The sequence below is a fragment of the Ambystoma mexicanum genome, chromosome 13, assembly GCF_040938575.1.
Source record: "Ambystoma mexicanum isolate Mex_15411 chromosome 13, UKY_AmexF1_1, whole genome shotgun sequence".
NCBI lineage: Eukaryota > Metazoa > Chordata > Amphibia > Caudata > Ambystomatidae > Ambystoma > Ambystoma mexicanum.
The window spans coordinates 845086462-845230640 of record NC_090938.1 but is presented as its reverse complement, the minus strand read 5'-3'; positions in this window follow the sequence as shown (position 1 = coordinate 845230640).

Sequence of the window (144179 nt, the reverse complement as noted above, 5' to 3'; positions counted from 1 at the left end):
AGAAGTGAGGGGAAGGATTCAGTGGCAAAGGAGTGATTGCAGAAATCATCCAAGGCTGCAGCAACGGAGACAACGTTGTCCTTGAATATTCTAGAGGAGCAGATGAGCACCTGTTTGGATGAGACTTGTCTAGAGACCTCATCAGGCGATATGGGAGAAAAAGAGGAGAGGAGGGAAAGGGAGAGGTGGAACAATGGAGGCCTAAGAGCAGATGAGGGAGAAGGGAGTGATGCAGCAGAGAGTGAGGCTAGGATGTCCTGATTTTTAGTAATGAAGTGAGAGGACAGTGCACTGCATGGCGCTACACCTGTACAGGAGAGGGATGCGCTATGGTGCTACACCTGTACAGGAGAGGGATGTGCTATGGCGCTACACCTGCACAGGAGTGGGGTGTGCTATGGCGCTACACCTGTACAGGAGTGGGGTGTGCTATGGCGCTACAACTCTACAGGAGAGGGGTGTGCCATGGCACTACACCTGTGCAGGAGAGGGGTGTGCTATGGCGCTACACCTGTACAGGAGAGGGATCTGCTCTGGTGCTACAACTGTACAGGAGAGGGATACGCCATGGCGCTACACCTGCACAGGAGTGGGGTGTGCTATGGCGCTACACCTGTACAGGAGTGGGGTGTGCTATGGCGCTACAACTCTACAGGAGAGGGGTGTGCCATGGCACTACACCTGTGCAGGAGAGGGGTGTGCTATGGCGCTACACCTGTACAGGAGAGGGATGTGCTATGGCGCTACACCTGTACAGGAGAGGGATGTTCTCTGGCTCTACACCTGTACAGGAGAGGGATGTGCTCTGGCGCTGCACCTGTACAGGAGAGGGATGTGCTCTGGCGCTGCACCTGTACAGGAGAGGGATGGGCTCTGGCGCTACACCTGTACAGGAGAGGGATGGGCTCTGGTTCTACACCTGTACAGGAGAGGGATGGGCTCTGGCTCTACACCTGTACAGGAGAGGGATGGGCTCTGGCTCTACACCTGCACAGGAGAGGGATGTTATATGGCGCTACACCTGTACAGGAGAGGGATGTGCCATGGCGCTACACCTGTACAGGAGAGGGATGTGCTCTGATGCTACACCTGTACAGGAGAGGTATGTGCTCTGGTGCTACACCTGTACAGGAGAGGGATGTGCTATGGCTCTACACCTGTACAGGAGAGGGATGTACTATGGCGCTGCACCTGTTCAGGAGAGGGATGTGCTATGGTGCTACACCTGTACAGGAGAGGAATGTGCCATGGTGTCACACCTGTACAGGAGAGGGATGTGCTATGGTGCTACACCTGTACAGGAGAGGGATGTGCTATGGCACTACACCTGTACAGGAGAGGGATGCGCTATGGCACTACACCTGTACAGGAGAGGGATGCGCTATGGTGCTACACCTGTACAAAAGAGGGATGTGCTATGGTGCTACACCTGTACAGGAGAGGGATGTGCTCTGGTGCTACACCTGTACAGGATAGGGATGTGCTCTGGTGCTGCACCTGTACAGGAGAGGTATGTGCTATAGTGCTAAACCTGTACAGGAGAGGGATGTGCTCTGGCGCTACACCTGTACAGGAGAGGGATGTGCTATGGCGCTACACCTGTACAGGAGAGTGATGTGCTCTGACGCTACACCTGTACAGGAGAGGGATGTGCTCTGACGCTACACCTGTACAGGAGAGTGATGTGCTCTGATGCTACACCTGTACAGGAGAGGGATGTGCTCTGGTACTACATCTGTACAGGAAAGGAATGTGCCATGGTTCTACACCTGTACAGGAGAGGGATGTGCTCTGGTGCCACACCTGTACAGGAGAGGGATGTGTTCTGGTGCTTCACCTGTACAGGAGAGGGATGTGCTATGGCGCTACACCTGTGCATGAGAGGAATGTGCCACGGTGCTACACCTGTACAGGAGAGGGATGTGCCCTGGTGCTACACCTGTACAGGATAGGGATGTGCTCTGGCGCTGCACCTGTACAGGAGAGGGATGTTCTATAGTTCTACACCTGTACAGGAGAGGGATGTGCTCTGGCGCTACACCTGTACAGGAGAGTGATGTGCTCTGACGCTACACCTGTACAGGAGAGTGATGTGCTCTGACGCTAAACCTGTACAGGAGAGTGATGTGCTCTGACGCTACACCTGTACAGGAAAGTGATGTGCTCTGGTACTACATCTGTACAGGAAAGGAATGTGCCATGGCGCTACACCTGTACAGGCGAGGGATGTGCTCTCGCGCTACACCTGTACAGGAGAGGGATGTTATATGGCGCTACACCTGTACAGGAGAGGGATGTGCTATGGCGCTACACCTGTACAGGAGAGGGATGTGCCATGGCGCTACACCTGTACAGGAGAGGGATGTGCTATGGCGCTGCACCTGTACAGGAGAGGGATGTGCTATGGCTCTACACCTGTACAGGAGAGGGATGTGCTCTGGCGCTGCACCTGTACAAGAGAGGGATGTGCTCTGGCGCTGCACCTGTACAGGAGAGGGAAGGGCTCTGGCACTACACCTGTACTGGGGAGGGATGGGCTCTGGCTCTACACCTGTAGAGGAGAGGGATGTGCCATGGCGCTACACCTGTACAGGAGAGGGATGTGCTCTGATGCTACACCTGTACAGGAGAGGGATGTGCTCTGGTACTACATCTGTACAGGAAAGGAATGTGCCATGCTGCTACACCTGTACAGGAGAGGGATGTGCTCTGGTGCTACACCTGAACAGGAGAGGGATGTGCTCTGGTGCTACACCTGTACAGGAGAGGGATGTGCTCTGGTGCTACACATGTACAGGAGAGGGATGTGCTCTGGTGCTACACCTGTACAGGATAGGGATGTGCTCTGGCGCTGCACCTGTACAGGAGAGGGATGTGCTATAGTGCTACACCTGTACTGGAGAGGAATGTGCCATGGTGTCACACCTGTACAGGAGAGGGATGTGCTATGGTGCTACACCTGTACAGGAGAGGGATGTGCTATGGCACTACACCTGTACAGGAGAGGGATGCGCTATGGCACTACACCTGTACAGGAGAGGGATGCGCTATGGTGCTACACCTGTACAAAAGAGGGATGTGCTATGGTGCTACACCTGTACAGGAGAGGGATGTGCTCTGGTGCTACACCTGTACAGGATAGGGATGTGCTCTGGTGCTGCACCTGTACAGGAGAGGTATGTGCTATAGTGCTACACCTGTACAGGAGAGGGATGTGCTCTGGCGCTACACCTGTACAGGAGAGGGATGTGCTATGGCGCTACACCTGTACAGGAGAGTGATGTGCTCTGACGCTACACCTGTACAGGAGAGGGATGTGCTCTGACGCTACACCTGTACAGGAGAGTGATGTGCTCTGATGCTACACCTGTACAGGAGAGGGATGTGCTCTGGTACTACATCTGTACAGGAAAGGAATGTGCCATGGTTCTACACCTGTACAGGAGAGGGATGTGCTCTGGTGCCACACCTGTACAGGAGAGGGATGTGTTCTGGTGCTTCACCTGTACAGGAGAGGGATGTGCTATGGCGCTACACCTGTGCATGAGAGGAATGTGCCACGGTGCTACACCTGTACAGGAGAGGGATGTGCCCTGGTGCTACACCTGTACAGGATAGGGATGTGCTCTGGCGCTGCACCTGTACAGGAGAGGGATGTTCTATAGTTCTACACCTGTACAGGAGAGGGATGTGCTCTGGCGCTACACCTGTACAGGAGAGTGATGTGCTCTGACGCTACACCTGTACAGGAGAGTGATGTGCTCTGACGCTAAACCTGTACAGGAGAGTGATGTGCTCTGACGCTACACCTGTACAGGAGAGTGATGTGCTCTGGTACTACATCTGTACAGGAAAGGAATGTGCCATGGCGCTACACCTGTACAGGCGAGGGATGTGCTCTCGCGCTACACCTGTACAGGAGAGGGATGTTATATGGCGCTACACCTGTACAGGAGAGGGATGTGCTATGGCGCTACACCTGTACAGGAGAGGGATGTGCCATGGCGCTACACCTGTACAGGAGAGGGATGTGCTATGGCGCTGCACCTGTACAGGAGAGGGATGTGCTATGGCTCTACACCTGTACAGGAGAGGGATGTGCTCTGGCGCTGCACCTGTACAAGAGAGGGATGTGCTCTGGCGCTGCACCTGTACAGGAGAGGGAAGGGCTCTGGCACTACACCTGTACTGGGGAGGGATGGGCTCTGGCTCTACACCTGTAGAGGAGAGGGATGTGCCATGGCGCTACACCTGTACAGGAGAGGGATGTGCTCTGATGCTACACCTGTACAGGAGAGGGATGTGCTCTGGTACTACATCTGTACAGGAAAGGAATGTGCCATGCTGCTACACCTGTACAGGAGAGGGATGTCCTCTGGTGCTACACCTGAACAGGAGAGGGATGTGCTCTGGTGCTACACCTGTACAGGAGAGGGATGTGCTCTGGTGCTACACATGTACAGGAGAGGGATGTGCTCTGGTGCTACACCTGTACAGGATAGGGATGTGCTCTGGCGCTGCACCTGTACAGGAGAGGGATGTGCTATAGTGCTACACCTGTACTGGAGAGGGATGTGCTCTAGTGCTACACCTGTACAGGAGAGGGATGTGCTATGGCGCTACACCTGTACAGGAGAGGGATGTGCTCTGATGCTACACCTGTACAGGAGAGGGATGTGCTCTGGTACTACATCTGTACAGCAAAGAAATGTGCCATGGCGCTACACCTGTACAGGCGAGGGATGTGCTCTTGCGCTACACCTGTACAGGCGAGTGATGTGCTCAGATGCTACACCTGTACAAGAGAGGGATGTGCTATGGCGCTACACCTGTACAGGACAGGGATGTGCCATGGTGCTACACCTGTACAGGAGAGGGATGTGCTATGGCTCTACACCTCTACAAGAGAGGGATGTGCTATGGCGCTACACCTGTACAGGAGAGGGATGTGCTATGGCGCTACACCTGTACAGGAGAGGGATGTGCTCTCGTGCTACACCTGTACAGGAGAGGGATGTGCCCTCAAGGAAAGGGATGTGCTAACTCACCACACCTGTACAGGAGAGGGATGTGCTCTCGCGCCACACCTGTACAGGAGAGGGATGTGCCCTCAAGGAGAGGGATGTGCTCTCGCGCCACACCTGTACAGGAGAGGGATGTGCTCTCGCGCCACACCTGTACAGGAGAGGGATGTGCTCTCGCACCACACCTGTACAGGAGAGGGATGTGCCCTCAAGGAGAGGGATGTGCTCTCGCGCCACACCTGTACAGGAGAGGGATGTGCCCTCAAGGAGAGGGATGTGCTCTGGCTCTACACCTGTACAGGAGAGGGATGTGCTCTCGAGGAGAGGGATGTGCTCTCGTGCCAAACCTGTACAGGAGAGGGATGTGCTCTCGCGCCACACCTGTACAGGAGAGGGATGTGCTCTCGCACCACACCTGTACAGGAGAGGGATGTGCCCTCAAGGAGAGGGATGTGCTCTCGCGCCACACCTGTACAGGAGAGGGATGTGCCCTCAAGGAGAGGGATGTGCTCTGGCTCTACTCCTGTACAGGAGAGGGATGTGCCCTCAAGGAGAGGGATGTGCTCTCGCGCCACACCTGTACAGGAGAGGGATGTGCCCTCAAGGAGAGGGATGTGCTCTGGCTCTACACCTATACAGGAGAGGGATGTGCTCTCGAGGAGAGGGCTGTGCTCTGGCTCTACACCTATACAGGAGAGGGATGTGCTCTGGCGCTAACATACTTCACAACCTGAGTTTCAATGTATGTGGTTATTGTCTGCACTTGTGATCCCAAGCATTACTGTTTGTGAATACAAGTCCATTTGATGTCAGTGAGGCGTGCCATTTGTTGGTTCATTATGGAAAAGGAGGAGTGTGGTGTGCCACCCATTTTAGTAATGTGGGTCCCTCCCAGGGCTCGTGCTCTGGGCCGATATATTTTAACAAGGTCACTTTGGAAGAAGAAGTCACAGTTTTGTGATAATGCCCCAGCCCCTGCCAAGGATTAGTGAGGGCCTGAGAGGCCTGGTAATTCCCAATTCCCTATTTTTTAGATCACTAAACCACATTTACCACTTTTTTGTATTGCAAACACCACATTCTGAAAAGGGCTGGATGTTTTGCGTTGCATAAGAGTTTTACTAAGGTCACTGCAGGGAAGCCAGCACCTGGAACCAAATCATGGGGCTTTATTTTTTTCAACCTGTGATTCAAAATCATTTATAATGTTTGAACATGGGATACCTGTGTGCACATCCGCACTGTAGGTTATTTGGGACATCACAGTTATGCACAGAGTTATGCACAGCGCAGCCATCATGCTGTAAGGGGCTTGGTGTCTTCGTCTGGTGCGTCCGATTAGCGGCCAATGGCTGTGCTTGGAGTGCTGCCACCAGGAAGCAGCAGCCAATCGTAGCAGGGTAGCAACAGCCAACCGTGGCAGGATAGCAGCAGCCCACCGTGGCAGGATTGCAGCAGCAGCCAACAGTGGCAATAGCAGCAGCAGCCAGCAGTGGCAGGATAGCAGCAGCAGCCAACAGTAGCAGGATAGCAGCAGCCAACTGTGGCAGGATAGCAGCAGCCAACAGTGGCAGGATAGCAGCAGCAGCCAACAGTGGCAATAGCAGCAGCAGCCAACCGTGGCAGGATAGCAGCAGCAGCCAGCAGTGGCAGGATAGCAGCAGCAGCCAACAGTGGCAGGATAGCAGCAGCAGCCAACAGTGGCAGGATAGCAGCAGCAGCCAACAGTGGCAGGATAGCAGCAGCAGCCAACCGTGGCAGGATAGCAGCAGCCAACCGTGGCAGGATAGCAGCAGCCAACAGTGGCAATAGCAGCATCAGCCAACAGTGGCAGGATAGCAGCAGCAGCCAACAGTGGCAGGATAACAGCAGCAGCCAACAGTGGCAGGATAGCAGCAGCACAGCCAGGCTCTATGCAGCACAGGTCACCAATGGAGGCAGTGCAAATCTGCAGAAAAAAAAGAAGACCCACAAATGTGTTTTTTAAATGTCGGTGGGGAAAACATTATGCATAGAAAAACTGAGAATCTACTGAAACAACGAAAGGGCACATAATAATTACTACATTTAATGCAACAAATTGAATCAAAGCTGCAACGCCACTAGTAGACGTACATTTCTTTTATAAATAGTTTACTTTTATTGCTAATTAAATATGAGCACTTGTCATTGATGGGGGGGGGGGGGGAATGTTTTTCATCACAGTTTCCAAAGGCAAATAGAACGGGGAAACTCTGCACAGAAATAAACATGCAGCACACATGCAGCACGCATGCAGAGAAACAAAGATGCCCGGCTCTTAGTATGAATGTTTTGTAGATATGTAGTACACACAGAACAAAATAATGCCAGCACTGCCACTGTAATAAAACGCTTAGGATAGCTTTGCCCAAAAATTACCTATAAGACACCCCAACATACCAGCATTCGCCCATGCACGAAAATGCAATGAATTACGCGGAATATAGACATAGTAGAAAGACTTTGGTTCACCTCCGTGAACTAAAGTCTTTTTCAGAAGTCTATGTTTAATGTCAGTGTGCAAATCCTACCTTGCACATGGGTTTCAGCATTCAAAAGGGTATTTCTTATGTAGTTTACAGCCTTAATGTAAGTACAAATCACAGTGCCTTATGAGAAGGTGATAACAGAGTACTTAGAAATGTTGAATTGTTAGGAGGGATTTTCGAGAACCAGCCATGTGGGAGGGTTCTAAGAGGCAAGCCTAAGTCATGAGCAAGAGCTTTACACACTTGGTCTCAACTCTCCCGAGGTAGCGCAGGCTGAGCAGTAAGGCAGACCTAGGAGATCGGGATGGAATCCAAGTACAGTTAACACTTGGAGACGCCAAGAAATAGAATTCAACACAGAAGCATAACAATATACTATTTATTAGACCAGAAGCATAAAAATATACTATTTATTAGACCAGAAGCATAAACATATGTTATTTATTAGGCCGTACCATGCATGATTTATGGAGACACATGGGATGCGCGGAGAGCACCAATCTATAATATTTAGGAATAAGGATAGCCAGGGAACTGGACACGTTGTACCTTTGAACGATGGAGCTGAGCAAACCTTACATTGTCACGGCGTGGGTTGATGACCGCAGTGACGGCAGGGACGATGACCAAGACCCCTCTTTCTTTCTATGCGGCCCCCAAACCATAGGGCCAGAGAACTTTTATTAAAGTGAACAATCCTGAGATATGAAAATTGCTTTGGTGGGGGTGAGGGGCAGGGGGCAAGGGTCGGGAGGAAAGTGTTCTGGATACCCTTTTTTTGTATTTTAAGCTTGCCCTGTTACAGGTTTTCTTGGAACATATTGAGGGATGACTTTAGGGTGCATCAGCCATGTCTGGAAGATTGCACAACACACTGAGAAAAGTGGGAGTACTCCTTTGGTCCCCGAGTAGGTATGTACCCCAAAGAATGAGGGGTAATGTGGAAGTTATGGGATGATAATTATAATGAATAACTTTCCACGTGGCCCTCCTCTGGGAGTTAAGTATGGGGCCATCCTTTGGTTGGGGAAATGGGGTGCTGTAATGACCCGGAGTGGGTCTGATGCAGGTCTTGAAAAGTTGGGGTTTGGCGGGGGGGGGGGCAACTCTTGTCAGGACAAGGTTTCAAATTGTATGAAGAGAAGTGAAGGAAATATTGGGGGTAGCAGCAGTTGGGGGTTTTCAATACCCTAGTCTTAAAGAAACAATAGTGAGAGCTTGTGCCAATGGAGACGGGGGTGTATAATTCTGACCGGAGCATAAAGGTTCCGACACCCAAGCTACATGAGGCAACCTCGATTAGTGGATTGGAGGACAAAGCCAAATGTATGGCTTTCTGGGAAAGGGCCTTGATAAGGGGACTTCCAAAGGAAGTATGGGATAGAATTTGTAGGTTAATTTGCGTGATCTCTTGGCGCTCCGGCGATTCGGAAAGAGGGCTGCAGGGAGGCTTGTTAATGGGATATAGAGGGAAAAGGGCACGAGCTTTGATGTGCTGTTAGTAGCTTCAGTTCAGAGAAACCGGCCACTGTGTGCGGGTTTGTGGTCTTTGGATGGTAGTTATCTAGTGGTCGGTGTGGGCGTGTGTGTAGTTTGTGTCTTAGTTTTTGTTAAGTGATGTTTGTAGTTTGTGATTTAGATAGCGCCATTTCCCTATTTGTATGGCCTCAACGTGCTTTCTGGTTGGAACCCCCTCGGTGACCGAAGTCCAGGTATGGGAACATTCTAAGAGTTTGCTATAAGATGCATGTGTGCATTCTACCAGGATTAGGATTTAAGAGGGCTGGCTAGGCTTCAGTAAGCAACCCAGAGGTCGGGCACGTGGGTGGGTGTTGTCGGTGGTTAAGAGAGAGTGCAAGAGCAGGAGACTATGTGTACCCAGCTAGACTGAATTTGTCATAGGTTGTTACTCTATACTAGTGGCAGAGGTGTTGAGGCACGTCAGGGGTTTCAGTATGGACGGCTATGCGTGCAGCTAGACCGAATTGGACATATCCGTAGCTGCATTCTAGAGTGCATGGATGGGAAGCCGTGCCTGCGGCATGTGTCCACAGACGTGGTGCGATTTATACTGATCTTAAACTGGGATGGAGTTTATCTTCGATATCGCTTTCCTAGATCTCCCAAAGCGATAGGTTGGTCGTTTGAGTGCATCTTGTGGTGGGGTTAGCATACTACCATTGGGAAGGACCTGTCTGGTGGCATTCTTGGAGTGCAATGGGCAAATAATAATGTATATATTATACACCACCAGGGGGCGCAGAAGCTCGGGAGCCTGACCTGTCGTCTCCCCTCATCCGTGTCAATTGCAGTGTTTACTCCAATTTCTCCACCAAACCTCTACGTTTCTCAGTCTTAATGCTGGGGGCACCAACGGACAAAATGTCCTTAACAATCGGACCCTCCATCCACCTCATCTCTCTGATGCGGCCTCCTCCTGAGTGAGCCTTCCCGCGCTCCCCTACGCTGCCGCAGTCACCAAAGACTGTCCCACCCCGCCTCCACCGCCGCCGGATCGAGGCGGCCTCACACACCCGTGACTGGCAGTCCTGTCTGCTGCTTCCTGAGGACTCATCCCGACGACCCCTCCTCCAACCGCCCCCATGCAGCCAGTCGCACCTGGTGCTGCACTACGGGCTGAGGCAGCTGGTAGCTCTCGGTCCGCGGAGCCGTGCTGAAGTCAGAGAGGCCTCCTCGCACCGCCACCTTCTGGCACAGCACGCACAGTGCAGCCCTGCAGGCTGAGGCAGCAGTGTGCATCACCGCCTCGGCTGCACCCGCTGGACCGGCACCCAAGCTACGGGCCACCTCTGACTGTCCCTACTCAGCCTGCTGTACCCCCCTCACCTGTAGCCGTACTGCCCTCATACCCCTCTGACTACATCTGCTCCACCAGCGCTTCACCCCACCTCCTCACTAGGACCGCCTACACTGTCGCAAACCATCTAGCGACCCAACCTACCTGCTCTACTGGTTACGAGTGACGGTACCCTGCCACGCTCCCCACCCTCTCTACTGCCTCATCCTCCCCGCCCTCTCACCCACCCCTTACCTACCTGCTCCCTACACTTCCTCCAATCGTCGCTAATCTACCGAGTGACCACCAGCTATCACCCTCATCCTACTCTTGTCATGCACACTTTCTGCCCTTCCCTTCATCGACCACCCTCCCTCACCCTCTCCCTCTTCCTCTCCCTCCTCCCCCTCCTTTTCCTCCCACCCATCTTAATGCCCCCCCTCTTACCTCCCTACATGCCCACCTCTCCCCCCTCACCCCATCCCATCTCGCTCCAACCTCGTCCCTCTCCCCACTGTCCATCCCTCCAGCATCATGAACATTGCCCTATGGAATGCCCGTTCCATCTGCAATAAAGCCACCGCGGCTCTTGACCTTTTCTTCCGACTCAACCTCCACTTCCTCTGTATCACTGAGACCTGGATCCCCCCCTTCAACTCCACTGTTCCTGCATCTCTCTCCACCCCTTCTTCCTTCTTCTCTCACATCCCTCACCCCTCCGGTCACGGAGGCGGTGTCAGCCTCCTCTTTCACCCTAAATGCCTCTCCTCATCTCCCACCATTCCTCTTCCCACCTTCTCCTCCTTCGAATTTCTCTATAAATCCTTTACTCACCCCCACGCTATCTCCTTCTTAATCATCTACAGACTCCCTGGCCCCCTCTCTTCCTTCTATGATGACCTTGACCATCTTCTCTCCCTCATTTCTCCCTCCCCTACTCCTCTCTCTATCCTTGGCGACTTCAACCTCCCTCTCTCTACCTCATCTCATCCCTCCCCTCTCCTCTCCTTACTCGACTCCTACCTCCTCTCTCCACTTCCAACCCCTCCCACTCACTCCTCTGGCTCCACTCTCAATCTCATCTTCCTCTCATCTCACTCTTCCTCCCCTGCTTCGTCCCTCCCCAACTACCTCTCTGATCACGCCCTTCTCTCCTTCTCCCTTACCCCTCCTTCCTCCTCTCTGTCCTCACCCACTACCTCATCTCCCTCCTTCTCACGTCGCGATCTTCGCAATTTCAACCCTTCTCTCTTCCTCGACTCCTGCACCTCCTCTCTTCCCCCACTCCCTCTCTTCTCTTCCCTCTCAGCCGACGACACCCTTTCCTCCCTGTCCTCCTCTATATCCTCCAGTCTTGACCAACTCTATCCTCTCACTTCCTTCTCACCCTCTCGCAAACCTTCCCAACCCTGGCTCTCCTCTCACCTTCAGTCAATGCATCGCCTCCTCCGTCACCTTGAAATACGCTGGCTCAAATCTCCGTCTCTGGCTAATCAATCCTCATACTTCTCTTATCACTCTCTCTACAACTCCTGCCTTACATCCGCCAAGCGCTCCTTCTACTCTAACCTCCTCCACTCACAAGCTTCTCACCCCTGCCGTATCTCCCAGACCCTCTCTCGTCTTCTCTCCCCTCCTACTTCTGACCCTTCAACGAACTCCCCCCTCTCTCCCTCTGACTTTGCCAACTTCTTCTCTTCCAAAATTCTCTCTCTTCGCCAGACCATCCTCACCGCTCATTCATTTCCCCCTCCCCTCGTCCCCTCCCTTCCCACCTCTGCTATTATGTCCACTTTCTATCACCCCAGCCTGTGTCTCCCATCTCCTGTCCAAAACTCACCCCACTGCTGCCCCCTCTGATCCTATCCCCACCTCCCTCATCCCCAAAGTCTACCCCCTCCTTATCCCCTACCTAACCGCCTCCTTTAACATGTGTCTCTCCTCTGCATCCTTTCCTTCAGCTTTCAAACACGCCACCATCATCCCTATCCTGAAAAAGCCCTCTGCTAACCCTCTTCTCATCTCCCTTCTCCCCTTCATCTCTAAGCTCCTCGAGCGCTTAGCATACTCTCAACTCTCATCTTTCGCCTCCTCCCACTCCCTCCTCCCCCCCTCTCAGTCTGGATTCCACCCTGAACACTCCACTGAGACTGCCCTCACTCACGTACTTAATTCCCTCCTCTCTGCTCGCTATGCAAAACAATCCTCACTTCTAATCCTCCTTGACCTCTCTGCTGCTTTCAACACTGTCGACCACCCCTTACTTCTCAGCACTCTGTCCTCCTTTGGCTTCAAAGGCACTGTCCTCTCCTGGCTCTCCTCTTACCTCTCCAACCGATCTTTCACGGTCTCCTGGGGTGGCCGTACCTCAGACAGCCTCCCCCTGAGCTACAGAGTCCCTCAGGGTTCCGTACTTGGACCCTTTCTCTTCTCTCTCTATACCTCCCTTCTCGCCCCTGTCATCTCTTCCTTCGGCATCTCTCACCACTTCTACGCCAATGACACCCAACTCTTCCTCTCCTGTTCTTCCTTCACTGCTGACCTCCACCACACTCTTTCTTCCTGCCGCACGGCCATAAAAAACTGGATGTCTTCCCACTTTCTTTCCCTCAACACTGACAAGACAGAAGTACTTTTCTTCCCTCCTAACACTACCTCCCCATCCCCCCCTTTCATCTACTTTACCCCTTCCGATCTCTCCATCTCGTCCCACGCCCGCAATCTTGGCCTCCACCTGGACTCCTCTCTTTCCTTTTCTAACCATATCTCCCCAACCTCTCGCGCCTGTCGGCACCACCTGTTCAACATCCGCAAGATCCGCTCTTCCCTCACCTTCCACGCTTCTAAACTCCTAATTTCCTCCCGTATTTTCTCCCGCCTCTTTTAGTGCTCCTCTCTTCTTTTTGGTCTCCCCGCCTCTCACCTGACTCCCCTAAAATCCATCTACCACTCCTCCATCCGTACTCTATGTCTTCTCGGTCCTCGTGACTCTATCCCTGCCTCTCTCTCTCAACTCGGCTGGCTTCCCTTCCTCTCACAACTGAAATTTCAATTCCTCTGTCTGGTCTACAAATCTCTCCATGACCTCGCCCCCCCCTATCTCTCTTCCCTCCTCTCATTTTACCATCCCTCCCGTTCTCTCCGGTCCGCTGATCTCTACGTTCTCACAGTACCCCCTGCCCCTTGCGCCGCCTCGCGCTTCCGCTCCTTCCAACTCCTGGCCCCCCTCCACTGGAATTCTCTACCTCTCTCCATCCGCTCCTCCTCCACCTACTCATCCTTGCGCTCCTCCCTGAAATCCCTTCTTCTCCACTCCCCTCCCTGACCCTCTCCTTACCCCCCTCTCCCCTCCCCAAACCGCTACCCCCCCTCCACTCACCTCCCCCTCCTCCCACTGACCTCACTGGACACTGCCACCTAGAAGGCAAGAGGCCACCTGGGACTCTCCCCCCCTGCTCCCACCAGTCTCCCACCCTGCTAGCATCGATCCTGATTCTCACACCCTCTACCTTCCCCCTCCCCCCCTCTCCCTCCTCCTCCCCTCCCCTTGAGTACATTGTTCCATATACTGTACTTCTGGTTTGTTTCACGTTTGTAATAAGCTTCTCAAAATGTTGTATCTTGTTGTTAATCTGTAAAGCGCTATATAAATTCACTAAACATAATTAAATTAGACATTGCCACCTATGGCCTAAGACCAATGGTATTGTTTCCCATTCCCAAAGAAAGAGCCGTCTAAGTGCGCCATGTTTGCTTTTGCCCCCTGGGGTGTCTTAGTGCATCGCCATTCCTACCCCCAAAAGCCATTTAAGTGCATACCGTGTCCTATAGCCCAAGTTGAACTGGCACATTTCCTCTCTACCTCCAGTGAAACCTATTAGTTGAGCGTTCCGAGTGCTTGGGTAAGCCCCTTGATAATTAGGTAGGGTGGTCCAACTGAGTGCGTGACATGGCCTGTCCCTAATTCAAGGTGAGAGCGCTACAGTTGCTACCAATAGTGGTCTGTCTAATCGAGCGTTTTGTCCAGACACTTAGCAACGATTAAGGTACAATCAGATTTTCAGGTGTTTTTTGGCAACCAGTCTGCACCAGTTATAGAGTTTGTTGTCCAGGCAGGGGAGGGGTTGGGGGGGAATGATGTATGATCGTCTGTGGGGGTGGAAGGGGCCAGTTTGTCATTGTGTGCTGCTGCGAACGCAGCCGGCATCCGCGTAGTTTGAAAGTGGACGCGTTTTGTTGGGTCTGGGCGGTATGCAGTAATAAGATCGCAGCAAAAAAGTCGTCTGCACAAAAAATCGTGGAAAAAATGCCATGATTTGACCGGGTAAAGGTGTACCCCATTATACCATTTAAAGGGAGCAGGGGTTGCGGGGGTGTCCCCTGCTCCCCTTAAATGGTATAATGGGTCCGGGAGTTGCAGGGTTGTCCCCCACATCCATTACATGGATTGCACAAAACCACTGCCTTTTTGCCACGATTTTTTGTGTAAACAGCAATTTTTGCCGTGATTTTAACACATGGAACCGTATGGCCCAGTACTTGTGTGCGAGGAGCAACCAAAGCATAGTGTGGAAGAGGGATTCAAGAAGAGGAAGGGAAAGGCCAGGTTTTGAGCGCCTTTCTGAATGCAAGGTTGATTGTCAATGCGGTGGATGTGCCATCTAGTGGAACGTTACCATACAGGGCAAATTATCAAGCTGTGATTACGGGAAGGACTCCCCTGATCTGACAGCCTGAGCTGCTTCTCAGGGACCTCTCAGGGATGTGCCCTGATTACGGGAGGGAGGGGGGGGGTTTCTTCAGATTTGATGGCCTGACCTGCATCTCAGGGGTCTGCCAGAGAGGTGCCTTAGTTATGGGAGGGGGCGGGGGGGGGTGTAAGGAAAGATTTCTCTTTACTGCACCTTTCCTTCCATCTTTATGGAACCCCCAAACTTTCTGCTTTTATTTTTGAATCTGACCTGTACTTTTTGCAGTGCAGTGAAGCCTTAGGCTTCACTGCACTGGCCTTTGCTCATATGTTACGGGGAAACTGATATATCCTTCAGGCTGTCAGTACTGGGAAACATTGTTTCCCCTAGTCGTGTTACTATGTTGCTACTTTTGTATCACTTGTGATAACTTTTTATCATTGTGCACAGCAGCTTACACTGCAGTACAATGGGGTGCGTTTTTGTTTTGTCCTCGACCAACACTCAGAGGATTTTTGGTTATTTTTTTTTTTAACTTTATTTTGTTTTAGTTGGTTACTCTAGGTGTGCTAAAAGGATAAGCTGGGGGCAGCAGTGACTTTTCCCCACTTTTTGGGGATTTTCATTTTAGCTTTACCGAATTCATCGCATTTGGCTACAAACTGTGGCTACTGGTCAAACATGGCTGTGCCACGAGATTTTCGCCTGTTCTTTTGCCATCTTGTTCTTTAGGCTTCTTCCTGGCCAGAGAGGCCAGGACAATCCTTATAAGGACTTCCAGTGCCCGGGATAGCAGGAGCTGTTGGCGGGCTACTGGAGGGCTGTGTGTGTTTGCAGGCAGGATGTGGACTGGGTCTGTCTGACCCCAATCCACAAACTGGTTTCAGTGTGTCTGAGTAGAATGCATGAATGTTCCCGCCAGTCCTGATTGGACCACTGCAGGGGTGTGTCTGTGGGCTAGTCCTGCTATTGGCTAGTGAGGGCTGAAGCTCTTACCTGGCTTTTATGATAAGAAGAGGACCCCTGCACCCATTCTTCAGAGATCCTGGAGAAACCTGAAGGAGCCAAGTATCCTGTCCAGCTGTGAGACCCGCAAAGAAACCTGAGACCTGACTGAAGGAGGCCTGGAAAACAACTTCTAATGTTGTCCCAGAGGAGTCCTGTCTTGCTTGTGATCTTTAGTAGTCCTGCAGAGGTGCTACGACCCTTGATGTAGAGGGACCATCCATTCCCAAAATCTGCTCGGTGCCCTGCCAAAGAGAGCCTTCGGAAGTGCCCGGGAAGCGCCCTGTGGCTGACCAGCTTCGTTTTTGGGCTACGGTGCTGCCAAGGTCACCGTACCGAGTTTTGGCCTGAAACTTGGGGGATCCTCAGCTGCCCCTAAGACTACCTCCTGCGAAATGTCTGCGTCCTAGCATCGAGGGGACCCGAGAGAAGAGGGGAAAGTCCAAACGCGGCTGCTGAGTCCTTTTGCGTCGGCCTGCTGAGGTGACCACCGTACGAAATAGATTACCTGACCCGAGTCCAGTCCTGAGAAGGGTCCTGCATCGAGTTTTGCTGCATTCTTCGAACGAGAGTCCTTGCAATGTTAAAAGACACCAACCGGAAATCAGCTCGAACCCGCAATTCCTGTGAATCGAGGACTGCAACTTTCAGCGGGAAAAGCAACCTCAGACACTCTTCCTTTGTTCTGCCAAGTCTGGGGAAGAATCAGAGTATGGGGGGGTGGGTAAGTTACAGAGTTTCTAACCTACCCCTATACTCCAATTATAAGTCAATGGGCTTAAAATATTGCTTTTTTCTAACACTTTTGGCTTTGCCATGGATTGTTTGCGCAAGACTTCTGGCTGTTGGGGCTACTTTTGGGCATTAGTCTAACTTGAACCCTAACACGAAGAACCCTTCACTGGACCCCAGAGACCCTACCTGAAGTTTCTCGTGCCTCCTAACTTCTGTGGAACTGTAACCTCTTAGGGCTGAACAATTTCAGTTAGGGATCATCTCTGTGGACCATAAGTGCATAATACTGGTCTAACCTTTCCTTTGCAGGAGTTTCGGATGTGTATTATGCCCTATAACAAAGTGAATGTATATATGTATTTAGTTTGATAGTGTTGTGTGAAAAGTCTACCTGCTAGTAGTCATTTTTTCTAAAGTGTGTTTTGGCCATAAATAAATAACTGTGTTTTTATACATCCTGTCTAAGTGTAATCTGTGATTGCTATTGTGTGACCTCATTGTGGACCTCTTATAAGCTAACACCTCTGAAGATCTTAGCCTAGACCGCCTGTCACTGCTACCTAAACTGGTTTGGCTACAGCTTCCCAGAGTTGGTCCTGTCACAATATAGTTTGGCCTTCTATACATCTGTCCCCCAGGCCAGAGTATAGAAAATCAGCCCTAACAGGAGGGTGGGGGGTCTCACCTGATCTGATGGCCTGTGCTGCTTCTCAGGGACCTGCCGGGGATGTGCCCCGATTACTGGAGGGAGGGAGGGGGGGGGTCTCCCCATAGCTGATGACCTGAGCTGCTTCTCAGGGACCTGCCGGGGATGTGCCCGGATTACTGGAGGGAGGGAGGGGGGGTCTCCCCATATCTGATGACCTGAGCTGCTTCTCAGGGACCTGCCAGAGACGTGCCTTTGTTATGGGAGGGGGGGTTCCCCTGATCTCTTGGCCTGAGCTGCCTCTCAGGGACCTGACGGTTGCGTGCCATGATTATGGGAGGGGGGTCTCCCCTGATCTCTTGGCTGAGCTGCTTCTCAGGGACCTGCTGGGGGCGTGCCCCGATTACGGGAGGGAGGGGGGGGTCTCCCCTGATCTGACAGCCTGAGCTGCTTCTCAGGGACCTGAAGAGGGAAAATCTGAGTGTCCCTTCCCTCCTGATGGGGCTCCCAACTGGAAGAAGCACCCCCGACTGAACAACTATCGCCTATCAGAGGTTGCACCCAGTCCCACCACTCCCAACTCATCACGACAGACCTCCAGCCATTCACCCAATCAACCCCACAATGGCAAGAGCCCTAGCCAACACAGCCAACGGGAACCAAGACCGAGCTGGAGATGACTATATGGACCAACTCGATTGATGTCCCCGCAAACCATGTTGCAGGTCGTTCGAGTCTTCACGACGACATAGCCGCACTAGACAGGAAGCACACGTGCAATCGGCGCGATCGGGACATTCACTCACCAACCTACATGAAGAACATCTGCGTACAGTTCTATGAGCTAGAGGACAGTGACACACCTTCTGTCTGCATGTTTATTATTTCTCACATAGGCCGCTATTGCACCGCAGTAACGCAAGATGCCAGAAGAGCTTGTGTATATGCTTGCAGATGCTACTCGCTATTTACTCTATGGATGGACAGGAGCACTCGAGGGACCTGATCACACATTGCATACGCTTAACCCTTGAATAATCATATTGGAAGAATAACCAGAATTTAGGTAGGCCTCCGATCAATCCAGCACACTATACTCCTTTTGCAGGGATCTCGACGCTGCAAGCTGCTGAGCGAACAGAATCGCCCTGGCAAGGACTGCTGCCACCAATGCCATAATGTAGCAAGTGACATTCCTCACCCACAGTGCCACGACAAGCCCAGCTACAGGACAGGACACCTCAAGCTAAAATACAAATCAAAGTAATTTGACTTCCCTAGCGGTCTCCTCACACGTGATTCGGCCGACCTGACATGATGCCAAGACCTGGGAGCAGAGAAGCTGCAGCCATCCCACGTCTGAGACTGAACCTTGCCACATAATTGCAACAATCCACCTACAATATGCGATGGGACTGGACTGCTCTCATGGCATTAGTAAAGACTTCATTGTTACACACTGTCACATAGTTATATCTTGTTGATACATAGTGTACAAGAGCAGGTGTCTTGCGGGATGGGAACAACGTTAGTCCCAGGCTTGGGGGCCTGCGGCCTGACCAATCAGCACACCGGGGGATGGAAGCTGGCGGCTGGAATCTCCAGCCAATCATCAGGGGTTCTAATGTAACAATTGTCAGGTAGCAATTTTTAGGGATGACCCAAGTGTACCACCTGACAGCGCGCCCACCAATAACACGGCAACGCATTTGTATCTATACTGGACCTTCCACTCTGGGAGACAACCCAGGGTGACGTTAGGTTCGGGGAAGGATTTTGGTAAGTGACGACAATTGTGACGTCACAAGTGTACAAAAAGGCCTGCAAACCTGAAATTAGCGAGACATGCTCGGATGAAACTTGATGCCTGTATGTTGTCCCTGCTCGTTTGATATAATAAAACGGCAGTTAACCTTTGCTCCTTGTGTGGACCTCAACTTCTTTGGGACATTGGAGGGAGTTAGGGCCCTCCGTGAGCGGGAGGTCCACGGTCCCTAGGTACGGCTCTGCCGGCGCCAGAATCTCCCCTAATAGACCTGCTGGGGGCGTGCCCTGATTACAGGAGGGAGGGGGGGTGGTCTCCCCTTATCTCACAACCTGAGCTGCTCCTCACGGTCCTGCCGGAGGCAAGCTGTGATTACGGGGGGGGGGTCTCCCCTGATCTGACGGCCTGAGCTACTTCTCTGGGACCTCCTGGGGGTGAGCCATGATTATGGGGGGTCTGCCCCAATTGCCAGAGCTGCTTCTTAGGGACGTGCCGGGGCATGGCTTGATTATGGGAGGGCGGGAGGGGCAGAGGGAGAGGGGGGTCTCCCCTGATCGCATGGCTTGAGCTGCTTCTCAGGGACCTGCCGGGGGCGAGCCGTGATTACGGGAGGGAGGAGGGGGGCTCTCCCCTGATCTGATGGCCTGAGCTGCTTCTCAGGGACCTGCCAGTGGTGTGCCATGATTACGGGAGGAAGGGGGGGGGGGTCTAACGAATGAGCATCATTATATGCATTACCTGGAGGAACACAGACCAAGATCATTATCGCAGTTATCGAAGTCAATATTCTCCAATGGTTCCGTTCATCAGACACTGGATCTGTTATTATAGCATGTGATCTAAACGCAAGAAATCTACACGGCTCCTCCTCTTGTAATTTGAATGGTTCGAACGATTGGCTTACTTTTGTGGCTCGTTAGGACCTGAGTTTCTTGCTTATTCCTAATACTACCGATACTGGGAGGACCTATACATGGTCGTACAGCAACTTTAAGACGCATATTGATTACATCATTGCTGATCCAGTGTCCAAAGCTAGGTTTAGCGCAGTTAGGACTGTATTCAACAACCCGAGTGATCATGCTGCACTCAAATGGCACTGTCGCATACCTCTTACTGACGCACAAAATTATACGGCAGTTAGTGTCGGTTGAATACAAGGGGCAACATATAAGTTGGACAGCACAAAGAATTAAGGTCTTCAATGAGGCTTTCTTACAAATAGGAATTGGCACAAACATTATTCGAATTGGCTTTTGTTGTTCAGTGGTTGAAGTTGCACGATAGCAAAAATTCTGAGCCCACTTTAATGATCATAAGAAGGGTATTGGTTCATGTGAACTTAAGCGTGTCTCTGAAAAAATATGGGCAGTATATATTGCTAGCCTGTACTTCGATTCTGAAACAGTGCTAGATCTAAACAAAATGCAGGTGACTACTCACAGTATCGCCAACTTCGTCATCGACGAGCAGCTATTATGTACCATGATTAAAAGTCTAAACGGTTCCTGTGCTCGGGGACTAATAGTATACCTAATGTCGTACTTTATTTTTAAAACAATTTTTTTTAAAAAAATTTTTAACAACACACCAAACTTAACCATCACATCAGACATTTCCGTTTGCTAGCTTCTTAGCTTACATTTACATGTTACAGATTACAGTCCTCCCCCCTCCCTCCCCATTAACTCGAGCTCCTACTTCGATGCCTCGGATTTTATTTCTCTTGGGTGAATCCTCTTCACTGTTCTCAGACGTATCATATTCACTGGGTTCGACATGGGAGAGTCCCGACATCGTAGCCACCATTTGTCTCCATGCTATCAGGGGTCCCGCTTTATCCTCCCCTACTAACTGCTTTGTACCGTCTCCGCCTCTGCCCATTTCAGGAGATCATTCCACCACACCTCTATTCTAGGTCTTTGGGCTGCTTTCCAGCTCATGGCAATTCTCCGTTAGGCCAGGATGTGGGCCAGATCGTTCAGTTTACTGATATGCTTTAGGTTACGTGGTCTGGTAAATCCCCCCAACATGCATGCCCATACTGATTCCACCTCTAGCTTAATCCCCTTTTGGGACAGACGTTGTTTAACTTCCACCCAGAATCTTCCCACCTCCGGGCACGCCCAGAACATGTGAATCATCCCGGCGCCAACCTCCCCGCACTTGGGGCATTTCTGTACTGCTGTGCTTCCGAACCTGGCGATTTTACTGGGGGTCATGTATGCCCTGTGGGTGACATATAAGTGAATTTGCTGCAGCCTCGCATTCCTGGACACCTTCTTATGATATCTCTGGGCTCTTTCCCATTGCCCATCCTGCATAGGTTCTCCTGCTTCCTCCTCCCAATCCCGCCTCCGTTGGAGCAACTCCTTACCCACTCTAGACATCAATAGTTCATAAATTCGGGATATTTCGTGCCCACCCTCCGAGATATCATACATCGTTTCAATGACAGTATCGGGTTGTTCTGCTAGTACTGCCTCGGGCCACTTTTCTCCCACTCGTTTAATGATTCTAGTATACGTAATGAATTGTCCCTTGTGTACTCCGGTTTCTTCCATTATCTTTTGGAAGTCTAGTGCCTCCCCCTCTTGCCATATATCTCCTAGGGTCGCGAGGCCCACCGGTTCCCAGAATTTAAGGATACCTTTCATCAATTGCTCATCCTCTCCGCATAGCGCCACGAGTGGCGCCTGCGGGGAGCATGGGGTCGGGTTTCCCACTACTTGGCACGCTTTGCGCCATGTTTTCCAGCCTAGTTCCAGCAATCTCGCCCCCCCTTGCAGCTCTAGTTTAGGTAGCCATATCAGTTCTTTTAAGAAGAATGGGTCACAGTCCCTCCTGAGCAATCTAGCTTCTGCTGTCTCGTCTTCGGACAAGACAGGAGAAGCTAGATCTGGCCACGTACTGTAGCTGCCCCGCCAGGTGGTATATCTCAAAATTCGGCAGGTTTATGCAACCCTCTATCATACGTGTTCTGCAATTTCCATAGAGCCACCCTGTTTCTAGTGTTATGCCATATAAAGCCCCTGCATAAGCTCTGGAGTTTCGTGAAGAAGCGTTTGGGGAGCATATATGGGATATTCGTGAAGACGTGTAGTAGCCTAGGCAGGACCACCATCTTGAGCAAGGCCGCCCGTCCCACCATGGACAGGGGGAGTTTCGCTCAGAACCCCATGCTGTTCTTGATGCCTTCCACTGCTCTTTCCGTGTTGTATTTATATTCGTCTACAATCGTGTGGTATATATTGATCCCCAAGTATCTGAATGTTCTGGTCTGCCAGGGTATCTGCAGGATAGGTAGGTTCCCCTGTGGGACTCCCCTATATCTCCCCAGGGGGAACATGCATGACTTCTTAGGGTTTACTGCTATGCCCGAAAGGGTCGCATAGTGCTCCATCACTTCCAGGACATACTGCAAGTTTTCCTCTGGGAAGCGCAGGTATAGCAGCATATCATCTGCGTATAATGATATCAAGTGCGGTCCCCCCTTCGTATGGACCCCTATATCTCCGTACTGCTGTCTGAGACATATCGATAGTGGTTCTAATGCAAGGATATACAGCATGGGGGACCAGGGGCAGCTCTGTCTCGTGCCCCTGCTAAGTTGCCATTTATCTGAAATTATCGTTGGAGAGCTCTACACCATCTTCACCCACCTCAGGTACCCTGGTCCTATCCCGTATTCTTTCAAGGCCGCCATCATCCAAGGCCACCTCACAGAGTCAAAGGCTTTTACTGCATCCAGCGAGACTATTGCCATTTCGCTAGGGTCGACCTGTGTCTATTCTATGATATGGTGGAGTCTCCTGTGGTTATCGGATATATTCCTGCCTGGGACATAACCCGTTTGATCGGGGTGTATGAGTTTGTTTATTACCCTTTTGAGTCGGTTCGCCAACACGGCCATGAGAATTTTGCTGTCCTGGTTTAACATGGATAGGGGTCTGTACGACCCGCATTCCGTGCTCGGCTTATCAGGTTTGAGAAGCGGAATAATTACTGCCTCCCTCAGGGATTCCGGCAATCTTCCCCTCTCGAACGCCTCATTTAGCATAGCCAGCAGCGGGGGGAGCACTTCTTGTCTATATGGTTTATAAAATTCACTGGGGAGCCCATCTGTCCCTGGGGCTTTGCTCGTGGGTAGGTGCAATACCACTGTCTCTAATTCCTCTATTGTAATTGGGGCCTCCAGGTTCTCCTTTTCTTCCTCGTTTAATTTAGGTAATCCTGTGTCTTCCAGTGTGTTCTGAGTCTTCCGTTCTGCGAACTCCCCTGTGTCTTCATAGAGACGTTTGTAGAATCTGAGGAACCCCTCGTTCACCCTCTCCTGGGTGTTCCAGATCTGGCCTTCTTGTCCCGTCATCTGCCTGATTACTGGTCTTGGTGTCTCGTTTCTATATAGCCATGCTAGCAGCCTCCCCGGTTTATCCCCCCCTGCATGTTGCCTTTCAATGTATTTTTTATAGTTCAGATTATAGCCCCCGCTAACTTGTTGTAGTTGGCTCACTTGTTCAGCGTCCTCCTGTGAGGTACCTCCCCTTTTCATTATTTCTTCTAGTTTCTGCTCTGTCTCTTGTAGCTCACGCTCTATGCCCCCTTGGAGCCCTCTGGATTTAGATATGGCCGCTCCCCTCACCACCACCTTAAACGCCTCCCATAGGGTTCCCTCTGACTATACGCTCCCTGTGTTAGTATCGAAGTACCCAATGATCTCCTCCCTTAGGTCCTCTCGAAATACCAAATCCTGCAGGGCCTCGGCTCTAAGCCGCCATGTCGGAATTCTTGCTCTCGGGGGCTGATGTCTCCACTCTAGGACCAGAGGGGAGTGGTCCGATAATATTCTTGCCTTATAATCTGAGCCCATCATTTCCCCTACAAGTTCTGAGGTGACAAACATATAATCCAGTCTCGTATACTGGTTGTGCGGGGCGGCGTAGTGTGAGTAATGCCTATCATTCGAGTGCTGATATCCTCTAGCCCGAAGTCTCTCAGCAGGGCCTGTAGTGCCTTCGCGGCGGGGGTGGGTTTATCTAGTTTCGTGTCTGACCTGTCCATTTTAGGGTATAGCGTGCAGTTAAAGTCCCCTCCCCATATGATCGCGCCTCCCATATGGGGGCTGATTTTGCTGTATAGTGTCCTGAAGTAGGCCGCCGTATCTTGGTTGGGGGCGTACGTATTTATGATACTCAGTTCTCTATTCTCCAGCAGCCCCTGCATCACTATCATCCTCCCATCCGGCACCGCCGTGGCCTGAAGCATCTGGAATGGCACATGAGGTGCCACCCAGGTTACCACCCCCCTGGCGTAAGCGGAGTACGTTGCTCCCATGGTGGTCCCTCTCCACTTTTTCTTGACCACCTCTAGTTTCTCTTTGGTAAGGTGGGTTTCTTGCAGTAATGCTATGTCCACTTTTTGCCTTCTCAAATACATCATTACTTTGTTCCTCTTCAGGTAACTGTTGAGGCCTCTCACATTCCAAGTTACTATTCTAAGACCTCCCATTGTCATCCATATTTTATCCCTTCTCCCTCCCTCCTCGTTCTTCTCTCCGATTTTGCATGGCATGAATGTGGGCTCGTTCCCAGTCCCTTTTCAACATTAACTCCCCAACTAACCCCCCACACCCCATATTCTCCAACTAGGTTCACTACCCTCCCCCCCTCCCTGCCCGTCCCCAACAAATGCCCAGCTCCCTCCCTGGATCTCAGGCTCCCCTGCATTAGGTCCGATCTCGGTGTGCCAAAATCAGGAACCTAGCAGGGTGTTACCGATAGTGGGGTAACCTAACTAATCTATTCTTGGGGGTATGAGAGCGAGTCCGTTGAGGCTCTTGCAAATTTACACTATATCGCCGTACTTGAGCATTCGTATTTATGCAGCCCATGTTGCATCTATCCCAACTGGCTTCGCCCTGTCTTATATTCTAGTCCCAGTGTCTGATTCTGCAGCACCGTAGGCTCTATTTTACTTATCTGCACCGTCTTCTTTCTGGTTGTCAGTTTCCGATGGGCAGTTCTGTGTGTCCAGCCACTCTGACGCACCCTCTGGGGTGTCGAAGAACAGTGCTCTATTTTTGTGGTACACCTTCAGTTTGGCCGGGTACAATAACATATTTGTAGCCTGCTTCCTGCAATCTTCTCTTCACTGACCCATAGTTCATGCAGTGTCTTTGCGCCAACAGTGTGTAGTCTGGGTATACCGTGATATTCGCTGACGCCCTTTGTATCGTGCCTCCCTTCCGGAAGTGTTCTAGGATTTTTTCCCTGTCTCGATAGTTCAGGATTTTGGCGATTATTGGTCTCGGGTGGGGGGCTGGAGGGGGCACCTGGCAGTGGCCTCCTTGTCAGGGCCATGTGTGCTCGTTCCACCGTAAATCCTTGGGTGAGCACCCTTCCTCCTATTTCTTGCAGCAGCATTGTCTCAACGTAGTCCATTGGGTTTGATCCCTCTGCACCTTCCAGTACTCCCACGATGCGCATGTTGTTTCTCCAGGCGCGTCCCTCCGCTTCTTCTGCCCTATTTTCCAAATTGCTCACGCGTTATTCCAGGATGTGAATTTCTGATGTGTGAGATGCAAATGCAGCTGTATTCGGGGTCACTTCCTTTTCGAGTTCGCCTGTGCGATCTGCTAGTGCTCTAACATCTTGTCTGAGGATATTCACCTCTTCCTGTACTGCGCCAACTTTAAGTTCCAGTGCCGCCTTCAATTCGACCATGGCCGATTCCAGTTTAGTTTCACACGCTAGTTTCAGATCCGCGATTGTTTACAGGATCTGCTGGTCTTTGCTCGCCGTGGCGGTGTCCGTGGCAGCGTTCTTCTCCTTGCTCCTAGCCCCTTCTGCCGACTGCAGTGTTCTTGCATATTATTCCAACGTGGGTTGTTTGCCCTTTGCCTTGGTCTGTTTGTTTGGCATGTCGGTGTTGTCATATGCCTCAATTTAGGCTCTTGGATGTGTGGTCTCCGGCACTTCGGGGCTAGTCTATAACCAACTATGATGCCTGAGGGAGGCTGTGGTAGAAGTCCTCGTATTCTGTAGGTGTGTTTCACGAGTGGGTTGTGTACCGTGTGGCGTCTCTAGACGGTCCGTTGCCTGGCCCTTTCCCGTGTCGTGTTACTCCAATGCTCCCTTGGCAGCGCTGTTACACTGGGGTCTGGACGCCTTACTAAAGCCACTGCTCCCCTTTTCAGTCGATTGCCCCACTCCAGTGGGAGACAAGCCTCTCCTGCAGCGGGGCTCCTTTTGTTATTATGTCCTTATCAATCCACAATCTTCCTATGACTGCGGCTCGCGCTTCATTTGAGGGCCAGCTATGGTCCCCCTTCCAGGATTCCCTCTGTGGGCTTGTGATATTTCACTTGTCTGCCGCTGCTATCTATTCGCTCCTCTTTTAGTCCCTGTGCCCTTCGCTCACCATTGGTCCTGGCAGGGTCTTGCTGCCTTTTCCAGCAGCACACATCTAGTCTGCCATCACCCAGGTGCAGCTGGCGTCTGGACTCAGCGATATTTAGGAATGCTGGGTGGCAGGGGTGCCCTGGGTCTATGCCGCCTTATTATCCAGTCCTGCGTGGCCTCCCCATTCACTCTGGTTTCCTCTCGTCCCCCACCGTCTGTGTCTTTAGTGCTACGCCTGGTCTCAGCTGGGGGAAATGATTGGGCGCTTCCGCTGCTTCTTCTACGATGAGCCTGCTCCCCCCTCGATCACCGGCGCCAGCTCATTTATGGTCTTTGTGCACGCCAGAAGCCACCTGCTTTCCACTCTCCGCTCGGGCGCTCTGCTTTCCTCCAGCAGCACCTCCGCAGGCCCACCAGTGTCACCAGCAGGGGAGTTGCTCACTGCCTCCGGCCATCCTTTGTTACATGCACAGCACTGTATTACGCGCCTCAGCCTGCCAGCACACACCGCTGCACTCGGATTAATGGCAAATGTCTCCTGCTACACCCAGTCCAGGGATGCAGGGCTGTCCATTCAGCCGATCAACCGTCTGTCAGAGGCTCCACTGAGCGGGCACAGCTCCCGTCTTCATCTCACTTGTCTCTGCACACTTTGGAATCCGGCCGCCATTTTCTTCCTTGTCTATGCAAACACCGGCGCAGTTTGGCAGCCATACGGAATGCACTCTCAGCAGTGTTCCATGATGCTCAAGCATTTCTGTCAATTTTGGGCTAAATTACAGTGTTCCGCCATCTAATTCCAAGCCTTTAACATCCTGTGCGAGCGCTTTCCACATTGTTCACTACTTCTGTGATGAAGCGCCTCTGGTCTGTGCCTCGTATCACTGGTGGCGTAAGGTCTGCCACTCTCTGCTGCCTGCCGGGTCCCACCCTCCACTGTCCCAGCTCTCCTCGGTCCGTGTTGTCCTCGATACTTTGTATCCCCTCTGCTTTCTCAGCTCTGCCCGCTCCGCGGGGTCTGGAGCGTTGCTGTTCAGTCCGCTCACACCAATCCAATGATACAGTTGCTGTATACACCTTCACGGGCCCGGCTTCGCCTCTGCGCAGTTGTGCCTCTCAGTCGGACCCCCTCCTGAACCCAGCCGATGGGCGTTCCACAGGACTTGCAAGCGATCTCTTGCGGTCAGCTGTCTTGTTCCCTGCACTGGGTACTCGCCTTGGATTTCTTCCCTTCGTCCTCCAGGACGTTATTCTATTGTGTCACTGCCATGGTTCGCATCAAGGGTGCCGCCGTTGCAGTGTGCGCTGCGACCTTTGTGTTGATGGACACGCGATCCTCCGGAGTCTGATTCAGCCGTTGCTGATTTGATCCGTTTGTTCTTAGGCAGCCGCCATCTTTAGATGGCCGCACTCTATCTTCCCCGGACTTCTTTAGTTCTATTCTTCTGCGCCGCACTATCTGCCGGGTGCATTAATGTATCCACTTACACCCTAGAGCTTCACACACTCTTTTCTTCAGCAATAATGGCTCTAGAGTCTGGTTTCATGTGGGTTTTTTCTCGGATGTAGTCAGGATCAGCAGGAGCCTCAGCTAGAACACGTCCTGTTACATGGCTCTCTAGCCACGGCCCCTCCCTAATGTTGTACTTAAGGCCCATCCTACTCTGTGGGCACATATACTGGTCTGTTTGTATAAGCATATTGAAAAAACTGGAATCATTCCACATAGTTGGCAAAAATCCATCTTGGTTCCAATTTTTAAGAAGGACGATAGACTTAACCCCCATAATTATAGATTACTCGCCATGATGGATAAGAGTCAAAAGATATTTGCTACTATTCTCTTGCGCAAACTTACCAGATGGGCCTACGATAATACTTAGTCCTTTTCAAACAGGATTCAGAAGAAATTATAATACCATCACAAATATAAGTGTCTTGCAATACCTATCAGGGGAAACAAAACAAAAAACGAGCAGACTGTATCTTTATTGTTGCTGTGTCGATTTCAGCAAGGCCTTTGACCTCGTCCCACAAGCTTTATTCTGGGATAAACTAGCCTGGGGTATAGATGGAGATTTGCTGTATTATGCACAGCAATTGTATACCAATACCTCAATCACAGCTCGCTTGCATTTGGTGGAACTCTGCACTAAATATATGCAAACTAATAGCGGCCTTAAACAAGGCTGTGTGCTGAGACCGATTTGCTATAATCTTTTCACTGCGGACCTGAGTACTGTTTTCTCATCTATAAATAACTTTCCTCTGAGCATAAACAGTACAAAGATACCGTGGCTATCATATGCCGACGATATCGTTATGCTCGACCTCACCCCAGTCGGCCTACAGCGCTCCATAAACGCCTTGGCCGACTATGCTAAAAAGAACGCCATGTTATCCATATACCTGAATCCAAAATATTGTGCATAAGTAAAAAAGGAACTGACAAGGGTAAATATGCTTGGGATATAGATGAGACTCGCCTAGATAGAGTGCTCAAATATAATTATGTGGCTTTCTCGATCAGCTCAAAACCTGGTGTTACCTACTATCAAGAAAAAAGAAAAAAAAAAACACCCCAAAAGAGTGGAGAAAAGGGTCAGCCCTCAAATACTTTATCATGCACCGTGGTGAGTATAACATTGAGGGACTTTTGGAAGTTTATTGTACCAGTATGTTACCTACTATACTATACGGCACGGTTGTTCTGAACAACAAACAGATCACTTGATTGGAACAATTGGTGGGTAAAATACTCAGATCGATTATAAATGTCCCAAAATGTGTACCTGTAGAGGCGTTGCGACTCGAGTTCGGGGGTCACCTCACTGAAAACATCTTGGGATGTACAAAGAACCCTTTTATATTGGACGTTCTTGGGCAACAAACAGGTCTCAAATGACCTTTTTTTGCATATGGGTAAAGAGAGGGATCAGGTTGTTGAAAATAGTTCTCTCGCGGAATCTGCGAATACTGCAATGACATTTATTTCTGAACTAAGTTTAACTGCTGACGTGCTGACTTCTGACCCCAATTACGTAGGAAAAAAAAAACAGGAAAAGCTAGATATTGGGATACAGCAAATAATGTTAATAAACTTTATGGCAAAAAGTAGATCATGATTTTTTAGGACTACGTTTCCACAGACACTCACCGTCTACTCATCTGTTAAAGTTCTGCTCTATCTAACGCAAACGTTTTATTTTGTATCTACGACTCAATCTGCGCCCCACTATGAATATACTTGGAACCTGGCAAAAAATTCCCTTCGAAGACCGCCTTTGTCAATTATGTTACACAGAAATAGAGACAGGACGCCATGTATTGCCGAATTATAAATCACTGTACATTCTCTATTCTCGTGGTTACAAATGACTTTTGAACTAATATCAACAATTGCTCTGGTGACCAATGTTGGTCTCCCATACTGGACGCATCATCAATCGTAATCACCTCTGCAGCTTTTAATATATGGAAAGAATTTTTGAGGAAATGTACAAATTGACATATTTGTGCTGTAATTTTAACACATATAAACTTGTTGTATCAACTTAATTTGGGATGAAATTAAATGTAGAGATGTTGTTTAAATGTGTATTTCATGTAGCCCTAATTCTACTGTACAGTACTATAATTTAAGATTATGATCTGTTTTTTTGTGTGTCTAAAGTTTGTAATAAACTAAATGGACAATAAAAAAGTATTTTCTTTTTAAATCTTGGCATTCTATATCCTTAATACCTTAATATGTGCATTAACTGCGTCTGAATGTTCTGTAGTCAATTCCGAAGTAAGAGTAACTGGTTCTTTGGAGTCCCGACCCTCCTCTGAGGCCAGGACCACAGTCGCCATAGTTATATCGGAGACTTCGGAGAAGTCAATTAATAAATCATGTTTGGTTTCTGCCCGCCGTTGAACTACCACAGCTGCTTTAGGCTGCCTTTGATTCGAACGACGGCTTGGAGTACCCTCCGATATCCACTGTACATGATTTACTACTCTTGCGATCTCTCACCTGAATGCGATCGACTATTGCAGGTTGCATTTTTTTTGGGGTAGTTACGTTAGAAATTATTGCCTGCTGCTGCAAGTCAGTGTTATAAGGCATTGCTGACTTTAGCGTGACATTAATAAAAAGCGAGTGGCAGACACTGAAAATAAATGACTTTGGGAGCACAAAACGCGGCCAACTTTTTTACCCAAGGCACGGTGCAGAAATGCAATGACTGTTCAAGCAGTAAACCAGTTTCAATGGGTTGACAAGCAAATTATAACTAGCAATTACAGGCTAGCCACAGCCCACCTACCAAACTACCTAACTGCACTCTCCAAAGCACTCGTCCCAAATGCGCGCACGCAAATGCGCGTCGCCTTGTGCTTATGTAGGCAGTAGGAAGTGGAGGCGAGTGTCCAAAGGTTAGTTTTCCCAAAAAACGTTGTTTGAAGTATGTTTTATAATCAATAATGTTCGCACAACATCAGCAGTATAAGTGCAGCAAGTGGTATGAGTCGTCCCTGCACTTAACTGCACTCTCCAAAGCACTCGTCCCAAATGTTTTTTTTATTATTAAAAGTGTTTTACAGTTTACAAGAAACTTTTACACTCAACTAAAACAGGAGGATAATACAAAGAAATAATCAGAAGTACTAAAATACGGCAGCAAAAATGAGCAAAAACCATCAGTACAACAACTTTTCTCACAATGTAAATCAAAAATCCACAGAGTGAGTTGACTTCACCAAATACTAAGCCCATAGTTCTGTCCATGCTGCTTCGCCCTCAGCCATTCTGTTCTTCAAGCCCAAGAGAACTTCCTCTTGCAAAGATGTCAGAGCAATTATTACAGTTTACATGGTTAGGTCGAGCACACTTCGCAGAGGTTGAATAACTATATAGTAGGGCACTACTTACTGAATACTCCCACGTGAACTGCTCTACCGCGACGCTGCCAATCATGGGACTGGTCGCCAGATTGAGTTTTTAATAAGAATGCATTTCTCATTGTAGTTTTAGGGTTAGCTTACCCCTTCCTATCCTGTTAGATATGCGGCACCCCATCGCCATCTAGGGGGAGAACACCACGGAGGGACAGGGTGTTCTTCTAGCTAGGGTGAAGCTCAGGGTACACAATAATAGACTTTGAAAAATAGCTTCGCGACTTAATGACCATGTACCTGTCCTTGTTTTGTGTGAAACGGTGATGCTAGATGTAACAGGAAGGTCTGTACCCCCATACGAGGTGCATCGAATATAAAAAATAGTAATGTTTCTCCCTGAGTGGTTTGTACTCTTAAATCACCCCATTTTGGCACAAGCCCTACCCCACCCCATCATGAGAGAGACTCCATCCACAGATCTGCCAGGAAGAGATTAAAGAGATGGGCCCAAGAATACAACCCTGGCGAACCCCTCTTATAACTGTGCTAGGGCTTGATAAATCTCCATGGGTATTTCATCTGACACTTACAGTATTGTTACTGTCAGGAGGCCTCGACAAATACCCCACCTCTTCAACTTCTCCCAAAGTAAAGTTAGGTCAATATTGTCAAAGGCTGCCGTTTGATCTAAAACTGCTACATATAGCGTTTTGCCAAATGCTCCTCCTCTATCTGAGATGCAAGTGGATAGAGCCAGGGCACTAATCAAGGCCCACAGCCCTTTCCTGAGCCTTCCACCTCTATCTGAGGTGCAAGTGGATAGAGCCAGGGCACTAATCAAGGCCCCCATCCCTTTCCTGAGCCCTCCACCTCTATCTGAGGTGCAAGTGGATAGAGCCAGGGCACTAATCAACGCCCCCAGCCCTTTCCTGAACCCTCCACCTCTATCTGAGATGCAAGTGGATAGAGCCAGGGCACTAATCAACACCCCCAGCCCTTTCATGAGCCCTCACCTCTATCTGAGGTGCAAGTGGATAGAGCCAGGGCACTAATCAAGGCCCCCACCCCTTTCCTGAGCCCTCCACCTCTATCTGGGGTGCAAGTGGATAGAGCCAGGGCACTAATCAAGGCCCCCACCCCTTTCCTGAACCCTCCACCTCTATCTGAGGTGCAAGTGGATAGAGCCAGGGCACTAATCAAGGTCCCCACCCCTTTCCTGAGCCCTCCACCTCTATCTGAGGTGCAAGTGGATAGAGCCAGGGCACTAATCAAGGGCCCCACCCCTTTCCTGAACCCTCCGCTTCTATCTGAGGTGCAAGTGGATAGAGCCAGGGCACTAATCAAGGGCCTCACCACTTTCCTGAACCTTCCACCTCTACCTGAGGTGCAAGTGGATAGAGCCAGGGCACTAATCAAGGCCCCCACCCCTTTCCTGAGCCCTCCACCTCTACCTGAGATGCAAGTGGATAGAGCCAGGGCACTAATCAAGGTCCCCACCCCTTTCCTGAGCCCTCCGCCTCTATCTGAGATGCAAGTGGATAGAGCCAGGGCACTAATCAACGCCCCCAGCCCTTTCCTGAGCCCTCCGCCTCTATCTGAGGTGCAAGTGGATAGAGCCAGGGCACTAATCAAGGTCCCCGCCCCTTTCCTGAACCCTCCGCTTCTATCTGAGGTGCAAGTGGATAGAGCCAGGGCACTAATCAAGGTCCCCGCCCCTTTCCTGAGCCCTCCGCCTCTATCTGAGATGCAAGTGGATAGAGCCAGGGCACTAATCAAGGGCCCCACCCCTTTCCTGAACCCTCCGCTTCTATCTGAGGTGCAAGTGGATAGAGCCAGGGCACTAATCAAGGTCCCCGCCCCTTTCCTGAGCCCTCCACCTCTATCTGAGATGCAAGTGGATAGAGCCAGGGCACTAATCAAGGGCCCCACCCCTTTCCTGAGCCTTCCACCTCTATCTGAGATGCAAGTGGATAGAGCCAGGGCACTAATCAAGGTCCCCACCCCTTTCCTGAGCCTTCCACCTCTATCTGAGATGCAAGTGGATAGAGCCAGGGCACTAATCAAGGGCCCCACCCCTTTCCCAACCCCCCCCCACCTCTATCTGAGATGCAAGTGGATAGAGCCAGTGCACTAATCAAGGGCCCCACCCCTTTCCTGAGCCCTCCACCTCTATCTGAGATGCAAGTGGATAGAGCCAAGGCACTAATCAAGGGCCCCACCCCTTTCCCAACCCCCCCACCTCTATCTGAGATGCAAGTGGATAGAGCCAGTGCACTAATCAAGGTCCCCACCCCTTTCCTGAGCCCTCCGCCTCTATCTGAGATGCAAGTGGATAGAGCCAGGGCACTAATCAAGGCCCCCGCCCCTTTCCTGAGCCCTCCACCTCTATCTGAGATGCAAGTGGATAGAGCCAGGGCACTAATCAAGGTCCCCACCCCTTTCCTGAGCCTTCCACCTCTATCTGAGATGCAAGTGGATAGAGCCAGGGCACTAATCAACGCCCCCAGCCCTTTCCTGAGCCCCACCTCTATCTGAGATGCAAGTGGATAGAGCCAGGGCACTAATCAAGGGCCCCACCCCTTTCCTGAGCCCTCCACCTCTATCTGAGGTGCAAGTGGATAGAGCCAGGGCACTAATCAAGGTCCCCACCCCTTTCCTGAGCCCTCCACCTCTATCTGAGATGCAAGTGGATAGAGCCAGGGCGCTAATCAAGGTCCCCGCCCCTTTCCTGAACCCTCCACCTCTATCTGAGGTGCAAGTGGATAGAGCCAGGGCGCTAATCAAGGTCCCCGCCCCTTTCCTGAACCCTCCACCTCTATCTGAGGTGCAGGTGGATAGAGCCAGGGCACTAATCAAGGTCCCCGCCCCTTTCCTGAGCCCTCCACCTCTATCTGAGATGCAAGTGGATAGAGCCAGGGCACTAATCAAGGGCCACCCCTTTCCTGAACCCTCCGCCTCTATCTGAGATGCAAGTGGATAGAGCCAGGGCACTAATCAAGGGCCACCACTTTCCTGAACCCTCCGCTTCTATCTGAGGTGCAAGTGGATAGAGCCAGGGCACTAATCAAGGGCCTCACCACTTTCCTGAACCTTCCACCTCTACCTGAGGTGCAAGTGGATAGAGGCAGGGCACTAATCAAGGGCCCCACCCCTTTCCTGAACCCTCCGCTTCTATCTGAGGTGCAAGTGGATAGAGCCAGGGCACTAATTAAGGGCCTCACCATTTTCCTGAACCTTCCACCTCTACCTGAGGTGCAAGTGGATAGAGCCAGGGCACTAATCAAGGTCCTCACCACTTTCCTGAACCTTCCACCTCTACCTGAGGTGCAAGTGGATAGAAGCAGGGCACTATTCAAGGTCCCCACCCCTTTCCTGAGCCCTCCGCCTCTACCTGAGGTGCAAGTGGATAGAGCAAGGGCACTAATCAAGGGCCTCACCACTTTCCTGAACCTTCCACCTCTATCTGAGGTGCAAGTGGATAGAGCCAGGGCACTAATCAAGGTCCCCACCCCTTTCCTGAGCCCTCCGCTTCTGAGGTGCAAGTGGATAGAGCCAGGTCACTAATCAAGGGCCTCACCACTTTCCTGAACCTTCCACCTCTACCTGAGGTGCAAGTGGATAGAGGCAGGGCACTTATCAAGGGCCTCACCACTTTCCTGAACCTTCCACCTCTACCTGAGGTGCAAGTGGATAGAGCCAGGGCACTAATCAAGGGCCTCACCACTTTCCTGAACCTTCCACCTCTACCTGAGGTGCAAGTGGATAGAGCCAGGGCACTAATCAAGTGCCTCACCACTTTCCTGAACCTTCCACCTCTACCTGAGGTGCAAGTGGATAGAGCCAGGGCACTAATCAAGGCCCCCACCCCTTTCCTGAGCCCTCCACCTCTATCTGAGATGCAAGTGGATAGAGCCAGGGCACTAATCAACGCCCCCAGCCCTTTCCTGAGCCCCACCTCTATCTGAGATGCAAGTGGATAGAGCCAGGGCACTAATCAAGGGCCCCACCCCTTTCCTGAGCCCTCCGCCTCTATCTGAGATGCAAGTGGATAGAGGCAGGGTACCAATCAAGGTCCCCACCCCTTTCCCAAATCCCCCACCTCTATATGAGGTGCAAGTGGATAGAGCCAGGGCACTAATCAAAGGCCTCACCACTTTCCTGAACCTTTCACCTCTACCTGAGGTGCAAGTGGATAGAGCCAGGGCACTAATCAAAGGCCTCACCACTTTCCTGAACCTTCCACCTCTATCTGAGGTGCAAGTGGATAGAGGCAGGGCACTAATCATGGGACCCACCCCTTTCCCAAATTGCCCACCTCTATCTGAGGTGCAAGTGGATAGAGCCAGGGCACTAATGAAGGCCCCCACCCCTTTCCCAAATCCCCCACCTCTATCTGAGGTGCAAGTGGATAGAGCCAGGGCACTAATCAAGGTCCCCACCCCTTTCCTGAACCCTCCACCTCTGAGATGCAAGTGGATAGAGGCAGGGCACTAATCAAAGGCCCCACCCCTTTCCTGAGCCCTCCGCCTCTATCTGAGATGCAAGTGGATAGAGGCAGGGTACCAATCAAGGTCCCCACCCCTTTCCCAAATCCCCCACCGCTATATGAGGTGCAAGTGGATAGAGCCAGGGCACTAATCAAAGGCCTCACCACTTTCCTGAACCTTCCACCTCTACCTGAGGTGCAAGTGGATAGAGCCAGGGCACTAATCAAAGGCCTCACCACTTTCCTGAACCTTCCACCTCTATCTGAGGTGCAAGTGGATAGAGCCAGGGCACTAATCAAGGTCCCCACCCATTTCCTGAACCCTCCACCTCTATCTGAGGTGCAAGTGGATAGAGCCAGGGCACTAATCAAGGTCCCCACCCATTTCCTGAACCCTCCACCTCTATCTGAGGTGCAAGTGGATAGAGCCAGGGCACTAATCAAGGGCCTCACCACTTTCCTGAACCTTCCACCTCTATCTGAGGTGCAAGTGGATAGAGCCAGGGCACTAATCAAGGTCCCCACCCCTTTCCTGAGCCCTCCACTTCTGTCTGAGGTGCAAGTGGATAGAGCCAGGTCACTAATCAAGGGCCTCACCACTTTCCTGAACCTTCCACCTCTACCTGAGGTGCAAGTGGATAGAGGCAGGGCACTAATCAAGGGCCCCACCCCTTTCCTGAACCCTCCACTTCTATCTGAGGTGCAAGTGGATAGAGCCAGGGCACTAATCAAGGGCCTCACCACTTTCCTGAACCTTCCACCTCTACCTGAGGTGCAAGTGGATAGAGCCAGGGCACTAATCAAGTGCCTCACCACTTTCCTGAACCTTCCACCTCTACCTGAGGTGCAAGTGGATAGAGCCAGGGCACAAATCAAGGCCCCCACCCCTTTCCTGAGCCCTCCACCTCTATCTGAGATGCAAGTGGATAGAGCCAGGGCACTAATCAACGCCCCCAGCCCTTTCCTGAGCCCCACCTCTATCTGAGATGCAAGTGGATAGAGCCAGGGCACTAATCAACGGCCCCACCCCTTTCATGAGCCCTCCGCCTCTATCTGAGATGCAAGTGGATAGAGGCAGGGTACCAATCAAGGTCCCCACCCCTTTCCCAAATCCCCCACCTCTATATGAGGTGCAAGTGGATAGAGCCAGGGCACTAATCAAAGGCCTCACCACTTTCCTGAACCTTCCACCTCTACCTGAGGTGCAAGTGGATAGAGCCAGGGCACTAATCAAAGGCCTCATCACTTTCCTGAACCTTCCACCTCTATCTGAGGTGCAAGTGGATAGAGGCAGGGCACTAATCATGGGACCCACCCATTTCCCAAATTGCCCACCTCTATCTGAGGTGCAAGTGGATAGAGCCAGGGCACTAATGAAGGTCCCCACCCCTTTCCCAAATCCCCCACCTCTATCTGAGGTGCAAGTGGATAGAGCCAGGGCACTAATCAAGGTCCCCACCCCTTTCCTGAACCCTCCACCTCTGAGATGCAAGTGGATAGAGGTAGGGCACTAATCAAAGGCCCCACCCTTTTCCTGAGCCCTCCGCCTCTATCTGAGATGCAAGTGGATAGAGTCAGGGCACTAATCAAGGTCCCCGCCCCTTTCCCAAATCCCCCACCTCTATATGAGATGCAAGTGGATAGATGCAGAGGACTTTTTTTTTTTTAAACTTTCTTTATTGATTTTCCATGACAATTAAATACAAGGGCCATGCACCGGCAATCACAAGTGTAACAAACCCCTCATCTCTCCCCCCTCCCCCTTTCTTTTTTACATCCTTTTCAACCCTTCAGATCTGGTGTGCGTTGGAGCCAGTAATAACGGGTTACATTACATGAGCTCGAGAAGTCAGGTTGTGTTTTGGATTGGTTGTTGTTGGCTATGATCTGGAGACGAGGCTTGTGAGTCCCAGTTAGATGACAGCAAATAGTCTATGTATGGGCCCCATATATCTGACGGACGTGCATGTAATGGCAACGTTTTAACAAAGGTGGTTTCCACGTCTTGACAGTACGTGATGTCTTGTAGCCAGCGTTGCCAGCTTGGAGGCCGGGCCTTTCACAATTACATGCACTTCTTCTGCGGCGGGCCAGGACGAGCAGTAGATTTATCAGGCGGCGGACTGTGTCTGGTTGGTGAGCCCTAGCAGTGTCATTAGTGGGTCCGCCTCTAGTTGTGTTCCGATAATTGCTGACGTTTTCTCTAGGACTGCATTCCAGAATTTGGCAATTGTGGGGCATAACCACGCCAGATGCACAAAGTCTGCTTCTGGTTCGCCGCACCGGTTGCATGCGGCTGATTCAGATGGTTTCTGTGCATGAAGCTTTGCCGGTGTGTGGTACACCTGGTGGAGGAAATTGAAATGGATCTGCCTGTATCTGGTGTTAATTGCCACTTTTTTTGAGAGACAGAATATAATTCCAGTCTTTATCCGTTATCGTGCTATTCAGAGCTCTTTCCCATTTTCTCCTAGGTCCTGAGTTTGGTGGAGTCTCTGATCGAGAGGGACTTGTAAATGTTTGCGACCAGGCACCCTTCTCCTTGAGCTTGTATTGTTGCGTGTAGTAGTGGCCAGGTAGCGGGCTGGTCTGGGAACGTGGGGGATTTTAGCTCAGAGGGTATGTCGTAGTCTGAAATAGATTAATGTGTCTAGTGCATTGTTGCTTCCCCTTTCCCGAGCTTGTTGGGGTGACAAAAATGTGCCGTTTGGGAACAGATCTCCAAGGGATTTTATTTGTAGTTTTTCTGTCCATTGGAGGAAAATCTTTTCTGTGGTGAGCAGTAGTCCCGGAATAAATTTCGCCGGAAGGAGGGGGGGAATATCTGTTTTGGATTCCGCTCTTTGCCATCTATTTCCAGATTGAATACATTGTGTGAACGATATTCATCTGTGTTCTGGGTGGTGTTTCGCCAAAGATCACGGCTCAGAGCAGATGAGGTGTTGCCAGGGCTCTCTCTATCTGGACATGAGTTCTAATACAATGACTAGCATACCAATGGCTGAGGAATTGGGCTTGGGCAGCCCAGTAGTAGTGCTCTATATCTGGGAGAGCTAGTCCTCCTTGTGCCACTGAGAGTGTCAGCTTAGTGTATGCCACTCTTGCAATTTTGCCTGCCCACACCAGGTCATGGATCACGCTTCTGATACGTTGTATGAACTTCTGTGTTAGGATTAGTGGGATGTCTGAGAAGAGATAGAGTAGTTTTGGAAGGAAGGATGACCATTTTAACCAGGGCTACTCTGCCCCAAAGTGTGAGTGGGAGTGTTTTCCATCTGTTGACTTTGTTTTGAATGGTCACTAATGCAGATTCATAATGATCTTGCATAATATCACGGCAGGATCTGGACATAAAGATCCCCAAGTATCTCACTTTTGAGTGCTGCCATTTGAAGCCATAGTCATTAGTGAATTCCTTGGTGGTTGCCGTCAGTGGGAATATTATCGATTTTGAGTTATTCATTTTTAGTCCTGAGAAATTGCCGAATTTCAGTATTGTGTGTATCGCTGGGTTTAGGTTTTCAGCGGGATCTTGCAAAAATAGTGCAATATCATCTGCGTAAAGGGAAACTATCATCCTGTGCGTACCTAGGGAGAGTCCGCGATGTAGGTGGCAGAGTCTTAGATCAGAGGCCAGGGGTTCCATAACCAAGGCAAATAGTAATGCTGACAGGGGGCAGCCTTGTCTCGTTCCTCGTCGTAAATTTATTTCGGTTGAGCATCTGTTGCCTATTGTTATGTAAGAAGTGGGTTTTTTGTACAGTCGAGCAATCAAGTGTATAAAGCGTTTGCCGAGGCCCATACGTTTTAAGACTGAATAGATGAAGGGCCGTTCAACTGAGTCGAATGCCTTTTCTGCATCTAATAGTACTACTACTGCCTGGTTTTCTGGGTCAAGAGCTTCCATCAAGCCAAACATTCTTTTGATGCCAAACGAGATATTCCTGCCTGACACGAAACCTGCTTGATCAGCCAGCACTAGAGCTGGCATTAGGGGGAATAGTCTCTTGGTAAGAATTTTAGCAAACATTTTGTTGTCTAGATTTATTAATGATATGGGTCTATAGGACGCACAGTCTTCTTTGGGTTTGCCGGGTTTAAGAAGGAGGATAATATTGGCCATGTAGAGTGTTGGCGGTAGTTGTCCATTAATCAGGGCCTCTTCGTAGACTTGAAGCAGTAGTGGTGCCAGGAGGTCTGCATAGGCTTTATAGAATTCACCCGTTAGCCCGTCTGGGCCGGGTGCTTTTGTGTTTGGTAGCTCCTTAATCACTTCAGAAATGTCTTCATTATTGATGAGCTGGTTAAGAGATTCTCGAAGTTCAGCATTCATCCAGTACAGCTCTATCGCGTCCAGGAATTGTGCTAGTTCTATGGGGTCGGCAGTATAATGCGACTCAAAGATCTTGGTAGAACTTGCGAAAGGTCTCCAATATTTCTTCTTCGGTGTAGACGGGGTTTCCTGTATGGTTGAGGACTGATTCTATCGTCGTGGGTTTCCTCTCCATCGCTATAAGTCTTGCTAGGAGTGCCCCAGGTTTTTGTCCCTCAACGTATTGTCGGACCTTATGATGTCTTGTAAGACATTTTATTTCCCTTTCTGCCGTGGTTTGAAAGGTCCCTAGTTCTTGTTTAAGCATTGCTAGAGTTCGAAGATCATTAGCGGAAGAAAGCGTGTGTTCCAAATCTTTTAGCCTGGTCTCGCTCGTAATCAGTTCCCTTCTTACCAGTTTGAGTATCCCATTTTCTTTTGCTAGGCAGACTTCTCTGACTTAGCATCTAAACGTTTTCGATAGCGTGCCTGCTGAGGCCACGGAGCCCTGGTTAATTTCTATGAAGGATGTGATTTCGACTCGTAGTGCCTCAGCGGACACTTGGTCCCGGAGGGCTCCGGGTTTAAATCTCCAGTGCGGTCTTTTGGGATCTTCTTGAGACGTGATACACTCAAGGGTAACTGCTGAATGGTCTGATAGCGACCTGGGAAGGATGTGGCATTCGCCCCATTGATATTGGCTGTCGGAGGACACGAGAAGGTAGTCTAGTCTCAAGCTGGTTTTATGGACCCAGGAGTAGTAGGTATATTCTTGGGATTCCCTGTGTTTGCTTCTCCAGATGTCTTTGAGGTCGTATGCCTAACATATCTCGGTGATTTGCAGACTTGCTTTTGAGGGGGGAGTTGTTGTGTTGTGGGATTTATCCTTGCACAGATCTAGCGGTGTGTTGAGGTCTCCTCCCCAAATGATTTTGACTTTCTTGTTTGATTCTAAATGGGACATTATCCAGTTGAAATTATTGGGTCCGTCCGTGTTTCTGCCATAGGAGTTTATGAATATAATCTCTTCTCCGTCGAGTTTTTATTAATTTGAAGTTGGTCGTTTTGTTTATTAGGATGGCGACTCCTCTTGGGTATGAGGAGAAGGATGCAAAGTACCTGTGGCAGCCCCATTCCTTAGCCCACATGTTTTCGGAGGAAGGGTGTAAATGTGTTTCTTGGATAAGGGCTATATCAGTTTTGTGTCGGCGGAGGTACTGTGTTATCTTCCTGGTCTTGGTGGACTGGTTGCCGCCTTTAATATTCCATGTTGTTAAGTTGAACAGGTATGTTTTTTTCTCAGTGTTTCAGCTGGGTATTTGAGTGCTACTGTGCCTTCGGGTGAGCTGTTTTCAAGGCTCCATATTTGTTGGCTTGTGGTTGATTGTTGGATATCCGGGTCTTGGCTTGGTGCGTTCCAGCGCGGGGGGTCGGGGGGGGTCGGGCTCAAGATGTCTTGTTTTGGTTCGTTGCATGTGTTACCTTCTGTAAATTCTTAAACTTGGCGTCCCCCAACTTGCCTGTTCTCCCCCCTCCCTTTCTCGCGCGCAACCCCCAAATTGCTTGTCTCCTGTGCCCTCCCCTTTAGCTCCCACCCTGTGAACTGTAACTGTGCCGTGCAAGGGGCATTGGGAGCTTCCCAAGTCCTGTGGCTCTCTTCTCTTTTTTGTGTTGATTCCGATGGGTCTGTTGCGATATTCGTCATCTTGGTTGGATTCGGGTGCCATGTTACGGCGGGTTTCTCCGTGCTCTATCCCTCTGTGGTAGACGTGGGTTATTGTTGGGAGGCCCACATCCAGCTCGGTCCAGATATGAATTGGTTTCTTCGGGCAACTGAAAGAATTTAATTTTCCCTTCGTGTTGTATTCGAAGTCTAGCAGAAAAGAGCATTGAGTAGGGTATCTGATTACCGCGTAGTCTTTGTTTTACACTCATAAAGGATCTTCTTTGTGCTTGGACAGTTGGGGAGAAGTCTGGGTAGAAGTGGATTGAATCACCGTCGTAGTGCAGGTCGCCTTTCTCTCTTGCAAGTCTCAGAATCGCGTCGCGATCTTTATAGTTAAGTAGTTTTGCGATGATTGGGCGGGGTGGGGCTCCTGGGATCGGTCTCGTGGATGGGATCCTGTGTGCCCTTTCAATGACGAACAGTCTTCTGAACCCAAAGAGTTCTGTACACATTGTTTTGATATAGTCTTCCATTTTTGTTTGTTGCTGTTGTTCCCTGACCCCTACATTTCTCACGTTGTTTCTCCTAGAGCGCCCTTCGAGGTCTTTGTTCTTTGCGTGTACTGCTTTCATTTGTGTTTCCAAGGTTGTTACTCTTGTTGCCCGGGACGTTGTGTTGTCGTCCAAGTCAGATACTCGTTCTACATTGTCTAGACGGTCAGCATGCTTGTCCAGCCGATGTAGTTGATCCACCTTGGAGGAGAGGCCATCAATTTCGCTGTCAAGGCCTCCAATCCCTGCTTTTAGTTCAAGGAGAATTTCTCTGATGTCTAGGGACTTGGGGGTCGGGGGGGTCATCTTCGTGGGGTGTCTCTTGTGATGGAGACCCCGGCCTGCTTTGGATGTAGTACCAGCTTCAAAGTTCAGCTTGCGTTGTAGTTTATCTGTTTTTCCCATATTGTGGTCGGGCAAATTAGGGGGGAATCGGAAGATGTTGGCTGTAGAGGCTGAGCTGCTGACGCAAGGCAATGTTGATCCGTTGTGTTCGCTTTGTCTCCTTATGTGTGTGGTGGTGAGAGGCCAGTGGGGCGCGCCTGTTCTGCACTGGTCCTGGGATTGTGATTCTGCCTCTCGCACTGATGGGATATGCTTAGGAGTATTAGGCCGTTGTCCACTGAGCTCGAGTTCGTGTGGCCGGGGGGTGGGGGGTCTTATGATCGCTGGGTCTTTGATGGATTGAACTGCCTTATGCACAACCCCAGGGGTGTTTGCTTTATGCAACGTGTTGGTCTTGCTGATATAGCGCTTGGTGTCGGGCGTTGACGGGGCTTGCTATTGGCAATTATGGGCTCACTCCCTGTGCTCCCGCTGAGAAGTATCAGTGTATTTATTACCGGGGTGTGGCTGAGTGTCAGGACCAGGATTCGCTCTCTGGGTGTCGCTGGGGTTCTCAGCACAGTCTAGTCCCAGCTTGATATGTCACAGCAATGGGTATGCACCCCCCGGGCCTCCGTACCTTAGGTCTGTGATGGTCCTTTTCGGTGCCTCACCGTTGGGACCAGCTCTCAGTCTGCTATGGATGTCGGGGAAGATGTTCCAGCCTCTGGTAGTAGCTGTCGGCGAGGAGGGCCGTGGCCCGCAGCAGGTGTCTCCCGTCATCGCCGATATATACTGTTGGGTGGAGAGTTCTCGTTGTCACGTTTTGTCCGCTGTTGGCCTGGTCTCCGGAGCGCTGGTGGAGCGCCTCTTCAGCCCTCTCCCCCAACGGGCTGTGTTTTGGGTTATGTCGGGTGAGATGCTGCTCATCTCTGCCCCAGTGAGCAGCTTACCCTTGTGCCCGCTCACTGGCCGAGTGCTTGCCGGGGCCCCTCCGCAGACGTCTACGGCTTTGCTAGCAGCCCAGGTGGGTGTCTTTCGGCAGCTGTGGTTCCGATGTCCCACCGGAGCCCCCCCGCTTGTTTTCCTTTATCAGGATTTTTCACACTGGGTGCCTCAGAACCTGGTCTGGCGTGCCGGCTGGCATCCCTGTTGTGCGTGCTATGGCGGCGGGGCTGGGACTCGTTCTTGCGCCCTCCCAGCACTGACGTGTAGTTGGAGGACTTCTTGTGGGGGGCTGGTGTTATGCGTCTTGACTGGTTTCTCTGAATAGTCCTCTGTACGTGTCTCCAGTTCTTTGCTCGATCCCTGGGCTTGTTTTCACTGAGAGGTATTGGGCGGCGGTGGAGTGTTTGCAGGCCAGTGCGTCCTTTTCGTTTCTGGTCTGGCTGCCCAATGGGCCGTTTCTCTGCTCCTGGTTCTCCAAACTTTGTGATTTTGGGGTGAACGGTCTTATGCTTCTCTTGTCAGATTTCATGCAAGTTTTTGGGTCTAATACCCACCGGATCAGTCTCGATTAGCCAGGATTTATCAAGAGCCACACGGGAGCTCAGATGAGTGGCCATTTTGGTCAGCTCTCTAGCATCCTCTCCGAGAGCCAGAGGACTAATCAAGGGCCCCACCCCTTTCCTGAACCCTCCACCTCTATCTGAGGTGCAAGTGGATAAAGCCAGGGCACTAATCAAAGACCCCACCCCTTTCCCAAACCCTCCACCTCTATCTGAGGTGCACGTGGAAAGAGCCGGAGGACTAATCAAGGTTCCCATCCCTTTCCTGAACCCTCCGCCTCTATCTGAAAGGTGCAAGTGGATAGAGCCAGGGCAACCAGAGAGGATATACTTATTTCTCACACGTACACAACACGGGCTCAAGAATAGATGATCTTTGGGCCACGGTGGGGCTCCTAGGGAAAATACAGCAGGCTGAGATGGGCACAACAACTCTCTCTGATCACGCCCCAGTCTGGACCTCCCTCCATTGGTCAAAAACACGCAAGGCACCTTCCAGAAGACATCGTCAAGAGATCCGGTCATGGGACAGACTCTCAGAGAGCACATTACAGACTACATAGACACCAGGAACTCTCTGGGAGGCCCTGAAGGCGGTCACAAGGGGACACCTCATAGCTCATAAATCACAGAGGGAGAAACAGATCCGTCAATGGGAAGCAGAATTGGAGGCAAACATTAGGGCGATCCAAGCCAAGGTCATACAAACACCAACTAGGAAACTCCAAAAAACCCTAAGACACGTCCAAGGGCAGCTGGAAACACTAAAAAGACGGAGAGAGACCTCCTTTACACCAAGCATTGGTACTATGTGAAAGCTAACAAGGCCGACAAACTCTTAGCTAGACAACTGAAAGGGAAGGAGCAGTCCCAGACAATAGAGGCCCTCAAAGACGACATGGGACAGATAAAAACGTTATATATTCAAACGCTTCTACCAGGAGCTGTGCTCCTCGGACCGTCCGGGGATGGAACGGCAGAAGGCACATCTAGAAGAGGTTACCCTCCCATTAATTTCAGAGGAAGAAAAATGTCACCTGGACAGGGACATCTCATTAGAAGAGGTAAACAAAGCAATTCAGGACCTCCCCAAAAATAAAGCCCCAGGCCCAGATGGGCACACTGCTCTGTTCTATAAGACATATAAAGATATTCTTGCCCCCGTCCTCACAGACCTCTTCAACTCATTTAAAGAGAGGGGGAACGTCACCCAAACCATGAATGAAGCAAAAGTATTGGTATTCCACAAAAAGGGGAAGGATGAACAACTCCCAAGCGTGTACCGCCCGATAGCACTAATCAACCTGGCCGCAAAATTATACTCCAAGATACTAGCCACAAAGCTGGCACAACTCCTCCTGAAGCTCATCCATTTAGATCAATCAGGGTTTGTCCCAAACAGACAAACACATGATAACGTTAGAAGGGTCTTACATTTAGTGGAAAAAATTGGGTCACTCAATTCCCCGCAGCCGTGGTCGCCATAGACGCAGAGAAAGCGTTCGACCGGGTGGAGTGGTCGTTCCTCTTCTTAATACCGAAGTAAATGGGCATGGGCAAAGCTTTCATAGATATGGTCCGCGCTAACTACAACTCCCCGACGATAAGGCTTGCAGTGAATGGGGGGGGGGCTATCCGATATATTACAAATAGAGAGAGGCACCAAGCAAGGATGCCCGCTATCCCCACTACTAAATGCATTATACCTAGAACCCCTACTGACAAAAATTAGAGAATCACCAGAGATCGGAGGCATAGAAATGGCGGGACGGGCCCATAAAGTAATAGCATACGCGGATGATATGTTAGTGGCGCTAGGTGACCCGGAAAGATCACTCCTGCATCTCATGCGTGAAATAGAGGTATCAGGGCTTAAAATTAACAGGCAAAAAACAGAGATCCTGGTACTGGCAGGGAACAGGGGAAATATCCAAGCAGTAGCGACAGACCTACAACTGAAAATAGCGAACAAAGGGGTTAATTACCTGGGAATTACACTCACAGAGAAAATAGAAGATTTATATGTTCATAACTACCCTCAGCTTCTAGATAAAATCAAAACGAACCTACTGAATTGGTGGGGTAGAATAACGGCGGTGAAAATGACTATACTGCCAAAACTAATGTATTTGTTTCAGGCCCTCCCGATTAGAATTCCCCCAGCCTTCTTTAAGTCCCTCACGAAGATGGTGTCAGCGTACATATGCCAGAATAAAACTCTTAGGGTATCGAGCGCGGTCCTGACAGCCCATAGAAAAGAGGGGGGGTGCGCCCTCCCACCCTTCAGGAAATACTACGAGCCGCACAGCTATGGGTCCTGAAAGAATGGATACCGTAAATGCAGAGAACATTTGAGAAGCACAGGATAGGGCGGTGGCGACAACATCCCCCAGACACCTCCTATGGATCAGCAAACAACACAAACACCCCAATGTCCATATAAGCGAAATAATGAAATCGACCATGAGTCTATGGTACAAAGCCACACTAAAAGGGACCCTAACAAAGGAACCAGCCCCCTTTATGCCACTATTTAAAAACCCGGAATTCCCCCCAGGAATGGAAAAGGGGGCATTTCGGAAACAGGAAGAGGCGGGGTGTAAAATGGTAGGAGATATGTTTCAAGACCAGCAGATCAAATCAGTTGCGAAATGCGAGACATCGTTTAGTCTGTCCCCCAGAGACAGATACAAATATGAACAAATACACCATTGGTTGAGTCTGCAGCGCATACAAAGCGCGGCGACTAGAGCTCTAACCCCGTTTGAAACATACAGAATGACTCACAGGTACTCACAAGTTTGTCTCCAATACATATAGATACCTAAACGCACAAGCAGAAACGGTAAAGTGGCAATACATGAAAAGATGGGAGAAAACACTTAAAACCTCACTCCCCATGGACAGGTGGGAATTTATATGGGGCAGAATACCGAAGCTCACTAAAGCCATTCAAACAAGGGAAATGTGGATGAAAATGATGATGCAATGGCCCTACACGCCAGAACGACTACACGCAATGTATGGCACTACCCCAGATAGATGCTGGAGGGTATGTGGAGGTCGAGGACAATGGCGACATGTCTGGTGGGACTGCCCGAGCCCAAGTACTTTCTGGGGAGAGCAGGGAATGTTCTCAGAGGCGAAGGGCTGAGGGGAACAAGTGTGGCTGGGGGGCCTCTGGGACAACAGGGACAAACAGTGGAACGTGACACAGAAAAGAAACTTTATGGTTCTAATGATAGGGGCATGGATGGAAATAGCCTCCCACTCACAGTGGATTGGACGAGAAGAGTATGGTCATACCTAGCCATGGAGTGAATAATTTACTCTATCCAGGGGGAACATCAAAAGTTCAGAACAGACTGGGGTATAGCTCTGGGGTACCTCCAGTCGGACTACAATGAACAATGGTGCCCACATAAAATAAGGACACTGGACCTCTTCAACTGAAGTAGCTAAGTGAATCAGCAAATTCCTGAAAGACAGAGAATGGACTAAACTTTTCCGGAGAGGAGGGGGGAAGGGGTGGGGGATGAAATGTTGTATACAATGTTACATTTTTTAAAATTAATAAAGACACAGTTTAAAAAAGAAATACATGAGAGAGTGGGAAAAAAAGGGTCTCACTAACTCCAAGTAAAAATGAGAAAGTCCTAGAGACAAGCAAAAGAGCTGGGGGTCTCTAAGGTAGAGAGGAATTCGCACATTTCTGAGAATTCTCCCTAACAGCCCCCAGACATCTTCGCCCAGTTACAGAACATAACATTGACAAAGTTCATTCCACTGACAACATACAAACAAATAATGTATTGTTTATCATTCTTTCACAGACACAGTCAACACACCTATGCCTGCACACACTCACTCGCACCTCCATTGACATGCCCTGTGTGCACACAACACACATGCATACGTACAACTAAAACGTGAGACGGTGGCACAACGGCCATTGAGGAGACGTGGCTTTAGCCCCCCTAACATTTTTGGGCGATGTTGAGTTGAGCTGGCTGAAGTGCAGAACCGTGGTAGCAGAGGGCCCGACACACACACAGTAAACAGTGCTGGGGCTGAACTTTTAACAAAGGCTCAGCAATTAATAATGTAAAGCCTTTGTCGTTAGCACCCGCACTCTTATGCATACATTTGTAGGCAATTGAAATGATGGGAGTATGTCAGGGGTAGGGCAGTTTCTAGTCCATTTGGTGCCCAGGGCGAAACACCAAAATGTGCCCCCTCCCCGCACTGGGCATGCGCGCCACTCCCAAACTACTTGCTTTCTATTGCCTGTTACCTGTTACCCTGTTTTCAAAAAGACCTGGGAAGCCCTGTCTCTGTCCCTTCCCCCCTACTGGCTGTTGGGTGGAAGTTACATATATGGTATTGTAGTGAACTCCAGGCCAGACTGGCTGGAGCCTTCCCAGTGACTGTATATTGTGCGACCTGAGTGAATGGAGTGTGTGATCAATATGCACTTCTTGTTGTGGATGTCTGGTTTGCAGTATGAAACACAATGACTGAGACAGCCCTGCCCGAAACTGGTATGAATGCAGTGTGTAGTGTTGAATGGCTGAGAACTTGTCCCAATCCACATTTCTTGTTGTGAGTGTCTGAGAGGGAGGAGGGTGGCCTGAATGCACTGTATGCCTGATTGGCTGACTGACTGCTGAATGCCCTTCTGAGTGATTGGTTGCCTGAGTGTGACCCAGCAGAATGAATGGGAGATCAACTAGTATATCTGGGGGCCTCTCACTGCTAGAATTAGCTCAGGAGCTGAAGTAGAAACTGAAGCTGAATTTCGAAGCCGAACCCGAAGAAGAAGGTTGACTGCTGTTACCTTCACTGCAATCTGAAAGCTGCCGTGACATCGAGACTGATCCAAGAGAGGATCTGGATTAGCGCACTCTTCCCGTGCTCCGAGGGACCATCGAGCATTGCTAACCTTCGCCGAAGCTCCCTGGATATCAGACCCTCGACAGGCTGCCGACCGGAGATGGGGACCGCCGAGGAGAACGAAGATAAGCACCAGACATTCCGTCCACCGTCGTCAACCAGGGTTTGCAGGTTTGCTATATAAATGCTGGAGGCCCGTTAAAGCCGTGTTGCCCAGAAGCAGGGACCGCCTGATGCCGTGCCATTGACGACCGGAGCTGCAAGGATTCCTTGATTAAGACATTTTGATTCCCGGACATGCTCGTTCTCATAGCCGACCGTTTTATCCCACCGGAGAAGGCCAGGCCGTCGACGCACCGAGGAGCATGCACCAGTGGGTTTCCCGCCACCCAAAGGCCGTAGAGATGCCGGACGACTCGATGCCCTTGCTGGGCCACAGTTCTTCAAACTCTTTACGGTCCTGAACTATCGACATTGAGGTGCCCTGCACGCCTCTTCCTTGCAGGACGTATTCGACCTATCATCAAAAAGCACTGCCGGGACTGACGCTGCTGCCTCAATGCCGAGTTCACTTTCTTTGAGGGATCTCGACGATCCGTGGCTCCTGCTTTAAAGGGAGCTGCTCAAGAAGGATCCGTCGCCGAACTCTGCTATTCCAGGTACATTGCAGTGGTAGAAACATTGTAGAAGGGAATAAGACTAATTGAACAATATATGGACTGGGCTTGTGATATATCTTTACTTTACAGGTGGGGGGGTGATCTCCACACAGAACTGTGTCTAGTGGTAGGGGCCAGTATTCTGCCAGTTGTTCTAACCAACTGCTTTCCTCCTATGTCTATTGTTGGTTTCCTTTATTAAATTGATTTGTGTGACATTTGACCCGAGTACAGTTAATGCACTTTAATGAAATCTGCCTATTGTGGTACCACTTAGAACATCCAAAAGACCACCTCGAGTTTTGCATGGTGCATTGGGACACATTCAGTTTGTTCTGGAAAGAGGATACCCCTGAACATCATCAGTGTGTTTGTGTGACCCTGGGCAGCACTCCGCCCTCAGTGTGTTTGTGTGACCCTTGGCAGAACTCCGCCCTCAGTGTGTTTGTGTGACCCTGGGCAGCACTCTAGCCTCTGTGTGTTTGTGTGACCCTGGGCAGCACTCCACCCTCAGTGCGTTTGTGTGACCCTGGGCAGCACTCCACCCTCAGTGCGTTTGTGTGACCCTGGGCAGCACTCTAGCCTCTGTGTGTTTGTGTGACCCTGGGCAGCACTCCACCCTCAGTGCGTTTGTGTGACCCTGGGCAGCACTCCGCCCTCAGTGTGTTTGTGTGACCCTGGGCAGAACTCCGCCCTCAGTGTGTTTGTGTGACCCTGGGCAGCACTCCGCCCTCAGTGTGTTTGTGTGACCCTGGGCAGCACTCCGCCCTCAGTGTGTTTGTGTGACCCTGGGCAGCAGTCCGCCCTCAGTGTGTTTGTGTGACCCTGGGCAGCAGTCCGCCCTCAGTGTGTTTGTGTGACCCTGGGCAGAACTCCACCCAGAGTGTGTTTGTGTGACCCTGGGCAGCACTTCGCCCTCAGTGTGTTTGTGTGACCCTGGGCAGCACTCCGCCCTCAGTGTGTTTGTGTGACCATGGGCAGAACTCCACCCCTCATTTTTCTTCTTGTCAGAAATGGGGGCCTCTTAGAAATAGGTTGCACGCTTGCGCCTCCGTTTACACTGAATAGAATACCTGCGTGTTTACGTCTATACTGCACCCGAGAATTTGAATGTGCCGCGATGCGCCGTGCAAAACTGCGGGGCAGGGGTGTTGGGGAGGTTCTGAACATTTACTGTTGTCTAGTACTGCCTTCACTGGCAGTACATTGAGTAGAAAGCGCCCTGGCAATGGGCTAGCACGCTACAGCACCCACCCCAGCACCCTGGTAATGGGCTAGCACGCTACAGCACCCACCCCAGCACACTGGTAATGGGACAGTACGCCGCAGCACACACTTCAGCAGCCTGGCAATGGGGCAGCACGCGGCAGCACTCACTGGAGCACTGGGCTAGCACGCTACAGCACCCACCCCAGCACCCTGGCAGTGGGGCAGCACCCTGGGGCAGCACGCAGCAGCACCTACTGGGTTAGCACGCTACAGCACCCACCCCAGCACCCTGGCAATGGGCTAGCACGCTACAGCACCCACCCCAGCACCCTGGCAATGGGCTAGCACGCTACAGCACCCACCCCAGCACCCTGGTAATGGGCTAGCACGCTACAGCACCCACCCCAGCACACTGGTAATGGGACAGTACGCCGCAGCACACACTTCAGCAGCCTGGCAATGGGGCAGCATGCGGCAGCACTCACTGGAGCACTGGGCTAGCACGCTACAGCACCCACCCCAGCACCCTGGTAATGGGACAGTACGCCGCAGCACCCACCCCAGCACCCTGGCAATGGGCTAGCACGCAGCAGCACCCACTCCAGCGCCCTGGCAATGGGCCAGCACGCAGCAGCACCCACCCCAGCACCCTGGCAATGGGCTAGCACGCTACAGCACCCACCCCAGCACCCTGGTAATGGGCTAGCACGCTACAGCACCCACCCCAGCACTCTGGTAATGGGACAGTACGCCGCAGCACACACTTCAGCAGCCTGGCAATGGGGCAGTACGCCGCAGCACACACTCCAGCAGCCTGGCAATGGGGCAGCACGCGGCAGCACTCACTGGAGCACTGGGCTAGCACGCTACAGCACCCACCCCAGCACCCTGGTAATGGGACAGTACGCCGCAGCACCCACCCCAGCACCCTGGCAATGGGCTAGCACGCAGCAGCACCCACTCCAGCGCCCTGGCAATGGGCCAGCACGCAGCAGCACCCACCCCAGCACCCTGGCAATGGGCTAGCACGCTACAGCACCCACCCCAGCACCCTGGTAATGGGCTAGCACGCTACAGCACCCACCCCAGCACCCTGGTAATGGGCTAGCACGCTACAGCACCCACCCCAGCAGCCTGGCAATGGGACAGTACGCCGCAGCACACACTCCAGCAGCCTGGCAATGGGGCAGCACGCGGCAGCACTCACTGGAGCACTGGGCTAGCACGCTACAGCACCCACCCCAGCACCCTGGTAATGGGACAGTACGCCGCAGCACACACTCCAGCAGCCTGGCAATGGGGCAGCACGCGGCAGCACTCACTGGAGCACTGGGCCAGCACGCTGGCAGTGGAATTCAGGGCGAGGGGCTGAGCGGCGCGCTTCATGTAACGGGACAGCGCCGGCCCGACTGGGCTAGCGCCTGGATGCCCAGTGCAGGAACGCGAGGCGCACTGCCGGGCGACTACGGACAGTGTGCAAGCAGCTAGAGGAGGGTCGCTGGGGGAATTAGGAATATGGAATGTAAAGGAAATGAAACTGAAGCTGCAGGGCGAGGTGGGCGCCTGCACTCACCTGGGGGCGTCGCGGCGCTCTAGTTGCAGTTCAGTGCATGCCATGGGGAGGATGAGCCGGATCGCCAGGAGTTGGATTCCTGCCGGGGGTCCGTGTTCCAGCAGCGATGCCCGCTCGGGGTGGAAGGTGCGCTGTGATCTAGTTCTGGCTGGTAGTGATCGCTGGCTCCCGCGAGCCCTTTATAAAGGCTTCAGCACCTAAATACGAGCTGGCCAATCAGCAACACTCTCTGCCTGCCAGCCGCCGTCCAGTCAGCACGACTTCACCACGTGGGGCCGGCTGTGCTCCGGAATGTGGCATGACAGGATTAATGCACCGACAACTTCACGTGGGCTCCCACCCGTCCCTAGAGAAGTAAAAATTAGTCCTACGAAAGTGTCACGGGATGACACCCTGTAAAGAGAGGCACAGGACACCCAGAAAGGGCTTTGGGTGGTTGTGCCGAAATAAGGTGGACAGATAAGTACACACACAGCTGAAAGTAATGAGAACGAAGAGTAGGCAAGTGTAGCAAGGAATAAAGTACTACAGAATGGATTCCCTCTAGGGGTGTATGCAGATATAGGAAAAGAGTATTCCACGGACCTTAGGAAAACTCTAGTCTTCTGCACAGTTTACTATAACAGAGGCCCACGCTGTTTGCTCATGACTTAGAACAACAGCTATGGGTGTCTGTAACGTAGAAACAAGACAAGGGAAGGGGCAGAGGTTGCCTGATGGAAACCAACAGACAAGCTCTGTACAAAAGGGTCTACAAACAGTACAAGAGAAGATACTTACAGACAAATCCAGGAAAAGGAATTTAATAGCAAACTAGCAGAAGGAAATGAAGGGAAAGTTGTATAACAGGATTGGATAGTAGAGGACAGTATGAAACAAGGTTGAGAGCTCAGAGGAGCAGGAAAGCAATGAGCAACCCCACAGGAGCAGGGCTGTAAGGTAGGGAGCCCAGAGGGAAAGGGCTTAAGGCAGTGGAGTAAAGCAGGCTGCACGGTAAGGAGCCCAGAAGGACCAGGCAGCAAGAAGTGAGCCCAGGGGAGCAGGGCCGCTGACTCTAGAAGGCTGTGGAGGATTGTAGAGGGCTGCTAGGCTGAGAACCCAGCGGACAAAGGCTGTAGGTAGCAAGCAGCAGAGCGTGATCGGCTGCAAGGTAGGAAGGCCCGAGGACAAGGGCTGTTGGCAGCGGAGAGAAGCGGGCTGCGCGGCAAGGAGCCAGAAGGACCGGCAGCAAGGAGTAAGCCCAGAGGAGCAGGGCCGCTAGCTGTAGAAGGCTGCAGAGGACTGTAAACTGCAAGGTAGGGAGCCCAGAGGACAAGGGCTGTAGGCAGCCGGAGTGAGGCAGGCTGTAGGGCAGGGAGCCCAGAGGACAAGGGCTGTAGGCAGCCAGAGTGAGGCAGGCTGCAGAGCTGGAGCCTGGAAGACCAGGGCGGAAGGTAGCAGCAGAGCGTGATCAGCTGCAAAGCAGAGAGCCCGCCAGGGCAAGGGCGGAGGCTGGAAAACAGCAGAGCGTGATCGGCTGCAAAGCAGAGAGCCCGGCAGGACAATGGATCCAAAGCAGGAGTACTGAGGAACCGCATACAAGATCCGTAGCTCGAAGCAAAAAGGTGCAGGGAGGACTCTTAATGCAAGAGACTGAGCTCCTGCAGGCAGCAGCTTTTATACCGCCCAGCGCAGCACAGAGGCAGGCTAATTGGTTGCACCTGGATCCGCACACCTGCAGACAATCGGCCTCCTCCCTCTCTGTTCCTGAGCTGGTGGAAGCAGAGCAGATCCCTAGGGCTTCTGGGGATTGTAGTTCCGAAGATGGCGAATAGGAATGGCCAGGAATAGATAGTTACAGCCAAGTGCATTGTGGTAAGTGTAGTTTGTTGGGAAAAATAGAAAAGCACCAAAGTCTCGCAAATGGGAAATAAGGTCCAAGAAGTGAATAGCGGTTGATCCAAGAGTTTTCTGTAGATAAATGAATAACCATTAGTCCATAATGATCGCCAATGTATGCGCCCATGGCGCAGGCATGACACAAAGTTACAACTCAACAAGTGTGTAGTGAGGAAAAAAAACAAGGACCAAAACAGATGGGAAATATGTCTATCTATGATAAAACTGTCCTACGGGAGTTAAACTTCACAATAGCAAATCAGGACAATGGGAGTGAAAAGTGATTGACCAAGCACCCTGAGAAAGTGGAGGAGGTGAAGGACTGAGCCTGGTTGGTGGGGGCTTTAAATACAATGTCCACAAGCTAGACTAATACAGAAAGAAGTGATGATGTTTATTTATTTTAATTTTATTTATTGCATTTTGTTATACGCCCAAACCCTTAGGTATCACGGCATACGTTACATATATCTTCGTTTTCATGTCAGGGTTACATACATTTTAACTTGCAAAAGGATGTGTTGTGAGGATTGGATGCTGGAACACCAGAGGGTTCAGACCCATGTTTAATGAACGAGTGCCTGATTTAGACTAATTTGAAATTTTGCTTTTCCAGGAACCATGGCTGACCTCAAAACCAGATTGTGATGGATATCCGGTCCATTTAAACCCAGCCTTAAAGGGCCTGATGGGCCGACCGTCTGCTGGTTTATTGGCTCTAGTTAAAATGGAATCCGGGTTGAATCCTGCCAACGTGAAATGTCCAAACCCTTATGTGCAAGGTCTTTTCTTACATCGCGAAGGGGATCCCAGAGTGAGCTGCCTTCTCGTAATTGACATATATTGGCGCTTAAATATGGCTAAAGAGACAAAACTGCTCCCAATTCTGATGGGAATGGTAGATTAAGCAATGCATGAATGGGAGGAGATTAAGATAGTCATCTGTGGGAATTTTAATATGAAGTTGTTAAGGCCGGTACTCTGCAGAAAGATGGCAAGTGGAATGAACGGGAGTGGGCATGGATGGGTAATATCTTGATGAGAGAGATGCACCTTCTAAATGGTCAAACAAAGGGAGATATTCTGGGAAAGCCCACTTGGAGATTGGAAAAGGGGGAATCATGCCTAGACTACTGTTTTGTCTCCAAAAATCTGAGGGAAATGGTAGGGCACTTCGTGATTAAACCCCAAAAATGGAGCGACCATGATCTTCTGGCCATCCAGATTAATGGATGGGGGACTACAGGTCCTGCTAAGAGAATGGAAGAGGTGGCCCTCGGCTGGGGGCGGGGGGTGGATAGATTAAAGTTAAAAGAGCAAGAAGTCAAAGAAAATTGAATACTTGGGGATCTTAAAAAAATTCTAAAAGATAAATAATGTAAAGGGAGGTAGGGACTGGATCCAACAACATGTATATGACGTGGAATTGGTGAATAAGAGAAAATTGATGAGCAGGGAGATTAGAGAGATCAAAAGGGATGCCTACTCAGACAAAAGTGAGAGTGTAAGGAAGATCCGCTAGAGATTTAAAAACTGGTGTCTGAGCTCCTAGGCCATTAGATCACAAAATGATGCTGAACAAGTTCTAAAAGCAATCTGTGCCAAAAAGTCTAAAGATATCTGGGAGCTAATTAACAACGGTGGCGTCTTTATAGAAGCAAACTCATCAAATATGGTCTCTGAAGACGATTGGGTTAAAACATTACTCTTCACTTTTTGTAGATCTAAATTTGAGGGAGGAGGTAGCTCCCGAGCTTCAATCTAAGAGATGGCGCTTGGAATTCGATGAACATGACGCCGATATGATGATAGGCAATTTGAACTCTTCTCGTGCGGCAGGGCCGGAAGGCTTGTCAAACCAAGAACTAAAAAAGAACAGCGAACAATGAGCCAAATTGCTTGTCGTCATGTTTTCGCAGATCATGGAAAACAGGGAAATACCATCATCCTGGAGGGAGGCCAATATTGTCCCCATTTTTAAAAAAGGGGGACCAAGCTGACCCTAGGCATTACTACCCTATTGCCCTGATGGATTCCATAGGGAAGATTTTTGCAACAGTTCTCTTGAGGAATCTAAAGGCCTGGGCTGGGAAGAGTGGTATCCTGGACATCCGTCAAACGGGGTTCGGGAAGGGGGCGGGCCCGTCCCTTAATCTCTTTATATTGAATTTATTAAAGGAGAGGGCGCTGATCTCAGGGTAAACCCTATATTTGGCCTTCATGGACCTAGAACAGGCCTTTGATGGTGTCATCAGGGGAAAACTATGGGCCAAATTGCGGAAATGGGGATGCTCGAAGGATCTGGTTGAAGCCATGGAAGCCCTATATACTGATACCTCTGTTGAATCCCCTAATTCTATCGGGAAAAAATAAATACCTTCAGGGGATTAAAGCAGGGGTGTGCATTGGCTCCTCTTCTATTCTGTCTGTATATAGCAGATTTTGCTGAGTCACAAAAATTAGTAAGGGCTTTCCCGCCGAAGATCAATGGTAAGGCGGTTACATGGGTCCTCTTTGCAGACGATCTGGGCTTCTTAGATCTAACACAGATCGGGCTGCAAAGGAGATTAAGTGCTTTTGACACCTTCCTCTGTGAAAATGGCATGAAGATCAATGCCAAACAATCGAGTGATGGAGATGAAAGCAATAGGTAGAAGGAGGCATGAAAGGTTCACTTGGCGAGTAGCGGGAATCCCCTTAGAGATTGTTGAAACCATCATATATCTCGGAGTTACAATTAACAAGAGCAGAAGTGAACTAGCTCACTACTTATATCTACGAGCCAGGCTTTCGATATTGATAAAACGGGGGCGGAGCTTTCAGAAGAAATGCAGGAAATTTACGCTCATACCAATCATTGCTTTTTATAAGCAAAAAGTGGCTCAAATATTAACCTATGGGGCTAAAGCGATACTCCATCTGTCCTTTTCCGTCTGGGAAAAGGTCCAGGGCTCTTTCTGGCGAAAAGTTCTGGGGCTCCCTAACAGCTTGCCTACTAGCGCGACAAGGCTAGAATTCAAGCTTGAGTCCTTGGTGGTATGGAAAACGGAGGCCCAATACCGCAAATGCATAGAGAATCCTGTTGCTCGCCCATTTGAATTATTGAAAGGAGATCTGAAGTCTGTGAGGGATTGTTGGAAAGAGAAAGTGGAGAACATTTTGAAGGCGAGGGATATCGAGATTGGGGATCTACGGACAAACCCTTGTAAGGTGAAGAAGCTCCAGGCGTGGGACTGGATTGACACTGAAGAGCGTTGTAGGAAAGATAAATTGGGTCGCTTGATTATTTAGGATGGAAAGGGTATGAATGTGCTTCCAACTTACTTGCAGAAATGTCCTTGTCCCAAGATCCATGACCTTCTCCTCCGCTGTCGCTTAAATATCTTGGATACAAGGGAAATACAGTGGAGGAGGAAGTCGCCTGGGGTCTTAAATCCATGGTGCAGATTCTGCCAGAAATGGTGGAATGTCCGTTGCATTTGGTTAACGGCCTGTCAATCATTGGTCGAAGTTAGACATTTCTTTTTGAAAGGACATATGGAAAAAGGGAAAACCCTGAGCCCTTTGGAGTGGTAGAAATGGGTATTGATGGGTGAGCAAACTGGACTGGTAATTGCTACAATGAAAATGTTGCAGTTCGTATTGACAAGAAAGGGCGATGCTGAAGGGGGGTTGAAGAATAGAACAGCTTCCTAGGTTTTTAATGTCATTTGAGAAAAGGATGATGACTAAGTTGTAAATGTTAAAGTTTTTTTTTTTAAATTTAACAAGATCATTCATTTGTACCTGACTCTTGTTTTTTAAACCAATAAAACATTTACATTTGTTTTAAAAACGCACGGAATACTGCTTTCAATCCGGTGTCAGTATTCTATTTTTATTTTGCTCCAGTCTGCATTCTCTTTGATCCCCCCACACCTCCAGCCGATTGGCTACCGGCAGCAGTCGAATGGAGGATTGAACAGGACCCGGAAACTGCAGCCAAAACCCAGAGACTCCAGGGTCTTACCCGGAGAAGAGGTTAAAAACCCTGAGTCTCTGGGGAAAACCCAGAGGTTAGGCAGGTATGTGCAAGTCTCGCTTTTGCACGCAATAGATCATGCTCTAATATTAAATGTAACACAGTTCTTTTTAATGACCGCAACATAAATCTTATGTTTACCGAGATGTTAATACATCAAGGCGCAAGAAGACAGGCGGGTGGGGGAACAGAGAGGACAAATGGTAAAATATCTTACTAGGCCTTGTGACAATCAGATCCTGCAAGTACAGTATCGAGAAATGCGTGGAAAAGCAGAGCCGAGGGGCCAGAGAGAAAAAGTGCCCGGGGCAGCCAGGTGGATAGGGCTGGGGAAGCGGAGAGTGCAGGGGGACGAGGATGGGCATGATAAGGTGCTGAGATGGCACAAGGTGCAGGCCCAACCAGGGAAGGGCGGTGGAGGGGCCCAAGGGGCAAGTACAAGAAAGTGCAGTGGAAGACAAGGTTGGGGCCTGGTGCCCTGTAAGGCTCTGAGGGAACCAGGCTGATAGTCTAGGGCAGTCAGGGACATTGGAAGAGGAGGGGGAAGTAAGAAGAGAAAAGGTAGGTGTTCAGGCTGAGAGGGGCAGGGATGCCATTGCACAGAGGAGCACCTGCAGAGGAGTGGGATCTACCCCCCACTCTCTGCTTAGAAAAACGTCTGGTCTGTACAGAGTTGGAGTTAGCGTGGTCCCAGGACCCAGAAAGCCTTATGCATGATGCAGTGTTTCTTGAACTTGATACTCGCAGCAACCGAGAGTCTGTGCAAAGATTTAAGGGCTGGAGAGATGCGATCCCTGGCCCTGAGACCAACAATGACTCTTGCAGTCCTATTCTGGGTTAGTTCAACTGGGCGACGGGAGGAGTTAGGCAGACTGAGGAAGAGGCTGTTCCAGTTAGTACAGCCTGGAGAGCACCAGACCTCTGGGGACTGAGTTTCTGGTGCAAGGTGAGGAAAGGGAAAAGGCCTCTGAGGAGGTGCAGCTGAGAGTGCGCCTTCTTGGAACGATCCATGATGTAAAGAAAGAGAGGAGTCAACGATGACACCAAGGTTTTGTGCCTCACAGGAGGGAAAGGGGAGGGAACCTATGGAGGGCAGCCAATGTGTGGGAACAAAGGAGGGAACAGGGGTCCCAATGAGAAGCATCTGTCTTACTGGTATTAAGGCAGAGAACATTGGCCGTGCACCATGCCTGAATAGCTGATAGGCAGTCAGGAATGAGTGATGAAGAGGAGGCGCAGGAGGGTAGCTTAAAGGAGGGCTCAGTGTCATCAGCATAACACTGGAAGTTAGGAAAGAAGGTGGCGATCAAGTGGGCTAGAGGAGCCAGATAGCTGTTGAACAGCCAGGGAGAGAGGATAGAGGGCCGGGGGACATCGCAGGTGGGGAGTAAGATGGTGAGAGGAAAGGGCCCAGTTGAACCTGGGAAGGTCTATCGGAGAGGAAGGAGGTCAACCATTCTGAAGCCAGGTCTGTAATGTGGTGTTACAGAGCCGATTAATCAGGGTGGCATGGTTAACAGTATCAAAGGCAGAGAAGAGATCAAGAAGGATGAAATCGGAGGGAGAGCTAGAATCTAGAAGCCACACTGGTGCTCGTGGAGACGACCAACCTTCAGTGTGGTGGACAAGCTGGGAGATAGCAAGCTTCTCGAGTTTGCCAAGGAAGGGGGTAATGGAGATGGGGCAGTAGTTTGCTGGACATAACGGGTCGGCAGAAGGCTTTTTTAGGAGAGGGTGCACAATGGAGTGCTTGAGGAGTGAGGGGAAAGATCCAGTGGCGAAGCAGTTATTGCAGAAATCTGTCAAGGCTGGAGCAAGGGTGACAATATTGTTGTTCATATTTCTGGAGGAGCAGGGAATCAGCTGTTTGGGTGAGACTTTCATAGAGCAGAATTGTCTAGAAACCCCATTGGGTGTTATCAGAGAAAAGGAGGAGAGAGAGGGGCCCAGGGAATCCTGAAAAGGAGTGGAAGAGGGGCGAGGAATAGAGGAGAGTGGGGAGAGGATGACCTGTGTTTTGGATATAAATAAGGTGGGAGGTAGAAAAGTGCAGAGGGCAAGGGAAGGCAGGGGAGAGGTAGAGACTGCAGTAGGATTGGCAAGTTCCTTGCACATTTTGAGTCATGTTATTAATGGCCACGGAGATGCAGGCTTGGATATAGTCCCTCTTCTTTGAGCAGATGGAGAGTCTGTATTGCCTTCAGAGCAGGCGGCAGGCCAGTTTGTCAGAGGATCTGCTCGAAGCCTGCCACTTCTGCTCAGCAGCCCTGCACTTGTGTTTTAGATCGGCCAGGTCAAAGTCATACCAGGAATTGCACTTGGAGGCAGCTTTCATGTGAATCTCATGACTGGGGCAAGGATGTCCAGAGTGTTGGAGATGGAGAGTTGAAGGTTAGAAAGGGTAGAGTGAGAGTCAGTGGCAGAAGTTGGAGGGGCGGGAAAGGAGAAGGTAGCGGCAAAAGTGGCAACTCTCACTCGCTTCATAGGCCGAATGAAGGAAAAGGTGTCTGGCAGTGCAGAAGAGGGCTTAACAGAGGGTCCCAAGAGGTTCACATAGAGGTTAGGAGAGCATCATCAGACCAGGAGAGAGGAGCTACTGGAACATTAAGAGCGAGGCCCTACCAGCCAACAGAGTATCCCCCACAGGAACTCTGGCAAGAACCTGTCGGTTTACCATGAAGGAAGCAACTTCAATAGGACTGGGCCCAGTGTTCCTAAGAGTAGAGGTAGTTACACCTACTACCTGAACACTGTCCTCAACAGAATATCAGAATTATTACTATGCAATAGGACAGGAATGGGAGCCAAGGCTCCAGCACTGCTAGTTTCCAAGTGACCTAGACAGACTTCAGACTCTTCCTCTGAGGGAATGGAGTCTAAAGGGAAGGGCACCTCTGCTATCCCTTCTTCCTCATACTGAGAGAAGGCCAGACTAGCAGAGTGGACCCCCAAGGTCTTACCCTTACATTTGGGGTCCCCCTTCCTGTGGTGACTTGCTCCAGAAGTGTAACAAGCCCCACTGGCACTTGACTCATAGGGAGGCTTAGAGTAGCCACTTACTTGCTTGGGAGGGTTAGTCCCACTTCCCAGACCTGATTCTGATGACTTCCCCTTATTAAACTTTTTGTGGGCCTTCTTGGACATAGTTTTTTCAGTACCCCCACCCTCTTTCTCTTTCTGCTTCTTTCCCTCCTCCTGCTTACCTGAAGCAGGCCTGTCCTCGTAGGACACTCCGTGTGAAACCCGTAAGTCAGCAGCAATGGCTAGCCTCTTTGGATTTAACTCCTTGGAGTCCGCCAAGTGCTGCTTAAGCTCTGGGGACCAAGAGGCAACAATATGTTCAAGCATGATCAAATCGATCATGCCCTCAAAGGTGGTTACGTGATAGCCTTCTATCCAGCCACTCAAGTTTTTCACAGAATCTGACACAAAACTTACATATGTCACACATTCTTTCTTTTTGTATTCTCTAAACCTCCTCAAGTATTGGGCAGGAGTCTTCCCAAACTTGAGGATAAGAGATTGCTCAAGTTTTACAAAGTCTAACCTATCAGCCTTTGACATTTCCATACTGGCACCACAGCCAGAACGGGGCAGTCTGCTGATCAACCATGCAATTCTGTCAGCATCACTCACTCCTTGTACCTCACAAGCATATTCAAAAGTTACACGCCAGTCAATTATATCATTCTTTTCCTCATACATACTCAGGAGATATTTAGGAAACCTAGGATGTGAAGAGGACCCAGAACCCTCTCTAGATCCTCTGGAAGAACCTTGTGAAGCCTGAATCTTGGCAGCTCCAGCTGGTGATCCCTATCCTTCTGCTTCTCAACCCTCTCCATGTCCAATTTGGCCATGGCAAACTTAAGTTCTTTTTCCTTGAACCTGAGGTTGTCGCTTTTCAAATTGAACAATGCCTCAGCATTAGAGTAGGCCTCAACCAGAAGTCCAGAGGATGCACTTTCTCCCTCCTCATCTTCAACACCAGTCACTGGAGTGACAGTAAGGACATTACTGGTGCTGGGTCTACCCCCAGCTCCACTATCAGGACCACTAGTTAAGTTAGACACAACTTTGTTTCTTTTAAAATCCTGAATTTTTACAATGAACTCAGCTTTTCTTTTTTTTTTTTATTTGTGTTTTGAATCCCAACTGTTTACATAATAAGTTATATTTAAAAAATCTGAAGAGATTCTTTCACAATTATTTAAAAGAAAAAGATACAGGTAGTTAAAACATGTAGCTGTTCTTTTACATTTGTTACACATTTAAAAATATAAATTCTGAAAAGGAGAATGAACAAGCAGAGAAAAGCAAACAAAAAACAAGAAGGAAAAAGAAAAAAAAGGGAGAAAAAAACACTAACGAGAGAACATAGAAGCATACAGCTCAAATTACACCATTGCAACTAAGCCAATTCAGGGGTTCCTTCTTCCATTGCTGCCTTTCCTAGCTTCTCCAAGGTTTTTTATAGGAAATCACACAGTGATAGTATGAGACTCTGTGCTTGTCCACCCATCAAACTACCCCACAGGGCCTCACACCCCTGGGATGTATCTAGATATCTTAGCCTTTCTTTCCTTAAAACATTGAAAGTGAGCGTCCTCCAAAAATGCATTTAAACCTCCCCGGTGGGAGTCAGTAAAAGACACACCCCAGGAGGCAATGAGACCAAGACCAAGTGCGGGTGAAGGTAAAAGGTCAACTTTATCCAAAACAAAAATAGGGCAAGCAGAGAACTCTGCAAACTCTGAGAGCGCTCTGCCCAACAGTAGAAGAACATTCATATTTATTACAAAGTTGCATCATCTGTGACGTAAGCTATAGGGGGCACATGAGTTGTGGGGATTGGGTGGCGAAGACTGGCTACTATGGGTTCCTTAGGTCCGGTGCTCCAGGATTGGCGGAGGTCCGCGTGGTGCCATTGCGGGGTGGACGGGTCAGCTGGGCTCTTCGGGGTGGAGTGCAGGGTCAGATGATGTTGAGCTGCTACAAATTATCCTACCTAGCGCGGCCCTTTTGGCCACACATACTTTGACATTCATCTATTCACATTGGCATACATTTGACTTGAACAATAAAAGTGAGAATACATGAGTCCAGGTGCCTAACCTATTCACGAGATTATGTTGTCGCATTTATCAGCCGTTCCTTTGGATCTCATAAGGCACTTATTCAGTGTTTGTTATTATGCAATGAATATAGTGCCACACATGGGTTCGGGGGTCTTGGGTGAGCTAGGGTGGTAAGTTGGAGGGCATGCAATATTACTTCAAAAGGCATTGGGGTGAAAGGCTTGCTGCCATATTTCTTTGACCAGAGTCTGGGGGTGCAAAGTAAGTTCATAGTGACCTCATGGGACAGAGAGCTGAGGGGAGGATGGATGCTTGGTGCAAGCTCATGAGAAGGGTGAGAGCTTACATTTGTAACATTAGGGCATCAGTGAGAAAAGGCCTTCAGCCACCAGCCCAGCGAGAGGGGGAGGATGGTGGGGGCTGAGTGTGCAGCGCTGCAGGAGAGGGGAGAGATGGCCCTGTAGCCTGTTGAGCTGGGTCTCGTACACTTTGTGGGGGTACATGTGAATCATTAGAATGAGGTAGAACTAGGTCAGTGTGTGTGCAGGTACATCAAATGGTATGTGAATTCTGCTTATAATATAGGCTACGCGGTTCAGCGCTTTGAGATCATACCAATGATACATAAGGCGCTATATAAATGCCAAGTAAAATAACATGAGCATTGTGCTACAAAATATAAATCTATCTATAATATCCTTGTGATTTTACCGTTTTGCATTACACACGAGAGACGTACACCAAATAAACATGTTTGTGAGCCTACATAATATTAGAAAATCGTCGGGCATCTGGATGTTATACATTGCATTGTGTCGAATAAGTAAATTAACATATCATACAACAGTGTGAGTCTGTGACAAAGAATAATACTTGACCAACAGTGGGAGGCCTAAACATGCAATCCATAGCCCTGTGTGCAGTAGAAAATAGGTGAGGGTCGTCTTGTTTCATTACACACAATCAATCTCTCAAGATACGACCACAGGAGGGGACTTATAACCTTTCCAGAGGGATCAACAGTGTGGGTGAGACAGAGAGTGGCATACAGGCGTGGGGTACGTGTCTGGTACTTCAAACGGGGACAGGGTTGGGGGGTTATCCACAGCATATGTCATAAATGTAGGCTCTGCAAGGGGACTGGACATGTTTATGGAGATAACTTGTTTTTCTCAAACCCCAGCTTGGGCCCGGTCATTTGCGGGTCATTGATGGACTGTGGAAAGCGAAACATACAGTGTTGATGAGCCAATTTCACTTAATAGTTTGCTCATCTCAGACTTCCTGAAGTGCGTGTTTGGACTTCGCCCCATTTTTCATACAGGGAATCCAAGGGAGGATTTAGCAATTTTGCATAGCTCATTAATTTCCTCCATGTTGCCCTTGTGGCAAGTGAGATTAACCCAAACTCGTGCCTCATCACTGTATTTGGTACTGATTTTGCCAACCTCAAGGTCTCTTTCCAGAGTTTACCTTGGATTATGTTTAACTGTTTTCCTAGTTCGTTTCGGTTGATGTCCAGCCCGTGCAAAATCGTCGGCTCCACTTGCATTAGGTAAAACCTAATCAGGGGAGTCCGTGAAAATGTGCATAGCTGCGTGTATACAAGCCTCCTTTTTGCGAGCAGCGGATCAGATTTACTGATTAGCTATTTAGTCCCTCCCTCTAGGGATGTGGCGTTAACAACTTCATATCCTAGGCGGGTCATGGCAGATACTCACTGCAATGGTCATCTCCCACTTGCCATTTCATTGTTTTGGGGTTTCTCCTCGTTGAGAATACACACACTCTAGATTTGGATCCATTTATTTTAAGATTGTGCTCTACTGCATATACATGGAACAGTGACAGTTTCCATTGTAATCCCAGGGGGATAAGATCAAACAGCACTACATCATCAGCAAAAGCTATCCAGTCAAGCTATCCAGAACCTAATCTGACAGGATCAGTGCCTCCCCCCTCCCAGATCTTTGCTACGTCTGCCATATAAAAGTTATACAGGGTGGGTGCCACGACGCATCCCTGTCTCAACCCCACATGTGGCCGAACAAGGTCTGTCGTGCCCCCCCCCCCGACAAGCCTCACTCTCACCAAGGTATTTGTATGTAACAGAGCCAGCATTTTTACTAGGGTAACAGAAACCCCAGCTTGTTGGAGCTTTGCCCACAATTGACCACAACTAACAGTGTCAAATGCACTAGTCATGTCGATTGAGGCCATGTATACCGTACCAATAGACTTTTTTACTGCTGCACTCATGTGCGCCAGGGTAAATGCGTTAAGAGGGGTTCCCATTCCTGCTCGGAATCCTATTTGGGAGTCAGATTAGAGATGAAGTTTACTTATCTCTCTTTTAAGATCCCTTAACAGTAAGGTTCCAAAGATCTTACTCGGGGAGTCTAGTAGTGCGATGGGCCTACAATTTTTTTAGCTCAATTTATCCCCTTTCTTACAAATTGGAACAATTGTTGATTGTTTCCACGTCTCTGGGTTATCTCCCTGAGAGTAAACATGTTGGTACAAGTTCCACAGCGACGTCGCCCATATATCCGTGTTCTCTTTGATGACCACTAGAGGGATGTTTTCTGGGCCTGGGGCCCTAGAGGCCTAACCTCTTTCTATTGCCTAGATCGCGTCACTCCGGTCCCATCTGCACTCCTTTCTTGTGTTATCCCCCTTACTACCTACATCTATTGGGGGTTCGTTTTTGGGGCTACATAGGAATTTTTCCAATATTTGTGCTGATATTTGACATTCTTCTAGGGACTACTACTACTCAGCTTTTGTGCCAGAGACGGTTAGGCCTCTCAGCACACAACTCTTCAGCACACAGCTTTCTCAAGTGCTCCACTTTTGAGGCACTCAAAGTGGTGAATGTGATTGTTTCCATGATACTTAGTATAGTAGGTGATTTGTATCTATTAGGCAATCAAATATTATAGTGTCTTGTGCAAGTATAATCTGGACACACCACTAGTGATCTACACTGTGGTACCCAATACAGATCCTTTCCACAAAATACCTAGATGTCATGTGGAGAGGGTCTTCCCACCGCTGTACACCAATTTGTTAGGACTGATTGTCTATACTCTGGCCTGGTGGACAGATGTCTAGAAGGCCAACCTATATTGTGACAGGGTCAACTCTGGGAAGCTGTAGCCAAACCAGTTTAGGGAGCAGTGGCAGGCGGTCTAGGCTAAGATCTTCAGAGGGGTGAGATTGTAAAGGGTCCACAATGAGGTCACACAATGGGCATCATAAATTACACTTAGACCGGATGTATAAAAATACAGTGAATTATGGCCAAAACACACTATAGGAAAATGACTAGAAGCAGGTAGATGTATCACACAACACTATTAAACTAAATACATATATACAATCACCAGGTTATAATTCACAATACAAAGCAGATACTCCTACAAAGGAATGGATAGGTTAGTTATATGCACAAAAGGGTCCACAGAGATGATCCCTAGCTAAAATTGTCCAGTCCTAAATTGCCTGGGGCCTTGTGCCCTATTGTTCAGGATACAGCTTCACAGAATGTAGGATGCAGGAAATAAAATGCAGGTAGGGTCTCTGGGGTCCAGTGACGGGTTCTTAAAATTAGGGTTCAATGTAGACTACTGCCCAAAAGTAGCCCCAACAGTCAGAAGTCTTGCATTGGCAGCTGAACTTTCGCAGGAGGTGTCCTTGCAGTGACAGCTGAGGGTTCACCAACTTTCAGGCCGGAACTCTGTACGGTGACATCGCTAGCATGGTAGCCCAAAAACGAAGCTGGTCAGTCACAGGACGGTTCCAGGGCACTTCCAAAGGTGGTTTTTGTGCTGGGCACTGAGCAGTCGTTGGGAGTAGATAGTCCCTCCACTCCAAGGGTCGTAGCACCTTCGCAGGGCTACTAAAGTTCACAAGCAAGACAGGGCTCCACCAGGACTGCAGCAGAAGTTGGTTGCCAGGCCTCCATCAGTCAGGTCTCAGGTTTCTTTGCGGGTCTCACAGCTGGACAGGATACTTGGCTCCTTCAGGTTTCTCCAGGATCTCAGAAGAATGGGTGCAGGGGTCCTCTTCTTATCCTAAAAGCCAAGTAAGAGCTGAAACGCCCACTAGCCAATAGCATAACTAGCCCACTCACACACACCCCAGCAATGGTCCAATCAGGACCACTGGCGGGAACATTCATGCATACCACTCAGACACACAGAAACCAGTATGTGGACTGGAGTCAGACTGACCCAGCCCACATCCTGCCTGCAAACACACATAACCCTCCATCAGCTCGCCAAAACCTCCTGCTTTCCCGGGCACTGGATGTTCCTATAAGGTTTTTCCTGGCCTCTGAGGCCAGGAAGAAGGCTAAACTACAAGATGACAAAAGCACAGGCGAAAAGTCTCGTGGCACGGCCATGTTTGACCAGTAGCCACAGATAGGCAGTAAACACGGTAAAGCTAAATTGAAATTCCACAAAAAGTGGGGAAAAGTCACTGCTGCCACCAGCCCATCTTTTAAGTACCTCTAGAGTAACCAAAAATCCTCTGAGTGTTGGTCTAGGGCAAAACAAAATGCACCCCATTGTACTGCAGTGTAAGCTGCATTGTGCAATGATAAAAAGTTACCACAAGTGATACAAAAGTGACCACAAGTAGCAACATAGTCACACGACTAAGGGAACCACTGTTTCCCAGTACTGATAGCCTTAAGGACATATCAGTTTCCCCATAACATGTGAGCAAAGGCCAGTGCAGTGAAGCTTAAGGCTTCACTGCACTGCAAAAAGTACAGGTCAGATTCAAAAATAAAAGCAAAAAGTTTGGGGGTTCCATAAAGATGGAAAGAAAGGTGCAGTACAGAGAATCTTTCCCAACAACCTCCAACCCACTCCCCCCCCCCCCCGGTACATGATGGACACTTTTGATTTTTCTATTTTTGATTGTATTATTTTTGGATACTTTTGCTCACCCCACGCCCACTGGATGTTTGCATTTTATTTTTGAGTTGCCCTTTCCTGGTTTATTTTGTATTTTCTTGCTTATATTTTCCTTGAGCTGTGCTGTTAATGTTTGCAGTGGTGGACATGCAGGCATGCATAGTGAGGTCAACTTGCATGGTGGTGCACAGGATGGCATAGGCAGGTAAACATGGTTTCTGTGTTCCATTGCACATGTGTGCTGTGTGAAGGTCTTCTCCCATGTTGTTTCAGTAATCCATCATCTGGCAGTGACTGCTGTCCCAGTGGAGACACTCTGCACCCTTTGACGTCCATGCTCCCCATGCCCTCCACCAGGCACTGTAACTCCTGTAACTGATTAGGAGACACAGTTCCGGGTGAAGGTGATGCAGGATTCACACTATGCCGGCGCAGTCAACGGGTAAGCATGAGCACTGTCTTGCATGTTGAGCATGCGTCATTGGTGTGCATGTTTGCTGCATGTGTTACTTAACTTATTTGTACTTTGCATGCTAACATGCCAGTATGGTTATTTAAGTGGTGCTCATGTCACTGTGTTAACTACCTTGTGAATTCCTCTACATCCGAACCTACTGTGGTGTAGAGCATGTCATTGTCCATCTCCAATCCAGGAAGTGTACTCCTTGATGTGGCATTTCCTTGGGCTTCCCTCTCCCTCTCTCTGTTGTGGTACGCTGCACTCCTGGGCAGATCACCATATATTTCCTGTCACCCTCTTGCACCCTGTGGTGCTCCTGCAGTGGGTGCTCTCTGCATATTTTCTGTATCAAATCATGTGTTGTCATGGATGTGCATGTTGTTTCTGTTGTTACTGTGCATGTCATTGCATTTAGGGGAAGGGTCTCCCGATGGTGTGCATCGTATGCAAGGCAGGTGGGTACCCTGTACAGCTAAGTGGAGGGCATTAGCAGACGCTTTTGTGGCGTTTGGCTGGGAGTCTAGCAATGTGTGCGTTCACTTGGGATTGACTTGTCTTGTGGGCCACCAGTACTTCTTAATGGGTGCATGTTTCACAGGGTGTGCTTCTGATAATGGGTCTGGGCATGGTGTCGTTTCGGTGGATGATATGATAGGGTATTTATAACGCGCTTAATACCCAGAGGTTTCTAAGCGCGGACCCAGGGATCAAACCTGTGTTTCTCTGTGTCGTCTTGCTTCCAAGGCAAGCACGTTTCCCCTGAGCTATCCTCCCGAGATGATGGGGCCAATGTTTTCACATTCTAAAATGTGGGCATTCTGTGTAGACCTTTCATCGGTGTTTGGGAGTGGGTTGCAGGACCGGCTGTTTGTGGCCTGTGACAGGTGTTTCTGGTTGTGCTGATGTGTGTCATGGCACTTTGATCATGTGTAATGAGTGACACTTCACATCCCTTGCAATGTTTGTGGGTTTATGGATCGACGTCACATTTGGCCTGTCTTGATTATGGATCAACCATTACGGTGTGCAGCACCAGTTGAAAGCCAGAAACATGTGGGTATTTCTGCACTTTTTTTCGGATGCTATGTTGTGTATCAGCACATCAGGGTTAGTGGTGTTGGTGCTTTCTCATGCATGTACCATGAATGCTGCACCATGCTGTTTGCAGCTTCAAGTTGTCCACAGCTCGGTGCATGGTATTTCTGCATTTTATTGAATGCAGTATTTGACCATTTGTATACTGTGACAATGAAGTCTGCATTGACCATGCTCTTTTGGTTTGCATCCTGCATTTAGCATGCATTTATCCTTGCTTGCTGTATCACATGTGTTGTCTGCTTATATCTTCCATAGCAATTCCCTCTGAGGCCAGCATTCAATTGTGACATCGGCCTCTGTGCATTTATGCATCAAGCATGATCCTGCCGGGAGTGCAAGAGGTGAGTATTTGTGTACTTGCAGTCCAGTTGTTTGCATTGCAGCTGCATGCTACAAAATGTGCAGGGAACTTGCCAACCCATCCACAGTATCTTCTGCCCATGCTCCTTCACAGTCCTTTGTAATGCACTCACATTACATTTATTTTCAAAAAGCCTGGACATACTGAACATCCTTGTGACACGCTCTTCCAACACAACCACTGCCCCTCTGCCCCCCTTACCACTCACACTCCTCCTCACTTGCTCCTGGCTCCCCTGAAGAAGTCACCAGAGTTGTCACCTCCTTGAAGGTCTGTTCCAAACAGGTTGCCCCTGCTCATCCAGAACCATCAAGGGCAACATCTCCTCTCCGGCCCCTGCGCTTGCTGATCTGTGCAACTACTCCTTTGCTGCTGTTTCGTTTCCATCCTCCCTCAAGCACTCCCTTGTGCGTCCCATCCTTACAATACCATCTGCAGAGCCTTCCTGCTCAGCCAACTACCGTCCCCATTTCAATCACCACCTTCATGGGGAAACTACTCGAGAAGTTGGCCCTCCGCCAAATGGATGCCCATGATGTACTTGTTGGCGGTCTACACGTACACCAGTGTGGATTCAAAGCGTCCTGAGCCACGGACACTGCTCTCCTGAACACCCGTGAAAAACTGCTTGCATCCTCAATTCATAATGCCCTGCTGTCCTCATCCTCCTTGATCTCTCATCTGCATTTGACACAGTGAACCATTCCATTCTCATTAAAATGCTCCATGAGCGCTGAGTGGACTGGCTTAGCTCATTCCTAACCAACCATTCCTACTAAACCATTCTGTGTCCTTTCTCCTGCCCTACTTCCTCCGGTCTCCATTCTTTAGCCCTGCGTCTTTAACATATACATTTCCCTGCTGCAACTCTTCATTGCCTCATTCTCCCACAAATTCCTGTGCGGCCGACACACTACTCTTCAGCAAAGTTCCTATTGGCACACTTGCACCCTCATTCCCACTGACTGCCCTCAGCTATCTTGGTGAGCTGTAGTTTGCATGTGTTGTATGTCACTGAGGGATGCCCGTTGGTCTTCAGCTTTTTGGGGCATGTATGCGTTAGCTGCCCTAAGTTTCATTTTGTTCTTTGTCTGTAGATTTGACTGTCAACTGCATGCCAAGGGGACAGGTAAGATGTTCATTTATATTGATTGTTATGGAATGTTGAGGAACTTGTGGGTCGATTCTTTTCTGCACCCCACAATAGGGACATGTTTGTGCGCATCGTGCACCTCCTAGGACATGTGTGCTGATATGTGCAATTCTGCTTGCTGAATTGTTTGTCCATGTAAATAGTTGAGGCCATGTATGGCTTGCAGCTCAGACATGATGTTTCTGGATTTATCGATGCTCACACATTTGACAGGTATGTTAGTTACTCAGATCCACCAGAGCAGAAGGGGACCCCTACAGTGGGTATGGTGCACAGGATAATTATCCTTTTACACTACATATGGGATGGTTTTGGTGACACAGAGGTGATTTCATTGAATGCTTGGCCTGGTGGCAGTGGGCTACTTCTTCAATGTGTTTCTCTTGGAAACACAAGAAGAAATGTCTTTTAGTTCTAAGGGATGCACACAATTTAGCACTTCCAAGGGCACATTGTCTGGGTGGTTTTGTGGGGGCGGGGCCGGAGCCCATGGAGCGAGGCAGCATTTGAGCGAAGCTCCTGCCGTAATCCTGCCACAGATCCTGAGTAGCAGTGTTCTGATCTGTATCAGGGAGTTCCAAGCACATCTTCATGTGTGGGAAGTGCTCACAAGCCTTTATAAAAAAGTCACTGAAAAAATAAATAAATAGTGAACTGGTAATTAAGACAAAACGAGTGCTGCCTCCGACACGCAGGAGGCATGGACATTTCAAATGCAACCAACAAGACCGAGAGATGTGTGGCCACGATTCCGCTGCTATCTAACATCCTTGTCCGCTGAGTCTGACTATCTCTGTGCGATGCTCACCTCACAGCAGCCCCTCTTAGACGTTCACTCTATTTGCCATGTCATGTATGCCTAATGACGTACCTCGACAATGATACCCTCCCGGTTCCATATGTCACGGTTATGCACAGTCTGTATATGCTCATGTTGTAACCAAAATGTGTGTTCTGCTGCCTGCCCTTCATTTGTTCTGTCAAGCAGAATAAAATAAAGTTTAATAAAAAAAAAAGCAAGTGCAGAATTGGCCTCTTCGAGTCTAAGATGGCGGGCGCAGCGACAGCTTGATCCTGAGCAGGGAGGAGCCGAGCACGACTTCGATCCCTGTTGTGCTGGTGGCTGCGGAACAAGCTGTGCCTGGATGCGCTGGGGGAAGGCGACTCCCCGGAGAGAGAGAAACAGCTACGGAGGGTGCTGATGGAAGACTGCTGGAGTGGCTAGACACTGGTGTGCACCCCCAGCTGTGTGAAGCGGACGAGAACGAGAAGGAGGGAGCGCCCTAGCACAGTGGAGGACATACCTACCTACATTTGAAAATCAAAATTCCTGAGATTCAAGGAACTTTTCCGGAGACCCGGAGAAATGCTTGGAATTCCGGAGTCTCCGGAAAAATTCCGGAGGTTAGGCAGGTATGGTGGAGGAGCGGGTTGGCCCCGGGAAACAGCAGCCGGCTCCTGACTGTGTGCTAGTTAACACGCTGCTACCCGAAAGAGTGAGATGACGAAGATAGCTGTGCCGTCGGACCGGGAAAAGACACTGCGTGCGCCTGGCAGCTTGGGGCGTCGCTGGGGCTGACCTGCACCGTTGCGGTGCGTAACTGGAAAGTGTGAACGGGGAGGTGGAGGAGCACGCCCGACAAGGTAGTGGGATGGGATCCACTGCGTAGCAGTACACGGGCATGATGCACGGACTGGGGAGACAATGACCCTGGGAGCAACACGGCTGACCTGTGCGCCCGAGGGGTCACAGACTCCGCTGGCCAGCGCAGTGAGTGTGCTGGGTAAATAAAAACCTAACTTGCGGAGCAGGCTGCAACAACAAAGACTTAGCCCTGAAACATTACCAGTGTCTTGCACCACACCACAAAGCATGTGTAAGGGGGCACACGAGAGATTCTGGGCTGCATTGGCCCACACCAAGTGGAAGTGAGGGTCCGGGAGACCCAGACTGTCATATTGCAGTACAACTAGCCCAAGACGTGTGGACAGCGGCCTATTGATTACTTGGGGTTACAGCAACACCGACACGCGGTCCCCCCCCACCCCTGGGATCAACAGAGTGAAGGCCCAGACGCTGGAGACGAGCACACAGGCACCCCCAATGGCTGAAGACTGGGTTGGCAAACAAAGGACTGGTGCCCATTGCAACACTTTGAGAACACTCACGTTCACCGGAGTGTAAAGCCCAGGACAGAGTTGCAGCCATAACATTGTTGTGCACAATTTACAAGGGCGCATAGCAAGACAGAGCCATCCAGCATCAGTAGCACTGGCAGTGCATTAAACTGAGGGGTGAGCAGTGGTGACAGTGGCACTGACGCTGGTGTTGCGGGTGGGAAACTGGACAGCGGGAAGGCATGCAGCTCAAGGCAGAATAGCTACAACGCACTGCTGCAATATTGGGCACGTACCTGACGTAGGTGAGGCCTGAGCCGGGACCACTTTGAAACACAACTATACCAGGTTGCGCAATACAGGCAGAGTGGCTTGGTGTTCTCCCACCGGACGCGGATAACTAACCTACACAAGGCAGCCCAACAAACCGGGCCAGAAGTCTGGGGCGCAAATAAGTGCACCTGGTGGACTCACTGAATAAAAGATCCCTGCATAGCTAAGTTGACACCAAGCTGCTATAACAGATTGGAAGTTCCTGCACACCCCTAGACAATGTCTCCCACCAAGGGGAAACACAAGTCAACAATCCTGGACTCGTTCAATGGTGCTAGCAGGCGCAGCGACTCATCACAGAGTCCCAGTGCTGCGCAGAAAGAGGTGGGGATGGCAGACACTGGCGCAAAGGAAGATATGGTGCTAGCGGCAATTGCAGCGCTGAGGGCCTCGTTGGAAACTAAAATAGATGAGGTCAAAACGGATGTGCAACTACTACGCCCGGATGTCCGCAATCTAGCAGAAAGGGTGACAACAGCAGAGTCTAGCTTGAAGGAAACCCAGGAGACCACAAGTGACCTGGTTCTAGAGTGAAAGAGTTGGAGGAGAAACACTGCATTGGAATTGAGGTTGAAAGATGCAGAGGGGAGGGCCCAACTTAATAAGGTTTGCTTGCTGGGAATACCGGAAGGAATGGAAGGCCCGAATCCTACCAGATTCGTCGAGAACGTACTACTACAGGAAGTAGGAGCGTGCAATCTGCCGCAGGGATTTGTGGTGGAGAGGGCCCACAGGTCCCTGCAGAAACGGCCTCCCCTGGGGTCGGACCCCCACCCAATGATCGTGAAAATGTTGAACTTTCAAGACAGGGAAGTAATCCTGAAGTTTTCCAGGGATGGTGGAGAGATTCAACGAGACAATTCAAAAAGAACCATTTACCCAGACTACATGCCCACGGTACAGTAGGTGAGAAACTCATTTGTGCCGATCAAAGCCAGACTTTGACACTGCAATAATAAATAAATGCTGATGTACCCAGCTCGGCTTACGGTTATCCACAAGGGCAGAGCACAGTTCCTGGAGACACCCTCCACAGCCAACATGTGGTTAGAGCACAATAACATAGGGGATGGGGGGGGATCTGTCACATGAGAAATAGCTTGGCGGGGGTAGGGAGGCGCAAGACCTGCATTGGAGGGTAGCCATGTGCTTGATGGGTAACAATGCAGAAGTCTTGAGGATGTGCACAAGGGTGTGAATGACACCAAACAGCTTGTCGGCCAATTAAGGCAGGTGCAATGTTCGACTGCCTGCCTTGGGTTCAAAGACCTATCCCTCACTAAGGTGGGTGCTGGCTAGTTGCCAGCATCTCAAATCACACCCAATGGCCTGGACAGGCTCTTGAGGGGTGAGCACTGCCTCCATCATGCAGTCCCTGGGTGAAGGTTTATAGTTTTGTTTGTTCAGTTTGAGTTCCTCTTGCGGGGGGCTCCATATGAGTAAACACGAGTCGGGTGGTGGAGTCTGGGGCGCTGTGACTGGGGTGTGCAGAGAACCTGGTGGTCTGGTGCAGGACATGGCGCAAGGCTGGAGGATGGTACGGGGGGATGGCAATACGCGAATCAAGCAAACATATGGCATCTACAATTAAGCTACTGACGTGGAACGTGAGGGGCCTGGGCATGTATTTACATAGGAACCGAGTAAAATCCTTCTTGAATAGGAAAAAGATCTCTATCGCATTTCTGCAGGAGACTCGCCTATCATCTGAAGATCTCGCAAAGGTTAAGGAGAGATGGGGTGGACAGGGATATGGGGTGGCATTCTCCAAGTTCGCTAGAGGTGTATTCAAATGGTTCCATCCTAGTGTGCCGTTGCAAGTGACAGGGTTGGAGTCAGACAAGGACAGGAGTTATTTGTTGCTGTGGGGCTCCATAGATCAGGTGGAGGTGTGCTTGGTCAACTTTATTTTCAACTATTTCCCTAATCACAGTATCCCTTCGCACGTCAACATTAGCGCTAAAATTGCACAACATAGGGAATGCTTTGTCATATGGGGAGGGGCCTTTAACTGTGTATGGGACCCACTCCTGGACCGTCAGTCCCGCCTAGAGGCAGAGTGGGACCAGCATCCTTGGCACTAAACACAGCACTAACAGATGTAGATCTAGTGGACCTATGGAGAGCTTCTGATCCAGAAGATAGGAGCTACTCTAATCATACTATTCCTCGCCTCACGGTCTTTACACCAGAATAGATTACTTCTTTGTGGGTCGGACCCACATGGTGGAAATGGGTGCAGTCCAATACTTGGGCAGGTCGATCTCCGATCACTCCCAGTTAATGATGGAATGGTCGATCAGAGGTCCCTGGCCCCCTATCCCAATGTGGCGTATGCCTACTGAGGCCTTAACGGCTCAATTCTTTAGGGATGAATTGAAAGCAAAACCAGAGGAGTTATGGGAGCACAATGTGGGCAGCGCAAGGGAGTGGGGCACTGTCTGGGAGACGCTAAAAGTGGTTGTCAGGGGTGAGGTAATGGCCGGTGTGGGTGGTATCCGGAAGACTCTCAGGGCAGATCTGGAAAGGTTGGAGGAGGACATAAGGCAGCTGGAGAAACGGGTCACCCAACAGCCGCCTGGTGAGGTACTTTTGGCGGAAACTAGGGAACGCTGTCAAGTAGCGTGTGTTAGGAATCTACCTACCACTAGGCTCCGTTTACGCACACAGGGTTTAAGGGGCTCTGCTAAGCTACAAGATACCTCGCAATATAGCAGAAAACATACTCTCTTCGCACCAAGGTCTCACGTAACTGCCAAACGCCTCGTTCTGCATAAGAACCTGCGCCGTTTTACACATAGTGCTAACGTACACTACATTTCCCAGAAGGCTCAGCATATGGGACGTTACGGGCGCTCCTGGCGGTTGGCCCGGAAACTGTGGCGCCCGTGATGTTTTCGTCATCACGTTCGAATTCCTGTCATGTGACTTGGTCTTATTTAGTCCCCGTTTGCCTTGGATTCAGCGCTTCTGATTAATGCGGAAGTGCGCCTTGTTTCCTGCTTCGTAAACTGTTTGGATTTCTGCTGCCTTGACCTTGGATTTCGTTTTTTGGATTTGTCCCTGCCTTGTCCTTGTCTGCCTTGTTTGCCTGGATTATTTTGGATCTCTGGCTCCTCGACCTCGGAACGTTTTCCTGGACTGCCTGGCTACTTCCTTGTCTGCTTCGCGTGCTGCTCGTACTGTGCAGTGTTTTCTATGCTTCCTACGGATCAAGTGTACCGGACCTGTTTGACCTTCTCTTCACTACGACCTTTCAAGCAAGGTGCCTGTATCCCAGCGTTACTTCAGCCCTTTACCGTTTTCCCCCAGACATACACCTTGGACTAGAGACTTCTTTGGGTGTATTTTCTGTGCGTCCTCGTTTCGTCGGGTTCCCAATCTGGAACTAGTGACTCTACGTAGGCGCCCTCGTGTCATCTGTCATCGGGCACAGTTGGGCTGTTGCTACCTGGGTATGGCATCTCTTGATTAACCTCTCTTGCTGACTTCCTGGGGCCCATGGTAAGGTACATCATACACTATACACATTGTTCTCTCAAAGGTTTAGGATTTCCTCCTCTTATCATATTTGTCTTTGCTTATTTTGTCACAGAATTTTGGAGGATAGATTTCCTTGTACTTCTTACCGGCTCCTGTGTTCCTACCTTACAAGGTTGGTTCTAATACTAAGTACTCTACGACTGTTGCTTTGCATTGTGCTGATAATTAATCGGGGTTTTTTTCTATAGGTTACCGGACTTGGCTGACATCCCTTGCTGTTTAACCCTCGGGGCGTCTTCTGGTTTTCCTCCGGATTTTCGTGGATTTCCATCTTTCAAAGAATGTCTCAGTCTGTCCGCTATTTGGCGGCCAGTCAGTGACATTGTTGGGAAGATACCTTCGGCTACACTACGTGGTCAAGCATTTGCCGAGGATATCTGGCAGCGTGGGATAGGCTATCAAAATTCGACCACAAGGTTAAGAGCGTCAGGGCTCACCGGGAAGGGGACAGACCTAATAGACTCCTTTCGTGGCTAGGCAAGAGGGAACACCCGAACCACCTAAAGACGAAATGGAGGGATAGGGGAGGCACACTATGTAGAACACAGCAGGGTATCAATGAAGCGGTTGCCGACTTTTACTCAGAGCTCTACAGTCACGAGAGTTCCCGCAGGAGGAAGTAATAGGCACGCTAGAAGAGATAGGGCTTCCCAGGCTGGAAACGGCTCAGAGTGAGGCGTTAGATGCAGCCATTACTGTGGACGATGTGAAGGAGGTAATCAGCTCGCTGGCCACCAGTAAGACCGCGGGCAGCGATGGTTTGCCCTCAGAGTTTTAAAAAACATACCCCGGTGTTGCACAAAGTGTATTCTGGGGCTTACACGAACGGCGAGCTCCCGAAAAGTACGAGTGAGACACTGGTGGTCCCAATCCCCAAGTCAGGGAAGCCCACTGACAGCTGTGATTCCTACTGACCGTTGGCCATTCTCAACTATGATATGAACATTTTAACGAAAATACTAGCGGGGCGGCTTTGCAGAGTGATTGGGGGATTAGTACATGGAGATCAGAATGGTTTTATCCCGGGCTGCAGCACTGCTTTAAATTTGCGATGCCTACAACACGTTGTGGTGCTGACTGCCGCCTCCCAGGATCAATATGTGGTGGCGTCCTTAGACTATTTTGGGAGTGGTTATTCTAGACATTGAGGGCATTTGGATTCAGTGATCAATACATTAGGTGGGTAAGGTTACTTTACGCATCACCAGTGGCATGTGTCAAGACGGGCAGCAGGTGTCTATGGCTTGGGCAATACAGAGAGGCACAAGGCAGGGGTGCCCATTGTCACCCATGCTATATTTGCTGGTGCTCGAATCAATAGCAATCTATCTCTGAAAGGAGTTCCTGGAGGCGGGCATATGGGTAGGAGGTGTTGGTCACTTGATCTTTTTATATGCAGACGATGTTCTGCTTTATCTCCGAAACCCGCAACACAACCTACCGCTGGTATTGGAGGTGCTCAATAATTTTGCTAGGGTGTCATATGCTTTAGTAGAGAGAAGTCCTGTATTATCCCGCTGGTGGGTCTGCGGTGTTAGCAAACAACAACTTGCCAGATATAGGGCTCCCTTGCCGCTTGGAATATTTTAGATACCTAGGGGTGCAGATTATGCACACACTGGAAAACATGCATGATCGTAACACTGGGGGCGTGATACAGGGGCTGAGAAGGTCTGTGGGATTCTGGTCGACATTGCCGCTGTCACTGTTGGGCAGGGCTGCCATCACAAAAATGATTATTTTGCAGAGGTTTCTGTATTTTTTCCAGAATGTACACCACTACATCAGGCCTCCCTTCTTTCGCTTGCTGGAAGCAATGCTCATAGAATCTTTGGGGTACGCTGAGACACATGTTTGTGCTAGCAACACTGTATCTGCCCCACATTGTGGGCGGGGTGCAGTTACAGGATCTGGAAAGATACTATCTAGCAGCACAGCTTAGTTTTGTGACTAAATGGCTCTCCGACGAACCCACCTCAGAAACACCGTTGCTACAGCAACTGGTGGCCCTGGCACGTTTAAAGGAGATCCTATGGTTACCATTGGGCTGTTTGCGCACTGTGCCATCACTAGTAACCCTGGGCCGTAGAGTGTGGCACAGAACATAGACGCTCCTCAAATTAAACAATTCATACTCACCCTATAGCGGTAGATGTCTGCAAGAATATGAAGGACCTTACAGTGGAGAGGCTCTGGGAGGCCTGACTGCTCTCGACTGGGGAGGCATGTACGTAGAGGGTATAGTCTGAAGTCCCTAACTGAACAGGCAGGGTTATGCAGAGGTCAGTTCTTGTGGTACCTACAAGTGAGGGCAATGGCAAAACGGAAATGGTCGAATTGGCCTGAGGAGCCGGAGGCAACGCCACTCTGGACTCTGATGTACACTTTAGAAGACGGCTGGAAACCAGTATCTACACTGTATAGCATCTTGATTGACAAGCCACACCCTAAAAGCATTGAACTGAAGGCGAGGTGGGAATGTGACGTAGGAGCAGAATTTGGGGAAAGGGAATCGGACAATATGCTGGGTTTCCCTAGGGAGGTGTCCAGAAACTCTTGCTTCAGACTAATCCAACTAAATGTGCTGTACCGCACCTACATGACATCGAGCAGGGTGACCAAGTTCAACGATCAGGCACAATTGGCATGTCAGTGGTGTGGTGGTGCAGGTGCAGACTTAATGCATATGTTCTGGAGCTGTAGGAAGGTGCAAGGTTTTTGGGCACGTATTGAGCAAGATTGCAGGAGTTCTGGGCTTATCAGGTACGACTGGACCCTGGGTCAGTGCTTGCTGGGCGCATACTCAAGAAACAGCAAATACAAACATGCAGTGAAATACATGGACATGGCCTGTAGCCTAGCCAAGAGGTGCATCGCCATGGCATGGAAGTCTCCTGGTGGCCCACAGTACATACGCTGGCGCAAAGACTGAGTTCTGGACTGAAACTGAGACTGAAATCTGGGGTTGTGGGGGCAAGAGGTACAGGCAGGTGCTGCATATGAGTCTTGGAAAGCATTGGTCTGGGACATGTTTCATCCCTCAGGTGACAAACCCCCCTAGATTCATTTCAAATTGATGGTTAACTTAACAGGTTAAACTGATGTACTTCAGCTGATGCCTGGAGTCGGGTCGCTGCCAACCTAGACTTATTGGTGGTCAGGGCGGGTGGTGATTAGCGCTAGGGGGAGGTACCCATGAACCCACTCAAAGCGTGTGATAATGGTGTGTGAGCTCAAACCCATCACAGGAGGAATCTTTTTGTTTTGTTAGTTTTTTTGTTATTGTTTTATTGGTACTATTGCATAGTGTGACCATGACACAAAGTGTACACCACACTGAAACAGTGATAATATTGACTGGAAACTTTGTAATGTTACTGACTAAATGCCAATAAAAAGATGTTAAAATAAACTCAGGGTGGTTTTGTGGGCACAGTGGATTGGCCCATTGTCATCATTGAATGGCACCTGGGATGTAGCGGGATTGTGCGCACTCCACAGGGGAGGGATTTTAGGTGAAATACGATGCAAGCTGGATACCTGCAGCCTCTCCACGTGCCCTTTGCCCAGCCATACGCAAGCGGCAGGCCTGTGGATGTGGTGCCACCACCATGTCCACCGGGACACCATGCTGTGTGACACATGCTGCCACAATGATCCTGCAGACTACTGGTGGTGCATATAGCAACACACCACCAGAGTGGTCAAGGGAGCGGAAATGTGACTTGAGCAATCCGAACATGCGCTCCACTATGGCCAGAGTTGTATCTTACCTTGGCAGGTGTTTTGGGGTTGAGGATTGGCGTCATCATGTATGTGCTCAGAGGGTAGGCACTGTCCCCTGCAGAGGTGAGAATGATGTCATTTGTTGACAGTGTCTATTGGGCTGTGTGCAACATGCATGCATGTGCATGACTATTCCTACTCACCAATGAGCCATGTGTTGCCATGCTTCCCAGCTTCCAGGGCCCGGTGTAGAGGGGATATCCTGAAGATGTAGCCATCATGGGTGCTGCCAGGATAGTTAGCATAGACTTCAGTAATGATGCCCTTGGCATCACACACAACCTGAACATCAATGAGTGCCAGTGTTTCCGGTTACAGTATATATGCTCTATTGCTCGAGGTGGACTAATATGGTGGACTAATATGATGGAGTAATATGGACTCTTCGTCCCATTCTATATGCTCGGCAAGCAGAAGAAGCAGTTTTAACTGCCATTCAAAAGATCAAATCAGGATCTCCATTGGATGCTATTCCGGTAGACATCATGAAAAAGATGGCTTCTGATTTTCTGGAGGCACTCACAGCAGCTGTGAATGGCTCATGTCAATCCGGGTTTGTCCCTCCCGACCTAAAGGCTGCTAGGGTTGTCATGCTTCTAAAGAAGCCCTCACTCGACCCCACTGTCTTGGCTAATTTCCGTCCTATCTCCCTTCTTCCTTTTTTGACCAAATTGCTTGAATCTTTGGTCTCACCCCTACCATCATTTCTTGAAACTGCTCACCTCCTCGAACCTGCGCAGGCCGGCTTCAGGCCTGGCAGAGGCACAGAGAGTGTGCTGGTCTCTGTCCAGGACGATATGGCCATGATGGTGGACTCAGGTGGGGTGGGTGCCCTGATTTTGTTAGATCTGTCAGCGGCATTCGACACAGTCGACCACCCCATCCTGTTTTGTCGTCTTTCCCAGATAGGTATATCTGGTTGGGTACTAGCCTTGTTCACCTCATTCCTGGCGGATCATACACAGACTCTCTCTATGCCACCTTTTCTATCTGCCCCCTGCCATCTTAGCTGTGGTGTCCCGCAGGGTTCGTCCTGGTCTCCGATTCAAATTAACATTTGGGCACTAGTGTGTCTCATCCGCTCCCACGGCCGCAGGTGTTATTCCTACGCCGACGACACTCAGATCCTGATCCGTCTAGATCAGTGGTATTCAAACTGTGGGTCGCGACCCCCTAGGGGTCCGCGGGTGCATCCCAGGGGGGCCCTGAGAGCTCAGCATGAAAAAAGATTTTTTTTTTTTTTTTTTTTTTTTTTAGATTGGAAGAAATGGGCAGGGCTGGCCCACATGGGCGGGCTGAAGCATGAAACTGTGTCAGGCAACAATGAAAAAGTGGCCCACAGTTGTAAATGGATATTCATTCCTTTAGTCACAGACTGGGCCTCATTACTACTATGGCGGACCAGTAACAACGGTGCTGGTAAGCTACCGGCACCGTTGCTACCGTTCCGCCATAGTAAGAGTTGTGCTCGTGGGTGCTTGACAGCCCCCGCCAGGTCTGACCTCAGCTTGTCGGATGCACCAGCACCGTTATTAACGGTGCCGGTGCATCCGAGCTCCCCATTCCCATTTGAGCCATATGGGGCTCAAATGGGAATGGGGATCTACCGGCACCTTCGAAAGGGCAATTATCATGTCCGCCTAACTCGGCATGACCTAGTAATTGCCCATTCGCGGGTGCCAGACCCGGATGCAACTCCAGTGGCAGCCGTGCCGGTTTTACCGGCACAGCTACCGCCAGAGTAGTTATGAAGCCCACTGTTTCAATAGTACCCAAAGGGGTGCTTTGTGTTAAAATGTAAGTAAATTGTGATATATTCAGCAACAATGGTCAACATTACTAACTGCATAGTTAAGTAACTCATCAAAATGGTCCACATTGGCCAAAATGGTGGCCCATTTTGATTGGCCCAAACTAGCATTTTACATTTTTGGTACAGGCATTGCCCTATAGGCCTGTCCGAGCCTGGCGGCTCATCCATAATGGCAAGAGGCGCCCACCCAGTGGCCCCTCACCCATTATGGAGGAGCTAAGGAGCCAGCCCAGTGAAACAGTGAGCACTCCCTCAGCTGCTTTATCCAGCTAATGGAGTGCTCCTGGGCTGGCTGAACTGTCAAAGGGAAACACTGTTTCCCTTTGACAGTTCAGTTTAGTTCCCCAGCCGCACATGCTCACTGAGCCATGCAAGTGCTGGGGCGTTTTGCTTCGCCAGCATTGCATAGCTCATTGGAAATGCTGGCTGGGGCACTGCATGTCTGTATGTCCGAGGGGGAGCTCCTGCGCCTCCTCGCACATACGGACAGAGCAGCTGGAGCAGGCCGTTTCAGCACCCACACACAGGCCAATGCAGAAGGTACGTTTATGTTCATTGTTTTTATTTAAACATGTGTATGGATGCGTTATGAGTGAGTGTATGGTGATGGATGCTCATGTGAATGATAGAGTGATTGCTGTATGAATGTGCAGCGCCTTGCATATACACATAATCATGTTCATTGTGTTAGGACCAGTGGGGCCCAGGGGACAGGGATGGTATCTTTTTACCGGACATCTATCATTCAAAACCCTCTGCCTTGTCCACAAGGCTTTCTGGGGCCTGGGTGCAAAATACCTTCAGCTATTCCTCCGCAAATACCTCCCCTCTCGAGCTCTTCACTCCTCTACCTCCAACTCCCTCAGGGTCAGTCGTTTATCAAAGAAACGAGCTGGGGGTAGATCTCCGTCTTTGGCTGGGGCCTCCCTCTGGAACAGTGCCCTGCCACTCTAAAACTTGAGGAGAACCATCTTTCTTCCTGCACTTATCAGACCTACCCTGTCTGCTGCCTTAAACGTAGCACTTGCAAATTGCTGGCTGCACTACCACTGTTTGTTGCCTTTATTATTTTTGTATTGTTATTCATCTGTTTCTCCTCTGCTTCGCACTTTCCACTTCTCCCCCCTTCCATGCACTTTTCCCCTCACACTTGCGCGTTCTCAATGTCACTGGGCCTAGTAAGATCGCTGTTTTATTCTCCTCTGTTCCCCTCCCTTGCCTTGTCACGCTCTGAAACACTTGTGTACGAGCGCGATAGAAATAAAATATCAATGCCTGCCCCCTGGACTCCCAGCAACAATTGCAAACTGTTTGGCTATTTACCCATTTTTTGTTAAAAGTATGCTCTACAATGCAACATTTTAACCTATTATTTAAAAAAAAAATTCACAGGGGGAAACCCCCCCGAACCTCCCCTTAATGCCCCTCCACTTAAAAAAGATTCACCAGCCGCCACTGGCCCTCAGACTGTGTTGGGAACGGGATGGGGGAACCGAGAGACTATGGTGGGAGCACAATGGGCGGGAACCATGGGATAGTGATGGGAGCAGAGTGGGGAGAGCCCTGGGTGTGTGATGGGGTGGGGAGAGACCAGCGACTGGGTAGGAGTGGGATGAGGGAGCCCAGCGACTTTGATGGGAGCAGGTGACGGCGCGCAATATATACTGTCCATTTGGCATTTCTGGGGGGTCCCGACCTGCCCAAATTTTGCTCAGGGGGGCCCTGGCCAAAAAAGTTTGAAGACCACTGGTCTAGATCTTGATCAGGCTGAGAGGTTGTTGTGCTTGCGGAGATGCCTGGCTGCTGTGGGGGAGTAGATGAACCACAACTGGCTGAAACTGAACAGCGACAAGACAGAGATTTTGGTGGTGGGGTGTCCCCGTGATCCTTCACTCTGGGTTTCTTCTTTTTGGCCTTCTTCTCTTGGTCCCCTTCCTTCCCTGGTTAGCAAAGTGAAAAATGTAGGTGTAATTCTCTCAGTTTCGTGGTCTATGGCCAACCAAGTTGCGGCCCTTTGCCAAGCGGGCCACTTCCAGCTGAGCGTTCTGAAGCAGGTGCTCCCCATGATTCCTGTGCCTCTCCGCCCACCGGTGGTAGCAGCATTGGTACTATCTCGGTTGGATTACTGCAACTCGCTGTATCTGGCCCAGCCCAAGGGTTTCATACTACGATTGCAGCGCCACCCTAAGCACAAGTTACAATCCGCATCTGCTGATTTGCTTACTTTGCCCCTGTACCGACGCACGAGGATTGGAGGCCGGGCTTTCACCATTGTGGCCGCTAATTTATGGAACGAGCTGCCGCCTTCTATAAAGAAACTTTCCAATCATCTGGCCTTTAGAAAAGCGATAAAACAATACTTTTTTTTTTTTTTTTTTTAGGAGATCCTGGTCCATGCCTCTCCGGCTTTCCTGTTTGAATGTTGCCTGACTCTCCAGTGCCAAGATACCTTAGGGTGGGCGTGCGCTTAATACATTTTCATAACATGGGTGCAATCAATGGCACCAAGCACTTTTGGGAAGTGCGCCACCACATAAATATCCTGCACCACTGCTTGCCTTTCTGCCAGTGTTCCGAGCATATAGATATGCCGGCAGACATAAGTACATGCAGTTATTATTGCCAACACCTGGTGTAGGCAGCGTGACTGCGTGGCCTGTGAAATACCACCAACTATGGCGGTGGTCCGCTGGAATGAGCCAGTCACCAAAGAAATCAGTACAGTGAGCACCTTTTGCATGGGGCTCAGTGCTTGGGAGCACAGGGTGGGTGATGGGAGGTCATCTTCCCACTCCGTGACCAGGTCTAAGATGATATGAGAGGGGAACCTATACCTGGCTTTGACCTGGTTATCAGGCAACCCAAAAAGGCTGGTCCTAGGTAGAAAAATCTGGGCTCTAGCCATCCTCCTCCTCCTGCGGTGTCCCAGGATGACAGCTACAACAAATGGTGCATTCATTGTGGCTGTATACGTGTGTTTGTTGATCGCGTGTGCTTTTCATGCATTTGTTTGTGTGCGCATTGATGTTTAGGCCTGCTAACGCGTGGCATAGGTGTTTCAGGATTTGCGTTTGCTTTTTCGCGCGCCGGCGATACCTGTTCAATTCCATGAATATGGTTGTTTTGCGTGCGTATGGGCAGTACAATTGTTTGACTGTGGAATGTCCCTCGTAACGCCCACATTTTCGCTTGTTTTTCCTCATTCCACATGTTCTGCCCTGTTTTTAGGTGGATGCGCAGGCCCGGCCGGCCCTTTGCTTGGAGTCTCGCAGAAGACGTTTGTGGTGTTGCAGTGACGTGTTGGACCGGCAAAGATTTCTCGCTAGTCCCAGGTAAGCCCTGCGTATTGTGTTCCATGAATCGACGAATGGGGACTTGCGTGTAATTTCGCATGCAAGTCCCCGATTTACAGTGCAAATTATTCCATGAATCATAATGTTCATGTTTAAGCTCCCTGCTGGACGTCTCCTGATAATCGTTGGATGGTGACATTATCTTTGTCGCCTTTGTAATGTATGCAATGAGGCTCAGACTGTTTTTTGCTCAAAGGAGGAGGTCCCCAAACATCATGTTGAAGAGGACCCCTGTTAGGCAAGATTGTATGCAGTACCCTTTGAGTGCACTACAACAACCCTGATGTCCTGGCAATAGGAACCCAACCTTTGGTATAAGTCTGTACTACACATGTTGGTAGTGTGGCTGAGCACCCAGGCTCATCTCAAGAGGGGTCAATGTGAGCAGTCGGGCAGTTACACAGAGATTCACAGTGACAAGTATTCAAATAAACTCTTTTTTTAATTTTATTTTTTTATTTGTGTTTAGCCAATTTAGGCTTTTACAAAGGATGCAGGAAGTCGTGAAGAGTTGAACATAAAAGAACAGCGAAAAACTCTTAAACACAAGGTTCCTTGATTAAATAATTATCAGTTTATTTAACAGTCAGTTTGAATAAGCCTTCTTCAGAAGGGAGCAATATAATAGCAACACACAAATACCTTCAAAATACACACTCTTAGTTTCTCTAAGTTCAGCAACCACCCATTTGGGATGGCACACAGACACGTCCTACACCCTCAGGCGACTTAAATAGCTAGGACACTGTGGACATGAATATATCACTGGTACATTTAGAGCAATACTGAGATGAGTGAGTAAATAGGTTTCAGAATAAAACAAGAGATCACACAAATATTCTGAAGCAGGTACGTACTTTTGGTAACCCCCCAATGTAAAGTAAGTTAACCCTTTCCTGGAAGGAAACTAAACACAAAGTCAGAGGGGAGAACAGTCATTCAGGGAGCCAGGACAGGCCAATGCCAATTGGGCAAAAGTCTTGGTGGACTGAAGCACTTCTCAGAGGAAGGTAAACGTCTTGCACAATGTTTTAGAAGTCTTTGTGGAAAAGAAGAAATCAAAGTAGGGCCACAAGCTGAGTAGGTTTGTGAAGTAAAGCAGCAGCAAGGAACTCCACACATGCAACCAAGCAAGTCTCCAACGAGGACAAGTGGCTACACAACAAGAGATAAGTTCTCTTAGACTGTACAGTACCTTTGGTTAGAAGAAAAAGGGGCAGCTGGCATCTGTTCCTGGGCCTCAGTCGTGGGGACAAGAAGGAGGACGTCTGGAGGACTCCTGCACTGCAATGGAACAGTCAGCGACTGCAACCGGCCCTCTTCAAACAAGTGGCACTTCGGTGTTTCAGCTCCTCGCGTCTACTGCAAATAGCACCAACGTGGTTTCTGGCTGTCGAGATGGGCTTTGCTTGCATCTGGGGTCCAGCACTGTGTTGCGGTGGCTCAGGCTCGGTCACTCCTGCTTCCTGGGATTCCGGAGGATCTTCCTGGAGCTCTTAGCCAACTTCAAAGCTACGCACACAAATTCTCCCCTCCCCCCCTGCTGCACCGACTCTTTAGAGACCTAGATAATTGGGCCAAGTTGACCATCTCGTGGCTAGGTCGCCTAAATGCGCTTAAAATTGTCCTACTCCCCAGGCTGCTGTACCTCTACCAGGTGCTCCCAATAGAATTACTGGACGCACATTTCGGGGAATTGAAAAGGAAAATGATAAGATTCCTCTGGGAGGGTAAGAGTCATAGGGTAGCCTATTGTCTTCTGATACAGCCCAAAGAAAAGGGGGGTGTGGGTCTCCTGAAAATGCGTACATACTATAGGGCGGCTTAGTTTAGAGCCCTAGTCCCCTATTTGAGGGGTGATAAGCAGAAGCAATGGTGTGATATTGAGAACTTCCTGTTCCGCCCAGTGACACTAGGAGAATGGTTGTGGGCACCAAGAGAAGCTGCCCCGAATAAGGTGCAGAGACACAGAATCCTGGTCCCTCTCAAGAGTTAAGAAGGAAATGATGGGGGTAACGACCTGGCCCTCCCCCTGAGTCACATCTGGGCACCTCCTATAAGAGACTGTAGCCTAGGGCATGAGCGGTTCCAAGATTGGTTTGAAGGTGGAGTGGAAAGGGTGGAGCAAGTCCTGAGAAAAGAGAGGTTTATAGAGCTCAACAAGCTTGAGGATACGTTAGGAGGTGGGAGAATCTCTGTGTTCAAATACCTGCAACTCAAAGGAGTGCTGATGTCTGAGGACTGGAAGGGGGGCCTGCAGAGGGAACTGACACGTACAGAAAAAGTGTTGTCGGGTAAAGGGACGAGGGGGCTCATCTCTGGACTATACCAGGCCCTATTGGAGGCACGGGGGTGTGGGGACATAGAGGTATACAAGAGGAAATGGGAGAGGGACATGGAGATAGAACTGGAAGATGCCCAATGGCAGAAACTATATGAAAGCGCTCATCGCACCTCTGTAGCCTGCCAATATAAACTTCACGGGTTAAAGCTTCTGTACAGGTGGCAGTGGGACCCGGTGAGACTAGCGTTGATGTACCCTGGGGTGGACCCCCACTGTTGGAGGAAGTGTGGACAGAGGGCGAATTATTGGCACATGTGGGCTGGATAAGAGACCTGGATGGGGTGGACAGACGGCTGGACCCCCTCTTGGTGTTATTCGGCATTGAGGTGATAGAAGGGGGCTGGGTAAAGCTTCCACATATGGCGCACTTCCTGCTACTAGCGGCCAGGGCAGGGATTGCAGGTGCCCCACCTGACATTGTTTATCCAATCCCCTCTCCCCATTACCATATACTGATATAGTACCTATATTAAGGTTACCTTCCTAGAACCAATGAAGTTGCATGCTAAGTTTTAAGAGTTACACATCAGTGATGACGAGTTATTGGCATAAATGTTATGTTTTTCCTGAAATTAATTTGAGTTGAAGCGAGAAGGAAGATCGAGCGATTGCTGATATTCATTGGTGCAAGAGTACGAATCTGCATCACCATCCATCTCAAGGGTGCTGCTGCTCATCTTAAAGTGCTGTTTGGAAACCCCCAGTCCTATGGGCCGGCTGGGGTCCATCCTGCACACTTGGTAGCAGAGATTGATGGTTCGATTAGAATCGATTAGATAAGACACCCATTGGCCGTCGACATAAGTAACTCTGGGTCCACGGCAATTTCACAAGTCCTTTGCCATCCGGCTGAGTAGAACGAGAAGCTCCCCGTAGATAGTGGTTAGTCTAAGTAAAAGCCCTGCAGGTTAGGTCTGAAGGAACCTTTGCTTTCTCCCATAAACCCCTTCCCACTTCTAAGAGCAGCTGATCGGACGAACAGCACGGGGTGTCGGTAACGAAGGCAGTGATCCCGAGCGTCCGGAGAGGAAAAAATGTGAACGGTGAGTGAAAAAGACTGAATGCTTTGGCAAAAAGTTGCATACCTTAGAACAAGTAAAGGGAAGGTAACCGAGGGAGGAAGGATTAAAAGAAAGTCAGAGTAAGAGCATAATGTATATATAAGGGGAAAATATTGACTCGAGGGTGGGCAAGCAATAGATAGATACCGCGAGGATACCTGAGAGAGGAATATACGCCGAGATACCTAGGTTTTAATATAGCGCTAGAAGAAGCCTGCATTTAAAGTACTGAATTAATAGGATGATATAGGAGACCAGAATCGATTAAGGGTGATCTGAAAGAAATGGGCTTACATTCCATGTTGGAATAATAATAGGGTCAGAAATGCATCTGAGGAAGCAGATGGCATGAGATTTATGTAGCCGGCTGGAGTCTGTCTAGTCTGTTTTTTTTTTCTGACGTCACAAGGTAAGAAATGTTTTGGGAGAAATAGCATGAAAATTGTGCGATTGAATAGACAAAATGTTGTATGGCATGGATTGATGGTTGTTTGAAAAAGTAAAAGTAACATTTTTTGTGAAACAACGGGATTGGAGCTTGCAACGATTGATGCTCGCTCATATTGTTGATCTTGTTTGTGATCTTGTTTGTGAAACATAAGTATAATAAAGTGTTATATAAAGGAGAGGATAAACAGATCTAAGCATGGAAGACGTTACCCCGTTAGTACACTCTTGCAAACAGTTGCCAAAACATGCACCTAAGTTGAAGAAGTACAGTGCAGAATGGGTTAAAGGAACCGCCAACAAAATGTTTATGCCATGGCCCCAAGGCGGATCGCTATCCAAAACGGTCCAAAAACACATGACGACATATTTGCACGCCACGTATACTGGCAAAAAGTTAGATAAATGCCTAGCTAGTTTAAAGCTTTGGAAGATATACCAAGAGGAAAAGGAGGAGGAGCCGCTGGTAGACTGGATACTTAACATATGCACAGAGGGGGGTGAAACGCCTTCTGCGCCACCCGCCCCGTCTGAAACCAAAAGCGAAGCCAGTAAAGACGAAGGATTATACCCGTTGAGGGAGTTTAAAGAATCCACGGGATATAGTAACCCGTCATATGAGTCACCTACGCAAAATAGTGACGAAAGCCCAGAGAAAGATAGAGACAGAGGTATTATCTCCAAAGTCCTGAGGGACAAGGAGAGGCGCGAGAAAGAAAAAGGAGACCAAACACAAGCAAGTACATCTCTAGATACCAGTAGAGAGGGAAAGAGATGACAGGACTGATGAGATGGCACACGAAAGGGACAGATTTTATCTCACGAGGAAATAAAGCAGCAGACACATAAGCCAAGCGAGTGGCGACCAAAGACAAAATACTAATGAATGTGGAAATAACTGATGTGCATGAGAGAATGATTGTTGCACGGAGTGAACCTGAAGGTTACAGTAATATAGGGAAAACCCAGCTAATGGAGCTCCAAGGGGAGGCACCACAGGAAGAGAAAAACCTCTGGAAGTGGCGAGGGTATTCTTTAAACCCCTCAGAGAGCTTGTGGCGCTAAGACAGCACTGGTAAACGCACTGGTAAACCGGTGATGCCTATAGCCTTATTGAAAATAGCACTGGAACAGTTACACTATCCAGTGCACATGACAAAAGAGAATCTAGCAGCGACAATTGCCGAAGACTGGTTCATACCGAACTTGCCAGAGCATGTTGCATTTTTTATAGTGAACTGTATAATCTGCCAACAGTTCACGGCTGGGTCTATACTACGTGCAATTAGAGGAGTCATCCCAAGGCCCAATAGACCTTTTCAGCACTTGCATGCCGATTATGTCAATATAATTCAAGTATGTAACGGGTACAGGTACCTAAATGTTGTGGTGTGTCCATTCTCTAGATGGATAGAAGCAGGTCCATGTACAAACCCAGACTCTACCTGTGCGGCCAAATTTCTGGTGAGGGAGGTATTTCCCACATGGGTAGTATGTGAGGTCATGAGGTCAGACAATGGACCTCAATTTGTTAACGCAGTATTTGAACAGATCAGCTTGTTGCTTGGTATAAAGCACAAGTTTTCTTCGGCGTATCATCCTCAAGAAAATGGGATATGCAAGAACCTCAGCGGCTTGTTAAAGGAAAGGATAGCCAAGTTGAAGCTTACTCTAAAGAAGGGATGACTACACTGCCTTCCATTGGCACTGTATGCGCTCAGAAACCAGCCTGGTTCTGAACACCATCACACGCTGCATGAAATCGTGACAGGCAGAAGGATGCACACGCCACTAACACCCCGAGATAGCTAGATGTGATGCTCAGCCGACAGGGGAAGTGTTAGGATCATAAATACAAAATTACTTGAATTACATGACGTCTTGTCTTACTGTCATTTCAGGACAGCTGCAGCGACGACAAGAAGGGTGCAGGGCAGCACAGAACACAGAAGGAGATATTGCAACAAACCAAGTTCAGGGATTACGTGTACCACAATTGGTTCCTGGGGAAACGGTCCTGGTGAGAAGCCACACGAGAAAAAAGTGGGACAAGCCAAGGTTCAACGGTCCCTTCAGAGTGGAGGACATCACTCCCTCTGCAGTCAAGTTACAGGGAAGAAGAGCTTGGAACTTTTTGGGTGACTTCAAGCCGTACAACGGAGAAGAGCCTTTGCCCTAGACCCCAATGCGTATAGACTAGAGACGGCGGGGAAGAACCACAGCATGTGAAAACGAGATCCATGACGAGGAAGGAGGACGCATGACGTGCAAAGCAAAGTCAAGGAACTTTTGTGCAAAGTTGTGGCTTAATTTTGAACATCTCCTCTGAGCAAAATAAGGGGATAAGGACATAAACACAGACACTCTGTGCATCCTAGTTGCAGGGTGAAGAATACAATTTGTTACGCTCACCTGGTTCCCACGGGGCGTCGACCGGAACTGGGCTGCTGTTGTTTCCACCAGCGTGACGTGTAGCGCCGAGATGACTGACTGGACTGGCCCGCTCAGCCTAGTTTGTCTGGCTCGCAGGAATATTCTTCTGCAAAGGAGAAGGGGAATTAACCACCCGTGGAATTGAGTGTCAACCCACCTTCCCCACTCCCGTTGTCTTCCCACACATCACTCTTGATGTCCCCTCCTTAGTCTCACCTGATGGTTTGGAAGGATGAGCTCTCCATCCTGCATCGACCGCAGGGGCGCCTTGATGACCAGTTACTTCACTGGCGTAGAGGAATTGGTGAGTTCCAGTATTGACTCTAAAGTCCAATTGTTCAATAGAGTTCAAATGTCTGATCTTCACTCTGTCCGATTCCTTGCAGGTTGTCGATTAATCCACTCAAAGATTTCCAAATGGCAATTGGTAAGATTCAGGTAAGTCTATTGTGATTTTCCCCTTAGGGGCCGGGGTACGGCGATGAAGCAGAGTTGACTGCGCCGACCTGAGATGAGGTGAGACCCCTGTGGTAAATCAGGTAAGTTTTGTGAGGGGTAACTTGTATTGTCTTTGCTTTCTCCCCTTAGGGGCCGGGGTACGGCGATGAAGCAGAGTTGAATGTGCCGACCCGAGATGAGGTGAGTACCACCCGTGGTAAATCAGGTAAGTCCTTGGGGGTAGCTTGTATAGCCTTAGAGAGTCCCCTTTGTCACCTTGCTGTCTTTGTCTCCTTAGGTGTCGGAGGGCGGCCGCGAGATGGAGAGAGCGTGATGGAATGCTGAAGTACCGCCAAGCAGGTGAGTTCAGCGCGGCGCCGTGGGAATGCGAAGCGATGCTTCAAAGACTTCTGTCTTTCAGCTCCATGGCGAGATGGATCAGGATTCAGGTAAGGATTAAAGTTAAAATTCCTGTTCTAACCTTTATCCTTCTTTTCTTCTTGTTTCAGGAGTCCCAGGAATGAAGCGGGCGTGGCTGAAGACTGGAGCTGCTGAAACCACGGTGAGCGTTACGCTGCAGCAAGCAGAATAACGCGAAGCACGGGTGGCTGTCCGGGCGTGGTTTAAATAGCCTTGGAAGAAGTTCCAGGTAAGTATTCTTCCACAGCCCCACCCAAGTAACAAAATAGTCCCTTCAGTAAAATAGTCCCTCCTAAGCCTCATTTGGCTTGAGTCTTCATGCAGCATGGTCTGTCTCAGGTGAGTATGCAGCATGGTCTGCTTCAGGTAAGTTATCAATAATGAGCCTGGCGCCCATGGCGCCAGGACTGACTTTATCTTTATGAGCCTGGCGCCATAGGCACCAGGACTGCACCCAAACAGACCCTACCTGGGGCTTTTGGGCATGCTCCAAGTGGCATGATGCCTGTTTCCGGGGCTGCTGGGCCTGGTCTGGTCTTCCGGGGGCAGGCATCATGACAGCACTCCTGCTCAAGGCCCCTCCTAAAGTTGTTCTCCCCCTTGGCCGTGTTTTGTCTGGAAATTCCCGATGGAACCTCTTCACTAAACGAGGTGCATGCACGTGGTCACTAGGTTCCCAAGACCTTTCCTGCGGACCATAACCTTTCCAGTCAATTAGGTAAAAGAGTTTTGATCTCACTCTTTTTGAGTCCAAAATATTCTTGACTTCGAACTCGGGCTCTCCGTCTATGAGGATAGGTTCAGGTGGAGTGGTTAGCCTAGTTCCTGGTTGCACTGGCTTCAAAAGAGACACGTGGAAGACGGGATGGATTCGCATATGAGCAGGTAGGTCCAACTTGACGGCCACTGGGTTAATAATTGCCTTGACAGAAAAAGGTCCCAAATACCTGGGGTTAAAGGTCCGAGTCCCCTTGAGTGGTAAGTGCTTAGTGGCTAACCATACTTGGTCCCCTATTTGGTATTGAGGAGCTTCACTTCTGTGCTGATCCGCATCCTTTTTGTATTTTTCCTTAGCCTTTTGCAAATGGATGGTTGCTTCTTTAAAGGCTTGTGTAATAACAGCGTGGAGATGGTCCACTGCGGGCATCTCTAAATGCTGGGGTGAGTCCAAATCCGAGGTTCGAGGATGGTGCCCATAAATGGTAAAAAAAGGACTTTGTCCAGTTCCTGAGTGTACGCATACTCTGCGATCCACAGAATGTCTTTCCAATTCCCCTCAGACTGATGTAGCATACAACGGAGGTACTGTTCAAGAGTCTGGTTGGTCCTCTCCGTTTGACCGTCGGTCTGAGGGTGGTGACTGGTCGAAAGCTTAACATCAATTTGTGCCAGTTGGCAGCATTTCCTCCAAAAATGTGAAATGAATTGACTGCCACGATCTGAAATTAACACTGAAGGAAAGCCATGCAGGCGGACAACATTTTCAAGGAATTCCTTGGCCAGGATTGAAGCTGAAGGTATCCCTTTTAAAGGAATGAAGTGGGCCATTTTAGAAAAAAAGATCTACAATAACTAGAATGGTATTGTAACCTTGGTACGGGGGTAAATCCGTGATAAAGTCTAATGACAAGGTATGCCAAGGGGTAGGTGGTATGTCTAATGGTTGCAATAATCCAGCAGGTTTTTTCTTTTGCCCTTTATTTTGTGCGCAAATGCCACAAGACATGACAAATGACTTGACATCCTTTCGCCAGGTGGGCCACCAAAATTGCTTCCTAATTTTAGCTTCGGTTTTTTCAATACCCGGATGCCCTTCTATTAAGGTGTCATGGTAATGGGAAATGACAAGTTCCTGTAGTTCTTTTTGCGGTAAAAATAGCCGGCCTTGGTAATAAGGTAAATCATCGATGACAGAGTACTCTGGACCTTTCTTTGCCCAGTCCTGTAGGGCAACGGAATCAAAGAGTTGGTGGATCTTGTTTTGAATGTCCTCCAGTGTCTGTATGGATGTCAGGCCAAGGATTCTCTGTTCCGGAATTATGGGTTCGGGTTCTAAAGTTATTTCTGCTTCTCCCATTCCAATCCGGGACAAGGCATCTGCTTTACCATTCTTACAACCTGGTCGATAGGTTATTACAAAATCAAACTCGGCGAAGAACAATGCCCAACGGAGTTGGCGCGAAGATTGGGCTTTGGCTGTCTTTAGGTATTGTAAGTTGCAGTGATCGGTGATGACCGTGATGGTATGTCTGGCACCCAGTAGATAGTGCCGCCAAACCTTGAAGGCAGACTTGATGGCCAGCAGCTTCTTGTCGGTTATGGCATAGTTTAATTTGGGGGCTGAACATTTTCTTGACCAAAACGCCACTGGGTGAAGCTGGTTAGTTTCGGGATCCTTTTGGGAAAGGACTGCTCCCATGGCTGAACTGGATGCATCTGTTTCCACTATGTAGGGAAGCTCGGGCGCGGGTGTCTTAATTTGGGAGCAGATGTGAATTTAGCTTTTAACTCTTGGAAGGCGTTCTCGGCTTCCTCTGTCCACACAAAGCGTTTGTTTTTTCGCAACAGCGTTGTAATGGGATGTACAATGTGCGAGAAGTCCGGGATAAACCTGCGGTAGAAATTGGCAAAGCCAAGCATGCTTTGAACTCCTTTGATTGAACTTGGCGAAGGCCAATTAAGAATGGCATCCACTTTTCGTGTATCCATCGGGATTCCTCTCGGGGTCAGAATAAATCCAAGGAATTCCACTTCCGTAGTGTGGAAGATGCACTTTTCCAGTTTAGCATATAATTTATGCTGGCGTAACTTCTCTAGGACTGCTCGGACGTGTTTTACAGATTGTGATATAGAGTATACTAAGATGTCGTCGATGTAAACGACCACACAAACGTCGATAAGCTCTCGGAGGACATCGTTCATGAAGAACTGGAAGGCTGCTGGTGCATTGCATAGTCCGAAGGGCATCACCTGGTACTCAAATAGTCCGTACTTGGTGCGAAAAGCAGTCTTCCATTCGTCACCCTCTTTGACACGTACCAGATGATATGCTCCCCGAAGGTCTAGTTTCGTGTATATACAAGCGTCCTTCACCTGGTCTAGTAGTTCTGGGATCAAAGGCAGTGGGTATCGATTCTTGATGGTTATCTGATTCAGTGCGCGGTAGTCTATACATGTTCTAAGGTCGCCTTCCTTTTTCGGTATGAAGAACAAAGCTGAAGATGCAGGGGACTTGGACGGGCGAATGAAGCCATTAGCAAGGTACTGGTCTAGGTACTGGCGCAAATGGAGATTTTCGGGTTCCGTAAGGGCATAGATTCTGCTGCAAGGTGGTTGTGCTCCAGGTACAAGATCTATTTGACAATCATACGATCTGTGAGGTGGTAAGGTGTTTGCCTGTTCCTTTTGGAAGACATCCTGAAAGTCTTGGTATTCAACAGGTAATTGTATGGCTACTGGAATTACTGGGGCCAGGACTGAGTTTTGAGTTTTCCTTGGGTAGCAGCTGTGAGCACATTCTGGGAAGGTTAGTCTCTTCTCTCGCCAATCAATACAGGGATTATGTTTTTCCAACCAAGGTATCCCCAGTATCAGCTGAAACTGTGGGGCCTTGATTAAGTCAAACACCATAGCCTCTCGATGCCCATCTTGACTCAGCAATGTCATCTCTGCAGTGGAATGAGTTACGGGTCCAGAGGCAATTTCCGTTCCATCTACAGTGGTGACAACATCGGCCGTGGTCTTGCGGGTGAGAGATAGATTCATCCTGGTAGCCAATTCCCAGTCCAAGTAATTTCCTATGGCTCCACTGTCTACGTACGCCTTTACCGCGTGCATGCGTGATGGCTGCTCTGGATCTACAAGGACCATGGGTATGGTGAAATGCGAGGTCAGAGTGTCCTTCTTTAAGCTCGGCAAGCGGACCTCTACGCTTGCCGGGCGTGGTCGTTTCCCGAGTCAGATTTCACATGGTTTTCGTCTGCTGCTCCTATAACTTTCTTGGGTGGTTTTACAGGGCAGTTCCGAAGAAAATGACCAGTAGTTCCGCAATATAAACATAATTGCAGTTGCCGTCTTCTATCTCTTTACTTCTGGGTTAAGGGTCCTTTAACCCCCCCCCCGATTTGCATAGGTTCTGAGAGATCTACTCCCTTGGAGCTTACGTGGGTTTTAACCAACACCCTGTTCTCAAATTTGGTTCGGTCAGCCTTCCTGGTTTGAAGTCTGTGATCGAGCTGGACCACTAGATCTCTATATTCAGCACAGTCTTGAGGCGGGTTCACGATTTGGGCCAAAACATCTTTGAGTTCTCCCCGAAGTCCTCGATGGAATAATGTGATTCGCTTGGCTTCAGGCCATTCGGTTTCCACTACTAATCTATTGAAAGTTGCAATGTAAGATAAAAGATCCTGGTTACCTTGCCTTAGGGATAAAAGTTTGTTGTCCAAAGCCTGTCCTCGGGAGTGTCAGGCGAATAGTCTTTCCATGCTTGTTCGAAAACCCTGGAAATCTCGAAGAATCGGGTCATCCTGGTTAACTAGTGGAATGGACCAATCCGCCGCACTGCCGCTGAGATATGACAGTACAAAGGCTACCTTGGCCTGATCGTTTGGGAAAGCTCCAGGTCTACATAAAAAGTGCAAGTGGCATTGATTCATGAATGTTGCAAACCCTTTTGGGTCTCCGGCAAAGCGTTCAGGCGGAGCCAAAGGAACGGCTCCAGGTAAATTTATCTGCACCGGGTTACTCGATGGTACAGGAGCTGGACTTGCCCCAAGTCCTGGTAGAGGTGTTTGTCCAGCCTGGCTCTGTAATAGTTGTCTGGCCAACTCATCAGTTCGTTCTTTTGACACTATCAGTTCCCTCCTGAGGGCATTGGTTTCTTGGCGGGCGGAATGCACTTCGGCCCTTAATTCCCCTAATAATTGGGTCAACTGATCAGTTTCCGAGGTCTCCATGACGCCCAGGTGTGTATTTGTGGGTAGGCTTCGCGTTCTGTTACGCTCACCTGGTTCCCACGGGGGCGTCGGCCGGAACTGGGCCGCTGTTGTTTCCACCAGCGTGACGTGTAGCGCCGAGATGACTGACTGGACTGGCCCGCTCAGCCTAGTTCGTCTGGCTCGCAGGAATATTCTTCTGCAAAGGAGACGGGGAATTAACCACCCGTGGAATTGAGTGTCAACCCACCTTCCCCACTCCCGTTGTCTTCCCACAGATCACTCTTGATGTCCCCTCCTTAGTCTCACCTGATGGTTTGGAAGGATGAGCTCTCCATCCTGCGTCGACTGCAGGGGCGCGTTGATGACCAGTTACTTCACTGGCGTAGAGGAATTGGTGAGTTCCAGTATTGACTCTAAAGTCCAATTGTTCATAAGAGTTCAAATGTCTGATCTTCACTCTGTCCGATTCCTTGCAGGTTGCCGATTAATCCACTCGAAGATTTCCAAATGGCAATTGGTAAGATTTAGGTAAGTCTATTGTGGTTTTCCCCTTAGGGGCCGGGGTACGGCGATGAAGCAGAGTTGACTGCGCCGACCCGAGATGAGGTGAGACCCCCGTGGTAAATCAGGTAGGTTTTGTGGGGGGGTAACTTGTATTGTCTTTGCTTTCTCCCCTTAGGGGCCGGGGTACGGCGATGAAGCAGAGTTGACTGCGCCGACCCGAGATGAGGTGAGTACCCCCCGTGGTAAATCAGGTAAGTCCTTGGGGGTAGCTTGTATAGCCTTAGAGAGTCCCCTTGCTCACCTTGCTATCTTTGTCTCCTTAGGTGTCGGAGGGCGGCCGCGAGATGGAGAGAGCATGATGGAATGCTGAAGTACCGCCAAGCAGGTGAGTTCAGCGCGGCGCCGTAGAAATGCGAAGCGATGCGTAAAAGACTTCTGTCTTTCAGCTCTGTGGTGAGATGGATCAGGATTCAGGTAAGGATTAAAGTTAAAACTCCTGTTCTAACCTTTATCCTTCTTTTCTTCTTGTTTCAGGAGTCCCAGGACTGATGCGGGCGTGGTTGAAGACTGGAGCTGCTGAAAACACGGTGAGCGTTACGCTGCAGCAAGCAGAATAACGCGAAGCATGTGTGGCTGTCCGGGCGTGGTTTAAATAGCCTTGGAAGAAGTTCCAGGTAAGTATTCTTCCACAGCCCCACCCAAGTAACAAAATAGTCCCTTCAGTAAAATAGTCCCTCCTAAGCCTCATTTGGCTTGAGTCTTCATGCAGCATGGTCTGTCTCAGGTGAGTATGCAGCATGGTCTGCTTCAGGTAAGTTATCAATAATGAGCCTGGCGCCCATGGCGCCAGGACTGACTTTATCTTTATGAGCCTGGCGCCATAGGCGCCAGGACTGCACCCAAACAGCCCCTAACTGGGGCTTTTGGGCATGCTCCAAGTGGCATGATGCCTGTTTCCGGGGCTGCTGGGCCTGGTCTGGTCTTCCGGGGGCAGGCATCATGACACAATTACACGTATAAGCCACAACATAGTCTGTTAACTTTGAACTTTGAACTGAGGCACACTGAAGCCTTGATAAGAAAGGATATGCCAAATTTTGATCGAGGACACATGAATTGGAAGAAAATACAGTATCCTGACTCTTTTAACATAGTAGCCTTATTTGGACTCACTTATGGTGTCACACAAAAGTGACATCACTAAGGATGTTTTGATCTATTTCGAGTTAGTACTGAGGTCATACCCGTCATTAGTGGGAAGACTCACTAACATCACTGAATTTCTTCAGGACCCTGAAAATTAAAAGACAATAAGGAGGCTGCTCATTGTGATTGCCAAGCAGTTCCTTTTGCTTCCAGAGTACAGGGAAGACAAGACAAATGTCCCTGTCACCAGAAGATAGCAGACTAGCAAGCAATGTGTTTTTTCGCCTAATTGAGGACTTTCCAGAGCTTGTGGGAGACCTGCCAGTGTAGGTGTCCTCACTTTCATCAGAGACCCAGCGAACTCTACACAGATGAGCATGCTCCTGCATGATATTGTAATGCAGGTCGAACTTTCTAATCATCATCAGAATTACCGGAGAAGATTGTAAACTCTCCGTCGAGGGACAGATTGCGAAAGTGTTGCCAGAGGACTTCACTCCTGCTTATGCTGACAACGAAACGACATGTCTTCTGGAGTGAAACAAATAAGAGGCATCGACTGGGAGCTTGTTTATTTTAAATGCGCAAATTAAGAGACTTGCTGAACTTATTACCTTATTTGACATTTACGCATACGGAAAAAAGAACTGTTTCCAGAGACAAGAGGCAATCTATTATTCAGGCAAAGAAAATAATCGTTCCAGTATCTGCAAAGTACAAGCAGAAACAGCAGAACCCGGATATAACGACATTACCTAGAATGTATTAAAGAGTTAGTCCTATTTCCTTAGATGATCGAGATGGGCAACCAAAATAGTCATCTTGTCCTCCCTCAGGAGGAGACGCGCTCGTATTGGCCCAGAAATAAGTGTTGCAAGTTAACCTACAAAGGAATCCTTTACCTATGCATTCATTATTGTATTATTGTCACTGACAATTCGATCTGTATTTTTTATTGGTGCACAAAGAGTTCAGATTCCAGTGCACCCACCTAATGATGTACGCATGAAACCCACAAAGGTGCCCAGACCTTACATAGTCATTCCAGTCCCTAGAAGGTCTGATAGAGGAATGAGTGAACTTGAGATGGATGTGATTAGCAATGACACACACACACTTGTGGTAACAAATAAATTGAACTGCCGGAGACAGGGTCGGCAGAGCAAGCACGAGAGGGGATTAATGAAAAACACACACACGCAAATGATGAGTGCACATAGACCTGGTCTAGTGTCAACAGCTGCAGAACCACATTCCAAAGAATGGGGGAAGTTTGGACAACCAACGATGAGAGGTTCCCCACCAAGTGAAGCCAAAGGACAAATGGAGAAAGCTGAACTTTTAAAGAGACAAAAGGAATTGGAGAATAAACAAACAGAGACAGCTTTGACAAGCACCACTGATCGAGTGATGAAAGGGTCAAGCTTGAGTCCTGAAATACAGTCACATGCTGAGACAATAGCAGAATCAATATGGACATTCAGAAACAGAGCAAAAAAGATACAAGAGGACAAGAGAAGAAATACCAGACTTTCTCATACTCAAATGATACAGATGAAAATGCCTGGATCATTGATGGAGATACCTGAGAGTCCTCCAGAAAGAAGAAGCTATACGGATGTGTTCAAGAATGTGGCTATAGCAAACTACAGAAAGACCTTAAGAATCAGGAGAAACACGCAAGAAAACAACAACAAACTAAACGACTACCTGGACAGCACAGCACACTTGAGAAATAACATATGGTACCAACATATGAAAGAAGTTGGACGACGAACTTCCGAGGAAGAATGCTTTGTTTGTGCACTCTTACCATACAGCATGAGGAAGTCGAAAATCTTCGTAGCTGTGGAAATACATGTCACGACAGCACACTGTCTATCACACATAGCAATGTGCAAGACCAGAGGCCAGTTCATGGGAAATGATGCTTTAATCAAATGGGCAACTGATCGAAATTAAGACGATTATGTCCAGGACATAAATACAAGAAACAATGGAAATACAAAGAACACTGTGATCAGATATGAGAAGCCTGCTGGAGTTAAAGGAGCAGAGATCAGAAGAGAGAGGAACCAAAGACTGAACGTTCAAGGAAAAACTCCAGAAGAAGCGCGGAGTTGGAAGAACAGAGGTCAAATGCAAATTTAGGGAACAGTGCTTTCACCAGACTGATGGGAGAAAGGAGTAGTGATCTGCAGAGCATGGGTAGTGATTGGGCGTTACCAGGCTACTATTGAAATAGTACAGAATGGATGCAAGCCATTATGGCCGAGACTTGCAAGACTGCTAACATTGGTTGAAGACAAAGGAGGACCCTTACAGATAGTGCCATTGGAGAATTCCAAATGGTGCTTCAGAAACAATGGTACAAGAACAATGGGAGAAAATCAGAACTGGGGGCACATCTTTGACGCTCCAGGAATGATGCATGGAACTGCAGTGATCATGGATCGTTATTGGGCGTGTGGATACAAAGCATATATCAGACTACTAAAGAATTGGGGAGGTATATGTACATTAGTAAATTTCCATGTTCCAGCATTAGTGATTCAAAAAAGTGATCCGAATATTGACAGTTTCCCGAAAGCAGATACTCAAATGAGAAAGAAGAGATCTGTGGAACTGATGAGCTGAATGAAGAGAGAGAATTACTTTTCTGCTAAATCAGAAGAAGCCTTTCATGCAATCCCATATGAACACAGGTTGTTCAGCCTCACCTCATCAGTGTTTACGACAATTCTGATGCCAAGGATTCAAATTGGAGCAAATACTAAATGGTTGCAGATAACCAGATGGGAGTTACTGCAGACCATAAAATGATTCAATGCAATCAAGGAAGAGTTAAGGGCGATTTGACTAATGACTCTCCAGAACTGATATGTCCTTGACATGATCACAACTATGGATGGAGGTGTTTGTGCAAAAATTGGAGAATCATGTTGCACCTTCATACCTTCACACGATGATGAAAATGGAACTTTAACAGAAGCCGTAGGTATGCTGACAAACCTACAGAATCAGATGATAGATGAAGTTGACGAAGTTGATGACGACAGCTGGTTTGGATCACTGTTCTCATGGGTTCCGCAATGGATGGCAGATGCATTCAAATCCCTGGGAGCCCTGCCAGTGATGATATTGCTTGGATTCTATATTATCAAGATAATAATATCTCAGTGCCAGAAAACTGCTAAAAGGCCATAGGGATGAAGATTATGATTGATGTCGAGTCAGGATGGTAGCCCAAGGACCTGAATGATGAAGAAATAAGAGACTTTGTGAAAGCCAGCATTTATGCACCAGAAGGAACAAAGTTTCGGTATCCAAAGAAACACAGAAATTATGTGGGAAGATGGATCTATTGTAATCCAAGTGGAGAATGTCAATTAATGTCAATTAATGACATGGAACAAAGATGAGCATGTAAGAACAGCAGGAAGCTTGAAAGGAGTCATAAAGATATGGACCCCAAAGAGATATTTCTTCAGACCGAAATATGTGACGTATGATGAGCAAATAAACCAGCAGAGAGCCGTAGTTGGACTCTGTCCAGTACCTATCAGAATAACAGCACCTATTGAAGTACTGACACCTAAGAAAACCTGGACAGTAAGGTACCCATTGATAAAACCATATCGACAAGTGAGACAGACCGACGATTGTCAGAATGTAATACCCGAAGAGGCTAAGAAGATACTGAAGGAAGACGAATGATGACATCATAAGAACCCGGACTGACTCACATATAGAAGATAACGACCTGGGAATGATGACAAACAAGACGAAACACCATGGACAAGTGACATCCAAAGCCTAAAGTGAAACAATTGATATCAAGATGTCAGAACCTTGTGCCATATGCACGATGAAGATATTCAGTTAGTTTAAACATGTACATATGTAAAGTAACCGCAAGAAACGCAGAAATCGTGAGGCTTGCTTATGCTTAGTAGGAAGATAGATTGCAGCAAGCGCCACCTATACATATATCTACCTCAAGAAAGCACTTTATATAAGTATACTTCCACCACGCAAAAGAGTAGAATCAACCAAAGGTTACTAAAGGTCTCAAGAGGAGAGTAACGCAGCAAACAAATCGAGAATTAAAGACGGAGAGAAACTCAGACAAAGGTAACCATGCCAAGAAGCCAAGGTCGTATCATCTGAAATAGGCCAACAGTGGATACAATTAAAGAGAAGAAGAACAGAGTATCCTGTTCAGGGAAGGTCAAGATAAGCCACAGATGGCAGACAACTGGCAGAATTAAATCAAATATATACGAAATTGTATGAAAGAAAAGGCTGATTTCACAGTGTCGGAATCACATGACCAGACAAGCAGGAAGGGATGAAACTTTCACACCTACTCATGGACCTTTGCCATACCCAGACACCTTAACTTTCGCAGAGCAAGAAGCAGACTCGAGGCCAACCACAAAGAAATATTTGACACATGACCACTGAGGTGATGCTTGATTGTAGCAATAATTGGAGGGAAGCTGGGGGTGCAGACGAGCTCCCTGCACCTGGCCGGCTATTCTGCACGCTGCTAAGAGCAAGTGGAAAAGTATGAGTGGGGTTGATGCCAACCCAATCATAGTGGACCATGTAATCTAGGGTCCTTTAGTTAGTAGAACCAATGAGACGTTGTACTTTTAGTGACGTTTACAGTAGCCATTTTGAAGGAAGGGCTTAGTTGCCCCACCTGACATTGTTTATCCAATCCCCTCTCCCTGTTAACACATACAGATATAGTACCTATATTAAAATGACCTTCCTAGAACCAATGAAGTTGCATGCTAAAATTTTAAGAGTTACACGTCAGTGATGACGAGTTTTTGGTATAAATGTTATGTATTTTCTGAAATAATTGGAGTTGAAGCGAGAAGGAAGATCGAGCAATTGCTGATATTCATTGAACTCCCCATTTTTTGTACTTGTCATTAAACGGACTCCCTTTGCCAAACTATTGAGTTGTCATTATTGAATTGGTGCAAGAATACGAATCTGCATCTGCATCACCATCTATCTCGAGGCTGCTGCTGCTCATCTTAAAGTGCCGTTTGGAAACCCCCAGTCCTATGGGCCGGCTGGGGTCCCTACTGCACACTAGCGCTATTCCCAACTTCCACACAACCTCAAATCACCCAGTCCACTCTCACCAGCCTGCATGCAGCACCACAGACATGTCACGACATCCGGACCCTTACCAACACCAGACTATGAATCATTCCTTCCTCTATCACCCCTCTCCATGCGCCATCCCCGTACAGGTCCCCTCTTACCAGCACCCTGAATGCCCCAAGTAACAGTCTCCCCCCATCCCCAATCTATTGTAATGTCCACAGTGTAATGATTTACCAGAATCTTTCAACCTAGGCTGGAAGCAGGGTAAACTCTACAGTGCCCCTTTCATAGTGTACACGCTCAACCACATCCTTTCTTTGTGTAGTGGAAATGATAAACTGCATTAGAGCACTCTCTTTTAGTCTGCACTAGTACAGACTGAGGACTTGGAGCTCACCATGCATAACATCAAGGTGTGCACAGAGTTCTGTCGAGATATCCTGCCTCAATGTTAGCATCTCCTGTTGGAACAGTCTCCTGGTGGCTGCCTCTTCCTCACGGATTGCAGCTCTGTGGGCCAACAACTCTTGCCTCAGGGATGCCCTGTATGCCCGACCGTCTGCGAGCAGGGCTGCCTGCAGAGACCTTAGATCTGCCCGTCATCTCCTGATGTTGGCCTCCATGCGCAGCCTGTGGGAACGGCATGTGGACCGCATTACCTGCAGCTGTCGCATCACTTGTGTTGCTGGTGAGATCATGGACCTTGCCACCCTATCCATGCCCTCAGCCAAACTGTCATAGGCAGCACCCTGACGGTGTGCAACACTCAACATCTGCTGCTCCCACTTGGTCTGCCAATGGAGTATTAGTCAATGTTCAGAATGTCCAAAAGACCACCCCCAGTTTTGCATGGCGCATTGGGGCACATTCAGTTTGTTCTGGAAAGAGGATACCCCTCAATATCATGATCAGTTTGGGTCTCCAATTTATCATCTATGTGTGTTTGTGTGACCCTGGGCAGCAGTCCACCCTCAGTGTGTTTGTGTGACCCTGGGCAGCACTCCACCCTCAGTGCGTTTGTGTGACCCTGGGCAGCACTCCACCCCTCAGTGTGCTTGTGTGACCCTGGGCAGCACTCCACCCCTCAGTGTGTGTGACCCTGGGCAGCACTCCACCCCTCAGTGTGTTTGTGTGACCCTGGGCAGCACTCCACCCTCAGTGTGTTTGTGTGACCCTGGGCAGCAGTCCACCCTCAGTGTGTTTGTGTGACCCTGGGCAGCAGTCCACCCTCAGTGCGTGTGTGTGACCCTGGGCAGCAGTCCACCCTCAGTGCGTGTGTGTGACCCTGGGCAGCAGTCCACCCTCAGTGCGTTTGTGTGACCCTAGGCAGCAGTCCACCCTCAGTGTGTTTGTGTGACCCTGGGCAGCACTCCACCCCTCAGTGTGCTTGTGTGACCCTGGGCAGCACTCCACCCCTCAGTGTGTGTGACCCTGGGCAGCACTCCACCCCTCAGTGTGTGTGACCCTGGGCAGCACTGCACCCTCAGTGTGTTTGTGTGACCCTGGGCAGCACTCCACCCCTCAGTGTGTTTGTGTGACCCTGGACAGCACTCCACCCTCAGTGTGTTTGTGTGACCCTGGGCAGCAGTCCACCCTCAGTGTGTTTGTGTGACCCTGGGCAGCAGTCCACCCTCAGTGCGTGTGTGTGACCCTGGGCAGCAGTCCACCCTCAGTGCGTTTGTGTGACCCTAGGCAGCAGTCCACCCTCAGTGTGTTTGTGTGACCCTGGGCAGCACTCCACCCCTCAGTGTGTGTGACCCTGGGCAGCACTCCACCCCTCAGTGTGTGTGACCCTAGGCAGCACTCCACCCCTCATTTTCACTCTTATCAGAAGTTGAGGCTTCTTAGAAATAGGTTCCACGCTTGTGCCTCGCTTTACATTGAATAGAATACCTGCGCATGTATGTCTATAACGCACCCGAGAATATGAATGTGTGGCTGAGCACAGGAGCACGTCCCTGGGGGAGCGGCTGATCGCAGGAGCTTGAGAACATGTAACGCGCCCGCTTGGAAAGTTTGCAGAACAAGTGACTGAACTTGAACAGATGCTGCGGCGCCCTGGCAATGGGGCAGCACGCGGCAGCACTCGCTGGAGCACTGGGCCAGCACGCTACAGCACCCAACCCAGCACCCTGGCAGCGGGGCAGCACGCGGCAGCACTCACTGGAGCACTGGGCCAGCACGCTACAGCACCCAACCCAGCACCCTGGCAGTGGGGCAGCACTCACTGGAGCACTGGGCCAGCACCCTGGCAGTGGAATTCAGGGCGAGGGACTGAGCGGCGCGCTTCATGTAACGGGACAGCGCCGGCCCGGCTGGGCTAGCGCCTGGATGCCCAGTGCAGGAACGCGAGGCGCACTGCCGGGCGACTATGCAGCTAGAGGAGGGTCGCTGGGGGAATTAGGAATATGGAATGTAAAGGAAATGAATCTGAAGCTGCAGGGCGAGGTGGGCGCCTGCACTCACCTGGGGGCGTCGCGGCGCTCTAGTTGCAGTTCAGTGCATGCCCTGGGGAGGTCCGTGTTCCAGCAGCGATGCCCGCTCGGGGTGGAAGGTGCGCTGTGATCTAGTTCTGGCTCCCGGGAGCCCTTTATAAAGGCTTCAGCACCTAAATACGAGCTGGCCAATCAGCACGCTGGCACTCTGCAGCACGACGTCACAGCACCCGGTTACGCATCCCTGCCGCCCTCATCAAAGAAAGAGCCGCTGAGCCAAGTGCTGTGGAATGTATCTATCTGGCGTTGTGAGCGGGAGGTCCACGGCGCTAGAATCTCCCCTAATAGACCTGCTTGGGCGTGCCCTGATTACAGGAGGGAGGGGGGGGGGGTGGTCTCCCCTTATCTGACGGCCTGAGCTGCTTCTCAGGGACCTCCTGGGGGTGAGCCATGATTATGGGGGGGTCTGCCCCAATTGCCAGAGCTGCTTCTTAGGGACGTGCCGGGGCATGGCTTGATTATGGGAGGGCGGGAGGGGCGGAGGGAGAGTGGGGTCTCCCCTGATCGCATGGCTTGAGCTGCTTCTCAGGGACCTGCCGGAGGCAAGCTGTGATTACGGGAGGGAGGAGGGGGGGGGGGCTCTCCCCTGATCTGATGGCCTGAGCTGCTTCTCAGGGACCTCCTGGGGGTGAGCCATGATTATGGGGGGGTCTGCCCCAATTGCCAGAGCTGCTTCTTAGGGACGTGCCGGGGCATGGCTTGATTATGGGAGGGCGGGAGGGGCGGAGGGAGAGTGGGGTCTCCCCTGATCGCATGGCTTGAGCTGCTTCTCAGGGACCTGCCGGAGGCAAGCTGTGATTACGGGAGGGAGGAGGGGGGGGGGGGCTCTCCCCTGATCTGATGGCCTGAGCTGCTTCTCAGGGACCTCCTGGGGGTGAGCCATGATTATGGGGGGGTCTGCCCCAATTGCCAGAGCTGCTTCTTAGGGACGTGCCGGGGCATGGCTTGATTATGGGAGGGCGGGAGGGGCGGAGGGAGAGTGGGGTCTCCCCTGATCGCATGGCTTTAGCTGCTTCTCAGGGACCTGCCGGAGGCAAGCTGTGATTACGGGAGGGAGGAGGGGGGGGGGCTCTCCCCTGATCTGATGGCCTGAGCTGCTTCTCAGGGACCTCCTGGGGGTGAGCCATGATTATGGGGGGGTCTGCCCCAATTGCCAGAGCTGCTTCTTAGGGACGTGCCGGGGCATGGCTTGATTATGGGAGGGCGGGAGGGGCGGAGGGAGAGTGGGGTCTCCCCTGATCGCATGGCTTGAGCTGCTTCTAAGGGACCAGCCGGAGGCAAGCTGTGATTACGGGAGGGAGGAGGGGGGGGGGGGCTCTCCCCTGATCTGATGGCCTGAGCTGCTTCTCAGGGACCTCCTGGGGGTGAGCCATGATTATGGGGGGGTCTGCCCCAATTGCCAGAGCTGCTTCTTAGGGACGTGCCGGGGCATGGCTTGATTATGGGAGGGCGGGAGGGGCGGAGGGAGAGTGGGGTCTCCCCTGATCGCATGGCTTGAGCTGCTTCTCAGGGACCTGCCGGAGGCAAGCTGTGATTACGGGAGGGAGGAGGGGGGGGGGCTCTCCCCTGATCTGATGGCCTGAGCTGCTTCTCAGGGACCTCCTGGGGGTGAGCCATGATTATGGGGGGGTCTGCCCCAATTGCCAGAGCTGCTTCTTAGGGACGTGCCGGGGCATGGCTTGATTATGGGAGGGCGGGAGGGGCGGAGGGAGAGTGGGGTCTCCCCTGATCGCATGGCTTGAGCTGCTTCTCAGGGACCTGCCGGAGGCAAGCTGTGATTACGGGAGGGAGGAGGGGGGGGGGGCTCTCCCCTGATCTGATGGCCTGAGCTGCTTCTCAGGGACCTCCTGGGGGTGAGCCATGATTATGGGGGGGTCTGCCCCAATTGCCAGAGCTGCTTCTTAGGGACGTGCCGGGGCATGGCTTGATTATGGGAGGGCGGGAGGGGCGGAGGGAGAGTGGGGTCTCCCCTGATCGCATGGCTTGAGCTGCTTCTCAGGGACCTGCCGGAGGCAAGCTGTGATTACGGGAGGGAGGAGGAGGGGGGGGGGCTCTCCCCTGATCTGATGGCCTGAGCTGCTTCTCAGGGACCTCCTGGGGGTGAGCCATGATTATGGGGGGGTCTGCCCCAATTGCCAGAGCTGCTTCTTAGGGACGTGCCGGGGCATGGCTTGATTATGGGAGGGCGGGAGGGGCGGAGGGAGAGTGGGGTCTCCCCTGATCGCATGGCTTGAGCTGCTTCTCAGGGACCTGCCGGAGGCAAGCTGTGATTACGGGAGGGAGGAGGGGGGGGGCTCTCCCCTGATCTGATGGCCTGAGCTGCTTCTCAGGGACCTCCTGGGGGTGAGCCATGATTATGGGGGGGTCTGCCCCAATTGCCAGAGCTGCTTCTTAGGGACGTGCCGGGGCATGGCTTGATTATGGGAGGGCGGGAGGGGCGGAGGGAGAGTGGGGTCTCCCCTGATCGCATGGCTTGAGCTGCTTCTCAGGGACCTGCCGGAGGCAAGCTGTGATTACGGGAGGGAGGAGGGGGGGGGCTCTCCCCTGATCTGATGGCCTGAGCTGCTTCTCAGGGACCTCCTGGGGGTGAGCCATGATTATGGGGGGGTCTGCCCCAATTGCCAGAGCTGCTTCTTAGGGACGTGCCGGGGCATGGCTTGATTATGGGAGGGCGGGAGGGGCGGAGGGAGAGTGGGGTCTCCCCTGATCGCATGGCTTGAGCTGCTTCTCAGGGACCTGCCGGAGGCAAGCTGTGATTACGGGAGGGAGGAGGGGGGGGGGCTCTCCCCTGATCTGATGGCCTGAGCTGCTTCTCAGGGACCTCCTGGGGGTGAGCCATGATTATGGGGGGGTCTGCCCCAATTGCCAGAGCTGCTTCTTAGGGACGTGCCGGGGCATGGCTTGATTATGGGAGGGCGGGAGGGGCGGAGGGAGAGTGGGGTCTCCCCTGATCGCATGGCTTGAGCTGCTTCTCAGGGACCTGCCGGAGGCAAGCTGTGATTACGGGAGGGAGGAGGGGGGGGGGGCTCTCCCCTGATCTGATGGCCTGAGCTGCTTCTCAGGGACCTCCTGGGGGTGAGCCATGATTATGGGGGGGTCTGCCCCAATTGCCAGAGCTGCTTCTTAGGGACGTGCCGGGGCATGGCTTGATTATGGGAGGGCGGGAGGGGCGGAGGGAGAGTGGGGTCTCCCCTGATCGCATGGCTTGAGCTGCTTCTCAGGGACCTGCCGGAGGCAAGCTGTGATTACGGGAGGGAGGAGGAGGGGGGGGGGCTCTCCCCTGATCTGATGGCCTGAGCTGCTTCTCAGGGACCTCCTGGGGGTGAGCCATGATTATGGGGGGGTCTGCCCCAATTGCCAGAGCTGCTTCTTAGGGACGTGCCGGGGCATGGCTTGATTATGGGAGGGCGGGAGGGGCGGAGGGAGAGTGGGGTCTCCCCTGATCGCATGGCTTGAGCTGCTTCTCAGGGACCTGCCGGAGGCAAGCTGTGATTACGGGAGGGAGGAGGAGGGGGGGGGGGCTCTCCCCTGATCTGATGGCCTGAGCTGCTTCTCAGGGACCTCCTGGGGGTGAGCCATGATTATGGGGGGGTCTGCCCCAATTGCCAGAGCTGCTTCTTAGGGACGTGCCGGGGCATGGCTTGATTATGGGAGGGCGGGAGGGGCGGAGGGAGAGTGGGGTCTCCCCTGATCGCATGGCTTGAGCTGCTTCTCAGGGACCTGCCAGGGGGCGAGCCATGATTACGGGAGGGAGGAGGGGGGGGGGCTCTCCCCTGATCTGATGGCCTGAGCTGCTTCTCAGGGACCTCCTGGGGGTGAGCCATGATTATGGGGGGGTCTGCCCCAATTGCCAGAGCTGCTTCTTAGGGACGTGCCGGGGCATGGCTTGATTATGGGAGGGCGGGAGGGGCGGAGGGAGAGTGGGGTCTCCCCTGATCGCATGGCTTGAGCTGCTTCTCAGGGACCTGCTGGAGGCAAGCTGTGATTACGGGAGGGAGGAGGAGGGGGGGGGCTCTCCCCTGATCTGATGGCCTGAGCTGCTTCTCAGGGACCTCCTGGGGGTGAGCCATGATTATGGGGGGGTCTGCCCCAATTGCCAGAGCTGCTTCTTAGGGACGTGCCGGGGCATGGCTTGATTATGGGAGGGCGGGCGGGAGGGGCGGAGGGAGAGTGGGGTCTCCCCTGATCGCATGGCTTGAGCTGCTTCTCAGGGACCTGCCGGAGGCAAGCTGTGATTACGGGAGGGAGGAGGGGGGGGGGGCTCTCCCCTGATCTGATGGCCTGAGCTGCTTCTCAGGGACCTCCTGGGGGTGAGCCATGATTATGGGGGGGTCTGCCCCAATTGCCAGAGCTGCTTCTTAGGGACGTGCCGGGGCATGGCTTGATTATGGGAGGGCGGGAGGGGCGGAGGGAGAGTGGGGTCTCCCCTGATCGCATGGCTTGAGCTGCTTCTCAGGGACCTGCCGGAGGCAAGCTGTGATTACGGGAGGGAGGAGGGGGGGGGGCTCTCCCCTGATCTGACGGCCTGAGCTGCTTCTCAGGGACCTCCTGGGGGTGAGCCATGATTATGGGGGGGTCTGCCCCAATTGCCAGAGCTGCTTCTTAGGGACGTGCCGGGGCATGGCTTGATTATGGGAGGGCGGGAGGGGCGGAGGGAGAGTGGGGTCTCCCCTGATCGCATGGCTTGAGCTGCTTCTCAGGGACCTGCTGGAGGCAAGCTGTGATTACGGGAGGGAGGAGGGGGGGGGGGGGCTCTCCCCTGATCTGATGGCCTGAGCTGCTTCTCAGGGACCTCCTGGGGGTGAGCCATGATTATGGGGGGGTCTGCCCCAATTGCCAGAGCTGCTTCTTAGGGACGTGCCGGGGCATGGCTTGATTATGGGAGGGCGGGAGGGGCGGAGGGAGAGTGGGGTCTCCCCTGATCGCATGGCTTGAGCTGCTTCTCAGGGACCTGCCGGAGGCAAGCTGTGATTACGGGAGGGAGGAGGGGGGGGGCTCTCCCCTGATCTGATGGCCTGAGCTGCTTCTCAGGGACCTCCTGGGGGTGAGCCATGATTATGGGGGGGTCTGCCCCAATTGCCAGAGCTGCTTCTTAGGGACGTGCCGGGGCATGGCTTGATTATGGGAGGGCGGGAGGGGCGGAGGGAGAGTGGGGTCTCCCCTGATCGCATGGCTTGAGCTGCTTCTCAGGGACCTGCCGGAGGCAAGCTGTGATTACGGGAGGGAGGAGGGGGGGGGGGCTCTCCCCTGATCTGATGGCCTGAGCTGCTTCTCAGGGACCTCCTGGGGGTGAGCCATGATTATGGGGGGGTCTGCCCCAATTGCCAGAGCTGCTTCTTAGGGACGTGCCGGGGCATGGCTTGATTATGGGAGGGCGGGAGGGGCGGAGGGAGAGTGGGGTCTCCCCTGATCGCATGGCTTGAGCTGCTTCTCAGGGACCTGCCGGAGGCAAGCTGTGATTACGGGAGGGAGGAGGGGGGGGGGGGCTCTCCCCTGATCTGATGGCCTGAGCTGCTTCTCAGGGACCTCCTGGGGGTGAGCCATGATTATGGGGGGGTCTGCCCCAATTGCCAGAGCTGCTTCTTAGGGACGTGCCGGGGCATGGCTTGATTATGGGAGGGCGGGAGGGGCGGAGGGAGAGTGGGGTCTCCCCTGATCGCATGGCTTGAGCTGCTTCTCAGGGACCTGCCGGAGGCAAGCTGTGATTACGGGAGGGAGGAGGGGGGGGGGCTCTCCCCTGATCTGATGGCCTGAGCTGCTTCTCAGGGACCTCCTGGGGGTGAGCCATGATTATGGGGGGGTCTGCCCCAATTGCCAGAGCTGCTTCTTAGGGACGTGCCGGGGCATGGCTTGATGATGGGAGGGCGGGAGGGGCGGAGGGAGAGTGGGGTCTCCCCTGATCGCATGGCTTGAGCTGCTTCTCAGGGACCTGCCGGAGGCAAGCTGTGATTACGGGAGGGAGGAGGAGGGGGGGGGGGCTCTCCCCTGATCTGATGGCCTGAGCTGCTTCTCAGGGACCTCCTGGGGGTGAGCCATGATTATGGGGGGGTCTGCCCCAATTGCCAGAGCTGCTTCTTAGGGACGTGCCGGGGCATGGCTTGATTATGGGAGGGCGGGAGGGGCGGAGGGAGAGTGGGGTCTCCCCTGATCGCATGGCTTGAGCTGCTTCTCAGGGACCTGCCGGAGGCAAGCTGTGATTACGGGAGGGAGGAGGAGGGGGGGGGGGCTCTCCCCTGATCTGATGGCCTGAGCTGCTTCTCAGGGACCTCCTGGGGGTGAGCCATGATTATGGGGGGGTCTGCCCCAATTGCCAGAGCTGCTTCTTAGGGACGTGCCGGGGCATGGCTTGATTATGGGAGGGCGGGAGGGGCGGAGGGAGAGTGGGGTCTCCCCTGATCGCATGGCTTGAGCTGCTTCTCAGGGACCTGCCGGAGGCAAGCTGTGATTACGGGAGGGAGGAGGGGGGGGGGGCTCTCCCCTGATCTGATGGCCTGAGCTGCTTCTCAGGGACCTCCTGGGGGTGAGCCATGATTATGGGGGGGTCTGCCCCAATTGCCAGAGCTGCTTCTTAGGGACGTGCCGGGGCATGGCTTGATTATGGGAGGGCGGGAGGGGCGGAGGGAGAGTGGGGTCTCCCCTGATCGCATGGCTTGAGCTGCTTCTCAGGGACCTGCCGGAGGCAAGCTGTGATTACGGGAGGGAGGAGGGGGGGGGGCTCTCCCCTGATCTGATGGCCTGAGCTGCTTCTCAGGGACCTCCTGGGGGTGAGCCATGATTATGGGGGGGTCTGCCCCAATTGCCAGAGCTGCTTCTTAGGGACGTGCCGGGGCATGGCTTGATTATGGGAGGGCGGGAGGGGCGGAGGGAGAGTGGGGTCTCCCCTGATCGCATGGCTTGAGCTGCTTCTCAGGGACCTGCCGGAGGCAAGCTGTGATTACGGGAGGGAGGAGGGGGGGGGGGCTCTCCCCTGATCTGATGGCCTGAGCTGCTTCTCAGGGACCTCCTGGGGGTGAGCCATGATTATGGGGGGGTCTGCCCCAATTGCCAGAGCTGCTTCTTAGGGACGTGCCGGGGCATGGCTTGATTATGGGAGGGCGGGAGGGGCGGAGGGAGAGTGGGGTCTCCCCTGATCGCATGGCTTTAGCTGCTTCTCAGGGACCTGCCGGAGGCAAGCTGTGATTACGGGAGGGAGGAGGGGGGGGGGCTCTCCCCTGATCTGATGGCCTGAGCTGCTTCTCAGGGACCTCCTGGGGGTGAGCCATGATTATGGGGGGGTCTGCCCCAATTGCCAGAGCTGCTTCTTAGGGACGTGCCGGGGCATGGCTTGATTATGGGAGGGCGGGAGGGGCGGAGGGAGAGTGGGGTCTCCCCTGATCGCATGGCTTGAGCTGCTTCTCAGGGACCTGCCGGAGGCAAGCTGTGATTACGGGAGGGAGGAGGGGGGGGGGGCTCTCCCCTGATCTGATGGCCTGAGCTGCTTCTCAGGGACCTCCTGGGGGTGAGCCATGATTATGGGGGGGCCTGCCCCAATTGCCAGAGCTGCTTCTTAGGGACGTGCCGGGGCATGGCTTGATTATGGGAGGGCGGGAGGGGCGGAGGGAGAGTGGGGTCTCCCCTGATCGCATGGCTTGAGCTGCTTCTCAGGGACCTGCCGGAGGCAAGCTGTGATTACGGGAGGGAGGAGGAGGGGGGGGGCTCTCCCCTGATCTGATGGCCTGAGCTGCTTCTCAGGGACCTCCTGGGGGTGAGCCATGATTATGGGGGGGTCTGCCCCAATTGCCAGAGCTGCTTCTTAGGGACGTGCCGGGGCATGGCTTGATTATGGGAGGGCGGGAGGGGCGGAGGGAGAGTGGGGTCTCCCCTGATCGCATGGCTTGAGCTGCTTCTCAGGGACCTGCCAGGGGGCGAGCCATGATTACGGGAGGGAGGAGGGGGGGGGGCTCTCCCCTGATCTGATGGCCTGAGCTGCTTCTCAGGGACCTCCTGGGGGTGAGCCATGATTATGGGGGGGTCTGCCCCAATTGCCAGAGCTGCTTCTTAGGGACGTGCCGGGGCATGGCTTGATTATGGGAGGGCGGGAGGGGCGGAGGGAGAGTGGGGTCTCCCCTGATCGCATGGCTTGAGCTGCTTCTCAGGGACCTGCCGGAGGCAAGCTGTGATTACGGGAGGGAGGAGGAGAGGGGGGGCTCTCCCCTGATCTGATGGCCTGAGCTGCTTCTCAGGGACCTCCTGGGGGTGAGCCATGATTATGGGGGGGTCTGCCCCAATTGCCAGAGCTGCTTCTTAGGGACGTGCCGGGGCATGGCTTGATTATGGGAGGGCGGGAGGGGCGGAGGGAGAGTGGGGTCTCCCCTGATCGCATGGCTTGAGCTGCTTCTCAGGGACCTGCCGGAGGCAAGCTGTGATTACGGGAGGGAGGAGGGGGGGGGGCTCTCCCCTGATCTGATGGCCTGAGCTGCTTCTCAGGGACCTCCTGGGGGTGAGCCATGATTATGGGGGGGTCTGCCCCAATTGCCAGAGCTGCTTCTTAGGGACGTGCCGGGGCATGGCTTGATTATGGGAGGGCGGGAGGGGCGGAGGGAGAGTGGGGTCTCCCCTGATCGCATGGCTTGAGCTGCTTCTCAGGGACCTGCCAGGGGGCGAGCCATGATTACGGGAGGGAGGAGGGGGGGGGGGGCTCTCCCCTGATCTGATGGCCTGAGCTGCTTCTCAGGGACCTCCTGGGGGTGAGCCATGATTATGGGGGGGTCTGCCCCAATTGCCAGAGCTGCTTCTTAGGGACGTGCCGGGGCATGGCTTGATTATGGGAGGGCGGGAGGGGCGGAGGGAGAGTGGGGTCTCCCCTGATCGCATGGCTTGAGCTGCTTCTCAGGGACCTGCCGGAGGCAAGCTGTGATTACGGGAGGGAGGAGGAGAGGGGGGGGCTCTCCCCTGATCTGATGGCCTGAGCTGCTTCTCAGGGACCTCCTGGGGGTGAGCCATGATTATGGGGGGTCTGCCCCAATTGCCAGAGCTGCTTCTTAGGGACGTGCCGGGGCATGGCTTGATTATGGGAGGGCGGGAGGGGCGGAGGGAGAGTGGGGTCTCCCCTGATCGCATGGCTTGAGCTGCTTCTCAGGGACCTGCCGGAGGCAAGCTGTGATTACGGGAGGGAGGAGGGGGGGGGCTCTCCCCTGATCTGATGGCCTGAGCTGCTTCTCAGGGACCTCCTGGGGGTGAGCCATGATTATGGGGGGGTCTGCCCCAATTGCCAGAGCTGCTTCTTAGGGACGTGCCGGGGCATGGCTTGATTATGGGAGGGCGGGAGGGGCGGAGGGAGAGTGGGGTCTCCCCTGATCGCATGGCTTGAGCTGCTTCTCAGGGACCTGCCGGAGGCAAGCTGTGATTACGGGAGGGAGGAGGGGGGGGGGGCTCTCCCCTGATCTGATGGCCTGAGCTGCTTCTCAGGGACCTCCTGGGGGTGAGCCATGATTATGGGGGGGTCTGCCCCAATTGCCAGAGCTGCTTCTTAGGGACGTGCCGGGGCATGGCTTGATTATGGGAGGGCGGGAGGGGCGGAGGGAGAGTGGGGTCTCCCCTGATCGCATGGCTTGAGCTGCTTCTCAGGGACCTGCCGGAGGCAAGCTGTGATTACGGGAGGGAGGAGGAGGGGGGGGGCTCTCCCCTGATCTGATGGCCTGAGCTGCTTCTCAGGGACCTCCTGGGGGTGAGCCATGATTATGGGGGGGTCTGCCCCAATTGCCAGAGCTGCTTCTTAGGGACGTGCCGGGGCATGGCTTGATTATGGGAGGGCGGGAGGGGCGGAGGGAGAGTGGGGTCTCCCTGATCGCATGGCTTGAGCTGCTTCTCAGGGACCTGCCGGAGGCAAGCTGTGATTACGGGAGGGAGGAGGGGGGGGGTCTCCCTGATCTGATGGCCTGAGCTGCTTCTCAGGGACCTCCTGGGGGGTGAGCCATGATTATGGGGGGGTCTGCCCCAATTGCCAGAGCTGCTTCTTAGGGACGTGCCGGGGCATGGCTTGATATGGGAGGGCGGGAGGGGCGGAGGGAGAGTGGGGTCTCCCCTGATCGCATGGCTTGAGCTGCTTCTCAGGGACCTGCCGGAGGCAAGCTGTGATTACGGGAGGGAGGAGGGGGGGGGCGGGCTCTCCCCTGATCTGATGGCCTGAGCTGCTTCTCAGGGACCTCCTGGGGGTGAGCCATGATTATGGGGGGGTCTGCCCCAATTGCCAGAGCTGCTTCTTAGGGACGTGCCGGGGCATGGCTTGATTATGGGAGGGCGGGAGGGGCGGAGGGAGAGTGGGGTCTCCCCTGATCGCATGGCTTGAGCTGCTTCTCAGGGACCTGCCGGAGGCAAGCTGTGATTACGGGAGGGAGGAGGGGGGGGGCTCTCCCCTGATCTGATGGCCTGAGCTGCTTCTCAGGGACCTCCTGGGGGTGAGCCATGATTATGGGGGGGTCTGCCCCAATTGCCAGAGCTGCTTCTTAGGGACGTGCCGGGGCATGGCTTGATTATGGGAGGGCGGGAGGGGCGGAGGGAGAGTGGGGTCTCCCCTGATCGCATGGCTTGAGCTGCTTCTCAGGGACCTGCCGGAGGCAAGCTGTGATTACGGGAGGGAGGAGGGGGGGGGGCTCTCCCCTGATCTGATGGCCTGAGCTGCTTCTCAGGGACCTCCTGGGGGTGAGCCATGATTATGGGGGGGTCTGCCCCAATTGCCAGAGCTGCTTCTTAGGGACGTGCCGGGGCATGGCTTGATTATGGGAGGGCGGGAGGGGCGGAGGGAGAGTGGGGTCTCCCCTGATCGCATGGCTTGAGCTGCTTCTCAGGGACCTGCCGGAGGCAAGCTGTGATTACGGGAGGGAGGAGGGGGGGGGCTCTCCCCTGATCTGATGGCCTGAGCTGCTTCTCAGGGACCTCCTGGGGGTGAGCCATGATTATGGGGGGGTCTGCCCCAATTGCCAGAGCTGCTTCTTAGGGACGTGCCGGGGCATGGCTTGATTATGGGAGGGCGGGAGGGGCGGAGGGAGAGTGGGGTCTCCCCTGATCGCATGGCTTGAGCTGCTTCTCAGGGACCTGCCGGAGGCAAGCTGTGATTACGGGAGGGAGGAGGGAGGGGGGGGGCTCTCCCCTGATCTGATGGCCTGAGCTGCTTCTCAGGGACCTCCTGGGGGTGAGCCATGATTATGGGGGGGTCTGCCCCAATTGCCAGAGCTGCTTCTTAGGGACGTGCCGGGGCATGGCTTGATTATGGGAGGGCGGGAGGGGCGGAGGGAGAGTGGGGTCTCCCCTGATCGCATGGCTTGAGCTGCTTCTCAGGGACCTGCCGGAGGCAAGCCGTGATTACGGGAGGGAGGAGGGGGGGGGGCTCTCCCCTGATCTGATGGCCTGAGCTGCTTCTCAGGGACCTCCTGGGGGTGAGCCATGATTATGGGGGGGTCTGCCCCAATTGCCAGAGCTGCTTCTTAGGGACGTGCCGGGGCATGGCTTGATTATGGGAGGGCGGGAGGGGCGGAGGGAGAGTGGGGTCTCCCCTGATCGCATGGCTTGAGCTGCTTCTCAGGGACCTGCCGGAGGCAAGCTGTGATTACGGGAGGGAGGAGGGGGGGGGCTCTCCCCTGATCTGATGGCCTGAGCTGCTTCTCAGGGACCTCCTGGGGGTGAGCCATGATTATGGGGGGGTCTGACCCAATTGCCAGAGCTGCTTCTTAGGGACGTGCCGGGGCATGGCTTGATTATGGGAGGGCGGGAGGGGCGGAGGGAGAGTGGGGTCTCCCCTGATCGCATGGCTTGAGCTGCTTCTCAGGGACCTGCCGGAGGCAAGCTGTGATTACGGGAGGGAGGAGGAGGGGGGGGGGGCTCTCCCCTGATCTGATGGCCTGAGCTGCTTCTCAGGGACCTCCTGGGGGTGAGCCATGATTATGGGGGGGTCTGCCCCAATTGCCAGAGCTGCTTCTTAGGGACGTGCCGGGGCATGGCTTGATTATGGGAGGGCGGGAGGGGCGGAGGGAGAGTGGGGTCTCCCCTGATCGCATGGCTTGAGCTGCTTCTCAGGGACCTGCCGGAGGCAAGCTGTGATTACGGGAGGGAGGAGGGGGGGGGGGCTCTCCCCTGATCTGATGGCCTGAGCTGCTTCTCAGGGACCTCCTGGGGGTGAGCCATGATTATGGGGGGGTCTGCCCCAATTGCCAGAGCTGCTTCTTAGGGACGTGCCGGGGCATGGCTTGATTATGGGAGGGCGGGAGGGGCGGAGGGAGAGTGGGGTCTCCCCTGATCGCATGGCTTGAGCTGCTTCTCAGGGACCTGCCGGAGGCAAGCTGTGATTACGGGAGGGAGGAGGAGGGGGGGGGGCTCTCCCCTGATCTGATGGCCTGAGCTGCTTCTCAGGGACCTCCTGGGGGTGAGCCATGATTATGGGGGGGTCTGCCCCAATTGCCAGAGCTGCTTCTTAGGGACGTGCCGGGGCATGGCTTGATTATGGGAGGGCGGGAGGGGCGGAGGGAGAGTGGGGTCTCCCCTGATCGCATGGCTTGAGCTGCTTCTCAGGGACCTGCCGGAGGCAAGCTGTGATTACGGGAGGGAGGAGGGGGGGGGGGGGGCTCTCCCCTGATCTGATGGCCTGAGCTGCTTCTCAGGGACCTCCTGGGGGTGAGCCATGATTATGGGGGGGTCTGCCCCAATTGCCAGAGCTGCTTCTTAGGGACGTGCCGGGGCATGGCTTGATTATGGGAGGGCGGGAGGGGCGGAGGGAGAGTGGGGTCTCCCCTGATCGCATGGCTTGAGCTGCTTCTCAGGGACCTGCCGGAGGCAAGCTGTGATTACGGGAGGGAGGAGGGGGGGGGGCTCTCCCCTGATCTGATGGCCTGAGCTGCTTCTCAGGGACCTCCTGGGGGTGAGCCATGATTATGGGGGGGTCTGCCCCAATTGCCAGAGCTGCTTCTTAGGGACGTGCCGGGGCATGGCTTGATTATGGGAGGGCGGGAGGGGCGGAGGGAGAGTGGGGTCTCCCCTGATCGCATGGCTTGAGCTGCTTCTCAGGGACCTGCCGGAGGCAAGCTGTGATTACGGGAGGGAGGAGGGGGGGGGGCTCTCCCCTGATCTGATGGCCTGAGCTGCTTCTCAGGGACCTCCTGGGGGTGAGCCATGATTATGGGGGGGTCTGCCCCAATTGCCAGAGCTGCTTCTTAGGGACGTGCCGGGGCATGGCTTGATTATGGGAGGGCGGGAGGGGCGGAGGGAGAGTGGGGTCTCCCCTGATCGCATGGCTTTAGCTGCTTCTCAGGGACCTGCCGGAGGCAAGCTGTGATTACGGGAGGGAGGAGGGGGGGGGGCTCTCCCCTGATCTGATGGCCTGAGCTGCTTCTCAGGGACCTCCTGGGGGTGAGCCATGATTATGGGGGGGTCTGCCCCAATTGCCAGAGCTGCTTCTTAGGGACGTGCCGGGGCATGGCTTGATTATGGGAGGGCGGGAGGGGCGGAGGGAGAGTGGGGTCTCCCCTGATCGCATGGCTTGAGCTGCTTCTCAGGGAGCTGTGATTACGGGAGGGAGGAGGGGGGGGGGGGGCTCTCCCCTGATCTGATGGCCTGAGCTGCTTCTCAGGGACCTCCTGGGGGTGAGCCATGATTATGGGGGGGTCTGCCCCAATTGCCAGAGCTGCTTCTTAGGGACGTGCCGGGGCATGGCTTGATTATGGGAGGGCGGGAGGGGCGGAGGGAGAGTGGGGTCTCCCCTGATCGCATGGCTTGAGCTGCTTCTCAGGGACCTGCCGGAGGCAAGCTGTGATTACGGGAGGGAGGAGGAGGGGGGGGGGGGCTCTCCCCTGATCTGATGGCCTGAGCTGCTTCTCAGGGACCTCCTGGGGGTGAGCCATGATTATGGGGGGGTCTGCCCCAATTGCCAGAGCTGCTTCTTAGGGACGTGCCGGGGCATGGCTTGATTATGGGAGGGCGGGAGGGGTGGAGGGAGAGTGGGGTCTCCCCTGATCGCATGGCTTGAGCTGCTTCTCAGGGACCTGCCAGGGGGCGAGCCATGATTACGGGAGGGGAGGAGGGGGGGGGGCTCTCCCCTGATCTGATGGCCTGAGCTGCTTCTCAGGGACCTCCTGGGGGTGAGCCATGATTATGGGGGGGTCTGCCCCAATTGCCAGAGCTGCTTCTTAGGGACGTGCCGGGGCATGGCTTGATTATGGGAGGGCGGGAGGGGCGGAGGGAGAGTGGGGTCTCCCCTGATCGCATGGCTTGAGCTGCTTCTCAGGGACCTGCCGGAGGCAAGCTGTGATTACGGGAGGGAGGAGGAGAGGGGGGGGCTCTCCCCTGATCTGATGGCCTGAGCTGCTTCTCAGGGACCTCCTGGGGGTGAGCCATGATTATGGGGGGGTCTGCCCCAATTGCCAGAGCTGCTTCTTAGGGACGTGCCGGGGCATGGCTTGATTATGGGAGGGCGGGAGGGGCGGAGGGAGAGTGGGGTCTCCCCTGATCGCATGGCTTGAGCTGCTTCTCAGGGACCTGCCGGAGGCAAGCTGTGATTACGGGAGGGAGGAGGGGGGGGGGCTCTCCCCTGATCTGATGGCCTGAGCTGCTTCTCAGGGACCTCCTGGGGGTGAGCCATGATTATGGGGGGGTCTGCCCCAATTGCCAGAGCTGCTTCTTAGGGACGTGCCGGGGCATGGCTTGATTATGGGAGGGCGGGAGGGGCGGAGGGAGAGTGGGGTCTCCCCTGATCGCATGGCTTGAGCTGCTTCTCAGGGACCTGCCGGAGGCAAGCTGTGATTACGGGAGGGAGGAGGGGGGGGGGGCTCTCCCCTGATCTGATGGCCTGAGCTGCTTCTCAGGGACCTCCTGGGGGTGAGCCATGATTATGGGGGGGTCTGCCCCAATTGCCAGAGCTGCTTCTTAGGGACGTGCCGGGGCATGGCTTGATTATGGGAGGGCGGGAGGGGCGGAGGGAGAGTGGGGTCTCCCCTGATCGCATGGCTTGAGCTGCTTCTCAGGGACCTGCCGGAGGCAAGCTGTGATTACGGGAGGGAGGAGGAGGGGGGGGGGCTCTCCCCTGATCTGATGGCCTGAGCTGCTTCTCAGGGACCTCCTGGGGGTGAGCCATGATTATGGGGGGGTCTGCCCCAATTGCCAGAGCTGCTTCTTAGGGACGTGCCGGGGCATGGCTTGATTATGGGAGGGCGGGAGGGGCGGAGGGAGAGTGGGGTCTCCCCTGATCGCATGGCTTGAGCTGCTTCTCAGGGACCTGCCGGAGGCAAGCTGTGATTACGGGAGGGAGGAGGAGGGGGGGGGGGCTCTCCCCTGATCTGATGGCCTGAGCTGCTTCTCAGGGACCTCCTGGGGGTGAGCCATGATTATGGGGGGGTCTGCCCCAATTGCCAGAGCTGCTTCTTAGGGACGTGCCGGGGCATGGCTTGATTATGGGAGGGCGGGAGGGGCGGAGGGAGAGTGGGGTCTCCCCTGATCGCATGGCTTGAGCTGCTTCTCAGGGACCTGCCGGAGGCAAGCTGTGATTACGGGAGGGAGGAGGGGGGGGGGCTCTCCCCTGATCTGATGGCCTGAGCTGCTTCTCAGGGACCTCCTGGGGGTGAGCCATGATTATGGGGGGGTCTGCCCCAATTGCCAGAGCTGCTTCTTAGGGATGTGCCGGGGCATGGCTTGATTATGGGAGGGCGGGAGGGGCGGAGGGAGAGTGGGGTCTCCCCTGATCGCATGGCTTGAGCTGCTTCTCAGGGACCTGCCGGAGGCAAGCTGTGATTACGGGAGGGAGGAGGGGGGGGGGCTCTCCCCTGATCTGATGGCCTGAGCTGCTTCTCAGGGACCTCCTGGGGGTGAGCCATGATTATGGGGGGGTCTGCCCCAATTGCCAGAGCTGCTTCTTAGGGACGTGCCGGGGCATGGCTTGATTATGGGAGGGCGGGAGGGGCGGAGGGAGAGTGGGGTCTCCCCTGATCGCATGGCTTGAGCTGCTTCTCAGGGACCTGCCGGAGGCAAGCTGTGATTACGGGAGGGAGGAGGAGGAGGGGGGGCTCTCCCCTGATCTGATGGCCTGAGCTGCTTCTCAGGGACCTCCTGGGGGTGAGCCATGATTATGGGGGGGTCTGCCCCAATTGCCAGAGCTGCTTCTTAGGGACGTGCCGGGGCATGGCTTGATTATGGGAGGGCGGGAGGGGCGGAGGGAGAGTGGGGTCTCCCCTGATCGCATGGCTTGAGCTGCTTCTCAGGGACCTGCGGAGGCAAGCTGTGATTACGGGAGGGAGGAGGGGGGGGGGCTCTCCCCTGATCTGATGGCCTGAGCTGCTTCTCAGGGACCTCCTGGGGGTGAGCCATGATTATGGGGGGGTCTGCCCCAATTGCCAGAGCTGCTTCTTTGGGACGTGCCGGGGCATGGCTTGATTATGGGAGGGCGGGAGGGGCGGAGGGAGAGTGGGGTCTCCCCTGATCGCATGGCTTTAGCTGCTTCTCAGGGACCTGCCGGAGGCAAGCTGTGATTACGGGAGGGAGGAGGGGGGGGGGGGCTCTCCCCTGATCTGATGGCCTGAGCTGCTTCTCAGGGACCTCCTGGGGGTGAGCCATGATTATGGGGGGGTCTGCCCCAATTGCCAGAGCTGCTTCTTAGGGACGTGCCGGGGCATGGCTTGATTATGGGAGGGCGGGAGGGGCGGAGGGAGAGTGGGGTCTCCCCTGATCGCATGGCTTGAGCTGCTTCTCAGGGACCTGCCGGAGGCAAGCTGTGATTACGGGAGGGAGGAGGGGGGGGGGCTCTCCCCTGATCTGATGGCCTGAGCTGCTTCTCAGGGACCTCCTGGGGGTGAGCCATGATTATGGGGGGGTCTGCCCCAATTGCCAGAGCTGCTTCTTAGGGACGTGCCGGGGCATGGCTTGATTATGGGAGGGCGGGAGGGGCGGAGGGAGAGTCCAGGCGGGAGGGAGGAGGGGGGGGGCTCCCCTGATCTGCATGGCCTGAGCTGCTCTCAGGACCTCCTGGGGGTGAGCCATGATTATGGGGGGGTCTGCCCCATTGCCAGAGCTGCTTCTTAGGGTCTGCCGGCATGGCTTGATTATGGGAGGCGGGAGGGGGGAGGGAGTGTGGGGTATCGCTTGGCTTGAGCTGCTTCTGGGAGGAGGGGGGGGGGGGGGGGCTCTCCCCTGATCTGATGGCCTGAGCTGCTTCTCAGGGACCTCCTGGGGGTGAGCCATGATTATGGGGGGGTCTGCCCCAATTGCCAGAGCTGCTTCTTAGGGACGTGCCGGGGCATGGCTTGATTATGGGAGGGCGGGAGGGGCGGAGGGAGAGGGTGGTCTCCCCTGATCGCATGGCTTGAGCTGCTTCTCAGGGACCTGCCAGGGGGCGAGCCGTGATTACGGGAGGGAGGAGGGGGGGCTCTCCCCTTATCTGACGGCCTGAGCTACTTCTCTGGGACCTCCTGGGGGTGAGCCATGATTATGGGGGGTCTGCCCCAATTGGCAGAGCTGCTTCTTAGGGACGTGCCGGGGCATGGCTTGATTATGGGAGGGCGGGAGGGGCGGAGGGAGAGGGAGGTCTCCCCTGATCGCATGGCTTGAGCTGCTTCTCAGGGACCTGCCGGGGGGCGAGCCGTGATTACGGGAGGGAGGAGGGGGGGGTCTAACGAAGGAGCATCATATGTATTACCTGGAGGATCACAGACCAAGATCATTATCGCAGTTATCGAAGACAATATTCTCCAATGGTTCCGTTCATCAGACACTGGATCTGTTATTATAGCATGTGATCTAAACGCAAGAAATCTACACTGCTCCACCTCTTGTAATTTGAATGGTTCGAACGATTGCCTTACTTTTGTGGCTCGTTAGGAGCTGAGTTTCTTGCTTATTCCTAATACTACTGATACTGGGAGGACCTATACATGGTCCTACAGCAACTTTAAGACGCATATTGATTACATCATTGCTGATCCAGTGTCCAAAGCTAGGTTTAGCGCAGTTAGGACTGTATTCAACAACCTGAGTGATCATGCTGCACTCAAATGGCACTGTCGCATACCTCTTACTGACGCACAAAATTGTACGGCAGTTAGTGTCAGTTTGAATACAAGGGGCAACGTATAAGTTGGACAGCACAAAGAATTAAGGTCTTCAATGAGGCTTTCTTACAAATAAGAATTGGCACAAACATTATTCGAATTGGCTTTTGTTGTTCAGTGGTTGAAGTTGCACGATAGCAAACATTCTGAGCCCACTTTAATGATCATAAGAAGGGTATTGGTTCATGTGAACTTAAGCGTGTCTCTGAAAAAATATGGGCAGAATATATTGCTAGCCTGTACTTCGATTCTGAAACAGTGCTAGATCTAAACAAAATGCAGGTGGCTATTCACAGTATGGCCAACTTCGTCATCGACGAGCAGCTATTATGTACCATGATTAAAAGTCTAAACGGTTCCTGTGCTCGGGGACTAATAGTGTACCTAATGTCGTACTTTATTTTTTAAACAATTTTTTTGTTTTTTTTTTAACACACCAAACTTAACCATCACATCAGACATTTCCGTTTGATAGCTTCTTAGCTTACATTTACATGTTACACATTACAGTCCTCCCCCCTCCCTCCCCATTAACTCGAGCTCCTACTTCGATGCCTCGGATTTTATTTCTCTTGGGTGAATCCTCTTCACTGTTCTCAGACGTATCATATTCACTGGGTTCGACATGGGAGAGTCCCGACATCGTAGCCACCATTTGTCTCCATGCTATCAGGGGTCCCGCTTCCTCCTCCCCTACTAAGTGCTTCGTACCGTCTCCGCCTCTGCCCATTTCAGGAGATCATTCCACCACACCTCTAATCTAGGTCTTTGGGCTGCTTTCCAGCTCATGGCAATTCTCTGTTAGGCCAGGATGTGGGCCAGCTCGTTCAGTTTACTGATATGCTTTAGGTTACGCGGGATGGTGAATCCCCCAACATGCATGCCCATACTGATTCCACCTCTAGCTTAATCCCCTTTTGGGACAGGCGTTGTTTAACTTCCACCCAGAATCTTCACACCTCCGGGCACGCCCAGAACATGTGAATCATCCCGGCGCCAACCTCCCCGCACTTGGGGCATTTCTGTACTGCTGTGCTTCCGAACCTGCCGATTTTACTGGGGGTCATGTATGCCCTGTGGGTGACATATAAGTGAATTTGCTGCAGCCTCGCATTCCTGGACACCTTCTTATGATATCTCTGGGCTCTTTCCCATTGCCCATCCTGCATAGGTTCTCCTGCTTCCTCCTCCCAATCCTGCCTCCGTTGGAGCAACTCCTTACCCACTCTAGACATCAATAGTTCGTAAATTCGGGATATTTCATGCCCACCCTCCGAGATATCATACATCGTTTCAATGACAGTATCGGGTTGTTCTGCTAGTACTGCCTCGGGCCACTTTTCCCCCACTCGTTTAATGATTCTAGTATACGTAATGTATTGTCCCTCCGGTTTCAGCCATTATCTTTTGGAAGTCTAGTGCCTCCCCCTCTTGCCATATATCTCCTAGGGTCGCGAGGCCCACCGGTTCCCAGAATTTACAGATACCTTTCATCAATTGCTCATCCTCTCCGCATAGCGCCACGAGTGGCGCCTGCGGGGAGCATGGGGGTCGGGTTTCCCACTACTTGGCACGCTTTGCGCCATGTTTTCCAGCCTAGTTCCAGCAATCTCGCCCCCCCTTGCAGCTCTAGTTTAGGTAGCCATATCAGTTCTTTTAAGAAGAATGGGTCACAGTCCCTCCTGAGCAATCTAGCTTCTGCTGTCTCGTCTTCGGACGAGACAGCAGAAGCTAGATCTGGCCACGTACTGTAGCTGCCCCGCCAGGTGGTATATCTCAAAATTCGGCAGGTTTATGCAACCCTCTATCATACGTGTTCTGCAATTTCCATAGAGCCACCCTGTTTCTAGTGTTATGCCATATAAAGCCCCTGCATAAGCTCTGGAGTTTCGTGAAGAAGCGTTTGGGGAGCATATATGGGATATTCGTGAAGACGTGTAGTAGCCTAGGCAGGACCACCATCTTGAGCAAGGCCGCCCGTCCCACCATGGACAGGGGGAGTTTCGCTCAGAACCCCATGCTGTTCTTGATGCCTTCCACTGCTCTTTCCGTGTTGTATTTATATTCGTCTACAATCGTGTGGTATATATTGATCCCCAAGTATCTGAATGTTCTGGTCTGCCAGGGTATCTGCAGGATAGGTAGGTTCCCCTGTGGGACTCCCCTATATCTCCCCAGGGGGAACATGCATGACTTCTTAGGGTTTACTGCTATGCCCGAAAGGGTCGCATAGTGCTCCATCACTTCCAGGACATACTGCAAGTTTTCCTCTGGGAAGCGCAGGTATAGCAGCATATCATCTGCGTATAGTGATATCAAGTGCGGTCCCCCCTTCGTATGGACCCCTATATCTCCGTACTGCTGTCTGAGACATATCGATAGTGGTTCTAATGCAAGGATATACAGCATGGGGGACCAGGGGCAGCTCTGTCTCGTGCCCCTGCTAAGTTGCCATTTATCTGAAATTATCGCTCCCGTTTTGACCCTAGCTGTTGGAGAGCTATACACCATCTTCACCCACCTCAGGTACCCTGGTCCTATCCCGTATTCTTTCAAGGCCGCCATCACCCAATGCCACCTCACAGAGTCCAAGGCTTGTACTGCATCCAGCGAGACTATTGCCATTTCGCTAGGGTCGACCTGTGTCTATTCTATGATATGGTGGAGTCTCCTGTGGTTATCGGATATATTCCTGCCTGGGACATAACCCGTTTGATCGGTTTGTATGAGTTTGTTTATTACCCTTTTGAGTCGGTTCGCCAACACGGCCATGAGAATTTTGCTGTCCTGGTTTAACATGGATAGGGGTCTGTACGACCCGCATTCCGTGCTCGGCTTATCAGGTTTGAGAAGCGGAATAATTACTGCCTCCCTCAGGGATTCCGGCAAGCTTCCCCTCTCGAACGCCTCATTTAGCATAGCCAGCAGCGGGGGGAGCACTTCTTGTCTATATGGTTTATAAAATTCACTGGGGAGCCCATCTGTCCCTGGGGCTTTGCTCGTGGGTAGGTGCAATACCACTGTCTCTAATTCCTCTATTGTAATTGGGGCCTCCAGGTTCTCCTTTTCTTCCTCGTTTAATTTAGGTAATCCTGTGTCTTCCAGTGTGTTCTGAGTCTTCCGTTCTGCGATCTCCCCTGTGTCTTCATAGAGACGTTTGTAGAATCTGAGGAACCCCTCGTTCACCCTCTCCTGGGTGTTCCAGATCTGGCCTTCTTGTCCCGTCATCTCCCTGATTACTGGTCTTGGTGTCTCGTTTTTATATAGCCATGCTAGCAGCCTCCCCGGTTTATCCCCCCCTGCATGTTGCCTTTCAATGTATTTTTTATAGTTCAGATTATAGCCCCCGCTAACTTGTTGTAGTTGGCTCACTTGTTCAGCGTCCTCCTGTGAGGTATCTCCCCTATTCATTATTTCTTCTAGTTTCTGCTCTGTCTCTTGTAGCTCACGCTCTATGCCCCCTTGGCGCCCTCTGGATTTGGATATGGCCGCTCCCCTCACCACCACCTTAAACGCCTCCCATAGGGTTCCCTCTGACTGTACGCTGCCTGTGTTAGTATCGAAGTACCCAATGATCTCCTCCCTTAGGTCCTCTCGAAATACCGAATCCTGCAGGGCCTCGGCTCTAAGCCGCCATGTCGGAATTCTTGCTCTCGGGGCTGATGTCTCCACTCTAGGACCAGAGGGGAGTGGTCCCATAATATTCTTGCCTTATAATCTGAGCCCATCATTTCCCCTACAAGTTCTGAGGCGACAAACATAATCCAGTCTCGTATACTGGTTGTGCGGGGCGGCGTAGTGTGAGTAATGCCTATCATTCGAGTGCTGATATCCTCTAGCCCGAAGTCTCTCAGCAGGGCCTGTAGTGCCTTCGCGGCGGGGGTGGGTTTATCTAGTTTCGTGTCTGACCTGTCCATTTTAGGGTATAGCGTGCAGTTAAAGTCCCCTCCCCATATGATCGCGGCTCCCATATGGGGGCTGATTTTGCTGTATAGTGTCCTGAAGTAGGCCGCCGTATCTTGGTTGGGGGCGTACGTATTTATGATACTCAGTTCTCTATTCTCCAGCAGCCCCCGCATCACTATCATCCTCCCATCCGGCTCCGCCGTGGCCTGAAGCATCTGGAATGGCACATGAGGTGCCACCCAGGTTACCACCCCCCTGGCGTAAGCGGAGTACGTTACTCCCATGGTGGTCCCTCTCCACTTTTTGACCACCTCTAGTTTCTCTTTGGTAAGGTGGGTTTCTTGCAGTAATGCCATGTCCACTTTTTGCCTTCTCAAATACATCATTACTTTGTTCCTCTTCAGGTAACTGTTGAGGCCTCTCACATTCCAAGTTACTATTCTAAGACCTCCCATTGTCATCCATATTTTATCCCTTCTCCCTCCCTCCTCGTTCTTCTCTCCGATTTTGAATGGCATGAATGTGGGCTCGTTCCCAGTCCCTTTTCAACATTAACTCCCCAACTAACCCCCCACACCCCATATTCTCCAACTAGGTTCACTACACACATACCCTCCCCCCTCCCTGCCCGTCCCCAACAAATGCCCAGCTCCATCCCTGGATCTCAGGCTCCCCTGCATTAGGTCCTATCTCGGTGTGCCAAAATCAGGAACCTAGCAGGGTGTTACCGATAGATCGGTAACCTAACTAATCTATTCTTGGGGGTATGAGAGCGAGTCCGTTGAGGCTCTTGCAAATTTGCACTATATCGCCGTACTTGAGCATTCGTATTTATGCAGCCCATGTTGCATCTATCCCAACTGGCTTCGCCCCCGTCTTATATTCTAGTCCCAGTGTCTGATTCTGCAGCACCGTAGGCTCTATTTTACTTATCTGCACCGTCTTCTTTCTGGTTGTCAGTTTCCGATGGGCAGTTCTGTGTGTTCAGCCACTCTGACGCATCCTCTGGGGTGTCGAAGAACAGTGCTCTATTTTTGTGGTACACCTTCAGTTTAGCCGGGTACAATAACATATTTGTAGCCTGCTTCCCGCAATCTTCTCTTCACTGACCCATAGTTCATGCAGTGTCTTTGCGCCAACAGTGTGTAGTCTGGGTATACCGTGATATTCGCTGACGCCCTTTGTATCGTGCCTCCCTTCCGGAAGTGTTCTAGGATTTTTTCCCTGTCTCGATAGTTCAGGATTTTGGCGATTATTGGTCTCGGGTGGGGGGGCTGGGGGGGGCACCTGGCAGTGGCCTCCTTGTCAGGGCCACGTGTGCTTGTTCCACCGTAAATCCTTGGGTGAGCACCCTTCCTCCTATTTCTTGCAGCAGCATTGTCTCAACGTAGTCCATTGGGTTTGATCCCTCTGCACCTTCCAGTACTCCCACGATGCGCATGTTGTTTCTCCAGGCGCGTCCCTCCGCTTCTTCTGCCCTATTTTCAAAATTGCTCACGCGTTATTCCAGGATGTGAATTTCCGATGTGTGAGATGCAAATGCAGCTGTATTCGGGGTCACTTCCTTTTCCAGTTCGCCTGTGCGATCTACTAGTGCTCCAACATCTTGTCTGAGGATATTCACCTTTTCCTGTACTGCACCAACTTTAAGTTCCAGTGCCGCCTTCAATTCGACCATGGCCGATTCCAGTTTAGCTTCCCACGCTAGTTTCAGATCTGCGATTGCTTACAGGATCTGCTGGTCTTTGCTCGCCGTGGCGGTGTCCGTGGCAGCGTTCTTCTCCTTGCTCCTAGCCCCTTCTGCCGACTGCAGTGTTCTTGCATATTATTTCAACGTGGGTTGTTTGCCCTTTGCCTTGGTCTGTTTGTTCGGCATGTCGGTGTTGTCATATGCCTCAATTTAGGCTCTTGGATGTGTGGTCTCCGGCACTTCGGGGCAAGTCTATAACCAACTATGATGCCTGAGGGAGGCTGTGGTAGACGTCCTCGTATTCTGTAGGTGTGTTTCACGAGTGGGTTGTGTACCGTGTGGCGTCTCTAGACGGTCCGTTGCCTGGCCCTTTCCCGTGTCGTGTTACTCCAATGCTCCCTTGGCAGCGCTGTTACACTGGGGTCTGGACGCCTTACTAAAGCCACTGCTCCCCTTTTCAGTCGATTGCCCCACTCCAGTGGGAGACAAGCCTCTCCTGCAGCGGGGCTCCTTTTGTTATTATGTCCTTATCAATCCACAATCTTCCTATTACTGCGGCTCGCGCTTCATTTGAGGGCCAGCTATGGTCCCCCTTCCAGGATTCCCTCTGTGGGCTTGTTGTGATAATTCACTTGTCTGCCGCTGCTATCTATTCGCTCCTCTTTTAGTCCCTGTGCCCTTCGCTCACCATTGGTCCTGGCAGGGTCTTGCTGCCTTTTCCAGCAGCACACATCTAGTCTGCCATCACCCAGGTGCAGCTGGCGTCTGGACTCAGCGATATTTAGGAATGGTGGGTGGCAGGGGTGCCCTGGGTCTATGCCGCCTTATTATCCAGTCCTGCGTGGCCTCCCCATCCACTCTGGTTTCCTCTCGTCCCCCACCGTCTGTGTCTTTAGTGCTACGCCTGGTCTCAGCTGGGGGAAATGATTGCGCGCTTCCGCTGCTTCTTCTACGATGAGCCTGCTCCCCCCTCGATCACCGGCGCCAGCTCATTTGTGGTCTTTGTGCACGCCAGAAGCCGCCTGCTTTCCACTCTCCGCTCGGGCGCTCTGCTTTCCTCCAGCCGCACCTCCGCAGGCCCACCAGTGTCACCAGCAGGGGAGTTGCTCACTGCCTCCGGCCATCCTTCGTTACATGCACAGCACTGTATTACGCGCCTCAGCCTGCCAGCACACACCGCTGCACTCGGATTAATGGCAAATGTCTCCTGCTACACCCAGTTCAGGGATGCAGGGCTGTCCATTCAGCCGATCAACCGTCTGTCAGAGGCTCCACTGAGCGGGCACAGCTCCCGTCTTCATCTCACTTGTCTTTGCACACTTTGGAATCCGGCCGCCATTTTCTTCCTTGTCTATGCAAACACCGGCGCAGTTTGGCAGCCCTACGGAATGCACTCTCAGCAGTGTTCCATGATGCTCAACCATTTCTGTCAATTTTGGGCTAAATTACAGTGTTCCGCCATCTAATTCCAAGCCTTTAACATCCTGTGCGAGCGCTTTCCACATTGTTCACTACTTCTGTGATGAAGCGCCTCTGGTCTGTGCCTCGTATCACTGGTGGCGTAAGGTCTGCCACTCTCTGCTGCCTTCCGGGTCCCCCCCTCCACTGTCCCAGCTCTGCTCGGTCCGTGTTGTCCTCGATACTTTGTATCCACTCTGCTTTCTCAGCTCTGCCCGCTCCGCGGGGTCTGGAGCGTTGCTGTTCAGTCCGCTCACACCAATCCAATGATACAGTTTCTGTATACACCTTCACGGGCCCGGCTTCGCCTCTGCGCAGTTGTGCCTTTCAGTCGGACCCCCTCCTGAACCCAGCCGATGGCCGTTCCACAGGACTTGCAAGCGATCTCTTGCGGTCAGCTGTCTTGTTCCCTGCACTGGGTACTCGCCTCGGATTTCTTCCCTTCGTCCTCCAGGACGTTATTCTATTGTGTCATTGCCATGGTTCGCATCAAGGGTGCCGCCGTTGCAGTGTGCGCTGCGACCTTTGTGTTGACGGACACGCGATCCTCCGGAGTCTGATTCAGCCGATGCTGATTTGATCCCTTTGTTCTTAGGCAGCCGCCATCTTTAGATGGCCGCACTCTATCTTCCCCGGACTTCTTTAGTTCTGTTCTTCTGCGCCGCACTATCTGCCGGGTGCATTAATGTATCCACTTACACCCGAGAGCTTCACACACTCTTTTCTTCAGCAATAATGGCTCTAGAGTCTGGTTTCATGTGGGTTTTTTTTCGGATGTAGTCAGGATCAGCAGGAACCTCAGCTAGAACACGTCCTGTTACATGGCTCTCTAGCCACGGCCCCTCCCTAATGTCGTACTTAAGGCCCATCCTACTCTGTGGGCACAGATACTGGTTTGTTTGTATAAGCATATTGAAAAAACTGGAATCATTCCACATAGTTGGCAAAAATCCATCTTGGTTCCAATTTTCAAGAAGGACGATAGACTTAACCCCCATAATTATAGATTACTCGCCATGATGGATAAGAGTCAAAAGATATTTCCTAATATTCTCTTGCGCAAACTTACCAGATGGGCCGACGATAATACTTAGTCCTTTTCAAACAGGATTCAGAAAAAATTATAATACCATCACAAATATAAGTGTCTTGCAATACCTATCAGGGGAAACAAAACAAAAAACGAGCAGACTGTATCTGGACCTCGTCCCACAAGCTTTACTCTGGGATAAACTAGCCTGGGGTATAGATGGAGATTTGCTGTATTATGTACAGCAATTGTATACCAATACCTCAATCACAGCTCGCTTGAATTTGGTGGAACTCTGCACTAAATATATGCAAACTAATAGCGGCCTTAAACAAGGCTGTGTGCTGGGACCGATTTTCTATAATCTTTTCACTGCGGACCTGAGCACTGTTATCTCATCTATAAATAACTTTCCTCTGAGCATAAACACTACAAAGATACTGTGGCTATCATATGCCGACTATATCGTTATGCTGAACCTCACCCCAGTCGGCCTACAGCTCTCCATAAACGCCTTGGCCGACTATGCTAAAAAGAACGCCATGTTATCCATATACCTGAATCCAAAATATTGTGCATAAGTAAAAAAGGAACTGACAAGGGTAAATATGCTTGGGATATAGATGAGACTCGCCTAGATAGAGTGCTCAAATATAATTATGTGGCTTTCTCGATCAGCTCAAAACCTGGTGTTACCTACTATCAAGAAAAAAGAACAAAAAAAAAAACACCCCAAAAAAGTGGAGAAAAGGGTCAGCCCTCAAATACTTTATCATGCACCGTGGTGAGTATAACATCGAGGGACTTTTGGAAGTATATTGTACCAGTATGTTACCTACTATACTATACGGCACGGTTGTTCTGAACAACAAACAGATCACTTGATTGGAACAATTGGAGGGTAAAATACTAAGATCGATTGTAAATGTCCCAAAATGTGTACCTGTAGAGGCGTTGCGACTCGAGTTCGGGGGTCACCTCACTGAAAACATCTTGGGATGTACAAAGAACCCTTTTATATGGGACGTTCTTGGGCAACAAACAGGTCTCAAATGACCTTTTTTTGCATATGGGTAAAGAGAGGGATCAGGTTGTTGAAAATAGTTCTCTCGCGGAATCTGCGAATACTGCAATGACATTTATTTCTGAACTAAGCTTAACTGCTGACGTGCTGACTTCTGACCCCAATTACGTAGGAAAAAAAAAAACAGGAAAAGCTAGATATTGGGATACAGCAAATAATGTTAATAAACTTTATGGCAAAAAGTAGATAATGATTTTTTAGGACTAAGTTTCCACAGACACTCACCGTCTACTCATCTGTTAAAGTTCTGCTCTATCTAACGCAAACGTTTTATTTTGCATCTACGACTCAATCTGCGCCCCACTATGAATATACTTGGAACCTGGCAAAAAATTCCCTTCGAAGACCGCCTTTGTCAATTATGTTCCACAGAAATAGAGACAGGACGCCATGTATTGCCGAATTATAAATCACTGTACATTCTCTATTCTCGTGGTTACAAATGACTTTTGAACTAATATCAACAATTGCTCTGGTGACCAATGTTGGTCTCCCATACTGGACGCATCATCAATCGTAATCACGGCTGCAGCTTTTAATATATGGAAAGAATTTTTGAGGAAATGTACAAATTGACATATTTGTGCTGTAATTTTAACACATATAAACTTGTTGTATCAACTTAATTTGGGATGAAATTAAATGTAGAGATGTTGTTTAAATGTGTATTTCATGTAGCCCTAATTCTACTGTACAGTTCTATAATTTAAGATTATGATCTGGTTTTTTGTGTGTCTAAAGTTTGTAATAAACTAAATGGACAATAAAAAGTATTTTCTTTTTAAATCTTGGCATTCTATATCCTTAATACCTTAATATGTGCATTAACTGCGTCTGAATGTTCTGTAGTCAATTCCGAAGTAAGAGTAACTGGTTCTTCGGAGTCTCGACCCTCCTCTGAGGCCAGGACCACAGTCGCCATAGTTATATCGGAGACTTCGGAGAAGTCAATTAATAAATCATGTTTGGTTTCTGCCCGCCGTTGAACTACCACGGCTGCTTTAGGCTACGGCTTGGAGTACCCTCCGATATCCGCTGTACATGATTTACTACTCTTGCGATCTCTCACCTGAATGCGTCGACTATTGCAGGTTGCATATGATTGCCTGCTGCTGCAAGTCAGTGTTATAAGGCATTGCTGACTTTAGCGTGACATTAATAAAAAGCGAGTGGCAGACACTGAAAATAAATGACTTTGGGAGCACAAAACGCGGCCAACTTTTTTACCCAAGGCACGGTGCAGAAATGCAATGACTGTTCAAGCAGTAAACCAGTTTCAATGGGTTGACAAGCAAATTATAACTAGCAATTACAGGCTAGCCACAGCCCACCTACCAAACTACCTAACTGCACTCTCCAAAGCACTCGTCCCAAATGCGCGCACGCAAATGCGCGTGGCCTTGTGCTTATGTAGGCAGTAGGAAGTGGAGGCGAGTGTCCAAAGGTTAGTTTTCCCAAAAAACGTTGTTTGCAGTATGTTTTATAATCAATAATGTTCGCACAACATCAGCAGTATAAGTGCAGCAAGTGGTATGAGTCGTCCCTGCACTTAACTGCACTCTCCAAAGCACTCGTCCCGAATGTTTTTTTTATTATTAAAAGTGTTTTACAGTTTACAAGAAACTTTTACACTCAACTAAAACAGGAGGATAATACAAAGAAATACTAAAATACGGCAGCAAAAATGAGCAAAAACCATCAGTACAACAACTTTTCTCACAATGTAAATCAAAAATCCACAGAGTGAGTTGACTTCACCAAATACTAAGCCCATATTTCTGTCCATGCTGCTTCGCCCTCAGCCATTCTGTTCTTCAAGCCCAAGAGAACTTCCTCTTGCAAAGATGTCAGAGCAATTATTACAGTTTACATGGTTAGGTCGAGCACACTTCGCAGAGGTTGAATAACTATATGGTAGTGCACTACTTACTGAGTACACCCACGTGAACTGCTCTACCGCGACGCTGCCAATCATGGGACTGGTCGCCAGATTGAGTTTTTAATAAGAATGCATTTCTCATTGTAGTTTTAGGGTTAGCTTACCCCTTCCTATCCTGTTAGATAGGCGGCACCCCATCGCCATCTAGGGGGAGAACACCACGGAGGGACAGGGTGTTCTTCTAGCTAGGGTGAAGCTTAGGGAACACAATAATAGACTTTGAAAAATAGCTTCGCGACTTAATGACCATGTACCTGTCCTTGTTTTGTGTGAAACGGTGATGCTAGATGTAACAGGAAGTTACGAGGTGCATTGAATATAAAAAATAGTAATGTTTCTCCCCGAGTGGTTTGTACTCTTAAATCACCCCATTTTGGCACAGGCCCTACCCCACCCCATCATGAGAGAGACTCCATCCACAGATCTGCCAGGAAGAGATTAAAGAGATGGGCCCAAGAATACAACCCTGGCGAACCCCTCTTACAACTGTGATAGGGCTTGATAAATCTCCATGGGTATTTCATCTGACACTTACAGTATTGTTACTGTCAGGAGGCCTCGACAAATACCCCACCTCTTCAACTTCTCCCAAAGTAAAGTTAGGTCAATATTGTCAAAGGCTGCCGTTTGATCTAAAACTGCTACATATAGCGTTTTGCCAAATGCTCCGCCTCTATCTGGGGTGCAAGTGGATAGAGCCAGGGCACTAATCAAGGCCCACAGCCCTTTCCTGAACCCTCCACCTCTATCTGAGATGCAAGTGGATAGAGCCAGGGCACTAATCAAGGCCCCCAGCCCTTTCCTGAACCCTCCGCTTCTATCTGAGGTGCAAGTGGATAGAGCCAGGGCACTCATCAAGGTCCCCACCCATTTCCTGAACCCTCCACCTCTATCTGACGTGCAAGTGGATAGAGCCAGAGGACTTTTTTTTTTAAACTTTCTTTATTGATTTTCCATGACAATTAAATACAAGGGCCATGCACCGGCAATCACAAGTGTAACAAACCCCTCATCTCTCCCCCCTCCCCCTTTCTTTTTTACATCCTTTTCAACCCTTCAGATCTGGTGTGCGTTGGAGCCAGTAATAACGGGTTACATTACATGAGCTCGAGAAGTCAGGTTGTGTTTTGGATTGGTTGTTGTTGGCTATGATCTGGAGACGAGGCTTGTGAGTCCCAGTTAGATTACAGCAAATAGTCTATGTATGGGCCCCATATATCTGGCGGACGTGCATGTAATGGCAACGTTTTAATAAAGCTGGTTTCCACGTCTTGACAGTACGTGATGTCTTGTTGCCAGCTTGGAGGCCGGGCCTTTCACAATTACATTCACTTCTTCTGCGGCGGGCCAGGACGAGAAGTAGATTCATCAGTCGGCGGACTGTGTCTGGTTGGTGAGCCCTAGCAGTGTCATTAGTGGGTCCGCCTCTAGTTGTGTTCCGATAATTGCTGACGTTTTCTCTAGGACTGCATTACAGAATTTGGCAATTGTGGGGCATAACCACGCCAGATGCACAAAGTCTGCTTCTGGTTCGCCGCACCGGTTGCATGCAGCGGATTCAGATGGTTTCTGTGCATGAAGCTTTGCCGGTGTATGGTACACCTGGTGGAGGAAATTGAAATGGATCTGCCTGTATCTGGTGTTAATTGCCACTTTTTTTGTGAGACAGAGAATATAATTCCAGTCTTTATCAGTTATCGTGGTATTCAGAGCTCTTTCCCATTTTCTCCTAGGTCCTGAGTTTGGTGGAGTCTCTGATCGAGAGGGACTTGTAAATGTTTGCGACCAGGCACCCTTCTCCTTGAGCTTGTATTGTTGCGTGTAGTAGTGGCCAGGTAGCGGGCTGGTCTGGGAACGTGGGGGATTTTAGCTCAGAGGGTATGTCGTAGTCCGAAATAGATTAATGTGTCCAGTGCATTGTTGCTTCCCCTTTCCCGAGCTTGTTGGGGTGACAAAAATGTGCCGTTTGGGAACAGATCTTCAAGGGATTTTATTTGTAGTTTTTCTGTCCATTGGAGGAAAATCTTTTCTGTGGTGAGCAGTAGTCCCGGAATAAATTTCGCCGGAAGGAGGGGGGGAATATCTGTTTTGGATTCTGCTCTTTGCCATCTATTTCCAGGTTGAATACATTGTGTGAACGATATTCATCTGTGTTCTGGGTGGTTGTGTTTCGCCAAAGATCACGGCTCGGAGCAGGTGAGGTGTTGCCAGAGCTCTCTCTATCTGGACATGAGTTCTAATAAAATGACTAGCATACCAATGGCTGAGGAATTGGGCTTGGGCAGCCCAGTAGTAGTGCTCTATATCTGGGAGAGCTAGTCCTCCTTGTGCCACCGAGAGTGTCAGCTTAGTGTATGCCACTCTTGCAATTTTGCCTGCCCACACCAGGTCATGGATCACGCTTCTGATACGGTGTATGAACTTCTGTGTTAGGATTAGTGGGATGTTTGAGAAGAGAGTAGTTTTGGAAGGAAGGATGACCATTTTAACCAGGGCTACTCTGCCTCAAAGTGTGAGTGGGAGTGTTTTCCATCTGTTGACTTTGTTTTGAATGGTCACTAATGCAGATTCACAATGATCTTGCATAATATCACGGCAGGATCTGGACATAAAGATCCCCAGGTATCTCACTTTTGAGTGCTGCCATTTGAAGCCATAGTCATTAGTGAATTCCTTGGTGGTTGCCGTCAGTGGGAATATTATCGATTTTGAGTTATTCATTTTTAGTCCTGAGAAAGTGCCGAATTTCAGTATTGTGTGTATCACTGGGTTTAGGTTTTCAGCGGGATCTTGCAAAAATAGTGCAATATCATCTGCGTAAAGGGAAACTATCATCCTGTGCGTACCTAGGGAGAGTCCGCGATGTAGGTGGCAGAGTCTTAGATCAGAGGCCAGGGGTTCCATAACCAAGGCAAATAGTAATGCTGACAGGGGGCAGCCTTGTCTCGTTCCTCGTCGTAAATTTATTTCGGTTGAGCATTTGTTGCCCATTGTTATGTAAGAAGTGGGTTTTTTGTACAGTCGAGCAATCAAGTGTATAAAGCGTTTGCCGAGGCCCATACGTTTTAAGACTGAATAGATGAAGGGCCATTCAACTGAGTCGAATGCCTTTTCTGCATCTAATAGTACTACTACTGCCTGGTTTTCTGGGTCAAGAGCTTCCATCAAGCCAAACATTCTTCTGATGCCAAACGAGATATTCCTGCCTGACACGAAACCTGCTTGATCAGCCAGCACTAAAGCTGGCATTAGGGGGAATAGTCTCTTGGTAAGAATTTTAGCAAACATTTTGTTGTCTAGATTTATTAATGATATGGGTCTATAGGACGCACAGTCTTCTTTGGGTTTGCCGGGTTTAAGAAGGAGGATAATGTTGGCCATGTAGAGTGTTGGCGGTAGTTGTCCATTAATCAGGGCCTCTTCGTAGACTTGAAGCAGTAGTGGTGCCAGGAGGTCTGCATAGGCTTTATAGAATTCACCCGTTAGCCCGTCTGGGCTGGGTGCTTTTGTGTTTGGTAGCTCCTTAATCACTTTGGAAATGTCTTCATTATTGATGAGCTGGTTAAGAGATTCTCGAAGTTCAGCATTCGTCCAGTACAGCTCTATCGTGTCCAGGTATTGTGCTAGTTCTATGGGGTCGGCAGTATAATGCGACTCAAAGATCTTGGTAGAACTTGCGAAAGGTCTCCAATATTTCTTCTTCGGTGTAGACGGGGTTTCCTGTATGGTTGAGGACTGATTCTATCGTCGTGGGTTTCCTCTCCATCGCTATAAGTCTTGCTAGGAGTGCCCCAGGTTTTTGTCCCTCGACGTATTGTCGGACCTTATGATGTCTTGTAAGACATTTTATTTCCCTTTCTGCCGTGGTTTGAAAGGTCCCTAGTTCTTGTTTAAGCATTGCTAGAGTTCGAAGATCATTAGCGGAAGAAAGCGTGTGTTCCAAATCTTTTAGCCTGGTCTCGCTCGTAATCAGTTCCCTTCTTACCAATTTGAGTATCCCATTTTCTTTTGCTAGGCAGACTACTCTGACTTAGCATCTAAACGTTTTCGATAGCGTGCCTGCTGAGGCCACGGAGCCCTGGTTAATTTCTATGAAGGATGTGATTTCGACTCGTAGTGCCTCAGCGGACACTTGGTCCCGGAGGGCTCCGGGTTTAAATCTCCAGTGCGGTCTTTTGGGATCTTCTTGAGACGTGATACACTCAAGGGTAACTGCTGAATGGTCTGATAGCGACCTGGGAAGGATGTGGCATTCGCCCCATTGATATTGGCTGTCGGAGGACACGAGAAGGTAGTCTAGTCTCAAGCTGGTTTTATGGACCCAGGAGTAGTAGGTATATTCTTGGGATTCCCTGTGTTTGCTTCTCCAGATGTCTTTGAGGTCGTATGCCTAACATATCTCGGTGATTTGCAGACTTGCTTTTGAGGGGGGAGTTGTTGTGTTGTGGGATTTATCCTTGCACAGATCTAGCGGTGTGTTGAGGTCTCCTCCCCAAATGATTTTGACTTTCTTGTTTGATTCTAAATGGGACATTATCCAGTTGAAATGATTGGGTCCGTCCGTGTTTGGGCCATAGGAGTTTATGAATATAATCTCTTCTCCGTCGAGTTTTTATTAATTTGAAGTTGGTCGTTTTGTTTATTAGGATGGCGACTCCTCTTACGTATGAGGAGAAGGATGCAAAGTACCTGTGGCAGCCCCATTCCTTAGCCCACATGTTTTCGGAGGAAGGGTGTAAATGTGTTTCTTGGATAAGGGCTATATCAGTTTTGTGTCAGCGGGGGTACTGTTTTATCTTCCTGGTCTTGGTGGACTGGTTGCTGCCTTTAATATTCCATGTTGTTAAGTTGAACAGGTACGTTTTTTTCTCAGTGTTTCAGCTGGGTATTTGAGTGCTACTGTGCCTTCGGGTGAGCTGTTTTCAAGGCTCCATATTTGTCGGCTTGTGGTTGATTGTTGGATATCCGGGTCTTGGCTTGGTGCGTTCCAGCGCGGGGGGTCGGGGGGGGTCGGGCTCAAGATGTCTTGTTTTGGTTCGTTGCATGTGTTACCTTCTGTAAATTCTTAAACTCGGCGTCCCCCAACTTGCCTGTTCTCCCCCCTCCCTTTCTCGCGCGCAACCCCCAAATTGCTTGTCTCCTGTGCCCTCCCCTTTAGCTCCCACCCTGTGAACTGTAACTGTGCCGTGCAAGGGGCATTGGGAGCTTCCCAAGTCCTGTGGCTCTCTTATCTTTTTTGTGTTGATTCCGATGGGTCTGTTGCGATATTCGTCATCTTGGTTGGATTCGGGTGCCATGTTACGGCGGGTTTCTCTGTACTCTATCCCTCTGTGGTAGACGTGGGTTATTGTTGGGAGGCCCACATCCAGCTCGGTCCAGATATGCATTGGTTTCTTCAGGCAACTGAAAGAATTTAATTTTCCCTTCGTGTTGTATTCGAAGTCTAGCAGAAAAGAGCATTGAGTAGGGTATCTGATTATCGCGTAGTCTTTGTTTTACACTCATAAAGGATCTTCTTTGTGCTTGGACAGTTGGGGAGAAGTCTGGGTAGAAGTGGATTGAATCACCGTCGTAGTGCAGGTCGCCTTTCTCTCTTGCAAGTCTCAGAATCGCGTCGCGATCTTTATAGTTAAGTAGTTTTGCGATGATTGGGCGGGGTGGGGCTCCTGGGATCGGTCTCGTGGATGGGATCCTGTGTGCCCTTTCAATGACGAACAGTCTTCTGAACCCAAAGAGTTCTGTACACATTGTTTTGATATAGCCTTCCATTTTTGTTTGTTGCTGTTGTTCCCTGACCCCTACATTTCTCACGTTGTTTCTCCTAGAGCGCCCTTCGAGGTCTTTGTTCTTTGCGTGTACTGCTTTCATTTGTGTTTCCAAGGTTGTTACTCTTGTTGCCCGGGACGTTGTGTTGTCGTCCAAGTCAGATACTCGTTCTACATTGTCTAGACGGTCAGCATGCTTGTCCAGCCGATGTAGTTGATCCACCTTGGAGGAGAGGCCATCAATTTCGCTGTCAATGCCTCCAATCCCTGCTTTTAGTTCAAGGAGAATTTCTCTGATGTCTAGGGACTTGGGGGTCGGGGGGGGGTCATCTTCGTGGGGTGTCTCTTGTGATGGAGACCCCGGCCTGCTTTGGATGTAGTACCAGCTTCAAAGTTCAGCTTGCGTTGTAGTTTATCTGTTTTTCCCATATTGTGGTCGGGCAAATTAGGGGGGAATCGGAAGATGTTGGCTGTAGAGGCTGAGCTGCTGATGCAAGGCAATGTTGATCCGTTGTGTTCGCTTTGTCTCCTTATGTGTGTGGTGGTGAGAGGCCAGTGGGGCGCGCCTGTTCTGCACTGGTCCTGGGATTGTGATTCTGCCTCTCGCACTGATGGGATATGCTTAGGAGTATTAGGCCGTTGTCCACTGAGCTCGAGTTCGTGTGGCCGGGGGGTGGGGGGTCTTATGATCGCTGGGTCTTAGATGGATTGAACTGCCTTATGCACAACCCCAGGGGTGTTTGCTTTATGCAACGTGTTGGTCTTGCTGATATAGCGCTTGGTGTCGGGCGTTGACGGGGCTTGCTATTGGCAATTATGGGCTCACTCCCTGTGCTCCCACTGAGAAGTATCAGTGTATTTATTACCGGGGTGTGGCCGAGTGTCAGGACCAGGATTCGCTCTCTGGGTGTCGCTGGGGTTCTCAGCACAGTCTAGTCCCAGCTTGATATGTCACAGCAATGGGTATGCACCCCCCGGGCCTCCGTACCTTAGGTCTGTGATGGTCCTTTTCGGTGCCTCGCCGTTGGGACCAGCTCTCAGTCTGCTATGGATGTCGGGGAAGATGTTCCAGCCTCTGGTAGTAGCTGTCGGCGAGGAGGGCCGTGGCCCGCAGCAGGTGTCTCCCGTCATCGCCGATATATACTGTTGGGTGGAGAGTTCTCGTTGTCACGTTTTGTCCGCTGTTGGCCTGGTCTCCGGAGCGCTGGTGGAGCGCCTCTTCAGCCCTCTCCCCCAACGGGCTGTGTTTTGGGTTATGTCGGGTGAGATGCTGCTCATCTCTGCCCCAGCGAGCAGCTTACCCTTGTGCCCGCTCGCTGGCCGAGTGCTTGC